This window comes from Haemaphysalis longicornis, unplaced genomic scaffold, assembly GCF_048455015.1.
Source record: "Haemaphysalis longicornis isolate Haplotype H1 unplaced genomic scaffold, Haemaphysalis longicornis Haplotype H1 scaffold_6, whole genome shotgun sequence".
Classification (NCBI taxonomy): domain Eukaryota; kingdom Metazoa; phylum Arthropoda; class Arachnida; order Ixodida; family Ixodidae; genus Haemaphysalis; species Haemaphysalis longicornis.
This window is the reverse complement of record NW_027526407.1, coordinates 114,475,077-114,614,925: the sequence shown is the minus strand read 5'-3', so window position 1 is coordinate 114,614,925 and position 139,849 is coordinate 114,475,077. Positions and strand designations below refer to the sequence as shown.

Here is a 139,849-nt window from a genome sequence, read left to right as displayed (position 1 = left end):
CCTGAACCCCTCCATGATTTCAATTGTCCAAGCCGTTCTTGGGTACGAGGCTGTAAACCTGAGCCTTCACACTCTGTGTGTCATGCAATGCCCCGACCTCGGTGATGGTTTTACTGCTACCCTCATCCAAAATGATGAACCTCATTTCTAGGCAACCACTCCGAATATCTAAGAGTTCGCTGCCTAAAACTGTGCATTAAAAACCATGCAAACGCAATCGGTTCATGACCAGGTCATCTTTGGTTACAGTCTTAGGTGACGGACATTTACTCTAACTATACCCATTGTCGTGTCGACCATCCTGAATGGCTGAAAGTTTCTACGGTCTCTATATACTCTTCCTTGTGAAGATAATACTCTGACTTCAGAAATATAAGGTTTCAGGACGCCAGCTGGAAGCAAACGCGTTTTTTATGACTAAGTTAAAATGGAAATCTTTGCCTGCTTGGTGACGATGCAGCCACGAGCCGAACACCCGAATTAGAGTGTTTTTACTTCGTTTGCCCGAGCCGTTACAGGCATCTGCTTCAGCGCTAACTTCGGAGAAATTGATGGCATCGCCTCGTCATTGAAGAGTCCGCGACACTTTAATGCCCCCCTTTGTTTTGACTGGGACACAATGTTGACGTTTTCCTTAGTATATATTGACAGAAGCATTGCCTATAGCTTGTTGTTGTTAAACAAGATATATGCCTGTATACCTGCATGAACAGCGCTTCAGTCTATTAGAATTAAGGCTTATAATTCCAGACAGCAATGCGCGGGATTTATTTGATGCAATAGCGGAGCTTTCCGAGCCACATTTATATTGGGCATATCAGTCCAGGGACAAGAATACTTTATTACCCTACACTTTTGGATCACTCTAAGCGAACCAACAAGGGCATTAGTAATCAGTGTTTCAAAAATGCCATTAAAAGTTATAGAACTACTTCCTTGCACTGCTTCTGCAATGAGCCATTGAAACAAATTCTCTCAGCGGGTTATCGTGCCGCGTATCTAGTATCTGATGTGAAAGGGGCATTCAATGGGCTAAACAGTATAAAAAGCCGCCTAGAGGATGAAGGTAAGAATAAAAATGTAATCAGAACTTTGCCTTTGCAAAGCGCTTCGGAATAATTAATAAAGACCCTCAATTTGATTAATACAACAGTTGCGTATTTTGCGCCTAGAAAACTCCACCAATTATCCAAAACGTCTACCCTTTGCGCAAAGTACCTGCAACAAAGCAACCACAGACATCTTTTTTTTAGCATGTTCAGGGCGGCTGCTGTACGACATTCTGCTGCAGAGACCGAAGCAATACGCAGTTAAAGCATTACGCAGCTGACCGGGAAAGAGAAAATCGGGATGGTCAATTCTTTTTTCATTGCTCTGAATGCAGATTTGTGGCTTCGTTTGGCACGTGCGATCTCAGGCCAATACGTATATTATAGCGTGAGCGACATACGTGAGACTAACCTTATGAAAGAGCACTTTGTATTGCGAGAGTGTGTGATGGCTAGGTCGCTCATCTAATGAATTTCCCTTAGAATCGTCGTCTAATGAATCGTTCTCCGTATGACATCCCAGAATGAGATGGTGTCCCAGCACTCTATCAGCCGCGTTCAATGCTTTCGTTCTATTTTCTAAAACTACCGGTTGCGGAGCAGCCAAGGAAATTTTCTTTTTTCTTAATTCATGCACCATCACAAATTTGATGTGCAACCTAAAGAAATAGGTTTCATTCGGGCGGAGAACACAATCTTCCTCACCCCTGACAGAACATCCTGGCCAGTGCCTGCGCCATACATTGCACAATTCAGAGGTGCTTTAAATAGCTCTTCCGTCGCGTTTTTCATCAGTGTTTTCTCGATACATTCGACAAATACTCCCAGGAATATGTAATGGAGGTATTGAAACATTTGCACCACTTGTTTCTAAAATGCCTCAACGCCACATCTTTCATTGCATGTTGACACAATAAAGGCCGAAAATCCAGTTGGTAGCGTAGTTTGCACCCAAGTCCTCATAAATGGACATTTTACATCCCGCACTATCCAAAAACCGGCTCACAATACTCTTAAGAAAAACATGAGCCAACTCAAACCCCTCCTTGCTTACAGGTGGAAAAAGATAACTTCGGCTCATGTGTTCCCACGTGCAACGTCAAATAAACACAGAAGAAATGACGTACATTTTGGACCTGCGTTTGGAAATGTATCCTTGGTATCACGTATCAGAGTTCGGCGAGAAGAAAAAGATTACGCACTGTGGCACGTGCAAGCAGCGATAATACGTGACTTTCCCTCTTTGCCTGCACTATCTCTTCACGTTTCCAGCGCAAGAACAAAAATTGGCGTTGTTGCTGTATTTTTCTTCGTGGCTCGCACCCACTTGGGCAATTAAGTATAAATCGCAAACTGTGGTCGGCTACTCTGCGTGCTTTTTTTAATTCACAAAAATATAACTCGCAAACTAAGACTGTAAAATAGGGCGTTCCGCGTGGTGCCTTAAAGTGATGTCACGATAGCAGCAGAGAATAAGCTGGGCAAGGTAATTTGCGACGAAAAATAAGAGAATCAAACGACGACGCCAAAATGCAATGGAGTAGCAACGAAGTTATTACTAAGTCTCCCCGCGTGTTTACATTTAAAGCACGCACGCAGACAAAAGACCCGGAAAACTTATTTTGTTATTCTACTAAACTAGTAAACCCCGACGGGATTGCACACATTGTATTGGACAGCCCTTTATAATTAGAAACAAGTACTTCGGAAGCACACGTTGCTTTTGGTGGTCCTGGAGCACGCACCAAGTAATGAGTCTGCATCAAAGGCACTCCAAATGCTTACCACAAGAAATCTTTGCACCTACTGTGAAGGTTGCATGCATACGGTTTCGCCTAGCAACGTGGTTCACACATATTCGCTGTGGCACATACACGCAATGAAGTTTCCACGTCGCTTTATAAGCGCGAGTGCATGCTGGTTTTCCACTATACTATGTGATTGAGGCCATCGATCCGGCTGTTTCGCAGTACGGGACCCCATATTCTTGATTTCTTTCCGTTTAAAATGTATTTTGATACGTAAACTGTGAGCTGCGGAGATTGAAATTCTGCTCCTAAGCACATTTACACAGGATGTAAACAATTTGTGCGTGTGGTGTTTGTTATCGAAAGAGGGCTGTATATTTTAAAGTTCGTTTGGTCAAACTAGCTCCCTTCGGTTTAGGAGTTTGCTAGCCTTCGTGGGATCTTAACGCAGTAAACTTTTAATGGCTCTGTTTGCTTTTTCATATGCACTGCCAGTTCACGCCTGCTTCTTTTCCCGGTATATTTTCGGTCAGTTCTTGGATTGCATATTAAGACCGCACGTGTCATTGGTTCATGTTCTGCTAGCTTTTAAAGAAACACAAAGGAGAAAGCCTATCGAGAAAATGTCATTGGCCGGCCCATTGCCTTCTGATCTCGCTTCGTTCTTCGATGAAAAACCTTTTAAAAACTTTGTGTGCACCTTTCGGCGGACAAGATAATCTTGACTAGTAGCGGTGCGCACGTCAACGTCTAATGCTTAGTATTTTGAAACATGTGAAACGTGCACAGCAGACTTTAAACTAGCTCGCTTCAAGAAACAACGTTATAAACAAAAAAAAATAGCTTTTTTCAATTTAACTGTATCTTAAGAACCCCCCTTTGAACTCTGCGTGTCGTCAATTATTCACAAAAACACGTTTTGTGACGACAATTGGTCTGCGATTATAATATAATTTCTGATCGGGACTATGCTGGCAAAGAAAGACGAGATGTTTACTGAAATATCAATATGCCGCGCTAAGTTGGTACTGTGCAACAAAATAACCGAATTTATTTTCAGGCGACAAAGATTCTCTGTAATACAAAATATAAGGTTTTGGGGAAAATTTAATAGCTCATAAGAAATGAAGACACTTATAGTTGAAAAATGTCTTCCAAATACAGTTTTTTTATATTCTGAAAGACACAAAAAAGCATGCTCATCTTTTTAAATGAACAATAGCCCTGAAATATTATTCTGAAAGGATAAAGCTGTTCATGGTACAGCAGGTTTTCAAACTGAGGTGACAATAAAGGAGTAAGAAATCAAGGTGTAGCAAGAATGCACTTAACGACAGAAATACTAGAGTGTTTCGTTCACCGACAGTTCATTTTTTCCGAACCATTTATCGACATATAGCAGGATAGCCTTCTACTAACAAGAGGATGAGCATCAGTACCGAATTCTTTTCGTTGACTTGGATTACCTCGGGTGCAATGTTGATGATTGCCCTGGTAATGCGCAGGAACGAAGTTTCAAAAAGGCCGCTTTTTTCCGAAATATTGTCCCTCTCCCACATTCTGGCAACATTAGGAAATAGCATGTGCAAAATACTGCGCGGAGCTCCAACATTCTTCTGCACCACTCTACATTGAGTATATCTATTCTTCAATGTAAAAAACATGAAAAAGCCCTTCTTATTTGTGAAGTATAATGACAGCTAAGTATTTCCTCCTGTGAATATACTAAACAGACTCTTAGGCCAAGCATCCTTCATTTTCACCAGGTGTTTTGTTTTTCTCTGCATGTTTTCTTGCACTTAGGCCTAAAAACTATATATCGGTACGGAAAGCAATTGGCATCAAACAGCAGGGGCAGTACATAAAAACTGCAAGTTGAAAAAAAATTGTAGGCAACATAACCACATGCATGGTGTTTGTCGGTACTGACTACAGCTGAATAAGGGCGATGAGAATTTGAGTTAAAACAATACAGGAATACAATTCTAGGGAAGCCAGCACCAGTTCAGTGGAAGTTACGAAGAATCAAAAGGTATTTGAACTGTCCACTAATCCGTAGGCCTGTTTACGCCCCGTCCCTGTCTCTTTGCCTTTATTGGCCGGGTTTCACTTTAGGAACTCATCTATGCACAAAGAACCGATTTTTTCTAATCGCACGGCGGTGCTGTATTCGATTATCCTGACTTCCTAAGAATTATTTTCATTCATCATTGTTTATTTCTTGCTGCTTTCTTTTTCGTTTTCTGTTTGTTTCCCGTAATCATGTGAGGGCGGTGGATTAGATGTACCTTGTAATGTGGGTAGTTCATTATCAGCTTCCTTTGCTGGACTTTTTTGCTTAATGTGTACCTTTCTTTTTATTTATCCCGTGAGGGAGCTTGATAAAGCATGTTTGAATTTATTTGTTTCATTTTCAAATCTTCAGTTCATTCTTTCTCCTTTGAGTGACCGATGGCGTCAATGTGGGGCTAATAATAACCAGACGGTGGCTACCTAACAAAAGCTACTGATAACCTAACTTAGCTACCAATTGGATAGTTCGGTTACGTTTTGTGTATTAAGCTGTTAAACGAATAAGTGACAACATCCCTCTTTACACATTTTTGGGCAGATATAAGGCGTTACAGATCGGGTGGGGAGGCTCAGCACAGCAGGCTTGCTCGTAAAAACGACTACATGCGGTCATGACGGTCGGTAGGATTTTTTCTTGAGGGGTTCAAACACACAGCATTGCGGGAGGTGACAGAGAGTGAAGTGGGCAATTGTGGTGTGGCTTGGAGGAGGGGGGGATGGGCAAGTGTCCCGTTTGCGCCCTTCTTCTGACGGCCATGCATGCGGTTAAACAAGAAGAGACAAAGGGGTGACAATTTAAGGCCAAAGTTTCCAACGCGTAGTAACATGCAGCTTTTTACTAATGTTTGCAGTAAACACTGCAGTAAACACTGCAGTAAATGATGAGCAGTAAAAACTGTGCAATTTGCAATTCTAGTCATGTTACCTAGAATACTTTGTCGTCCCCGATGGTCTAGGTCCTCTTTACAAATCGTCCATCGAGTTCAAAGAAAAATAAATTATAAGAAAAAATAGCGGGGACTAACATTTGGTGTACAGATCAAGCACGAGCGTAGATTCACAACGGTCGACTCACCGCGACGCGCGACCTTAAATGCCGCCAAACTACACCTGAGGCCTACTGCTTCTGTCAGCTATATCGCGAACACATAGCGCAAAGAGCATGATGCAGGACAGGTGAAAACTGATGCTAGGCTGAAAATACAAAACGAGTGAAAAATGGTGGCGCACACAGAAAAAGGCCACAAGAACATCACATCTCAGACAATAAGAAAACTGTTTAGATCTGCTGATGCGCAACTCACAAAAAAAAAGCAGATGCCCTCAATGCGCAGAGTATAGAGATCTTTCTGAAGTTTGAGAGCGAATGAGAAAAACGCGCTAACAAGACGAGGACGAAGAGAGAATACACAAGCACAAGCGCGATGTATTCTCTCTTCGTCCTCGTCTTGTTTGCGCGTTTTTCTCATTATGTGTCACCAACAGGCCCAAACCTCGTCCCTCTTGAGAGCGAAGTTAACACGCGGAAGGAAGACATCCCCCATTTTTTTTTGCAGGGAAGACACGCAACCCTGTATACCCATTCCATTCAGGGCTCTTGTCATGAAACAAGTTTGTTGCAAAATGTGATCGGGAAACTTCTAAAACAATCACTCAGGCTTCTGAAACCTGATGTCCCGTTTTCGATAAGAAGCTCCGTAATTCTTGTACAATGTTCAACTGATGACTTTTAACGTGCAATGCGGCATCCTCAGTGGACATTGAGGATTTCTTTGACTGCATTCCTAACACTACACTTTTCTTGGAAGTGCGTCAACTCATTGGAGAATGTAGGACGGTTGCATTTCAAACTGGTGTTGCATAGCTGTAGAAGCTTTTCCACAACTTTTAACAGTATAGTTTTATACAAAGGGGTCAAATTAGACAACAAGTCCTTTGTGCAAAAAGGAAGCATACGAATAAGGTTTTGCTCACCACTTGTTTTCCGTCACACCTTTTTAGTCAGATTTCACCACAGGCTACAAGAAGCCCCTGACGACGCACAATGTATTACGGTTTTTATGTTTGTCGACAATTTTCAGATTATTTAAAACCTTCACGTTAACGAAGTGATACGCCGCGTTGCAGATAACAATATCACGGTTTTTAAAGATTGCTCTGAAGAACTAAACTCCGTGAGTGAACTACCCTCCGGGGGTACTTCACAGAAACCACCACTAAAGAGGTAGATTCTCTTATCAAGAAACCCCCTAGGGTTTCTTGATATTGAACAAACTTTTAAGAACGAAGAATGCCTGCGTTGGATGTGTGAACCACTTTCAAAACAAAGGCCTTTTACCGTTTGATTCCGTGAACTCAAAACTAGTAAAACGCAGAATCGCCAACGTGTGCTTCCGCAATACACTGAAAACGAGCTGTCGTCGCACTTTGTAGCAATGCTTTGCCCTTAATTCAGCACATGATCTCACCTGGGTACAAGTGGATGTCCTATGGGTTTCTTTCTGTGTCCAGCGTCTTTTTAAAGCGAAGCGCTCAGCGTCTCACTGATGTCGTCTGTAAACCATCCCAAAACGCACTGCCGGAAACGAACTTTTTCTGACGATGATGATTATTGTGGGTGAAGTGAATAAACATTAACACGCTTCCCGAGCTGGAGATCGAATTGGGTCCCTGGTGTTATGAAGCCGACGTCTATTCTACTGCAGAATTCCGGCATGGTCGAAGCAGTTTGGATTTGTAGTGGGGTGCATGAACGTGCAAAATTAGACAAAAAAAGGACCCTCCGTCTAACGACGACGTCTGAACGCTAGGAAAAAACATGTAATGTCCGCATTAGTGGCGAATGAATGGGCATTAACCACCTTACCATAGACGTAAGGTAGGAATCGCGCTACAGACATAGTCACCATCATAAGCAAATAGGGTCCGCTTCCTTCTGGGGTCATTCGGTTGCGGAGGACTTGATTTTGGAAAGCCTCGCGCTCTCCCACTGTGTTTCCGATAGAGGTAGTTGATTTTTTCGCACTTGTTGTGTATTTCTAGCCACTATAAACCAGGAAATGCAGCTATACGCGTTAGTCAACTATTATTTCTGTTAAACTCTCTGTGAAGTGTAAAGAAACCGCCGTGTACCATGTACCACTGTGGTGTGGAAAATAATACGGTGTGCTGCCACGACGCTGTCTCAACGACCGTTAATGGAGCACGCCAACTCACTGAGCGCAAGGACGGGCACTAGGCACGCTCTACGTTTAAAGGACTGCAGGCGCACACCACAGTTTAGAGACTGCAGCATCAAAAACAAATGTAAATATCGACGTCAGTACAGATGAGCTTCACAATTTCCTGCTGGACAAGGTCAAACGAGCAACAGCTAAAAGTAATAGGTTCTATACCATGATTGCCGGATAAATGTCTTTGCATGAATTGTTGCCGGTATAACATTGATTGCAAGCGGGCCAGTTTGTACATATCTGAGCGATAGTTCTGTGTGCTTCTTCGTAGTCTTGTTTTCTTTCGATGTTAATCGCTCTGTAACGTAATGTGGAAAGCAATAACAACACTTTCCTCGGACTCCTTACAGTTGCTGAAATCTTGCTTCACTGTACATTAATTAAAATTTCTAAACCATCCCGGGATGGTCTTGGAAATTTCTTCAATTTTGTAGACAACAGTTGTCATTTGTTAAACGAAGTGCATGAATCGTGTTGAACAGCATGTTCTATTGCGCATTTCTGCCCACACAGATTTGGCAGCTACGGTACCACAACCTCAACATTTCGCGCCCCGCAGTCGCTTCTCTTGCTATTTATTGTTATTTAACTTTTTTTCTCATAAATTGCGTCGAAGATGAAACCCATTGGTTGTGTTAGGCTCGATTCATTGCACATTACTCGATAATTATCTAACTGTTCCACTTCGACAAACCTTACTCCCTTAAATGGAGACTGAAGTGATTTGTACACATTGCAGTATTACTAGGGCAAATTGTAGTCCAGAGTTCTTGGGTCATGTTTCGGCCCCTCTGAGTGTGTTTAGGCGAATTTATTTAGTAGAAAAATCAATTCGAGAATGCTGCCTTCCTCTCTGCATCCTCGCCTATTTTGTGTGGCGTTTCCAGTGACGTCAGGAGGAAATGACTTAGCTTGAATGCGCTACTGCACGGCTCGCCGACCTTCCGACAGAGTTAGTAGGCCCAGCGTTTAGTCTGCCGGCCACCGACGGGTCGTCGCAATTCGTTCGCTAGTTGAAACGAAGCCACGACACGTTGGTGAATGGAAGAATGTGCCTGTCATTACTTTGTACACTGTATCTAGCTAGAAGTCCAGGTCGCTCCATACAAGCGCTGCACAAGTGCACATACGACGCTTCGCTGACTGGTACGCTAGTACGAAAATATAAGGCCACTTGAAAGGGGGAAGAAGAGTCTAAAAATTCAACATAGGTAATAATAAAATTCAATGAACTGAAACTTTTACCGTACAGCTTAACACTAGGTAGCAGGAAGCACTTTTTTGAGCTGGGTGAACAAGCACAGCGGTCAGCACCACGACTACACATCTGCGAACGCTTTTCCGGCTAAGAATTGGAATTGCTAGACGTGAGATATTGTGCAATTTTGGGGGACACTACCTGCACGACCGCTATACAGCAAAAATTCACCTGAGCTGCTTGAAATTCTAAAACTAAATAAAAGTGTAAACTGGTTATACGTTATATACCTTATATTTCCAATGCCAGCACCTCTGGCTCCTTTATGTGCTTCAAGTGCTTCATTGTGCGCGAGCACAAGTTCAGGCCCTACATAGAGTTTTTGCAACATTTGTGTGGGGCTCTCAATGGGAACCTATGCCCAGGGACAACTTGTTTCTTCCTTTAAAGGCAGGGGGTGTTGGGCTCATGCATTTGTTTGTGCACCAAATCGTGTCTCGTTTTTTCTTCTACAAATTGGTTGATCACCCACTTTTAATAACTGTACTTCAGCAGAGCATAAGTTTCCATTTGCCTTTTTCGCTTGTATGTACGGGCGAAGTCAATAAGAAGCCTCCATGGGGATTTCTGAAAGAGGTCGTGAAGTCATTTAACTTTCTTACCACGCGGTTTTCCTTGGAATATCTGTTCAGCATGTCAAGGAAAGCTATGACGAACACTCTTATTGAAAGTCTATTCCCGGTGCCTGTTTATCGCCAGCCTTACTTAGGCCACCAAAAAAGCACTGTTTTAAAACGCGTAATGAGCATGTGTATCCCGCCAAATCAAAAACATTTTTCTTCAAGCTTCATACTTCCACACTCCCAGTTAAGACATGGCTACGTGAAAAAGGCATGTCTATTCCTTGGTCGGACAATTGTTGCCTCTGTAATCAACCAGAGACAATCGATCATTGTTTTGTGTTGTGCCGGGACGCTGTGTTCTTCTGGGACGTTTTGCAGCGGACACTAAAAAAGGACATTGACATAACCCGTACACCATTCGCTTCCTGCCATTTGAAGATGTTAATCGGGTGCCAAATGACGTTTTCGTTCTCCTAGTATTGTTTAGCTTGTAGAAGTGCCGAATGACTGATCGGCATGCGGAACCCTAGACCGACCAAGTGCATCTTTCGGGAACAGGCGGCGTTGGTGCGGAGCGTTTATGCTGCGCAGAGTTATCCACCAGAGTGGCTGCCTCTTTTGGATGCGTGCGTTTGCTTGCCTGAGTTTTGATCTTCGTTCGACTGATTTCCTCGCCCTTTGCTGTCTGTTAGTGTTTGTTAAGTGTCTTGTTTTTTGAAGTTCTATAAAATTTCCATGCATTAAAGAAAAAAAACTGGCCCGTGGCCAAGTGGTCTGGGTCCCTAGGTAGGTGGTTTTGAAAGTCGCAAGTTCGAAACCCCGAGGATACATTCTCTTTTTTGTAATTTAATTTTTTTTGTTTTCGGCCGTTGCTTTCTATACTGAGGTCACCATCTTTGGGCCTTAACGTGCACTGCTCCACGAGCGAGTTTGCAGAACGCGCGCAGAGTGCCACTGACGCGCTAGCGAGTTCTCGTTAGCTTGTTGTTGCCATAACTACTGACTGCTTGCGGGCAGTGGGGACAGGCCAGAATCAGCCGACCTTCGGCCTGGTGCGAACACGCTTTTTACGATACAGGCATGAGTGAGGCAAGCTCCAAATATGGGGAGAAAGCGCATGGCATTTGAGCGTCTGCGGGGACGCGGAGGGTGTTCATCTACTGCGTGGGCCTCGACTAGTGATTGCTACGATTCCAAGCCGTACTGGGAGGCTGATCTCAGGCATTTTGCAGCCGAAAACACGGCCGAAGCGCGGTTTCACAATTATTGAGATATCGAGAATGCCCGTCCAAAGATAACGTCGGATGTCAAGCATGTTGTTTTATTTAACGGTAACCGAAACTTGTTTGTATGCCAATCTTGTACATCGTCCAATCACGGTGCACCTCCTCCCGACGTACCAACATTTAGTTTGTGCGCCCGCCGCAAAGCGCTCATGGTAGTTTTTCTTCCTTGGGGCTTCATAAAATATTTACCGACTTATAAACCGGATAAACGATGAAAAGTGTGTTAATTTGAGCCAGTCTACGCAGTGCAAGCAAAAACGTGACCTTGAGAAGCTCACTTAACTGTCCCTTTAATGAGAATGTAAATTAGAAGCCCTATGCATACAAATCATTTTCTGTGTACGACGGTTTTACTAGCTTTCTGAAAAAATCGCAATGTTCTAAAATTTCGAATGCCAGCACGTGTGGTAGATCAGGTATAGTTGCATGAGTATACCTTGCAGAAAAATCTGATGTACCCCGAGCAAGATAATATTAGAAAAAAACATAAACCAGAAAACAAGCCCGCATTTTAGGCAGAATATTATGTACAGAAAAGTAAATTAAATTTCTGCTCAAATGAAGCTTACCTGCATTTCTTCTAAGGTGGCAGGTAAATACCCACTCAGAAGCAGAATAGTATGATCAGCCAGCATTACTCCTTAATAATAGTCTAGTGTTTATGGCCCCTATTCACGTCCCCAGACTAACGCCTGACTAGCGGCCGACTAGGCTACGTCACTGATTAAGTACAACACGCAACCACCCCTAGTAGACATAACTAGCGTTGTAGTATTCAGACGCCGTGATTGGGGTATATTAGCAATGACTACCTACAGCACGAGTAGGAAACTTTTACTCGGGCTTGGGGCTTGTTTTGGTAGTTACAGAATATGGCTGCCGTTTTTGTGTACAACAGGGCTAACTAGCTCGGCTAATGTTGAAAGGCACACTTACGGCTGAGTGAAATTTCGTTTTAACTGAAAGATCATTCGTTTCTTAGCACCCTCATCATTTGCTCGACGAGCAACGATACGTTATTTCCTGAGAAATGCGCAAAGAAAGCTGGCATTTCTCGCTCCCGCTTCCCTTTCATATTTTTGTGACGTAGACATCGCGTCACGAAAAAGTAGCGAGGCACCGGTGGGATCATGCAACAGTAGCTTTTACGTCACCAAACCATGGCCGACCACCGAGAACGTATCTTTGGCCGAGCAGGCTGGATTTGACTTTTATTACGTGTCACCAACCAAACGAGAAATAATTTTCCCCGCTCCGGCGGCCGTTGTTTCCGCCTACACCTGACCCGCAGACTTCACGCCGGCCGTGAACAAAGCAGCGACCAGTGGCGTTTCAAATAGCGCGCGAGAGGGTCTGCCCGGCTGGGCACCCGCTAAGGCGGCAGACTTCGTCTCAGCGAGCATGACGATAACGTCCATCTCATAGTCTCTTCTCTCACTCCACGCGCCAACCTTGCGTGAAATACACACTCGCTTCCCGCATCTGTCTCGAGTAGCCTTCGTGGCCGAACGGCCGAACGTCGGAGCGGCTCCACCCGGCCCAAACAAAACAAGGATAGAGCTATGCGCGCACGACGCACTGATTATTTATCAAAGGCGGCTCGCAGTGAGCGGCAAATGCACAAGTTCAGATTGTATACCCCTGTACCCCTGCAGTAAGTACACTCACCTTTCACGGGCGATAGGGCTCGAACCTGGCGGGGGCACGCCTTACCGGTAGCAACATCCACGAGCAGAGAATGGATTAGAATCTCAGGCGGGTCGGGTAGCTTAAACATCTGCAGTAAATGTTGTCCCTTTCTCGCTTTCAGCCGGAGATAATGCTTGCAGCTTCTCGGGCGTTCACCTTTGTAGGTTATTTACCTAGCTAAATCAGCACCAATTCTTTTTTCAAGCGAAACTAAAAGCACGATGGCTGACGAGCACGAGGGAACCAGTCTGTTACGCCATGCATATAATCTGTGGTCTGCGTTTTTACAATTGCGTCAGCTAACATGAAGATGTGATTTAAACTTATTTTACGTGCTCAACCTCTTCGGAACTGTTTATTTTAGGAAAAAACATGTATTGTTTTGCTTCTCTAAAGAGCACTCGCCGTGCACAAATATTTTGACGTCACAAACCGCAGTACCCGAACGCGTGCGGGGCGTCGGCACCCGTTTTCACGATTCTGTCATTTTCTGCTTCATTAAACAATTGCGAGTCGCGAGAATGGTGAATGTGGGTTCCCAGCACCTCAATCAATCGATACAGGCCAATATGTTTCCCACCTTTGGTGTCCCTTTAGGCGAATATTTGCACAGAAACACGCACCACATGCTCCGGGAATGTCTCAGTCAACCTCAACTTTCAAACGGCGATACGCATGAACGCGTCTGTGGGCTAAGAAACCGAAACGAAAGCACGCTTCGAGGCAGTAGCGCTACGGAGAGCAATGGAGCACCCCCGACGCAACCAGCGCTGTCCGCATCCGTACTCATTTCGTGACGTGTAGGCGAAAATCTAACTTAACCAATCAGGCGTCATGCGCGAAGGCCCGCTGCATTGGGTAGAGGTACCAACAATTATGTAGTTTTCAACCAAGCGTTGAGCTCAAAGGAATGTGTCGTCTGCGTCCTACAGTACGGTAGAACGGTAGAACGGTGCCGCAACCCACACGTCAATAAAAATCGCAAAAACCAACGCAGTGCCTTCGTAATAGTTACCGAACCGAAACCGTAACGGTTCAGGTAAGAGTTATGAAAATCTCAGTGCAAAAATACACTCTACGCTACTTGACGGCATACAAACTATTTACTGCTTTCGTTGGGTCGTCAGGAATGCAGACCGTTACAATCGAAAGTCGTAACGGCATGCCGGATGATAATTTAGTAGCATAAAACACACATCACAAATAACATCTACTTCAAACGCGAACGATGTTTCCAAGTCCTTGGAAATTTCTTTCACACGGGAATGCCACTAAATTTTGTGTGAAGACTGCTTAACGTTACATAGAAACAATGCTATAATAAAGAGAAAAATGCAGCGAAATCTCCCATATAAATTATCATTACATCACATACCAAAACAAACATTACACACGAATGCTGCCGGAATAAGTTACAATAATAATATTAACATTTATTACGGTCTCAGGTAGCTAATAAAGATATACACTTGCAAACCACACAAACGCTTCCGTGTTATCTTTCATCAGCCCGAATGTTCGAGTAAATATTCAAATATTCCAACCAGAAATGAGCTCAGCATAAGCTGCCAAGAGAAGGCTATTTGCGCAGCAACCTGCTCCACTAACACCGCACTGCATCCGAACACTCGCCTAAGTAGAACTCCCTTCTTCCGCAATGAAATCTTCGTCGGCTGACGCTTATTTCCGTTGGGAACACTTGCACCTAAAGATACCTGTTTGCAACAACGATCTATGCCTCCAAACTACTGGTTGTAGCTGATAGCAAAAAGCATACGCTGAAGGAACATGGTAACTCGTAGCACCTCAATAAAATTGGCAATGCGGCTACTGAACGAACAGCTTTGAAACACTTTTTTTAACTTTGGCGACAGCCTCGGGCCTCTAACGGTCGGCCCCATACAGCTCCGTCTCCCACTCTTGCAGGCTCAGCATCGCGTCCCCTCCACACTGATATGGACTCCACTTTCTATTGTAAGAACAAGCAAAAATAGAGGATCATTCTACATAATCAAGGTAGGTCGGTTAGGTCGTGTTAGCTGTAGAGAGAAGAGGGAGCAAAGTGAGCGAGGGATGGGGTCTTCGGCCTCTGGTTTTTTACGGTTTTTTTCAGACCTTCCGCCAAAGCGCGGTTGTTCGCGAAGACGGAGGGAGGGAAATACACGTTTCTGTCGCCGTGCGTGCCAGGGAGGCGTCGATTCAACGGGGCTGCCTGTAACCTGTAGTCTGTCATCGCCGACTCCTTCCGTAATGTACACGCCACACGCCATACGCCGGTAATTTTATCGCAAATTCGAGCCATATATGAGCCATATATGAAGAATATATGAGCCATTTGGATTATTTAAAAACTCTGCAAACGGCCACTGTGTAGCTAAGATTACGCAGAAAGTTGAGGAAAACACAGACACGGCAGGTAGGAACACTGATTGAAGTAGAAGGGAAGCAGACGACGAGACAGGCAAGTGCAACCGAAACGATCGAGAGGTTGGACAGTGAGGCATATAGTAGCCGACCGTTGGTTCGGACTCTGAATATTCGGACGTGCAGGATGTTCCGGACTTTTCCGAGGAACCGCCACTTGTGGCATAGGAGTAATGTATATGAACAACAGATATTTCGGGCCAAATAAAGTCAGAAGTTCGATTTTCCGGACACAATGTCTCGTGACAGAGCCACGGTGCGACTCTAGGACGACACCATTTTGAAATTTAAGCCCCCTAACTAGATTCGGATTGGTTGGGGTTGCCTTGACTCCCACAGGGGTAACAAACTTCGATCTTGGATGCCATGTAGTCTGTGGCGGAAGCAATCTGGAAAGCTGGAACAGGTGATACGTGGTCATACATTGCCAACGATTGATTGATTGTGGGGTTTAACGCGCCGACGCAACGCAGGCGGTGAGGCGTGCCGTAGTTGAGGACACCGTATTAGTTTTGACAACCTGGGGATCTTTAACGCGCACCGAAATCTCATACACACGGGCGTTTTAGCTTTTCGTCTCCTTGAGAAAAGCGGCCGCGGCGGCCTGGAATCGAACCCGCGACCTCGTATTCAGCAGCACTACACCTTAGCCGCTGAGCCACAGTGGCGGGTTACATTGCCAAGGCTTTGGCGTTGTTGTCCAATGTTTACGAAGAAAAAGTGACGCTTGCAGAGATGCAAGCACATGTTCTCACACAGAGGAATTTAGGGGAAGCACTCGCCAATTTTTCAGACATATTTAAATAAAAGAAAATTTGTTTTGCGACTGGCGGATTTTTTGGACTGCTCTTTTTATTCGGACTATCTTTCGTTCATCACCACGTCTCAAAAATCGGTCGGCCACTGTATATTCATCCGCAGCCACTGCCGCTGTCCCGTTCCCTGGGGAAAATCTCTATAGCGCATGCGCAGCGTTTGCTGAATACGTAACAGTGGAGACTACCACTTGACTACTTAGTCAACCTACTTGGGTGGTGATGTGATTACGGTTCCGGTTAGGCAGGGCCTAGTGAGCGCTGACCTGCGTAAGTCGTAATTACGTAGACGGGGCTACTAGTATTTCGTAAGCCCTTAGTGACTGCCGGGGAATACGGGCCTATGTTGTTACCTTGGAAACTATAACGTCGTTAAGTGCGCATACACGCAAGATGAGCAAGGCTTTGATTGGCACTGCTTTTGGTAGTAGACGTTCAAGAAATAAATTTTCAAGTGCGCTGGGCTTTATATTTCGAAACGGTGCACATATTGGGAGTAGCTTGTTTTGATTCGCTACTCTCACAAATAGGAAACTTTCGCATACAGAGTAATTGCCACGCTATAATTTTTTGCACGGATGCACTGCACATTCCGATACCTGAACTATGTCTAACTTCTCAAGGCCCCATTCGAAAATGCGGCAGCACGCACCTTAATCACAACCTTGAAGAGTCTCTAACTTTCCATATTTTTAGATAGGGGGGCTAGAAAATGAAGGACGCGAAACGGCACATAAATGAATGAAGCGGAATTCGTCGATCTCGTTTTAGCCACAGTGGTTAAAGAGGCCTTGGTCATTTTTCCTCTAAAGATGATGAACTGAAATCAAAATCAGGAGCCTTAAAACTGTCGTGATCTCCTTGTAATGAGAACAAACTTGAGTCTGAGTCCCCACCAAAGTGCAGTAGCCCCTCGTCGATACGCGATTATTAAGGGTGCAATCACTAACAGTGGTTAGTCACCGTGTATATATTCGGCGCCTGGTTTCTTTCTAGATACTGTGGCCCAAATAATTGTTACCGCTGAATTCTACAATGCAGAGCGGATGAGGGAACTTCCTGCTACTGGAAAAATGGTGACGGCTTAGCTCAGCTAATTTTGTATATGCAAAGCAAAAGCTTGGCTTCGATGGAGTCTTGATTTCGCTTGGTTAACCTTTGATTTAGATGTATTTCCGACCACGTATCAAAGCCGTTCGATTCCGTTCAACACTCACAGGAGGAAGCCGGACGAACGCGGCGTTCATTCATTGCGAACACGCCATGGCGTTCATTCATGGCGAACAGAAAGGAAAATTTCTACGATAATTCCCAGGGCAGTGCTTTGCTTTTTGAAGCTAGAGCAGGTTGCCTGCGAACTAAGAGTTTTGTGGGGAAGTATTCACAAAATGATGGGGTATGCGTGCTCTGCGGAAAAGAAACAGAAACTATGCGGCACATCGTGTTAGAATGTGAGGGTATCCATCCAAATCTTCATGAAGGGAATATTGGGCTTTCAGACGCCCTAGGATTTAAGGGTATCACAGAGGAAGTTAACTTCAAGGCTGTCGAGGGGACGAAAAGAAGATTAGAATGCTGGTGGACGAAAAGCAGAGAGGGGAATGTTGCCTAGGACAGTTACCACCTGTAACAGAAAAAAAAAGTATTTTGTGCCTACTAAGATTTTTGTGCCTGCCCTAAGCAGCGCTAGTATTGAACCGAAAGTGTAAAACATAGGTATATTAGTCCTTTTTGGTAAGATGACATGTCATCACCCCGATACAAAGGGAAAATCAATAGATATCATCATCATCATCACAGCCACGTCTCCGACGAAGAAAGAGCGGCCGCCACGTCCGCTGTTTCTCCAGCCTTGCTCCACTAGTGCAGGCTGCGGCCATTTATTTTGCTCCTCTCGAATGTCCGTACCGCGGCGGCCGCTTTTCTGGTGGAGGCGAAAAGCAAAAACGCCCGTGTGTACGAGATTTCGGTACACGTTAAAAATCCCGAGGTGGTCAAAATAAGTACGGGGCCCTCCTCTACGGGGCCCCTCACCGCCTGCGTTGCATCGGCGCGTTAAACCCTACAATCAAATGAAATGATATTTCGCTTACCCCGTAACGCGTGTGCCTGGCACATGGAGAATTTGGGCTTTCACCTTAAAAATATTGAGTTGATCTATCCCAGCCGATGGAACCAAAAAAGGATCGCAGAGAACAGTGCTTGGTGCGGTGACAGGGTACTACGGCTCTTAAGAAGAGGTGCACGTGGCAACAAGCGAGAAATACAGGTGTAGCCAATCAGCGGGGAATGCTAATTTTGGGGAAGCAGTGTAATAAGTGTCGCCACTCAGGCTGTCCAAGTGATACGCGCGGGGTCCTATCTCACTGAAAAGTACATTCTCAGTGGCGATTTTCGACATATCTGCGGCTAGGAAATCAATCATGAGAAAGCGCGGGAACGAAATAAATACACACAAACGCTGTGTAATAAAGATGAATTTATTAGCTATTGCAAGGGGAAGCCGTAGTGCCTGGCCCTTCAGGGCAAGTGAGTAAGCCTAGGTTCCCTGAAGAATCCTTAACATGCCAAGCTTAGTGCACTAGGAATATCCCACTGTTGTTCTGAATATTAGGTCCCTCATTCGAGGTTATTATTACGTCTCTTTGAAGTGGTAACGCGAAGAGCATCGTGTTTTTTACTCTCTAAGGAATTTTAGGTTATGAAGTCTTGTGAAACGTCATCACGATTTAAAGGAACCAGAAATGTGTCTACTGGCGAACTCCGTTTGGCTTGACGTGTTGGAGTATCGCTGTTGTATTGTGCTATTTTGTGAGCCTGTGGACATTTTGAAATCCGCCTGACTGCACAAATACTGCATAAAGCACTCTAAAAGATTAATCGTGAATATTTTTATAATAGTAGCAGTTGTAGCTGCTGCGTAGGCAATTGAAATTTGTGAGGTAGCCTATTTATTTTATTTCGTTATTGGGCCGTTTTATTACTTCCTTCGGGCGTCGTAATTGGCCCCGTTGTTGGCTTAGGAACACATCTTCCCTGGATGCAGACCTGTCGAAAAATGATACTTCATTACACCCACTATCAAAATATATATGTAATAAAATACTCTCATTTTTCAGAACTCCTCATTACCCGCATACAATTGGCTGCAGTTTTAATTAAAGGATTGCTCTAAACTTGTAAACGGAAACTCCTTTTACTTACTTGCAAGCTAGCCGGTCAAATGCAACTCGATATATTCTGGACACTTTTTTATTCTTCCTGTAGTTCTTGTGAAATAACACCAAATTATTCATCAATTTTAAACAACCAGCTTTTATTCTTACAGAACGTTCAAAACTTATCTAACTTCTCTTAAACAAGTCCAGTTTAGGAGAAGCAGGGGTTTGTCGTTGATTTATATTTATGTGCGGTTTAGGTGTAGTCTACGGTGCTCATCTCGCGTTGAGGGAACGTTTCTATGGGAATCGCAACCATAATTCCGCTAAGGAACTTCAGTTTTTTTAATGTATTTTGCTGTTTATTGCGGCTAGTTGAGGCGCTGCAACACAACGCTGGTTTTTCAAACAGAGGTGCACCTAACTGCAGCGCATTTAAACTGCAAGAAGTATTTCACCTCTTTGCGGTACCTTGTGCATACAATTTAGAGATAGAATTAAAGTTGGAACTTCCAAAAAGCAGGTCTTATTTAAAAAGTTGACTAAAAGGTGAAAGGCGTTTTCTCTACTACTGAATATCGAAAGGATTCCAAATTAGACTTTCGTTACCCTTTGAAAAAAGTCGAGGTCATAATGAATGGCAGTACTCGAAAACTGTTTTTTTTTCTATAGTACTGCAGTTTTAGGGCTGAATGTGCTAGCATTTACTTGGTCTACTACTCCACAACCGAAGAAAAAGCGCGCTCCGCAAGTCACTGAGAGGGAGGTGCTCGCACACACCACGGAGCACCCAGGACACAATATACATGGAGGCTACTTGTTTAGTTACTGCAACTGTACACTTTTGACATATATGCGGCGGAATCTCCTTGATACGATTCGGCATAATATGTTTTCCGGATTAAAAGGTTTGTCTTTTCATTCCTGGGCGATGGTACTTAAAGATATAGCATTTTAAGAGCGAATGCTCTTTATAAGCGACCCCAAACCATCCACCGCCGGCGTCGGCGGCGGCGGCGGCGTCCGCAGTGCTCTTTAAAGAAAAAACAGCATCCGGCGCCAGGTTTCGATCCGAGGACTTTGCGGGCCGCAGCGCGACGCGCTACCGACCAAGCCACGGACGCGACGGTGATATCAGTGTTAGACGCGCCTTATATCTTTAACGCATTCAAACTACGTCGTCAGCGGCGTGCGTTGGCGACTCAGCGGCGTTATAGCGGCTTGATAACTGCGTGGTGTACACGTGATACTACAAACCCGATGGAAGAGATGGAAGAGAAGGCGGCGAGGCGGTGGGCTGCGGGGGCCGAGCGCAAGCGCCGCAAGCGGGCCGACAACCGTGCATTCGCACTTTCACATTCTCCCCCTCGGGGAAATGCGGGGGAATTTTTTTGTGGATTTATTACCATCATATGTTGACCGGGAATCGGGTATCACGACCGGGAAATTTAACGTTTACCGACATTTTTCAGAAATTTTACGTTTACTCCTCGCATAATGAGCCACGATCTGCAGGTTGCAGATCCTCTGAGGCCGCGGTAGCGCCAGTTTAGCGGCGAAAACATCGCCGCCTGGCGTGGCCGCTCTGTCCAATGGTGATGCTACGTCAGGTGATGCATCAAAACATCTATAAAAACGTATCATATTCAAGAAATGTGCGCAATTCTCTCGGCAGACAGCATATTCCTTTCAACTGCTCTCCACGCTGGGTGCTTCCCACGCTGTTCTTTGTTCTCCTTGTGCCTTATTGCTGTGTTTCGTAATACTGCTCCTGTTTTGGGGCTGTTTTGTTCTTCTGCTCTGGCTGCATTGTTGCTGTGCGCGATGCTGCTGCCAGGCTTGTCACAATGTAGATTAAACGCAAGGCCTTCAGTGTGAAAGAAAAAGTGGAAATTGCACGCAAACTCCAATAGAACCCGAAGAGGAAGCGCGTGGACTTGGAACGCTAGCTGGTCTTGTCAGTGTCAAGGCTCAGCCCAAATGTCGTTAAGCAAGAGCAGCTTTGAAAGAAGCTGCACGTTTTCGGCCCCAGCGTAAAACAAAGTCGGTGCGGAGCATCAGCAAATCAAAGGCCTTCCGCTTACATGGTTCAAGGAACTTATAACGGCACGAGTGAATATCGAAGGGTCCGTCCTACACAAAAAAATCACCACTTCGCGTTCTTCTTGGATATTGAATACTTCCAAACGTCGCTTGGCTGTCTTTACCTATTCAATGAGTGACACGGCGTGTAGTACAAAACACGGCCCCGGGAAGCGAATACCGCAGCTTCTTTATTACGTTTCAGGAGGGCTCACTACTGGACGTCGAAAAGCAGGAGGTGCAACTCAAATTGACCGCAAGTTGCTCAGTAAAACTGAGTTCCTCACGGAGTATGCATGTTGCCCTCGTTATTTCACCTCTTTGAATAATACGATTTTCGCATAATAGGTTTTATTTTCGAGTTCCTCTGAAAAGCGTATCAACAAAATTTTACCATAAACGCATTCAGCTGTTATTGTTTGTGTTTTCTGATGTGCGTGTATTATAAACAAAAGTGGCGCAATGGGGCGTTATTATTGGTATTTTTTGATCTGCATATATTGGAGAACCAAAGGGGCGCAATGGGCCACAACGCAAATTACCTGCACACGCTATACATACAGCAAAGGCCACCCGCTATAACACATGTGGCTAGAACGGTTCGCAACCTCCCTCTTCTCCGTGACCATATTACCTAATACAACAATCAAATTTTATTTCAAGAAACTTCGTGCTCACTCCACACCATACTGTACATCATAGCCACCACAGTCCCAACCGCAATGCGCGACTCCTAGTCGTCACAGAGCAAGAGCGATAGTGGGGACCAGTCTCGGCTAATTCATTCGCAGTAATGTTTGGTACGTCTCTTCTCCTGCACCAGTGTGCAGTTCGAAACAGCAGCCAAGGCGTTCTAAGCAATTCGCCAAGCACAACCGTTAATAACTCTGGGCCACAACCCATCCTGCCTCAGGCAGCGTATGGCGGGTACACGGAATATAAGGTCTACACTATGGAACCTGTGGTTACAAGGCAACTGTGGCAGTGCTCAATCTACCGTGATGGCAATGCACAACACTGCTTACCGGCTGCATAAAGAATGCCCGCCAATTGAGGTACGATAGGACGTGGCGGACTGCGTGGAATTCAGCTAATACGTAACTGGACCTTGCAAAGAATATATGAAGGGGGGGGGGGAGGTAGGAGACGACAACTGCTAGTAAAGGTGCGCCTTCCGGGGTCTTTCTTTTCTTGGGAACGGCGGCCGGGTTTCAGGACCCCGGTAACATTAGCCCGACAAAACAAGCAATTTCTGTAGACCCACCCATTTACACTTCGGGCCTATAGTAAGAAGAAGGCCGGCTTCCTCACACCCGTCTAAGCATACGCAATCATCTTGTTTAGCGCAGGGCCACGCATTTGTTCCCAGTAATATTTTTTGTGCGCGTGCCCCTTTGGGCAGCCCTTAGTAACGACTCCGATATGCACCACGACTTTCAACCACCCGAAAAAATGCCCCAGGTGTTTTTTTAAAGGGGCGTAACGTTATGTACGCATATATTATCCTCATCCATCAACGCTTCACTCTTCATTTCATTATTTATTACATGCAAGACCTCGTATGTACAGGCGCACACGAACGTTCTTGACAAATGGGATTCTAAAGCTGCTGTTACATCTTTAGTTAGCTTGCGTACGCCACTTCACATGGTTCTAAGCTGTAAAAGACATATATTAGAAGGGTTTTGTACACACAATGTATGCTTGGCACCAAGTCAAGAAGGTGGTGTAAATTTCTTCAGCCATTGGTAATTTTGCTGCGACTACTAACAGACGGCCATAAAACGCTCCGTTTCCGTGGAAGGGCAAAGCCAACGAACTAAGGTCACATGAAACAGGGGAGATATAATGAATAAATAACGAACCGAATATGCCTTTATAGATAAATATTTATGCTTGCCGACGGGGGTCTAATAGTCAAATATTCCCCACTGCTCAAGGCAAGGCGATGCTCGAACAGCAGGGAAGACCATCTGCAAGGCGCACGCTTTCAATGCCTCTTTCTCTGCTTCATTTCTCACATCCCTGCTCCCCCTCTAGGGAACTTACTTTTCCCAGTTCAAACAATCGGCAAGTTACGAAAAGGTCAGTTGCTGTTATCTCCCCACGAATGTTTTTAGGAAAGAAAAGAGCACTGCACATACCTTGTTTGCATCACACGTCGTATACTCAAGTGCCGCTCTGAATACTTGGTATTGTCTCCAAGCCCAGCTGACGCGGCCCCCCCAGGTCTCTTTGGTATACCTCATAAATAGGCAGCGGACCTTGCAAAGAGATTTCAGAGCCGGTGTTTTCTGAAACAAAAGACAACTTCTATAGCCCAGATTGTCAAAGTGAGTACGCGGCATGCTGGCAAATGTAGGCACTGAAATGCGGGTACGAAGTACAGACTGCAACTTACAAGGTCAGCTGTAACATTTTTCTCGAAGGGATATAACTTTTGGCAGTACGCTTGCTGATTGATTATCATCCCAGGATAGTCTTGAGTAACATTGTACACCTGCTTGGCTTTCACCATCCAGCACGTCATCGTTCGAAGTCTATTAAAAGGATAAGATTCTGAGAATATGCTAACCAGGCAATGCAACTGACAGTGCTAGATTTAATGAACTGATATTGCAACGCTTGTTGCCCGGTGTCCCTTGGAACACACCAGATAAGAGATCATTGGGCGGTGGTCGCATCCTGGCAAAACAAAGAATTCCTGCTCTTTACTTTCCAGTGACGTCATACGAGGGTTCTAGTGAAACCTACCGCCTATGTTAGCCTCCATTAACACTTAACGCAACATATTTTGCTAAAGTATTTCCTCCAGCAGGAACCACAAATGTTATATTTGGTTTACATCATACGCGTATGACCATTTATTGCAGTGCATGCTTTTAATACCATAACATCGGCAAGAAAACGCATCGTTTCAATGATGATGCTTTTTTGTGGGTGGTTGATACAACACTGGCCTTGTCATTGATAAAGAGCCTGCAGTGAACAGGTTAAAGTTTCAATCAGTAGCGGTGTTTCGCGTCATTTTGGGAGTTTTGGCTATTCCCGTAAATGAACGCGCACTCATTCATACAAGCCTAGTGGTCAACTGTCACTGGAAAACAAATTCAACAATTCAATTACCTATACAAAGAATTTTTACCCTTTCCCAGTATGTGTAGATGCTTCATTTTACAATGCTAACATACAAGCTACAAGAAAAATTTTGACGCATATAGGTTTCCGCAGGTTTAGCTTCAAATATTTGCACTTTACATTGTATACGTTAAATTCGTACAATGTGTGTTTATGCTAGTAAAATCGGAAGCTTAGGTGGCTTCAAAATAAAGTGGTAGTTTTTGTGACGTCGAAATTTAGAGCATATCGGGAAAGCAGCAGCTGCCTGCAGGAATAAGAACCTTTTATCAAATTCAACCTGCTACTCCTTCAAACAAAAAGCAACAGCCAAAAAATCCCTACGCTGCCAATCAAATAGTTCTTCTACCATTAGATAGAACACTTCAGGTAATGTTAGGAAAGATGTGTAAATGAGGAATCAAACTAAAGTTGAACAACCTGAACTACATTCGAACATGCCAGGTAGACAAAAACGATCTCTTCCACTGTAAGATCAAACACAGACATGGACAACAAAGCGCAGTGAAGCAGTACAGACTTCTGCGTTTTTATGACTAGGCAAAATGTTCGCATGCATGTAAATACATCACGCTTAATTAAAGACCTGGTGAAATTATTCTGTTCACCATTGTCACATTGTAGTCCTCATCCTCCGTTTTAATACGCTATATCCTACTGCCAAGTGACCGTATTCTACATGAACACAATAGTTCAAGAATCGAAAAAACTTGCTGTCTTGTGTCTTTCTCTTTTAAAATGGAATAATTTGGGCAGAAGTTCTTACCAGACGCTGGCAAATACAATCGAAGCAAACGAGAATGCCTCAACTGACAGTGATCGTGTCCCTGGGGCGTCTGTGTTGCGCCGGTATGTAAACCACGCACTACCTTGCTCTTGTCTACGTTTCCACGCTGTCGTTTTGGCTATGCCCTAACGCACTTGTCAAAACTTTAACCTCACAATGGTGCAAAAACTACCGCGTAAAATACAACTTTAATTGCACAATAATTTTTCCATTATTGCTGCCAAAAAGCTCATTTGTTGCTATGTTACGGGTTTACCCACGTTTTGTCGCAGCAAAATATAAGATCGCTTTGACTTGCGCTAATCTGCAACCAGCCAATCAAAGCAAACGTCTCACAATACTCGGTACATTGCGGAAATATTTATTGTAAAAATGGCAGAAAAATAAGTAAAACACTCTTCTAAGCGCAAAGCCAGTTGCAGCGCTGCACTTCTTAGGATGCAATGAAAATTACGCCCACCTCCCCTCGCGGGAACCCTGGTGTGATGCGACGCTGAAGGGGGTTCCATTGTGCGTTTCCGTTGGGTCGATTACTCGAATTGCGTGAGCAATCGTCGGGTAATGACAGAGAGAGAGAGAGAGAGAGAGAGAGAGAGCAAGCGTAGCGCGGACGACCGTCGACTGAGAGACCGGCCGGAGTGCGGCACTCCGCTTATATGCGCAGCGCGCCCGAAGGAGAGGAGACCGCGGAGAGAGAGGGCGCTGTACATGCGCACAGCGCACTTGCGCCGCGTGCAGCGCCGCCCACCGGCGGAGTGAGAGAGCGCACCGCACTGAGCGCGCCACAGATGTTGGGGGAGTGGGTGCACTATCACGGCGAGAGGAGAGGGGGTGAGCGGAGGAGAGACGCAGCTGTGCGGACGCGGACAACGACGACGCAGGAAGGACAGGGCGGCCGGCAAGAGATGCTCCTCTCAGCGTCGCATCTAAAAAAAAACACGTAGGTAAGTGGTTTTTGCTCATCCGTAAGAATATATTGAATTTTTTTATAATAAAAAAAAACCAAGGTCCAACAGTCCGGTTGCGGAAAAGGCTTAGTACGAAGAAGGCCCATAGGAATCAGTTTGTTCCGTTTCAACATTTAAAAGCCAAGAAGGACCACCTTAACAGCTCTATAGCTTCATGTAATCATGAGAACTTCGTTTTCTCATCAGAAGAATGCAGTCCCTAAGATAGGAAAGGGTTAACCTAAGCAACATCATGAATGATACAGACTCTACACCATATTAAATAACACCACTCTCAAAAATACTACTTCCTACCCAGTTGTCAGCGTATTTCCCACGTCCGCACTTTTCCCCTATATACTGATCTAGTTATTCATCTTTTTTTTTTTCATTCCTTGACCCACAGTGCTAAGTTCCAGCAAAGTTCACTTTTGCCATTTTATTTTTTCTGCTAAAGCGTGCTGTATTTTTTGGTATTGTGCGATTATTTTGTTGAACAGTAAACTGCCTGCGAATATGTTCAGGCTTTATGAAGATAATCAGTATCTAGTGCACCGTGCACCTTATGATACCTAACCCAAAAAAATGCACAACCATCGCGCCACCTACAGTACTTTAGCCATAAATTACTTTAGCAAAACCCGCAATGTAAGTGTACCAACATGTCTACCACTGCGCGTGCGCCGGTTTTCTATTTCAGCGTGATAAGGTTTTTCACAGGAAGCGGTTTTTTTATACACTACGCCATCAACCCAAATGTTTACCTTTTATGATTTTTCAGCTAATGTATGGTGGAACAGAAGGAGAGTTTTCGGCTTGGTGAGTTGGTACATGTCAAGGTGGAACAGCGCTAAGACGGGACACAGTATGAAATGAGAGACACAAGTTGTGTTGAAACACTTTACGATAAAAGTGACGGACACAGCCACCGTGTCTGTTCAGTCTTACTATGAGCCGTCTTAGCCCTTTTGTATCTTGACACAGGGACCCTCAGTACCCTAAAAATGGCAAAAGGACTTTAGCATAGCAATACAGAATAAATTTTTAGAAGTTTTGGGCAAATGGTACAAAATTTTTGATAAAAACAGTAATTCACCTTACAGTGTAGCGTATTTGAGCGAGGCTGCAGCCGGAAAAGTAATGATGTAAGTAGTTCTTGTCGATGTAACTCATCAGGTGCCCCAGCTCCCAAGAACAAGAAAGAGAGTTTGGTCGCTTTGGATCGGTGGTTTCATCACCAGCTCCATCGTGCGATGCACCTAACCTAAAAAAGAAGTGTTCATCGCCGAGACATAAACATGTTGAACTCAGCCAACTACCACAGGAACGCTGATACAATTACAGAGAGAAAACAATGCACAACAAAGTAGCGCTGTTCTGAAAGAAAACAGCTGAAATATTTCACGTGATTCTTAATTTTCTATTTTTAGGGGCTTCGTCTAAATAAATCTTTCATACCATTTCTGTCTGGAAATAAAATATGTGTGGGGTTTAAAAGATTGTGGGGTTTAACGCGCCGACGCAACGCAGGTCATGAGGTGCGCCATACTGCAGGGCTCCGGATTAATTTTGACCACCTGGGGATCTTTACCGCGCGCCGAAATCTGACACACACGAGCGTTTTTTTCTTCTTTTTCGCCTCCATCAGAAAAGCGGCCGCTGCGGGCGGGAATTGAACCCGCGACCTCATGCTCAGCAGCGCGACGGCTTAGCCATTTAGCCACGGCAACGGGTAATTTTTGCTTCAAAAAAGTGTTAGTACATAAGATGCGAAGACAAGTAGTTTGTATACCTGGAACCACAAACGCACTGTTGCGATGAACGAATCGAAGAACACTGTTTCTTTTATCGATTACAATCACTTTCCCCAGCACAGACCTTGGTGCTCACCTTCCCCTGGAAGCGTAATTGCACTTCCATTCAGTAATATGGGGGCTGAACTGTAAAAATGCGATCCTTCTCATTAAACAGAGAATGATGGGAAATTGTACACTTCTAGACAGGACCAGCTTCGAAAATAATAAGGATTTGTAAATGACGAGTAGGATATACGGGTCTTGACTAATATACAGTAATCCCTCGTTATAACGAAATCGCTTTACTGGAAATATCGCTTTATTCGAAATTAATTCTGGTCCCAACCCACTCGCATGCATTTTAGGCCGCATTCCTCGAAGCGCATGAAGAGCTTGAACCGCTTAGAGCGAAGTGGCGAACGGAGGCTTGGCCGAGCGGTGGCCACCCAGCGGTGAGTCAGGCTGCCAACATGGCGTGTCAACGCAACCTGGTCTTTTTCTGGCGATTTTCTCGAGCCGGTCATGCTCAATTTGCGCCACCCGACTTTAGAAAAACGATCCGAAAGCGTTGTAGGGTCATTAAATTTTGCTCCTGGACATTGGTCAATTGCGTCGACGTGACGCTGCGCAAACACCGACAGTCGAACCGTAGAATTCGAACCGCAGTGTCGTCGACAACGGGGTGCCGAAAAATTCTTGTTTTGTAAACTTCACTGCTGCACACCTCGGGAAAAAACTTCCCAGAGATCATGCAAAGCCCCTAGAGCAAAACCAGTCAGTATTCATGATTGCGCTATGCACTCAAAATGAGCAGTAAATCGTTTTTTGAGCGCAACAAACACAACCTGCCACTCGAGCCATGGCATTTGCAGTGCTTTCGAGCGCAAGACTCGCGTAGCGTTCCGTGACGCCCGCGCACCCCCTTGTAAATTGGCCACAGCCGCTGCCACTTCCATGAGCTGCGACCACAGCCTCATGCAGTGCTTGGTCATATTGGAGCAGGGGATAACCCAAGCTCACTGCCTTTCCTGCTCCTGAATCAAGCTTTGCTTCACTCAATACATTCTGTTTTAATTCCTTGCAGTTGTGGTGCAAGTCAAGCTCAACTGCTTTATGCTTGTTTCGAGCGGTCGCTTATATCGAAATACCGCTTATCACTTCGTTATAACGAGGCATTACTGTACCTATGGGTATTGATTACTATACATATAAGTTGAAAATAAGCGCTCTACTATTGATAAAACAGTCGGTTAGTCTAAAACCACAGGAGCGTTTCTGCTGAGAAAAACGAGGTAACGGGGACTCAAATAAACCTAGTATGAGCAATGCCCACTCGATGTGCAACATGCGCTTCGACACACAAGGTCTGGCCAGCCAGGAACTGGTTTAAGTATTCCCCTTAAATCACGTTTTTATTGCGCGGTAATAGACATGGTGGCTTCGACAATTTTTTAATTAATGCCCGCACCTGGCTGCCAAGATATATATAAAGCCCTCGCATGGTCATGCACACATTATCCTCTATAAGCCACGACAAAATATTATTTCGTCTCCTGGAATGCTTAACCTATATTCAAGCTTGTGTCGAAAATTAAGAGCACACCTTAACACTCCTTATGATGTAATGAGTGCGAAAGTATCAGTGTCGAAATTCCTAACCAAGGGAGGCATAATTTGAGAAAGAACACCAACAAGAGTTGACAATGCCTCCACCTGCAAAATCAAGATATGAAGTTAAAATTTGCGAATCCAACACCGAAATGAGAAACGGCGTAATAGTTCGTCGAGAAATTCGAGACGTGCCGCGACACATTCACTCTTTCAATACCACTGGAAAAACGTGAACAATCGCACCCGCACTCCTTGACGTGGGCCGGGGTGAATGGGAAGGGTGACAGCTAAGAAAGGCGCCGTGAATACCTGCTATGAAAACTGGTAAGCACCGTTTTGCCAGTTTTCAAATGTTAGTATGCGGGGAAACCCGAGACTGTAGTTTTCTCGTAGACTCTATCGTACCAGGCATCACCACCCCGTGCATAATACGCGAACTGTAGGACAGCGAAGTCTTTAATTCGCGTTGATGTTGCTTACGGACTGACGTAAACGTTGGACATAGCGATGTCCACGTCACCACAATTGACTAACGCAACGAACACGTCGCTCACGCCGTCAGCAGCAATCACCTCCACGTGTTTGTGTTGGCTGGCAGAGACTGGACCAACTGCGAGATTCGTGGCACTCTAAAATTCTGCCCCAGTGGCAAGGGCCTCGATGCGCTGAAGCGAGCGCCATTTTGTGGGGCTGTGATAATTCCGCCTGCACTTCCAAGGAAACGCACACCAGCAACTGCAGGAAAGTCGGGAGGAGTTGCAAGTAAGACTTTACAATAAAAGCAGAAAATTAGTAGTCTTAAGGCTCCGAAACTACCAAACGGCCATTCACCCAACGTGGAGTCATTTCCATCGCTTTCATGTAAAACTAAGCATGCATAAAAAATGACATTCATCAACAGCCGTACGAACTCCTCCTACTGATGCCCCGAAACGTCCTTCCAAGCAGGTCATTTTCGTACTGTTAATCGCTATTAGCACATACCTACCCCAATCACACAATTCCGACCTAATTCCGAGCATGCATATCCCCATTGAAAGGCGGGGGCCAAAGCTACCCGTTGGCCTTTTCGCATTACTACAGTTTGGGCATCTGTTAAAGAGAACAAACAAGCCCATGGCCGCCGGGCTTTGCGAAGTGGTGACGTCGAGAGGTGGGGAGAATCGCTGACAGCTTGCACATGTGGCCGGATGCCCCGAGGCAGCAGAAGCCGCGCGTCGTCTGCAACGCCGCACCACTGTGCCGCTGGCAGCTGGTGAGAGCTGGAAAATATTTCACGCTTAAAGGACCAAATAAAAAAGCAGTTTCTTTTCTCACTCGAGAGCTACTATGGTGTTTCGCAGCGTTTTCGCAGCATCGTGATTTTTTCAACCATTTTTATATAAACTTACATACCTCTCAACAGGTCCAAATTCCTTGGAGGCAACGAGGTGCCAAAGTATTTTACTTTACGCCCACTCTTTCAGTCCCGCCTGTGCCCAACGCCGAAGTGGAAAGTTGTTTGCATGGAATTGTTAGGGCTACCAAAGATGAGGTTATATTCATTTTATTTCCACATTGCAAAGCTAAAAAATGGAACGGGGTGGTGAAAACTTAACTCTGAAGGGCGCTTTCTCACCATGCGAGTCAATTTTTGCGCTTCACTATGCGAAATATAACATGCCAACTAGGCCTACTAATACCGTTATGAAAATATGTTCTTGTACCTCTTTGCGGACAATAAAAAAGCGAGTGCACCAACATTTAACCGCGATGACCCATTTTGAAGCACACAGCATACGAAGTAAGACGTGTGAGCGCGATATGCTTGTTTTACTTTGTGAAACCTGCTGCAACCTCGAGGATTCGACACCTCAACTTTATTCAAAATTGACGCGGGTTGTTCTACTATACGAGCCGAAATAAACTCGTCATCGTGTTTATTGCTGGCCGTGTTCAATGTCTGTTTATAGCATTGTCCAAGGGTGGAGACAATATACAAAAACGCATGGTAAAGAAATTCTGGAGTTTTGCCCGAATGTAATTTCAAGCGGGATTCTGATTTGTTCGAGACGCAGTCTGATGGGACATAAATTTTAAGGCTTAAAATGCGACCGTCACTCCATTATAGATAAAAGGGGATACTTAACTTAGCCGAATATCCCAAAAACTGAAAACGCTACAAGGAGGTCGACTTACTTTTCAGATAAAACTGAAACTGTTTTAGCAGCGAAACAGTCTACGGCAAGGTGGCGGGCTTTTATCGTGTGCGCGCGAAAAAACACACGACAGAAAAACAAACTCACAAACACGAACCTTACACCGATAAGACACTAGGTTCTTCATATTTCGGTATACGACACTTATATTCCCCTCAAAAAGGGTCGCCCCAACTACGCGATTCCGTTTAAAAGTGAAGCCGGCTTTAAAGGCTATTGCTCTCAGCTTAGTCGGCTTACAACGAACACTCCACTTATAACGTCATATGTCCTACATATCTTTATATATAGATTGCTGATCTTCCCCACAAAAAAATTCCGCTATCTCCACAAAGTGAATGCTGATGAGAGCGACGAAGCAAAAATGCTTATCAGTAAAACCGTGAAGCATTCGCCCACACATTATATAAAGACTCGACACGTCAAGCTTTGCTTCTACGACAACTGCAAACCGGGACGGTGCTTACGCCGGCGCTCGCGCGCCACGTGTGCCCGGACATGTACGAGGACGAGGTGTGCAGTGTGTGTGCGCGTGTGAACGCAGACTTGGCCCACTTGATGTGGGGATGTGCGGACCACAACTCAAGTGCGGGGAGGCCGATCCTCCCACCGGACATTGCGGACTCAGTGCGCTCTTCGGGGCGAGAAGATCAGCTAAGGGCCATCCAGCGGCTCGAGGCTGCACTGGACAGGCAAAGGCGAAAGGGGAACCCGCACTCCCCTCGGCCTCCTCCTGCGGGAGCGAGGGCTAGGGGCGACAGCGGCGGCACTCCAAGTAGCCCGCGCCGACCAGACACAGACCTCGGGGTCTGCCCGACGCCGCGGTGAGCGGTGAAGACTACGGGACGGTGAAGCCCTGCGTGGCCTGATCCATCCCCGACTGCCGGTACCTCAATAAAGTCCTTTCTCTCTCTCTCTCTCAAGCTTTCCACCGCTCCGTTGACAAACCCGTCGACGACGTCGATGTTTGTGGTGGTTATGTAGGGGTTGTTTTGGACGATGATAATCTCCATGGGTAAGTTGGCCAATTCGGTGTGTGACATTTTATCCATCTTGGCCGTCGCCTTCTGCAGAGCGTCTTGTGTCGTGTACCCCCGGTACGTGTTTGAGCTCGCAGGCGACGAACGAGAACCTCTTCTTCTTCCTCTTCTCCTTGTTGGGTAGCAACGAACGCATTGAACGTTTTGTTCTCTTCGGCCAATCTTTCGTTGGCCAATCCCTAGGGGGATCCTGCCGCAATCATAATTAATGTGCCGTGCCGTATACCGCAGCAACGAGGGACGGGACAGTGCCCGAGCAAGAGAAGCTTCGCCCCTAAAAATGCCTTCCTAGTGATGCAATTCCGTGTAAAAGTGAAGCCAATTTTTAAAACATCGATGCAAGCTTAGTTTTTGTAAGCTGGCTTTCTCATTGTGTGGCGCACTGATACCTATTGACATTGAAAATGCGATGCAAACAGCGCTCGCTAACAGCGACACGAGTGTGATCGTACGACGGCGTTCTAATAGCTATCCGGCGTCCACGAGCGTGCTCGCGTGCACACTAGCGACGAGTGACAACTGACGATGCATACCGGGCGAAAGAGAATGCCACAAATAACCTTTGGCGTCAAAATAGCACCTTGGAATAGTTCAAGGGCGCGTCCTCCAGGTTCCGAAGCCAGTTTCTCAATCACCATTTTGGCTTGAGCTGGAACGTGTGCGACACACTGCTGTGATAACGCCATGGTACACAGGGAAGTCCCAAACACTCGCCTGGAAAGTGCCGTTTAACACCCCCCGAACACACTCAGTGTCGCTGGACCAGCAGCTTTAAAGTCTGGAATGGCGGAATTTTTTTTTACGACGATAGTCTTGCCTGGGCTACTTAAACACGAAATATTTATTCTCTCTGTCTCTCTGTCCCTCGATTCAGCCGCCCGGCAAAAACGTAAAAGAATTCTTCTACAAGATATTTATGTAGGCAAAACATATCTAAACTAATAAATCTCGTGGCAATGTTCTTACATGGCAGCATGTTTGTGCAAAAAGAAAAATTAGCGTATCGGATGCAAGACATAACTACAAAAGTGATATCTACATTGCAATTAATTAGAAATACACGGCTGACCTAATTTTGCAATAGCAAATAAAAAATGCGCCTTAAAAATGTTTTGCCATAATTTTACATAAAAGCTCTTGCAGTGCGCCTTTAAGGCAGTGTTTTATGCTCAACAGTTACAAAGGTTCCAGTAGATGGCGTGATTAGTAGAACAAGGTATAACTGAATTGACTTCAGCAAAAATGTGCGTATTTTAAGGTGACAGGAGAAACATGCGAGGAGAACAGTGTGAGAGCTGGGTGGGAAAGACAAAATAGGCATCTACGTGGCAGGAGTGGCAAAAGGCTGTTGTCTTTCGACGACATTTGCAGCGAAGTGAGTAGCTATGCCTCCGATTTTTTTGTTTTAATTTAGTCTCAGAGTTCGAAGTTTCCAAGCTCTGGCAACCTGACGGAATGCTGTAACAGAGGATACGCTGTTTTAGTCAGGGCGCATGTGCAGGCTGTCTCCGGTTGTCGTCTCGTCTCGCCATAAGCGCTTGGCGGAGCACTCGCCCATGACTTCGCTCGTTCCCTTACACAGTTGCCCACACTGTACTTTCTCCCCATTGGATAAGTTCCACGCTTCGGTCGTCACTTTGCTGGCCTAGTGTCTTGAATTCCGCGGAAGTTTCGACACTCGAATAACTAGAGCAGCAGTTAAAGGGACCGACAGCCGATTTTCGTCGAGCATTTTTTTTTAACCCAAGTTAAGGTATCACTAAAACACTTTACCTCAAAACGGTTTAGGTAATAGCGCCCGAGAAAGTTTTGAAATCGAATTTTTTAGATCTAGCAGACATACGTGTCCGAAAAGGAATGCTGATAATCATGCGGCAATGCAGCAGAGTACGTCTACTGCACGTTAGATGAAAAGAGCTAATTAAAAACACTTCCCGGGCCAAGACAACGGTTTTTGAATGACGCGTTGAAATCGGCACATTTGCTAGGACACATAAGCTCGTGTAACGTTTCTATACTAAACGCCGCCATTTTTCAGATGTCAGATATTTTAGTGCCAAATAAACTTATTTTCGACGGTTTTTTTTTAGGAATACTTTGCGGTTACATCACTATGCAAACCACTGGCTTCCATACGGGCTAGACGACGTGCACTCCTCAAAACTAGGTAGCCTGTCCCTTTAGGTTTTTGTGTGGAGATGGGCGCTGCATCCAGAACTATACCCAAACTGCCATCGTAGTAAGAGTTTCTAGCCGTTGAGAGGAAATGCCAACCCCCCCTCCTAAATACGAATGCGCTGGTCTCTACTTGCCGCATAACAGATGTTTGCCTTATTTTGTTTGGACATCCGCTCTAGCACCCTCAGCTCATCATACTGAATATGCTCTGCGTCTAAGAGTCCAAGACCTTAACCTCCGGTCCTCAACCGCAATCTCTATTTGCTGGTACCTCTGTCGGCACCCGCATCACTGGGAACCTCCGACGCACCTATGTTCGACCGAGGATTAGAAACGTCTTGGGCAGTGTGTAGTAGTCGAAGCCACACAGAAAAACTAGTCGCCTGTGGAGTGAAGAAAGCCCGCGCTACGTGCCAAATACTAAGCCATCAAAGAGCTCAATTTACGGTAGTTAAGAAACCTGGCTAGACCCTGGGGAGGATATGTGCAAGTATATATGGCCTCTGAATTCTTCATACGAGTGTTTTCCAGGATGGACGTTTTGGGATCACATGCCATCTCTGCTATGTTACGCTCTTCTTGCGTATTAGGCTTATTTAAAAACTCATAGGCAGATTTGAAACTTGCCAGATCTAATACAATTTTTTAAATACCCAACACATTCATTTTGAATGCCTATATAAATTAACCGAAAAATTACTTACGATTTTTATACGGATGTCTCAAGGTTTAAAAGTTCGAAGTCAAAGCACACTGCCGTGCTCTAAGACAGCCGCTCGCCCCAAATGAGAGGATAAGTAGGGTTGTCTTTGTCCATTACCCACGGGAGCAGCGGATGGGAAAATGCGAAGCAGCAGCGAGATGCAAAATACATCGTACAAGGCATACTAAATATGTGGCATTTCCAAAAATAGACGCAAAAAAACAACAAAAACACGAGCAACTGAACTATACAATAGGAATTTGTTTTATCCGTCATGAAAAGCACGACCGAATCCTAAAATTTACCGAATTTACTATCCGCAAATATTTCAGGAGTCAGATTTTTCAAAAGATTGAGCAAAAAATTCTTTTGCAAAGACATAAGAGACTATGTACTTGCTAATAAACAACAACAATTTTTAGATACACTCAGGAGGCCTTCACTTACAAGTGACCAATCTCATGGGTGAGAGTGTGGATTCCACTGTAAACCCCGGGCGTGTCTTCTGCGTAACCAGCAAACATGTTGGTACAGAAACCAGCCAAATATGCCACACCTTTGTTTGGAAAGAAAATAACAAATGTTGAGTGCGAATTGGTTTTCCGGAAAAAGTATTGCTTATTACATAAACAATGACAAAATCCACTATTGAAAATCAATTACACCGTACCGCGTTGAAAAACATAACAAGAAGCGTTGACAGCAGGCCGACAAAAAAAGGGCCCATCTCCCCGCGAGGGGGACACGAGTAAATGCGTCGCATAGGGGGTGGGTGTATTGCGTTAACGTTTAGTGTTTGGGGAGTTGGTGGTAGTGAATGCGTTGTATCAGCAGCTTCTTGACGTAGTCAAGGATATAAGGCGCGTTCGTAGCCTCCCATTCTGTGTCGGCTTTGTGGCGCAGTGGGTAGAGCACCATGTACCTCGCGTTCCGCCCACAGGTAGTGAATGCGTTGTATCAGCAGCTTCTTGACGTAGTTGGAATAAGTCAAGGATATAAGGCGCGTTCGTAGCCTTCCATTCTGTGTCGGCTTTGTGGCGCAGTGGGTAGAGCACCATGTACCTTGCGTTCCGCCCGCAGGGTCGTGGGATCGAAACCAGGCGCCGGTAAGTATTTTTTATATAGTGTAGGGGGAGGGCTGCCGACCTGTTGTTGAGAGCGAGGAGGGCAGCGTGATGCTGGAGAGGAGGAGTGGAGGAGAGGGCGCACCTGGAACGGCTGTTGCGGACGCCAAGGCACGCCGACAACGCCGGGTGACATCGTGAGTTAAAGAAATGCTCTGCATTTAAAAATTCGCGGTTCCAAACTAAAGTAAGTTACATCAGCAGTGCGCTAACGCATGTCAGGTATAGAAACCTGGAGAGCACAGCGAAAATTTTTGCAAGACCTTTTGTAGGACTCGCCTTCTTGTGAAAGCCTGGCTCGTTCTGACGCCTATAGAAATGCTTTTTCAATACCGCAGAGCTACAATCTTACATAACAAACTGATCATTCACTGCAACGGTGGTTAAACTGGAGGTTTGATAGGTTATGGCACGGAGTTGCACCTAGAAACATATATTTGCTGAAACCGAATATTTTGCTCCCCCGGCTACATGTCGTTTCCACATTTTTTGGTCTAAGCTTTACCTCATGTTTCGTTCAAAAGCCTCAACCAGCCGTCTGTCCGTTGAAGAATATCGTTGCAAATTTTTTTTTCGGAAGCTTCAAAAGTATTGGTTGCTATTTCCTGTGTCATCTTCGACATGGTAAAAAGCACGCTAGACGGGGACAGAAGAAAAGAGAGTGACACGTGATGAGAGCTAGTCCCGTGTCACTCTCTCTTCTTCTGTCACCGTCTAGTGCGCTTTGTCCCATGTCGAAGTCGTATCACGAACTAGCCCAAATTTCTTCGTTGAATTCCTGTGTCAACTTAACAAAACGATGACCATGGTGATAGCACAGATTGCAATTAAGTTTATTAATGCATATATCAATAACTAAAACTTCTTTTTTCACCATTACAGCATAAATGGACCAATGTTCGCTCAAAAACTCTACGGTAGGCAAAATTGCTCACCTGCCAAATTTCTCTCCACTTTTCCGTCTTTTATGGTGTATGTGTCTCGACTGCAAGCCGAATTTGTCTCCAATTACGGTTCAGTTTTACAGTGATCCTGATGGTTTTAAACATCAAAGTAACTATTTACCCAGTTACCAAAAACGCGATGTCGGGGTCCCCATAGGTCCTCTTCCTTTTCTCGGCGTATGTTCTGAAGTCCATCAAGGCTATTTGTCCGCTTATTACTCCACCCTTGTTAGTGAGGTACGGTTCATTCTAAAAATGCAAAATATGAAAAGTCACTGGTTATGGGCAGAAAAAATAATGTGAATAATATTCACATCATACCTGGCTTTTTTCCATTCCCGTGATTATCAGTTGTACTGAGGGATCTCTCGCATCGGCAAACCTAATATTTGCCTGAAAATTATAAAATTCAGACGCATTTTAACACGCATTAGTGTGGTGTAAGACAAACTTGAAACAAAATGATGCAAATCGTACTACAGTATACTCTCGATAAACAGAACTTCAATGGACTGAAAAAAACTATTTCCGTTTGAAAGGAGTTCCGTTTGCTGAGATAAATGTGTGAAAGTGCCGTTTTATGCGCACACAAACTCTTAATACCATTGCATTAAAACTCTAAGCATTAGAAGGTGAATGTAGGTGATAGTTTTTTAGAAAGCGAGAAACTGCAAGAGGTTTAGGCACAGCATTCACATAGTTGGTTTAGCAACAATGTGTCACTTTGCACTACAAAATGCATCAATTATCTTTGTTCGAGTCCTTGCACTGCATCTTCACGGAGGCTAGAGGCCTCAACTTCGCGAGTGCTTACGAGCCACTGACGTTAGAAGATGGCCGCGTGGTAATGAAGCTCGAATAACCCGCGCACTGTAACATCGGCGTCTATATTTGAGACAGAGCGACTGGAACAACAACTGCAATGTCGCATTCGTTGCGCTAATACGGCTGACCGCTAACGAGATAATGCTTACGAGGCCAACGAGACAAAAAAGAAACGTGGAGGAAGAAAAAAAACAACAAACCAGCCGGAACCGCAAAAAGCTTATTCTCATGCCAATGGGTTTCACAAGTTCAATTTCTCCTTGGGTTTACACGGTGACATAAAATTTTTAGTTACGATTACTGAGAGCAAAAGATATTTATTTTCAGCCATGGGCTTTCGTGGACGAGGCTTACCTCGTCAATAGAACTTGAACTTTATCGAACCTTAATCACAACTTTCTTCCCCTATTTCCCCACCAGGCCAGAGTGCCATCCTTCTATAACAAACTTATTTATCATCATCATCATAATCATCATCATTATAATCATTTTCAGATGCTCTCAACACAAAAGTTCGAAAGCAAAGGTATAGGCTGGAAGGAAAGAGTTCTTGTTTTCAGAATTTACTTTGTTTGAAAGAAACACCAAACTGTTTCTTCAGTGTTTGTCAGGTACATATCGTAATGTAAAGTTATCGGCAGTTTGTGGAGGAAATGTGTGCCCCGAAGCCGTAAAAAACCACTTTAATATTCACAGTTATATTATAAGGACCACACCAGACGTCACTTATAAGGCAATGTCAGTGGAAATAACATCAATGTACATTGTAGCGTGTCGCCTTGAAGAAAAGGGGAAACCCAGTTAGTGAGAGAGAGTGAGAATGTTTGAAGCGGTGGCCCTAGCAATGCAGGCAGTGTTGGCAATTACTCCGCCGTAGCAGCAGTTTTATAAAAATATTTATGGCCGACCACCACCAGTCAGACAGGTTTTTATTTTTCAAGAACTGAAAAAGAAGCGCAAGGTTTCTCGCCAAGTGATTTAGTGTCCGTTTGGAAACAACTTCCTCGAAAAAAACATGCGGGATGGTTCTCCTTGAAAGTTGTTTAAAAATAAGGCTGACCACCGCTTGGCCTGTTCGTGACTGTCCGTAAAAATTGTAATGTGTCACGCGATACACCCATTCTGTGCTGTTCATTTGATGCCAGCGCCTATCTCGCCCGCATTCTTCACTGGCGTTCTTGTCTTTTTTCTTCCTGGTAATACGCTTCAGTTATTCCCGTACCAACTTTCGCAACTTTCCGCTCTAATTCACCGGGTACAGCTCCCATTTGACGAGACACCGCTAACCATGGACTCGGTGTACAATCTTCCCGGAGCAGTTAACAGTGCATCTCTCATGTAGGGCTGCGCATTAAATATACCAAGAAGACAATGTGCGTCTTGGCCAGCTCATTTGTAAACAGTTCCGCGCGTGCGCCTGTCGAAAATTTCGGGTAGTGTCTGAGCATCGACCTGGTGGGGCCGATAGTGCAATAAAACACAATCAATTGATGTCGCATTTTGCTAGAACTGTTGCATTGCTCCACAGAGCGCCGTCCGTCCATCTGGAAACAGAGCGAGTGATAGCAGAACCAACAACCGCACAGGGGTACATCGAGTAGAAAGAACTGTTGTACACGACCGCGAGAGCTGCCTTTGCAACAGCGCCAACGTTGGCAAGGTGACGTTAATCCGACAGGGTCACGCTCCAAAATGATGATGATTTTTTAATGTTAATGGCGCAAGGACAACTAGGGAAACGAGCACCAAGAAAGTGCTTTGATGATTAGGTGACTATTAAAGCTGGTTACAGTGAACACGAATAGAATCAATTAAAAGCGATGAGGCAGACTGGTTTACAGGGCCAGGATGAAGACCAAAAGTGGTTAAAAGATCAATAAAGTGGCTGGTGTATAGGACCAGAGGTAAACTATGGGTGGTTGTGCGATGAGCTGCAAGAAGTGAACCTCTGACAGAAACTTAAATGTGCGCTGAACCGACAACATGGCATCGCCTCCTAAGAACTATGCGGATGTAATATAATATTTTGTCTGTAGAGTCCTGTGAAGTTTTTGTGTCGTGTAAAGTCGAATGCCTTGCATTGAATAAGTATGTGTATCACGGATAGCCCTCTCCACAGCTGCTACACAGGGGTCTTGGGCAACGAGTGAGCAACGAGATCTAACGACGCGCCGGCAAAGCAGCCTGCACGGGAATGTAGCATTTTCGTGTGTGTGCAGCGTGTGTTTCCCTGGTCTTCGTTCCTTTTAACTCAGTTAGCCACGCGTTTCATATATCAGTCGTAACGCGTCGCCTAGCCGCGTGGAGTGCTTGCGGTGAAGCGCGCTCACAGACAGCCCAGCAGCCGCTGGGCGATAAGGCGCCGGCCAAGCAGCCGTTTAGCACCGGCGCCGGCTAAGCAGCCTGGTAAGCAACCTAGCCACGTCTCACCGCAGCGGCAAAGCTCCGAGTGAGCAAACCTACAAACACGTCGGTGCTCAACCAAAAGCTGAAGATGGTTGTGACGCGATGAATGATCTCAAAAAGGTAGCCTAGCAGAGCTTTCACGCATAAAAAAGCCTTTTCGAGGTACGGGTAGTTAGAACATGAAGAACACGTGCGCAACATCCCGTGAATTCGCCCGCCTGGCCGTAGACTGGTCCTCGCTGCGAAACGAATGCTACAAATCCCTCGCCTCGTGGTACCTTACTGGCAGTCATAGCAGGGCGGGTGAAGCGAGAGAACTGGCGTGCCTGCGAATACAGAACAAAGGCTTTGATGATTAGGTGACTATTAAAGCTGGTTACAGTGAACACGAATAGAATCAATTAAAAGCGATGAGGCAGACTGGTTTACAGGGCCAGGATGAAGACCAAAAGTGGTTAAAAGATCAATAAAGTGGCTGGTGTATAGGACCAGGGGTAAACTACTGCTTTAGTGCTGCCTTTTTTTTTTCATCCTAGACAAGGCCTGTCCCTCCATCCGGCGTCCGTCCGCAACCCTCCTCCTTTCCCCTCACCCGCCAGCGGCGTTAGCACGTTCTCCTCGCCATGCCAGCTGCGTGTCTCTCACGCGCATGCGTGTCTCTCTCTCATCACTCTCTATCGCAGAGTGGCTATATAACCGCGGTATCTGCAGCGCGCTTCTCAGTCGCTCCGTCAGTCGCTCTTGCTGCTACTGCTCCGATGAGTTAAAATGGACACTAACATGCCTGCTACCGCGTAATTGGAAATGTACAGGTCCGCGCAGAAGTAAACGGAGCACGGGAGCGGTGGCTGAACTGCATCGCTGCGCCGCGTGTGGGCGCCGACGGGAACCAAGGAGCGCCGGTCTAAGAGTGTGTTCGCACTGCCCCCGCTGCCCTATCTTATATGTTTAATCGCCGCTCTGCTGGCGTGTCATGCTGGGCGTGACGCTTTTCAAAAGGCAGCGCTGGGCTATAGAGGGGCGCTGGTTGCATTGCCGCTCGCAGGAATCAGCGGCGACGGAATTCGCCGCTATTCAGGTGGACAAAGCTGCGCGCGCTCGGAAACGTGCCTTGTTGCGCGCTGTAAAGGGCAGCGTAAAATTGTAGGCCGCTGCGGTTTTCCATAGCCCGTCTTTGTGATATAATTTATTGTAAGACGAGAACAAAATTGCCTTGGACAATATAGAAAGCACATTCATAAAATGTTTGTTATTCGAAAAGAAAAATCTCGCTTTCAAATTTTTTTAAAATTTTGGGTTTCTCCCAAATTACTGCTGCCACTAAGTTCAGGTTAGTTTTGAAGAAAGGAAAATACAAAATGCCCATGCGATGAAAATTTTCTTTGTTAAAGAACACTGTATAAAGAATAGGCACAATCGATGTCTTCTATTACAGAGGGCCTCATAGCGCGCATATTTTGTTGTCGCATTAACTATTTTGCCCCCATTGATAAGTGTAGCCGTTATAAGATTTTGTACCAAAATGACCGATGACGAGTATGGTCGTCATCGGTTAATTTGGAAGCCTAACGGCGTTTTCTTACAAGACACTGCGGCCATGCGGTGAAGCCATGCTGTAAAGTTATCGAAATATTTGCGCCGTGTGAAGCCATCTTAGGGCAATCTTTTTTACACAGTTAGAGAAGTAAAGGAATATTATTTCATCGAAATAACATTGCCATTGGCAAAGGCCTCTTCCATACAACTCCAATTATCCCTGTACTGTGCTAACTTCGAACAACGTATTCCCACAAACTTCTTAATCTCATCTGCCAATCTAACTTTCTGCCGCCCCCTGCCACGCTTGCGTTCTCTAGGGATCCACTCTTGTACCCTTAATGACCAACTGTTATCCTCTCTTCGCAATACATTCCCTGCCCACACCATTTTTTTTCTTCGTAAGTTCCACTAAAAGGACCTTAACACACGCTTGTTCCCTGACCCACTCCGCTCTTTTCCTGTCGCTTAACGTTTATTTTATTTATTCATTTTATTTGAATATACTGCAGATCTTGGCAATCCAAGCGGGAGTGGTACAACAGAATACACTCAAGTATTACATACAGCTTGGTCAAACGGAGAGGCATAAATATATAAAAAGAACAAAACGTTCATGACCTCATTAAGATAAATAAACAAAAGGTAATAAACACAATAATTAACAGCTGGATTTCTCCTTTCCAGAAACAAATACCACATCCCTTTTATATTTCATACAAATTCCAACTCCTGATTGTATCAGTAATGTATCATGGTCTCATGGTCTCACAGTTTACAGCACTTCCCGGTAATCACTTCTAATAAAAATAGAGGAAGGAAAAGAAGAGTATTTATGGGCATTGTCGAAGCACTTGGTTATGGTTTGTTCATGAAGAATGATTGAAAGGTGCAAACAGGTAATCGTCTCGCGGAATTTTAAAACGGCCATAATAAAAAAGATATAAAAATTTTAGTTTTTAGTTAGGAAACAAAACCACCTGAACATAAATACCCCAGAAAGTGGAGGCTAAAGTAGCCCCGCCGGTAGCGTAGTGGTTATCGCACCAGACCGGTATTCTGGAGGTCGTGGGTTCGGATCCCACCAATTCGTATTTCTGTCTTATTTTCAACGAGCCCCTGATTTCCTATTCTGATTCGCTATATATATATAAAGAAAATAAGGTTTCGCGGTCAAGAAAACCTCAGAAAGCAAAGGGGAGGTTCTGGTGGGTCATAGAAACAGATGAAGAATTTTTTGAGTCAGAAAGAAAATGGTAAAAAATCGCACCAGACCGGCATTCTGGAGGTCGTGAGTTCGGATCCCACCCGGCGGGCATTTTTTTCACCATTTTCTTTCTCACTCAAAAAATTCTTCATCTGTTTCTATGACCCACCACAACCTCCTCTTTGCTTTCCGAGGTTTTCTTGACTGCCAAACCTTATTTTTTGTCTTATTTCACCGAGCCCCTCATTTCACATTTCTGATTCGCTATATATATATATATATATATATTTATATATATATATATATACTTATACACACATACTTGCACTTTAACGTCCTAAAGTATGCTTTTGTATTCAAAGACACAAACAGAGATTAAAAATATCAGCAGCTTATAACTACCAACAATGAAATCGCTTCAGGATGCGTGATAAGACAACATGATGGCAATATGTGAAGGTTAATCAAAGATGGCACCCTGTACCCTACTAAAAAGCGCAGTAAAATTTGTGTCAGTTTTACTTACAGTCACCATCATCACGCACAAATATCGGAGCAGTTTAGACGTGCTTGGAAACTTTCTGCTATGATAGGTATCCACAACAAGGAAGACTTCCACTTGAACAGCGCTTGGCACACGGTGATTTCGATTGTACGCTCTTTCAACGACGTCGCTTCTTGACACTGAAACAATGGAGAGGCATGCCGCGCAGCGTTACAGCCACCATTTCAAATTTAAAGGTTGGTAGCAGGAAACTGTCGCACATAGTATTTAAAGCCGGAGTGACGGCTTAGGCTTTTTTATAAAGAATTTGTGCGCCAAGGGCGCACTTGGCTTCTGAGTGAATATTATCAAAGTAGTAACTGCTGTGTTTTATTTAAAGCGTCTGAGCTTGTTTTGGTTTTTGTGGCCAATATAAATTTGTATATTTTTGAGCCATCAGGTTTGCGAAGCACAGTTAAGCAACTTCCTTCCTTTTAAATCAATGGAAGCATTATACACGCTGTTAGTGATTTGAATCAAGGAAACCGCGTATACAAAGGGAGCGAGTTCTTCAAAGTGTAATCTATTTCACACCCAGCCCACATGTAAAGGCTCATAATTTGCTTCAAATAATTAAATGTTATCATTTTGTAAGCCTACGTTGCGGATGTTTGTCGGCGAATATACCAAGGCGCTACTGACATTCCTTTTCATATACATTCGTAAGCCTCGCACGTGCGCTACTGTTCGAATATTGTGGATGGAACGGGTATACACGTAACGTTACTTAACCGCTGGGTGCACTTATAAGGACAGCCCACCCTGTAAATTAAAAACTTGTTAAAAGATTTTGCGCTTTCGCTATAAATATCAACTCACATAAAATTCATGTTACGAAGTTACCAATTTTCCGTATATATATTTTGCAGTTTTACAGTCCCTAACTGCAAACTGGAATATAAAGCTTTAGGTAATGCGTTCTTCACATGTCGTTTTCCAGAGTAGGCCTTCTTGAAAAAAATTTCTTAAGGCTTTAACGAACTTTTGTTTTGTTTTGTTGCTCGCAGTGTGTAACTAAACTGTTCATAAGGTGTCTAACGGCACTCACCATTACTGACAGCGTTAATTGACTCATCCAGTAACGCCGTCCTGGGTATTTCGTGAAGCACATGAGCAAATAACCCGTCCTCTGATCTCTCCCTGGTCGGGGAAGGCTCAATACGCATGTACGGCCCGACGACACCTTCCTGCACAACAAGAGAACAAAAATCTCAACTAAAAAAATTGACGTTTCTATATGCATATTCAATTAAGACGGGTCCAGTGGGCAGTGACAACTCGCATCAATGTAAAATCTGACTGATATAACTGCTACACACGTAATTGGGCGTTGAAAACTTAGGAAAATAAAATTAACACAAAACTTTGTTTTCTGGCAAATCTCTCGCTATCAGCTAAAACCGTAGGGCCATTTGGTGCTAGAAGAGAAGAAAGCCACAAGCGAGAACAAACCCACGTTATTATATAACCCTGTGCAACAACTATTTTTCGATATCGGGTATAATGCTAAGGAAATATTGATGCTGTTCGCAGTGAAAGAAGCTTAACTCTAATGTACTTTTATGTGTTGGGGATAGCGTGTCACTTTACGCCAATTTAAGTCGAGAAAATGCAAAGATCATCTACGCTACCGCACTAAAGGGGAAAAAATGCACTTACCACTTCAATGCCCGAGTCTTTTTTTGTAAGTGAAACTGCTGCAAGTTTTTTTGGGTCGTGATACAGGCTGCTTTCTATGTCCACACCATTATGCTGCGAAAGCGTCAACGTTCACACAAATATAAATCAAGCAACAATCTGGCAAACATTAATAAATAGAACGTGATTAGCAGGCATGCATATAGGCCAGTTACTAACACTTGGGACTTTTGGTGACTAGATTGGCCCGTTCTAGTAAATTATCAACGTATTAATTAAAACTTCCTCACAAGCCTGAACCAAAATCAATAAAACATGCTTTTGTGCTGCTACGCCCAAGGATTCACGTTCTATTCACGGTCGCGGCGGCCGCTCGTCTGAAGGAGGCGAACAGCGAAAACACCCGTGTGTTAGACATTTCCGCGCACGTTAAACGTACCAGGGTTGTCCAAATTAGTCCGGAGCCCTCTACTACGGCTACATCATCGCCTGTGTAGCGTCGTAGCGTTGAACTTCACAATCAATCCTTCAATAAATCAATCAAAAAAACATGTTTGCAACAAAACAGGAAGTTGTGCGTCGGAATGTGCTCCTTTTACGATTGAAGCAAATATTAATCAGGGTATTTCAACGCAAGTAATTGTACAAGATTACTTTTAACAGCTGTGTTTTGACCTAGAATATTCTTACTAAATCAACCATTGCTCCTGCGGCATGCAGAAACCAACATATGCTGTAAAGACGGCCTTTTTTCTTGTGGACCCAGTATAAATAACAACATCCGTGAACGTTATTTTCCTGAATCTAAGAATAAACTGGGTGATTTCGTGTTTAACTTACAAATTCAGTGAACTCCTGTCCATTCTCAAAACTTATCACACGCAGTGAAGGTGCCGCCACTGAACTCTTTTGAAGTGTCAGGGTCAGATCATCGCTAATGCGCAAAAACATCTCGCCATCTTCACTGCGTTCTTCAAGAAGCCGTGGGAAAACTACTTGCGGGGCTGCAAGAACTGCAAAAAAATGGTACATCTTTATGCATTAAAGTGAATGCGATCCCCTAATCATCGTCATCATCAGCTTACTCAGGTCCGCTGCAGTACGAAGTCCTCTCCCATTTACCTCCAACCGCTCCTGTCCTCCCCTGCTCGAGTCCGAAGTTTGCCCCCATTTTCTATTTCATTAGTCCATCGGGTTAATCACCTTCCCCTTCTAGTACCATCTCTTCGTATCCTTCACTATATTACCATAATGTTCCACCAGATGTCCGTTCGTCTCACTACGTGACCAGCCCAAGTTAATTTCTTTTTCTTTATTTGCAATATGATATCTTCTACTCTACTTCGTTCTCTGATCCAGCTAGCTCGTTTCCTGTCCCTGAGTGTTATTCCGAACATTATACAACTCTCTGCCCTAAGCTCTCAGCAGCTGTGGCACACCTGTCCACCGCTGCCGTCGGAACAGCAATACTGCAGAGCATGCTAAGGCTATCTGGGTCTAGACAGGTCGCCATTGGAACTTGAGCCTGGCAATGTTCCACGCACGCGCCTTGTCTAGTGAGGGAAGTTTAGCTGTACTGCTAGAGGAGCTCTCGGACATTAAGTGGGATAGTAGAGGGTTAGTGGAAGTTACGACAAGAGAACGCTTTATGTAGCTCACTGGCGGGTGCACGTTATGTTGCAGTGGACCCGAAGAGGAGATAAAACATGAGGTGGGATTTTTAATCCAGAGAGAAATAGCAGGAAACGCGGAGGAATTCTTTTTTTTTGCTTTATAGAGAGAGTCGCGGCTGTTGTGATCAAGGTAAACAAGCGATACAGGCTAAAGATAGTACACACCAATGCACAACAATGATGCACCAATACACCAGCTATGGTGATGATCAATACACCAGGTATAATGACGAAACCATGAACAGCTTCTACGAGGACGTCGAATCAGCAGTGAAGGCAACAACGCAGTTTACGATTTTGAAGGGCGATACAAAGCAGGGAACAGCGCAAATTCTGACGAAGGGCTGACAGAAACACACACCACAGCACTTGCGGTGGGTGTTTCTCCTTCGTCAGAACGTACGCTGTTCCCTCCTTTGTATCTCACCACCAACTAGTCCAACATGGTACACTTTTGACGGGAGACTTTGACGCAAAGGTCAGTAAGAAGTCAATGCGAGAATTAAGGTCAGTGGGAAACTTCGGAATAACCTAAGACTGATAAACCTTACGTTATTCCTAAGGTTAACCTAAGGTTGATAAACACATTCTTCTACAAACGAAATAATAGGAAATGGACATGGAAAAATGTCGATGGTACAGCAAAAAGCGAAATTGACTTCATTTTAAGTGACAACCCAGGTGTCATGAAGGACGTAGAGGTGCTAAGCTAGATTAGGAGCAGTGATCGTAGGATGTTTAGATGCAATCTAAGGCTGAATCTCGAAAGAGAAAGGAGTAAACTCGTAAAAACTAAGAAATCCAGCATAAAGCCAGTCAGAGCAACACCCCAGGCGTTAAAAATACCTCCTCAAAATAAATTCGAGCTTCTGAAGCAGCAGAACGAGGCTAGTGTAGACAGTGTAATTGACCACCTATCACCAGCACTCAGTGAATCAGCAGCGCCTGTGGGAGAAACGACGTGCAAGAAGGTAATTCGAAAACTGAAAAAACGAACGAACTATTTGTCAAACGTAAGAACATTAAAGTGTCAAGTACGGCGGATTCGATTGCATCAGCTGAGCGTCTGAAACTGATCTTAAGAGAAGTAAAAGCACCGAAATTCGTATATATAGCATGGCGCTGATTGAAGAAACGCTGCAAATAAGGGAAGCTTGAAAGCAACTAAGAGAAAGCTAGCCATCGGCAAGGACAGGATGTAAGCACAGAGACGAGCAGGGTAACATAACGCACAACTTGAACGGGATAATAAACATAACAGAACGACTCTACACCTGGTTTTATGCCAGCGACGTTAGACGAGCAGGAACACTGAGAGTACAAGCTCAACTTGCGATGCCCCACTACTAACTAAAGAGGCGGTAGAAAAGGCTCTTAAAGGCATGAAGAGAGGAAGATCTGCAGGTGACGACGGCATAACCGGGGATCTTGTGAAGGGCGGAGGAGATATGGTACTAGGAAACTTGGTGTATTAATTTCGGAATGCTTTAAAACTCGGAAAGTGCCCATAACCTGGAAAAACGCCAACCAACATTATTTTGATTCATATGAACGGAGATCCCAAGGACGTCAAGAATTACAGAACCATCAGCCAACTCTCCGTTTTGTACAAGCCTTCTACGAAAGTTATTGTTAGCCGGGTTGGCGACAGCCAGGATTTCAAACCCGGAGAGCAGGCTGGGTTTATCATGGGGTGCTCGACCATAGATCAGATCTGTGTAGTAAATCAAGTGAAAAAAAGAATCCGTAGACTAATCTAAACCCTTTTACATGGCATTGATAGATTATTAGTTTGCACTGGATTCCGTACTCACCGCGTCCGTCATATAAGCCCTAAAATATCAGGTAATAGAGTAAACATACACAAGTCTTTTAGAAGATATATATAAGGAATGCCATGGCAGGAAAACCTCCACAAGAAAAGCCGATCCGTACGGGAGTAAGACTGGGAGATACCATCTTGCCAAATATATTACCAGCATGTCTGGAGGGGTAAAAAAAGCTTGACTGGGAAAGCAGAGGATTAAGGATAAACGGGGAATACTTGAGCCATTTCAGGTTGGCAGACGACATAGTCTTGCTGATTGAGGCTCCCGAACACGTACAAACAACGCTTGAGGAACTAAAATCAGAAAGCAATGCAATAGGGCTCAAAATTAATTAGAATAAACCTAAAGTAGTGAGGAATAGGCATGGCAAAAACGACCTCTTCAGCTTAGGAAACGAAACGCTAGATGAAGTAAAAGGATATATAACTACCTCGGACAAATGGTTAGTGCTAACCCAGACCACGGGAGAGAAATTTGGCGCAGAATAGGTATGGGTTGGGGAGTACTCGGCAAGCACTCCCAAACAATGAAAAGTAGACTACCTCTGTCACACAAAAGAAAACTCTACAACCAGTGCAACTGTGGTTATGACATATGGAGCTGACACTTCGCGCCTATTTGAACAACGACAAAACAAACTTAGCTCGGCTCAACGAGCCATCGAACAAATAATATTAGAAAAGCGATCATATTATCCGTAAAAATGCTATCCGTACACCCTGCGGCGCTTTTGAAAAAATAATTGGTGCTTGGAATTCTGCACAAAGGAAGAATCAGTTTTTATTGGCACTGAAAAACACATTTTCACCTAACCAGGAATACAAATCGCTGCTGTAGTGCGAACTTCTTTGAAATTTATTTCCATAAACCGTAAGATGGCGGCAGATTTCACTGCTCAATACGTACTGTGTTCACGGATTGAAACGCGACACTGCGAGCGCGTGGCCGCCGGAACATGCAGCGCCGCCCGTGGACGCCCGTGGAAGCTAGGTGTTGCATTGTGGTATACCGCGAGGATGAGAGCGTGTTGACCGTAGGCTTACTGCTCCCGGTTTCCAATGAGCGGGGCTGTGGTTTCCTGCAGGCCTTACCAGTTTGCATAGTGAGCTATATGCCCGTTAAACATACTGCACATTCCTTTTATGACACTAAGAACGGTGGAGTAAACGGTTGAAGTTCCGAATAAACACGCAAGCATGTACGCCAATGCGTACGAAACTACCGCCAGCCGAACTCGACATCTCGCCGTCGTGACCGTCGCGCAGACGAATTTTCGGGTTCAAGGCTCTTCGGGGCCAACGAACCGTCCCAGCACGCACAGCCGCGACCTTTCTTGGTATTGTAATCCCTTCACAGGAGGTTGGCCGTCATATCGCCAACCAGCAAAGGTAAAAATAGAAGCGAGGGGAGTAAGGAACAGCAAGCAGCGACGAGATAGTGACAGTCGTCGCAGTTTCGGAATGGTGTTGGCTTGCTGCAATTGTTAGGAGCTCGTTTCCAGTTTACAAGCACTGAAAACTTCAGTTTGTTCGAGTACTTTACAATGAAATTTCGTTGCTACGTTTTGAAATGCCCATGTAGTACGGGCAAATCGTCGAGGGAGTGCGACGTCCCCGCCGGTGAGGAGATCTCTTTTCATGTGCTGCCCAACGACGAACCTCGGCGAAGCAAGTGGCTGCGTTTTGTGAACTTTTCAAATGGAGGAGAAAGAGAGCCAAAGGAAGTACGAGTGTGCTCGCTTCATTTCCGAGGAAGTGATTACGGCAGGGACCCTTACGTTAGCTCACTCCTGGGACATGCTGGCGCTCGTTGTCGACTTCGTCAAAGCGCCGTCAAAGCGCTCTGACCTTGGGGACAAAAATGCCGTACACACCGCGCATTGACGCTCGTATCTTTCTGGTCGAAGCAGAGAGCTCGCGCGAACGGCTTTCCATACACAACACCGGCCAACTGGCACAAGCTGGGCGTTCGTCTGTTGTGGCTATCGCGGAATGGTCACTTTCCGGTCAATCCACGTATCCCGCAACTCCTGCCGCTCGTGCACTTAGAAGCATTGAGCGTGCAAGTGGTGTGAGGTTGTTAAATGCAAGCCGGAGCTTCTCGGCGAGAGTTTTGTTCTCCGTATCAGGTGATTCCATGACTAGGGCTGCGGGTGCACTAGGTTTTACTAGTATTTTTAAAATGGCCGCCGTTTCGGTTTCGGCACAAGTTCCGGTTCCTGTTTGATTCCCACGTGTGGGTGCTATATGGAGTCGACATACTAAGTATCTGTTTCATTGACCGGCTCGTATGACGCCATTGTTCACGTCACGAAATGCGCAATTTGGTGGGAGATTTAACATTTTGGCTTAAATTGCCTTATTTCTTAGTGAATAAAGCATCATTTGCTTCAGGGAAAGCGCTTAGGGTACTATGAAACACCTAATCTTTCGAATAAAACAAACTTTTGTTTTCTCTTCATGGCTCCTTGAAGGCACGTTTTTCCTTCCGAAAGACGGCCCCATTCATGCGTTCTAAAAACTTGCGGAACTTTCAAATGCCACGAAAAGATAATGTTCACTCTGCGTTAGTTAAATACACCAGGGCAGGGCTGCACCCGTAGAACCTGAACACTTAAGAATTGTTTCTAAGCACGATGACTGTAATGAACTTGATATACATATCTAGTTTAGGAATTTCAAACCAAAAAATAAATATATTTATTCTGCACAACGGTTGTAAAGGCTTCAGAAGGAACGACACCAACAATTTATGAATATATAATAAAAACATTGTTAAATATAATCTGAAACAAATAAAAAAAACAAAAAAATTAAATAAATTAAAATAATTAAAATTTAAAAAAGCAAAACAAAACTACTTTAAAATAATGCTCTCTTCATTCATAAGACATAACCCATGTAGATTTTGGAAACACATCCGCCCTCCTAAACAGACACCCCAGATTTTTCTCCAGAAGAAAAAAAAAAGCTAAAGCTAATTATTGCAATCATTTTTTTCACTCTGTATTCACAAAAGATTACAGAAATACCCCAGGCCTCCCTTTCGCCGATGGTATTTTAATTGACCCCTTGATTAGCACTGATGAGGCTATTCTAAACCTCTTGCTCAACGTCGATCCTAAAGAAGCATGCGGGCTTGATGAAATCCCTAACAATTTTCTAAGACGTTATGCGGAATGGTGCAGCCGGTATTTATGACTAGTCTTCCGTAAGTCTGTATCTTCTTCAAAGCTGCCGGATGATTGGAAAAAAGCAAAGGTCGCACTGATACCTAAAACAGGCAATAGCGAAGACCCATCTAATTTCAGACCAGTCTCACTTACTAGCACATCATGTAAATTACTTGAACACATCATTCTGAAGCACATTCCTAGAGACAAAAGGCACCTTATCACCTTACCAACACGGATTTAGAAAAGGGATATCCACAGCAACACAGCTAACTGAAGTTGTACATGACATCACTTTTTCTATTAATAACCGCTCGGAGACAGACTTGATACTGATAGATTTTTCGAAAGCATTTGATTCAGTATGCCATAAAAAATTACACGCAAAACTCAAAAGTATACTTGGTGCCGGAAACCTAACAAACTTGATAGAAGACTTTTTATACGGCCACTCGCAATTTGTAATCTTTGAAAATGTACATTCAGATAGCATGCCCGTAACATCCCGACTCCCCCTGGGCTCAGTTCTTGGCCCTCTGCTCTTTCTTATATTTATAAATGACATAACAACAAACATTTCCTGTAAAATCGAACTTTTTACTGACGACAGCATTATTGTACATTCAGATAGCATGCCCGTAACATCCCGACTCCCCCAGGGCTCCGTTCTTGGCCCTCTGCTCTTTCTTATATTTATAAATGACATAACAACAAACATTTCCTGTAAAATCGAACTTTTTGCTGACGACTGCATTATGTTCCAAGACATCAAAATTACAAAGACCAGGTCGCTCTACAAGAATCTCTAAACCAATTTGATAACTGGTGTACTAAGTGGCAAATTAAGATTAACATCAGAAAAACAGTGTGCATGACCATAACGACAAAGAAAGAACCCATGAATTATCCTTACAACATTAACGGCACGCAACTGGTGAAAGTACATCAACACAAATATTTAGGCGTAATTTTAACATCCAACCTTATATGGGACTCACACATCGCTCACATTACATCGACTGCGTTGAGCAAATTATTTTATATTAGAAGGTGTCTGAGGCTCGCACCAAAATCAACTAAGCTTTTAGCCTACACCACATATATCAGACCAGTATTAGAATACGCCAGCGCCGTGTTGTTCCCTTATACTCTCACTAACATAAAAAGACTAGAAAAGGTACAGAGGCAAGTTGTAAGATTTATCTGCAATAAATATAAACGTACTGACTTCCCAAATAATATGCTATTGGACTGTGGACTTCATACACTAGAGTTTAGAGCTAAACAGGCCCGTCTAAGATATCTCTTTCAACTATTGCACAATAGAATCGACGCGTACAAGTTCATCCACCCTTCATAATCCCGGCAAACAAGGCAAAAACACGCGCACACTTTGACTGAATATCCTTGCAAAAATGACGCATTCAAATATTCTTTCATCCCGCTTGCTATCCGAGAATGGAATCGCTTGGACCCATCCGTTACTAACACGAATTCACTGACTCATTTTTTGTCCAGAATCGCTAACATTACAAATTAACAGGAAAGTAAAACATGCAGTTCTAATGTTTATGAAGCGTGGACTCGAATGTTATGTATTCTGTACACTTCACGGCGAGCACCCCTAAACTTCCGTCTGCATAACGTACACCATCATGTTCAGTCGCTGCGAATTTTGACTGTACTTACTTTTCTGTAATATATTTTCTGGGAATACAATATGTATGTCTTGCCTCGCAATGTTTTTTTATCTTTTGTTTTCTTGCTTGAAGTAAATACTACATACCCGCATGCGCAAACTTCCCGCAGTGTAATTGCTTGATGACTCATGGTTTTGAGACTCCGAGACTCCTTTTTACGGTTCCGCTCGGCGCGGTATTGTTCGTTATGGTTTGTGTAACGTATGGTTCATCTGTATATCAATTTCTTTTCTTTACACAAGTTGCTTTTTTTTGCTTAATTGAGTGCACATCCCCTCTTGGCATCCTTTAAAAACTGAGGAACCTAAAATAATACGCTTATATTATACGTTGCTCAACCCTTCTACATGTTTCACTTCCTTTGTATCCTTTATAAATATGTGTAATCTAAAAATATGACGCTTACATCAGAGTTACTTGACCCTTGTTCTTGTTTTGGCATTTCGCTATAAATACTGTTGTACTACCTACCGACTAATTACTCTTGTATGTATATGAATACACCCTTGTATGTCCGCCTGCCTTGGTCTCAAAAAGAGGTTGGCAGTTTTTCAAATAAATAAAATAAATAAATTAATGTCAGAAACACTGTTGCCACCAGATTTACGCTATCCAGGCAAAGTTAAGAGTGACCAAACACGCCAAAACTAAGGACAACAAGCACTTGACTTACCCAGTGCGCAGCTCCAAAGGAAAATGAGAACGCTGAAAACAGACATGTTTTGGGTCCACGACTATCTACTTCCTTCCAGATGCACCTCAAACTTTATATGAATAGAGGGGTCTGTAAGTTTCAAAAACAGTTATAAAGACCCCGCACCTGCTACTCGGGCATGTTTTGGAGTGCCCTTTCGGACAGTGAATGGCAGTCAGTTCGAAACACCGAAGGTTCCTTCCCCTATTTTTATCAGGGACCCTTCAACAATCGGGGTTAGACAAAACCTCAGAGCGAGCAAACGGCTGCGTCTTTAATGGTGACTCTTTTTAAAAGCGAAAGTTGTGCTGGTACTCAAATAAGCGACGATCTAGCAAAAAAATTAGAACAATAGACTGAAAACGTATTCTGTGCATGCTTTCGTTCTTTGAAAGAAGAGAATAAAATTATGCTACCTCTACCGGCAATTCCACTTAACACGAGTCGAAAACATTTTTTTTTCTTCCTGCTATAACAAACACGTGTTTTACGTAGTCTATATAACAGTATATATACCCAGCGTGCATATAACCTTCCTCTTCTGAGTTTTGCATAACCACGCAAAAGTCACACATGAATAACGAGAGAAGCTGCTGATAACTCCGAACTGTTTATTCTGGATATTGTCTGCCCATAGGGTGCTTTTTAAATGCAGCCACAGAATACAGATATTGTAACTGGTGTGCATCCAGTGTGAAACCAAGCTTGGCTGGCTAGGAAGATCATAACCCAGGTATCTGCGGAATTCAGAAGTTCTAATTAAACCAATCAATCAAGTAATGACGGCAGCCACGGGCCTCTGGCAACGCCTATATTTTTGAATTGGAGTGGTGCTCTAGTTATCAAAAAAACAGGAGTGACGTTTCTTGTGGCTGCCAGAGTTCGCCCCTATCTGCCCTAAAAGACTAAGTACGCCTACTTCTTCCATAAGAAGCTCTTTGCATGTGAGCCACCAGAGCAGTGATATATCGTATTTACTCGCGTATTGACCGGACTTTTTTTTTTTCAAAAATTTTGATGCAAATTTAGGGGTGCGTTCATCACGCTGGGTAAATTTATCGTGGAAAATGTTTGAGCCCAGAAAACGCAAGCACGTTGTGGGTCAATATTTTTACAATATGTTTCATGAACATAATAAAAATAATAAATGAAAACACAAACTTCCGCCCACCGCCGCCAGCCGCTTTGCAAAGTGACGCAAAATGCAGTGTTTTCTAGGGAACGCGCCGGAGCGAGTTTGCTGCGAGGGTACAACAGTTCGACGAATAAGTAGCTGCCACTGTCACAGCCCGGGACATCAAACAGACATGGCTGCTGACGCAGCAACCTGAGTGCGTTTTTTTCTTTGTCTTGTGAGTAAATCATGTGCATTTAGTGAGAGTTTCTCCCTCATCAATACTGAACGCATGGTTGCCGATATCGCTAATCTGCCGCAATAACGCAGCCACGTCCTCTTTGAAAGGAAAGGAAACTGAGGTAAGCTCGCCCATCAGCAGGCAGCCTTGGCACACATATCTCATGTTGCTGCGGCTAGTGCTGGGTGCGTTCATTGCGCGGGAAATTTATATGATCAGAATTTGACGACAAACTTCAGGGGTGCAATCACAACGCGAGTGCGGTCATTATGCGAGTAAATACGGTATACACAAACGAAGGTTAAAAGCAGGCAGTGCAACGAATAAGGCCACCGGGTCGGATATTCATGAATACATACACGCGCAATATTAAGCAACACAAACAGCGCAGAAAACAGAGGATAATTTTTTTTTACGTTTCCCGTTGTTCGCGCGAAGTGAATGAATTTTTCGAATCCTATTTTGTGGCAAGGATGTGTTGCTCGTTTTCTCTCGCTGTCTTCATGAAGCCTTCCCAGCTGTCCATCACATTGTACCACACACAAAACTCCTCTATGACCATTGAGAGGCTCAGCTGATTTATCACGTCCGTTGAAGGGTTTCCCATCACGCTGAATACCCGGAAATTAAGAAAGCATCATTTTATATCATCTCTTTGGGGGCACTTTATATTTTTCTAATCTTTGAGGCGGATCGAGCTTCGTTTCTCCTACCATACTAGAGGTCGAGGGAGAATATTGATCAGTACAGAACTACGAGCAAAGTTTGTTAACGTCCGCAGCACCGATTAGCCAAAACCGTCCACCACACTGATTAAAACAAAATATTCATTTAATGTCTTATTTCGATTGAATGACGCATTTTGAGAAACACACATTTAGAAAGGAGTAATTCCGAATGTGTTTTTTTAGAACACCACATTCAAAACACCGCGCCCCTTCAGAAAGAAAACGAAGCATCTAGTTTTATTTTTACGGAGCTCTGTAAGATAATCAGCCGTACCGCTTGCCACAAACCACGGCATTTCGGCCAGCACGCTTTCCACAATTTTGAAGGAGAGAACGCCATCATCCATGTCCCTTCACCTGGAATTGCGTCGAAGAACAAGACCTTCAAGACTACCCCGCACGAGAATATGGAAGAAACGCTGTTTACGTGGTTCGTAGATATGAGAGCAATGAATACGCCGTTCAGCAAGGGAGTGTTACAACAAAAAGCAGGGCTGCGACCTGGTGCAGGGGTGCAGGGGTCTGCAGGGGTGCAACAACGTCAGGGCAAGCCCCGGGTAGCCTAATATTTTTTCGCTGTCATTCAGCGCATGTCTACATCATCGGCAGGTGAGTGCCGCCGCCTCCGCAATTACGAAGGCATGGTATACCTGCTTGGATGCGCCTCCACTTAAACAGCAAATTTGTAGACTCAACTGCTTGTAAAATAGCAGTACATATTTTGCGAAGATCTCGATTCAACGAAGTATTTTGAGGTTCCCGGTTAGTTCGTTCGATCGGGTTTAGTCTGTACACACGGAGGCATCATCTGCTAATGGAGTGGCATGACGAAAGAAGCAGGTATAAAACATGCGTGAATAAGCCGGCCGTAACAGAGTGGTCTTGGACTGCAGACCCCGACCCCAAATATGCTCACTTGAACTCCAAATAAAGTTTCTCTCCCATTTTCCCTCCCTCCTTCCCTCATTCTCTCTCTCTCTCTCTCTCTCTCTCTCTCTCTCTCTCTCTCTCCCTCCCTCCTTCCCTCATTCTCTCTCTCTCTCTCTCTCTCTCTCTCTATCTATCTATCTATCTCCTTGAGAATTCATGGCCAAAAAATGCATATTTTACGTGGCCGCAGGGCAAACATGCGACAACCAATGATTGATGATGGTGGGATGCCACCGGATGCTCGTCCCACCAAGCTTCGTTTTCGTCTTAGGCTAAGCCCACAGTGCTACGCTGCACTGCCGTATTTGTCTACGCCTCGCCACCGCATTTTTAACATCAGAGCTGTTGTAGAAAGGTTAATTCGCCGTTGCAGGAAACAAATACCAAGAAAATGCCCGGCGGTCGTGAACACGCCCCTCGCGGTGACCACCGATCGCCCTCGGCACGCGCAGCAGCATTACCAAAACCAAATCTGGCAAGAACTTCGAAGAGCTACAAAATGGTGAGCACTCATGAAGGCGGGCCTCGCGGTGACCGCCGAGTACCCGGCTGGAGCAGTGGCTTTATCAAAAAACAAGTCCAGTGCTGTCGTCGAGCACTACCGTGGATGGAAAAAAACTGAAGGAAGCTCACACTAACCCGAAAGACTTCAAGGTAGCGAACCTCTCCGCAACCTTCACGACCACCACGACATCTTAAGTCGATGATTGCAGCCGACTTGCTCCTTCTCCGCTACCGCAACGACCTTTACTCCATTACTGTTGCTGTAACTGTGATCTTCCTTCATTTTTTATGAAGTGATAATCATTGGACATCACCTTGGAGGGGCTTGCGCTATGACGCGCTTTCTCGTTCCGAGCAAGTTTTGCAATGATTTTTTGGCGAATCTTGGACAATGGCTATAAGTGGGCATGCTTGGCGTGACAAACGTGCACCCGGGGCACTGGGTGGTCGGCGCCAGTCATGCACACACGAGTGCTCTGCCTTTCCTTGGTTTTTTGCTAACTACCGGGCGGTAGCCGCAATCTTGGCGGATATTCCAAGGTGGATATGCTTGGCTTGACCATTGTGCGGCGGAGAGGCTGGCAGTCACTGCGAGCCACGCACACATGAACGCTCGGCATTTTCTTGTTTTATTGCGAAGTAGTATACCTCTACCAGCCAAGAAAAAATTTGTGTCCGCGTCAGAAGAAAACGCCAGGCTAAATGAAAGAAAATATTGGCACCGTCAACAATCGGGCCTGGACCCGAATATTGAGAAACGGAGTGACAGCCCATCGTCTTACCGACTAAGCTACGCCCACACTAGGACACGGGTAGACACACGGTGTACTAAACCAACACAGCGGCGGGTCTACCCCCTGCTCTCACTGAAAGCCCTCGTCAGAAGTGCAAAACGCCTAATGTATGATAACGGCATTCACGTGGTTTGGATTAGCGGTGAACGCAGCAGCGTCTGGGGAGGGGGAGTGCGGAGAGGGCGCTCCTTGCCGGCGACGCATGAAACAAGAGTTAAGGGGAGTCACGCGTTCCGCCCTCTTCCTCACCCTTCAACAGGCGCTCCGCTTCGTTTTCTTTCTGGTGTCACTGCTGCATTCGCTTACCCAGTTACTAGGACCCGCCCCCGCGAAACCCAGGTAACGGGTGCCAGAGTTTATGGTTTCACACTTTTTAGACCCACGTGTGTGAATTCAAGCAACGTGGCGTGGGTAACCGTTGTGGGTGTCGTTTAGAGCTTCGCAGTCCAAACATCTTCACAGCGTGCATTGAAGGTAACTTTGTTTAACTGTCAGGCTGTCGCCGCGAGGAGCGCGCTCACGTGCGCTGTGAATTTTCTTGATATTTTTAACTGCGGACACGCTACATTGACAATTTGCTCAATAGCTTCGCTTTTAAAAAGACCTCCAGCGCTGTCCTTAAGCGCTACCACGTGTGTAAAAAAATTTCAATGCTAATGCTAATGTAGAAACTTCACCCTCCTTGGGAGAAGTCACCGCGGCCGAAGCATTAGTGAGAAGTAATTATGGATAACTTAAGACATAGCTACGAGTGTTGTAATCCTTCCCGAGACGACTTGCAGATCCCGCCACCGCTGCCTCGAGTCGATGACGAAGAACTTATGTAAGTCTACAATGCTTAGGATGACATTGCATTTACCACTCGCCGCGAAGGAGACGACCTCTTATATGTATATTACTACAATTACTACGACCGCAACTATGCAAATAAACAATGGCACTGAAATGTAATTATGTGTTCGGCAATGCTCACCTACAAGAGCTTCACCATTCAAGTCTTGCGCGTTCGTGCATGCTTCCCTGGACTTCTTTATTTGTTTCACCCACTCTTCAAATAACAGTTGGTCGAGAGACGTTATCCTTGTATTCCAAGACGAGGCAGCAAAGCAGCTGTAGAAGATGGACAGCGTCTTAAGTGCAGAGTGGAAGTGATGACGTGTTAACGTATTCCGAGCTTGGATAGTAAATTCATCCAATGAATCTATGTTATATTCAGATGTAAAGCTGAAGTATTTAAAAGACCTAAATTTCGAGTTTAATTCGTTCCTGGGGCAGGGTGGGTGTTACATTTTTTCCCGTGGATTGAGAGCAATTGGCCAGAAAAAAGGTATGAACCTTTAATGGCGGCAGCCAAGGTCGGTTAGAAAATAGTAAGCTGCGGGGCATCAGATCTAATTGAAATTCGTGGCAACATAAGGTAACGTGCAAATATAGTAATGTTTTTTAACGTGGTCTTTACGCACACGCATGCGTCTCCACATCAAACTTCTATTCCGCGTAACTGAATATTGATTGATTGATTGATTGATTGATTGATTGCTTGATTGACTGATTGATTGATTGATTGATTGATTGATTGATTGATTGATTGATTGATTGATTGATTGATTGATTGATTGATTGATTGATTGATTGATTGATTGATTGATTGATTGATTGATTGATTGATTGATTGATTGATTGATTGATTGATTGATTGATTGAATGTAGGGTTTAACGCACCGACGCAGCGCTGGCGATGAGGCGTGCCGTAGTGGAGGGCTCCGGATTAATTTTGGCCACGTAGGAATTTTTAACGAGCTCTGAAATCTCGTACACACGGGTGTTTTTGCTTTTCGCCACCATCAGAAAAGCGGCCGCCACGGCCGAGAACCGGAACCGCGTCGTCGTGCTCAGCAGCGCAACGACTTAGCCACTCAGCCGCCATGGTGGGTCGCAGCTGAATATTGTAGCAAATATCGCTATGTTTATTCAACTCAATTTATTAATGCTTGTTCAACGCTTGATAAGTTCGAAGCACTGTACAAGATTTCTCCCCTTTAGAAGCGTTCTCGTGCTGACTGTGCTCACTAGCAAGCTTTTGATATCAGACCTATTTTAACAGGACAGCTGTTTAATCTCGTGGTTGAACTGGTGGCGTTCGCAAACACTCTTTGCAAAAAATACCGATTGCACGTGAGCCTACACACCTTAAAGAGTGCCCGGTGTCGTCCAGGTTTGAACATGGGCTTGCCTAGGTCAGGAGCCGGCAAAAACACTAAGAAAACAGTTCGAGTGCGTTGGAGCCAGAAGCGGGGAGAAGGGACGCCTAGTTCGCTTAACAGAGGACGAATTTGCGAAGCCGGTTGCCGCCGCAAGTAGTGGGTGCTAACGCTGTACACTTTGAGAGAGATGATAAACCCTGCGAAAAAAAACGATCCAGGACTGCTAGTCATGGAGAACTTTCAGTGGGAAGTTCGGAAATAAATCTGAGGTGCAACAGCCGGGTCTCCGACAAAGGCAGCCAGCTCTGCAGTTTCTCCAGCTTTGCAACATTAATACAAGCTGCGCCAATGTTTTGTAGCAGACTTTAGTTCACCCAGCTCGTGTGTTTACTAGCTAGGTACGTGACTCCATAAGGCATCGTCAGTGTCATGATATACCTCTCTATACTAACCTGAGGAGAGGAACGAAGAATATAATTACAGACTTGCTCACCATAACAAAGTGTGGGGCGCAATACCGGATAGTGGGAACGAATGCAGAATCATCAGGTTAATCACGGCAGTTGTGTGCTTGTGTGTCTGTGTGTACGCGTGTGTTGGGGGGAGGGCAAGGGTAGTAACGGTATAAAGCTTTGATTTTCTTATCGAGAGGCGTATCGGGATCTTTGTCTTTATGGTGTGAGCAGTCTCGTGATTCGGCGACCACCAGCCTTCAGGACCGGAGCAAGCACATGCCGATGAACAGATACAATTCTTTGTCATATCTTTTATAATGCGTCCGTTCTTCTATACCTCCAATTGAAAAATGCGTTTATCATTCCCTCCCCAGCCCTTTATCTGATAGTTATGATTTGGAATGACTGAAGGTTTCCTCACGAGTATTTTTCACGCCTGCAGGATGTCTTAGTGTGATCGGTTCTTTAAACGTTCATGTTTTCTGAATATATCAAGTTCTAAACCAAATTACACATTTGGTGATCCCACCTTTACGCGGTAAAAGTTACAGAAAAGAAATGTTATTTTGCTTTTCCATGGGTTTACTTCTAGCCTGCGGTGCCAGTATTTCTTCGTTTTGTTGTAAGTGATGCTGTATTACATTTTGATATTTCATTCTTTAAAAGACACACCTAGGGGTCTTCTATATAGCTGCGAAGACGTGCATTAAACGAAATAGAAAACCTTTGGTGATTTTGATCCGTGAGTGACTTGATGTGAGCTCGCTTTGACGCGTTTACTCTGCCTTGCTGTGAAGCTGTTCCGGTCTTTTGCACCCGATTAACTCGGTTGGAAAACAATCTTCATTTTGTTGCGCTAAAGTAATCGAGGTTACCGTTTCCGGTTTCGGGCGATATGAAGTCGTAATTTTTTTTTTGCTCTCAGCTTTATTCGCAATGACGGCGCTCTTTATATCACCCGTCCCGCCTTGCGCATACAGAAATATATTTTTTGAAGCCATGCACTTTTTGAAGGGCATGGCTTCAAATCGTGCATGGCTTCAATACATGTGATGTCACAATGCGTTCAGGCGATTTCGCTGCCCCTAAGTTTTGATTTTTTGCAGCGTCCTGGCTACCTCTAAACGACATCTGGTAGTGAGAATACCGTACTTCTTTTTTAGCATCTCTCGTAACCTTTGTCTTTTATTTTCTCAAGCGAGTTCAGTATCCACTTGACCTTATGCCCAGTGCTCCCATAACTGATATTTCAATTTTCATCTACCTTTGGGCTTTTACGTTGATGTGCTTTGTAGGCTTGCTTCGAAGAATATAGTGGCCTTCGAAGATAACGGTGTGTGACGCATTTGATTCGTCCACAACTCTGTTAAAAGAATCAGCGCTAGAACAATTCTTTGTGTTTTCTAGTTCTTTACGAAAATGGCACACTTCAACCTAGGCTGACTCGCGCATTTATGCTTTATTAAAAATTAAACTTTTTTTAATGTTCCTCTGACATCCAGCCTATTTTTCTAGCCCCCTGCTACCACTAAACAAACTAAGTGTACAAGAGAAAGCGAGAGAGACGGCTGTGTAATGTGAACTGGTAAGGTCAGCCCTCTTGGCGGGAGGGCTTGGTGCGTTATATTGGCATGGCTATAGTTGCGTACACCGAATGTTGGAAATTGCGAGAGGAGTGGGAAGGAAAAAATCGACCGAAATCGGATAAGAGAAAACGGTGCAACAAAGCTGAGACAGGAAAGATTACACGGAAATCGTAAGGGTAAACGCTGAACCAAAATATCAAGAAAGCGAAGAAAAGAAAGAACTAATTAAAAAAACACCCGCATTTCCCCGAAGGGGAGCATGGGGAAGTGCGAATGCACGGGTGATGCTATGAGGGGGAGTTATGTTGAACTGTGTTGGCATTCGCCCGTTAGTTGCATTTAACACCCCCGCGTGATCAAGTGGGGATTCACACACCCCGTTAGTCGTTCTCTGGAAATCTTGGTGAATTAAAGTGTATGTTCGAGGAGATCACACACACACGCAAGTAAAGTGAAACGACAGTATTCTTTATTCAGCACTTGTTGGTGTTGTCGTTGTAGTTGACGGTCATTATGACCGCCTTGTGGTCACTGAAATGTACGGTCAAGAGTTGTTGCAAGACCGCGCGTATCAGACAGTTCCTCGCAAAGGCCAGGTCGATGTAGCTGCCGTTGATGGTGGTGGGAGCCTCTAGCGGTAGGCACGTCATTGAGTGGTTGGCGAGCATGTATTCCATCAACCACTCGCCGCCCTTTCGCACGTCCACGTTAAAGTCCCCAACAACCACGACTGGGTCCGAGGGCTTTACGCGCCTGGCCACACTCTCCATCGCGGCGTCCACGTATTCGACGACGTCGTCGCGCGAGATGTTTGGCGCGAGGTAGAGGGTGACGACCACGATTCCGTCGCCCGAGTACGCGTCGGTGTAGACGGCACTGTACGGCGACTCGTCCCTGACCGGCGAGGTGGACACGCCGTGCGACACGAGGTTCGCGTAGACGTGACCGACGAGGTAGACGCCGCAGTACTCGCCCCGACTTCCGCTCCTGGCGAAGCAGCAGTCGTCGATGGGGAAGTGGGAATGCACGGGTGATGCGAAAGAATTCTTCTTGGCCAATCGCCCTAAGTGGGTATGTGCTAAAGAAATTAGGAACTCTTCTTGGCCAATCGCCCTAAGTGGGTATGTGGTGCGGACGGACGGACGGACGGCGGTGGACGCGTGATTCAGGGTCGCTTAAGAAGTGCATTCGCACTTAAAACGGAAGATATCAAGTTCCCAGCGCAAACCAATACATATCTTGAGCCGCTTGCACTGTTTGCGATCTCAAGATACGTTCGTACTTCAGATTATCGTAAGCCCCGCACGGGGCACCTTGAGTAATCTTGGTGACGGTATTGGTGACGCCGCGGACCCCGAGCCCCCAAACATAAGCTGTATTCAACCGTGGCGATGTGTTTTAAGGTGAAGGGTAGAAGTCTCAAACGGTGGCCGTCGGAGCCTAGATCAAGCTCCGACGGATCGGCTCCCGGTCTGTTTACCAGGCAGGGAGCTCCGGGACCGCTTCAGCTATCAGCGTAAGGCTGACGAAGAAAGTACCCCGGTCTCCCTGATTTTATACTCCGGTCCAGTCCAGTCCTGTCCACTCCAGTCACTGCTGCTCCCGCATGCGCAGCACGTCTCTCCAGGAGCCACGCGAAATGGCTATCAAGCGACTCCGGTGCGCCGACAGACTTCGCTACTGCGCAACGGAGGCGCATAGCTGGGCACGCGCCAGCGCCAGTACGGCTGCGGTGGCTATGACGTCACTCCTCTGGAATGCGCATACCAGCAAATGTGCAGACCCAGTTCTCTAGATGCCCGTAATCCAATTAAATTGGATTTCCAATCCAATCCAATAGAATTTAATTTAATCCAATCAAATCTAACCCAATCCAATGCTCCTCGCGCTTGCGCAGCACGGCCCTTCAGGGTCCACGAGGAACTACTCAACCTCGGCCAGTGTAGCTTACGGTACAAAACCAACATGACTAAACAACAATGGGGAAGAAATCAGCAAACACACATGCGCCGCAACAGTTGGCCAACGTTCCGCGCGAATGTTGGCACATCGATAGCAGTGCGACCGAACCTTGTGAAGCCAAGAGATTTACCGCCTATTTAGTGAAAGCCATCTACAAGATAGGCAAGTTCCTCGTTAAGGGGTACACAATAGGTGCTGACACAAGTTTCGTTCTTATTGTACAAAAAGATGAAGTAAGCCTCCGCCACCTCGCGAGTACGTTGCTTGGAGTACCATAATAAAACTGCTGTTTTTTCAAAGCAGAGGCACACACCCATGATTTCTACAGTGCTCCGATAAATGGGAACATGGGTCCCCCATAAAGAAGAGGAACGTTCTCGAAGACGGATGTTCAGGCACCTGCCCGTCTGGCCTATACTTAAGATCCACCGCCATCGAACTGGATTCGTAAACAACGCCTTTCGCACATTTTACGTATTGTTTTCCATGCTTGAGCCCGCACCCTTCTCCTCGAATTTCTTTCCTTTGGCGGGCTTTTCTGGCAATAGCCCCACATAAAGAATAGAATTTGTTTACTGCAGAGAACACAACCTTAAAATCAAACCTCCCATCAACCTTCTTCGGTCGGTGAGCCACGCGGTGAGTGTAAGGAACAACCACCATCCCCTTATCACGAAAAAGATTACCCATTGTTGGATGGGATTGACTGACGCAATGAAAGGCAGCCCTCACAGCTGCCGGTTCAGTAGTGGTCGAGACAGTTTTCTGAATTACTGTTTCTTTCATGGAGCACTGGGCCGACCGGACCCACATGCCGATAGCAATTGCATCCGCAGTAACCAAGGCATCCGCATAAACGTGTGTGTAGTCTTTGTAAATGCTGAAGTGAATGTACAAGTGTAGTCGAAGAGCCAACCTAAGTCATAATCTTAAGCTGGCACAACGCTTTAAGGTAAAGTAAACCTAGACGAGATCATAGCTGAGTATTCTCCGAAAACGAATTCACACTCTAAGGCTCGGGCCCCTTAACAGTCTTAGGTATATCAGGCACAGTATATTTAGAACATTCCTTGGCCATAAAAACACACTCCCACTTTTTCACCAAGGTTAGCATCCACACGATGTGTAGGCTGCTGTGTATAGAACAGAGCACCTTGTTTGTTGGTCTCCAAATCTATGCAAAGGCAGCAATCAGTGTTGCATTTTTTTTTAAATGCCACAAGCAAATAAAAGTACATAATCTCCAATAGGGGGCATTGTTTACCACGATTAGCACCATCAGGTATACTCCGTAACAAAGCAACTCCAAACCAAATGCACTACGTTCAACCGACGTGGGTACGAACTCTTCCCGGGTAGTAATGCGTGACGAAATATTTCGCCAATGCACCCTAGAACGGATCAGCTCTTTATCCAGTTTTGTACCACTTCATAGCCGTACTAACAATGTGCAGGGAAAATTCATCTTATGAAGCGCATGCGTTGCTCGGGCACTAAATATGTAAGCATATGCTGCCTACGCCCCTACAGACGCAAAAAATGTTTAAAAGGGCGGTGCGCTTTCTTCGCAGTAATGATAATAATGGAAACTCCCATAAATCTACGATACCTACTTTAAGTCTCGCTGGAATACATTTGAAAATTTTTAGTCAATACACCTAACTCTGAAACAATAAACATATTTTAATCCGTCCATTCACGTTCCAGAATGAAATACAGATCGACAAAATAGGAACTTTTATTTTTTTTCGGTACCGTAAATTCTTACCCTTTTTTTACAAACTGCGCAAGTGCATTCCTAATGGCCATATTTTGAGTATGTCCTCCACTCCATGTGTTTCCTCGAGTTGGCTCGGCTGAGCGTACCGCAATGTTTTTACGTGCGAAAATCGCTTTAAATTATCTCCTCTACTCAGGGCTCGAGTGGGTGAGGAATTCAAAATACCAATCGTTTTGTCCAAGTGATGCTTGGGTAATGTACGAGGGTGTTCTTTGTTAGCAGTTTACTTCCCACTTCCTAATCTCTCATTTGTTTGCTCAGAAATTTAACTGAGTATAGCAATGCAGGTATAATAAAAAATAAGTCATTCAAAAGTTGTTTAATCGAGGCTGTCAATTAGTGCTGGTAGCCGAGAGATGCACCGAACATGCTGTTAGTTTTATACGCGGCGTTTATATATTTTGGCGCCTGCGTCTTCGGAAATTCCACTTCTTAGAAGTAGTATATTGTTGTCAGGTAGCTTTATACAAAAATGAGTTTATTTTACAAGTGAGTTGTTTTCAATCAGCTGCAGGCATGTTCCAAAAGACATAAGAGAACAAAACCTGTTGTTCATATTGGCCCTCCCTGATTTATTCAATCCCCAATAAACAGTCAAAGCCATGTCACAGAAATATTCTGGTTAGTCGACGTCAACTTTCATAGGTAGTGAGACGCATTCCACAGTTTCATCGCCGTCCTTGACTAGGAGGGTGATCACAACATTTCCATCCTGAAATACATAACATGATAAACCAAAATTCTTTACCTGCTCACCAACATTCTTGGCTGAGCTGCTATATGTTGCTGACACAGTCAAATATTTATTAAGTGAATGATACAATCTGCTGCACAAATGAACAAAAACAAAGGATACAAAAAGTTCATGCGTCGCCAAACAAGAGATTGTTTCACCAGATGATCAGGAAACTTGTAGTTGTGAAGAGATGGGCACAGTTACTATGAACAGAGTCCTTCAATGCTTTACTGGTCACGAAACTTCGGCGCTTGCTTCATATAGGGACCGCGCCCGCCACTACAGGCGCCACCGCCGCACGAAGGTCATCCAGCCGCCGCGCGTGCGGAGCATTGGCTAGCTCTTGGCGTGCAAACGCTCGCTGTTTTTGGTGTGTGCGTGCTGATTAAGTGTGTTTTTTTTCGTAGTAGTTAGCGATGAATAATCCAGTTATTGTGTTTATCACCTGCCTTCAATGGGGTTTTATTTTTCGAAGTAAGTTACCGTAGACTTCGGCCGCGAACGGCAACGGCTTCTGTGTGCTCTGGCACAAGCGCTGCGCCGTCGTGTTTACGGATTTTAAATCTATATTGCTTCTTTTCTTAAAGCGAAGTTGTAAATACCACTCATACGGTAGCTGTGCAGTCACGGACTGCTGCGGGCCTATCGATAATACAAAAAAAAACAGAAAGAAACCAAGTACGCGTCGTTCAGACTACGCTTAATGAATTCGTTGATTGCTCTGGAATGGACAGAACGATAAAAGAGATAGCCCAATAGTATTGTCGTTTCGATGAGTGGGTACATACTTGAGAACATCTAAAAACGCTGCAGAAACGCGAAGGATCAAAACACGAAGTTGCACCATGTGTCTTTCTGCTTCCAGGCTTTGCAATCCTTGCAAAAACAGGGAGTGAAAAAAGAACAATGAAACTGATTTTATCACACACAACAAAAAATTTCAATGTTCGAAGGGAGACAAACGAGCGTGGTCCCGCGTACAAAAATTTATTTTTTCGTGCGGCGATGTGCAGCACACGGAGGAAACAGAATATTGCCACGTAGCCAAGAACGACGCAAAGCTTTTCTGAACGCAGTGAGCTAGCGATCTCCTGCACTACAAAAGACTAGAATGAAACACAAACATCGAAGAAGCAGTCCGCAGTGTGACGTGAACAGATGAACGTCGATAAAGTGAGTTGCGCGGCGTTTCTATGCATGCATTACTCTTGGAACGTTAATTTCAGATCCACGGAAATAGAATCGAGAACATTGTCGAAGAAACAAAAAAATCAAGTTAGCGACAAGGTGGCACCCCTTCCATATCAAACAATAATGCCCGACGGGACGTACGACAAAAAGAGCGAACGGGCGCTCCGGTTGACACGCCAGATAAGAAACCGGAATCGGCCACGCGCGGTTACAAAACAAACAAAACGAACCCTAAGGGATAATTCGCGGAAATATGAAAAGTAAGAGCACAAAGACGTCCCAAAGCTTTTTTTACACGCGAGCCTGAGCGCAAGGTAATACAAGTTTGCAAACAGGTAATGAAGGTACCGCTACAACCTGACTGATATGACAGAAATTCGGCTTTAAGATAGCCTTGTACAATTCTAGGTCCAGCATGCTCTAAAAAGGGTACACTGCTTTTTCCATTCTCACACACAGTGCATTTCCACACACTGTCGCACACTTATAATCGAAGCTGAAATCTCCCGTTGCTTGCCTTGGAATGGCGCCCCTCCATTTCTCACACAGCTGCCCGTTGCTCGGTCAACAGAACAAGGAATGACATCCCGGGACGCAACACATGTTCGGCATCGTCGGTGCACTACTTAAGTCGCATCACAAGACCGCGATATGCACGTTACATTTTTTTCCGCACAAAACAAACACAACTCGCCGCGGCTCCGCCGTTCGAGCCAGCGCAACGCCGCCCGAGGAGCGACCTCAGTGAGAGGGTGGCGCCACCGCGCGGCGGCCAAACGCAGCATATGAAGCTCTCCCATTGAGTTACGGAGCAGTTTCGTGACCAGTAAAGCATTGAAGGACTCTGCTATGAAGAATGGCGTTATTTGTGAAATACCCGGCCACGCTATGTTTGTTAGTTCTTGGTGCTACTCACAGTTTAAAGATTAAAAACTTTCTTAAGGAATATTTTACACAGTATCCTGTCATGCAGATCATAACTGATTTATTATTAACCTCGGTTGCTTATTATTTTAAGGGTATCAACAGTTTGGAGAAAACTCAAAACAAGCCATGCGCATAACATCAAATATTTTGCGTTTATGATTTCTGTAATTACGCGAATGTCGTTCTTCAACATTACGTTCAAAAACTGCAACGCGTTCTTTGCTACCCGCTCTTAGACAATAAATTTTTAAACCCCTACTTGCTTCTAGCTCTTCAATACTGCGAGGCAAAACACAATGACGGCGAGACATGCACGGGTTCTATAGCCGGAGGAGAACGATATTTTATTCATTCAATTGTTCGGGGGTTTCTGTGTGTGCAGTTATTTGTAATGTTTCAGGCTGATCAGCGTGAAATTAAAATCAAGGTTATCAAAAATACTTCATCACGAATCTTTTTACATTTTTCAAGGTTAATGTTGGTGGGCACGCAGAGTTTATTTCAAGAAAATGGTCGCTAACTCCCTTCTTTAGACGATACGGAAGGCACGATCAACTCACAGTAGTTGTAAATGATAGTGCATGTCATGCGATCGCATCAGCGGCCTCAAGAGCGGATACCACTTTATTATACAGCATTCGAACACCGTCAGCGAAGACCACCCCTTGGAGATAAAAACTGGTGCTAGTGCGATCGCCCCTCTGCGCAGCATGTGTGGTGTTACGAAATGTGGAACACTACGCAATGTTTTTCTTACAGTTTGCTGCAAAACGGACAACATTGTTATCGGCGATGTGCAAGTTAACAGCCCCACACATCACTCTGGACCACATCATCTTTCCAGAAGGTCATTGGACACTACGCAAAGAGGTATCACGCCTCGTTATCAGCTTCCTTCCGGACACAACTCTCGGACTCATGGTGAAGGAGGCATATATTGGACGCATCAGGTACCACTCGGGTGGAGGATTGATTGCGTGTAATGGAAGGCTAGCACGACCTGGACAAACTACGCCACCACCACCACTGGTATTAAATAAATGACCTTTCGTTGCTGCAACGCACCACTAATTTAACATGATACATATTTAAAAACAGATAGTGCAGTGTACAACTGCTTAGTATTGTGCATCCAGCGGTCCATTGTGAAACTGAAGTTTGGTGCTAGTGTGTGTGGATGAACGTGTCGCATTATTCCCTTTGCGTGGCTAGTAAAATTTTAAGAAGCGTTATCTTTTTTACAACGCTGACATTTTTAACGCACAAAGTGCTTTCTGCGCATTTACCTTGATAGCCAAGGCAGTAAATGCATAACATGCCTGCTGTGTGCTCTGATGGATTTCAACTTTTTTTTTCAAAATTCAATTCAGCCTGCTTGAGAATAAAACAGACTTTCGCGTTCATTTTGCGCTTACAACATTATATTACAGGAACTGGGGATTATAACTTTTTATAGGCTGTAAACTGGACTTCAACTTTGGGTGTGTCGTGTCTCGGAGCCGTGTGAGGGAAAGGTATGTAAGTGGGACGATTTAAAACGATTTGCCGCAACAAACTTGCTCTAAACGGGGAACGTACGATACAAACCCTACAGTTTGAAATTGAGAGTAGTAAATTTTTTGTACTCCTCATGAACTACCGTAGGCGCACTAGCAATCGTACAATGGCGTGGTCAGTTAAAGACAGCATTAAAAGAATCCAAACGAAAGCTTTATACCGAAACCTTTGCTGACTTCATTAAGTGTTCCCCGCAAAAATTTTGGCTTCACTTGAGAAATAAAAAAGAAGAAATTGAACAGATAAAAATTGGATCCGAAACGGTGAGTAAAAACTGCAGATAGCTAATTCTTTCAACCAGTTCTTTCAGTCGGTCTTTACTATAGATGAAACCGATCACGTGGATACTGACCAGGCTTGCCCGCGCGCCTGCGCAATGGAGCCCTTTTCTATTACGCAGGAAGGGGTGTTCAGTCACTTGCTAGGGCTTGACACTAAAAAGCAAACGGACCAGATGAAATTCCCAGTGAATTCTTACGACGTTATGCCGAATGGTCGTCCTTTTATTTAACAATCATTTTCAGAAAATCTCTGGAAACGTCCTCATTACCGCAAGACTGGCGCACTGCGATTGTAAAGCCTATATACAAAGCTGGCAATCGGCTTCATGTGAACAATTATCGCCCCGTTTCACTGACCTCTGTGTGTTGCAAAATCATTGAACATTTCATAGCAAGGCACATTATTATTTTTCTTGAGTCAAAGGAGTTTTTTTATCTCCACCAACACGGATTCAGGAAGGCGTTGTCAACTGTTACTCAACTGATAGAAACAGTTCATGATTTTTATTTATCTCTCGAAGCTCGCCAACAAATAGACGTCATTTGTGTAGATTTCGCCAAGGCGTTCGTAAGGTTCCTCATAACAAACTAATTTTTAAGCTTCAGCAACTAGGACTTAGCTCAGATATACTAAATTGGATAGCCGAGTATTTAAAGAACCGTCAACAAAAAGTACGTGTAGATGATTGCACGTCTAGTTCATTGAAAGTACTGTCCGGTGTCCCACAGGGATCTGTTCTGGGTCCTTTGTTGTTTTTAATTTTTATAAATGATATTTCCGCAGTTGTCGAAAGCCCGGTTAAAATCAAACTTTTTGCAGACGATTGTTTAATTTACGCTCCTGTAACTAACACAAACGACCAAATCAAAATCAATCGCTGTCTGCAAGCGTTGCATAATTGGTGCGCCCAGTGGGGGATGGAAATTAACTTTTCAAAGACTACGTTCACCCATCTAACCAAGAAGAAATCTGTACTCGCATATGATTATAAAATCGGAAATAACTTTCTGACCAGAACACACAGCTTTAAATACCTGGGGGTGACTATTACCAGCGATTTGGGGTGGCACACTCATGTTGAGGAGGTTGTTCAAAGGCCTACAGAAAGTTGTTTTACTTGAGGAAAAAACTCGAACATGCCCCTAGAGATGTCAAATTACTTTCATATAAGACATTTGTTCGCCCTATTTTGGAGTATGCGTCTTCTGTATGGAGCCCTCATCAGCAGTCACTGAGAGATAAGCTAGAAAAAATTCAGAGGGCAGCAGTGCGCTTCATTTGCTCGCGGTACCGGAGGACAGAATCCGTCACAAATCTGTTAAAATCATGTACGCTAGAACCCCTGCAAGTGCGCCGCGAAAAGCAAAGGTTAAAACTCCTGTTTCAAATGATAAGAGGCGAAATGAAAATAAATAAAGACACATACATACAACCTGCACCCAAACGAGGAGCTCGGTTGAACCATAGTCAACCATTAAGGCCTTTTTGGGCGCGTCTAGATGGCTTTAAGAATTCTTTTTTTCCTTATAGCATAGAAGTGTGGAATAGACTTCCAGAGTACGCTGTTACTAGTTCAAATGTCAAAGCGTTTGAGTGTTCGCTAGAATTGTACTACCGGCAGCACGAAACCTAATGTCTGTTTTGTCATTGTGTATTGTTTTTTTTTTATATTCCTCCCTGTAATGACCCTCAAGTGAGGGTTACAGTATCAATAAATAAATAAATAAAAATAAAAAAAACTCTTGGTAGTATATCTTTCTCGTGTCTCTTGAGTGTAACATTGTATCTGCTATTTCTGGTTTCTAAAAGCTTTTATTTTCCCTTCACTGGATTAGGAAGCTACTGGACGCGGGTAGTTTTCTTTACTTTGCCGCCGTTTTAGAATAACCTATCGCCGGGAATGGGATAGGGCTGCAGTACAATGTAGCGAAGCACAAGGGTACAGGTAACAAAAATGCGTTTCGAGGGAGAAACTTGTGTGCGACTGTGTATTCTCGGCATTTTTGCTTTGCCAGAAGAGCAAAACACAATTCGCATAATTAAAGTACTAGAGTTAATGCGCCCTAAGTAAAAGTGTTTAAGCTCGCATTGCAGTCATACCAGCCCAAATCTCTCTATGGGTTCCACCGAGAGCTTGTTTTGCAATACAACCGGCAGAAAACTTTCCTTCATAGCCCACACTCGCTTTACAATGCGTAAACAAATAAGCTTGCTTTACCAGACGAATATATTGAATTTTTTATTTACCATGCTCTGACACCCATAGCAATCAATTTTACGTTTCAATCTCGGTGAGTTATTAACTACCAAGAATATCTCTGCAGCGGCTACCTGAATGGGCGCTTAACTTTGGATCTAGCCTGGATGAAGCTTTTGTTTCACGTTTTTAAATTTAAAAGCGTAATTTATAGTTTGTCATGAAAATTTGCAGACAATGGTTAATCCATTGGCGTCAAAGGACGCCTTGCTATGTGAGCTTCCAACGTCTTTTAATGGCTAAGATCACTATTATTAGCGTAACAGCGTGGTACATGGTAGTATGACTCATTTCAAATCATTTTCCATCCAAAAAACGACGTCGTTAATGCCTGAACGCGAAGCAAAAAAAAAGAGATTCAAGGCCAACTTACCCCAAAGAATGCTCGGGTTTCCTTGGTATCCGGAAAAAGAAACGACATACGTGCAGTGTACGTCCCCGGTTCGATGGGACACTTGTTGTCCCAATCCGCGTTTAGTTCCTTCTCTTCAGGAGTGGTTCCATTGCACAGCTTCAGGTCACTGCATGCATATACGCCGTCATATTGGACCACAAGCAAAACAAAATGGTTACTAAACAAGCCATGACAACACTCGTGCTGCTAGATGGCACGACTAAACCAGCACACGAACGTTTTTACGAGGTAATAAAATTATAGGGTACTGGGCTGAAACATAACAAAGGTAATGAATTGTTACTGATGCGTGTTTTACTCCTTTACTCCTTCTCAAGACAGTGCAGCCGCCCCGCTAGCCTAGGCGGTATGGCATCGCAGCAGTATTGCGCACTTCGTGGGTTCGGATCTCACCCGGGAAGGAGGTTTTTCTCCCCTTTCTCTCCTCTACGCACCTCAAAAACTATATCCGTCTCATTAAGTACAAATTATGAACAACTTTTCCCGTTTGCCTTTCTTGGCGTTCTTAACGGCTGGAGCCTCTCGTTTCCCCAGTCGTAGGTGACCATTTAGGTGTAACTTATATAGTTTACTTATTACAAGCGGTTCTTTGCTTGTTTAATTGCCCGACAATCGTTTGAATTGTTTCTTCTTATTCTGCTCAGCAATTCCGCCATAATGACGTGCTTTAAGTAAGTTGCTCGGAAGCTTCTATATCACGCAATTTGTTCTCGCTCATTGCGTCACGTCACATAGAGGAGCGGATATTTGTGGCGGCCAAGGGGAGTAGCGGGTTCTCAAACCGAATAAAACGAAGGTGTATTTGTGCCAACCCCCTCTTTCTCCCTCCCTGGTACCACAAAACGATACAGAGATAAAAAATGTGAGTTTAACCGCACCTGGTTCAAATACACTTTAATCGTTGTTTACCCACTTTTGTTTTAACACTTTGTTTGTCATCAAGCAATTGTTATCAGCTGAACCATTACAGCGAGCGGACCTAGTAAGAATTGATCCGTCGTGACATGGGCCCGCTCTCGTCCGTCTGTATATTTCGGTGTGGCCGCTCGTTTGGCCCAAGTTTTATTGTGTAAATTATGAGCTGGTGCAACTAAACAAATTGGGACAGTTGAAGACCATAGTGTATTTCGCTACTTGTCTGTTCGCTTATTTGGCTGCTTTCTTTCGTCTACACACTTCAACTGTGAGGCACTGAGGGCATGGCTTCCTTTTGCTACCGGCGAGTTCAGTCTTGCACTGTGAAATGCTTAAATGATTCGTGACGTAGGAGCCGACACAAACGTCAACCCCGGTTTTCGCATTTCACATTACAGCTTTCGCATTAAAAGTAGCTCCCATGATGACCTGTTGTTCTGCTCAACAGCCTTAAAATATTATAAACGGTGACCAATCGTACGAGGACAACTTAACCTTCGTAGACCGAATAAACAGCTAAAAATCGAGAACCCGGTCACAAGTTGGTCTTAGACAGAAATGTTTGCAAAGCTCAGCAGCGGAAGCCAACGCGCCATCGACAGAAATGTCATTCAATGTAGTCGCTTTTTTCACTACGACACTAATCAAGTCTAGTATAACTTACCATTGCCACAGCACCTTGATACAAGGAAGCTCCGTGCCATCTGGCCTTGAAATCCCGATGTGTAGCGTCGGGTTAGTGAACTCTTTGGTAAAGCTAACCTCTGTGTGAGCCCTTAACGTACCACCCAACGTGGCGTCTTCGATGGTGAAGCCGTAAAACTTCAGGAATTCCTCGTCTTCACCTGCAAAAAAAAATTGTTTCGCACTTATGGAGTTCATAGATTTTTTTATTTTGAAACTCGGTATTCTCAATGATATATCTTTACGTTCTTCTCATACCTTGCGCGCAAGTAGTCTTTGTAAACGTTTTTCGAAACAATCTTAAACAAACACGCAATTTTCAAAACACTAAATAATGGCCACCTTTAGTATACGTACAACATTACGGAAAGTAAGATGTTTACGCGCACAAAGGAATAAACTCTTCTTTACTTCTTTTTCCCGACCTTATATGTTTTCGGTGAGGCCACCGGCACTGGAATTAAAGCATACTTTCCAACACTAATTTTACGCTACGGGTTTCGCAGTATCGGAAGATTGGGTATAAATTTGGGCGGCCGGAAGTTCATTGGCGTGCTTAGAATTTTCCTCGCTGTTCGGTTTTCTAAATACCGAAGAACTTAGTGGAATCGAACGTGAAACTAAGTGCTCCACAGCCCCCTGTTTCAGTCCCCAAACACAGCAGTGGAGACAAATACATTGCGTCGACCCTAACTCAACATTTCAAGTAAATTTACCTGGACAGTCGGTCAGCTGCGGTGTCTGGTTTTCTGACGCTGAAAGACCAACAAGAGCAAAGAGGTAGACGGCAGCAATCATCTTTTGTATACCCATGTTCATTGTTACCAGCATTACAACTGCTCCAATAAACACCACCCTTTAACTAACGGTGACTTTTATACGCAGTAGGTTGGTTTAGCCTCCCAGGCAGTACGCCAATATTTGTATTTTAGATATTCAAACCGGCATAGGTAAGCCTCCGTTCAGTACGTCGGTAACACCGGATGGGCAGATAATTTGCCGGATGCATGTCGACGTGTGGTGGTTTTTTCTGTCTGATTTACGTTATTTTACCTCCACAGCGATCTTCCCTTTTTGTTTTGGGAATGATAACAAAACACCCTTGTGACAAAAATTGTTTAATGGGCAACCATTACTGTCGGAAACCACTCCATTACCTCTGTAAAATACCCCTTACATGGAAACGCTTCCCTACGAGCAAAAATGAGAAGTGGGATGAGCTGAACATATGCGCTCCGCACTTCCAAAAAGGAATGCTATGTTGAACATATCTTGCCTTTTTAAAATCGCGCCAAATCTAATCCTGACGTGAGACAATGTTCTAGTGTGAAAGCAAACTTAGGCTCCTTCTGTTGATTCTTCGAAAGTAGGAACTCCAACTCTTAGAGAAGCATCTCGTGTTTTCTAGATTATAACTAACTTGGGGTAAGGTTGGCGCCCTGTAAACAAAGGAGCGTCGCAAGTATTCCACAGTGTGCTGTTAGGCATGACATCCCAGTTTCAAGTCAAATGTGATAAACCGGTAACTACCACTCGACCTAATATGAGTATGACGTTGGCTGGCCGTTAGGCGAAGGGATGTTTGATTTTTTTTCATCAGGCTTTATGTGCTGGCTTCCAAACTGTTTCGACCGTATCGGAATGGGGCCATCAGATAGACATCGGCTTTACAACGCGAGAAAAGCAGGTTCGATTCCAACCACGCGAAGCGTTTATTTTCCTGAGGCGCTTGTGTGCCGCTCATCATCATCATCATCATCATCATCATCGGTTGCGAAACTGAGTTAGCTTTCCTGGAGTGCCTTTTGGCGAAGGAACGCCCGCTATTAGTGAGGCATTGAAAGTTTCGCCTTAAAAGTCACTGGTTCTTATAAATGTTTTAGTACTGCTAGGGATTGAGGCCACGTGGCGTTCGCGCCAAAACCCGTGATTCTATGCCAACGCTCCGAATGACGAAGCAAGGGCGGTCATTTAGCAGCTGCTCGAAAAAATAAAAAGGCTGTTCAAAGGGAACCAGTAGACAGCGTTGGGTGCTGACAGGAAATGCAGGGCTTGTATCGACCTGAAAACAGCATGTCGTTACCCGCCATTCATTCTTTATGAACAATGCTTTATGAACGGTAATTAATTCTTCTACAGACGCTGCGTCTACAAGCTTCTTATAATGCTTCAACTAGCTCTACATTATTCAATTATTAAAATACACCGAACAAACTGGTGGTCACGCCTAGCCTTGTTGCACACAAAACAGCAGAGTACAAGGACAGTAGGTTATATGAAAACGCTTTGCAAGAAGTAATCTGCGCCGTTTTGACACGATTTTCAATGGTTTCCGCATCCATGTGCGGTCAGGTAAACCTCGACATCACTTGCTGATAATAAAAGGTTGATTCCCGGTAGAGTTGTGTCAACCCCTTCGCGTAGACGGCAGCCATGGGTCCTTAATCCCTAGAGGCGTCCTCCGCCAGCTTGTTGACTTGTTCATGAAGTGGTCTTGGTCGCTCAACAAAAGTCTCTCATTGGTCAGTGCTAGAGATGCTTACGTGTGTGGTTAATGTTGTGGCTTTTCGATGGAAAAAGCCGACACCATGTGCGTCATAAAAGAAGAGGAATTGCCGCACCATTTGCATGTCTGTGATTACATGTCTGAGAAGTTCCAATGGAAATGGCGTGTGGGAAAGTGTTAGATTGAAGCCTTTCCCATGTAACAGATTTCCGTCGCCAACTGGTCTCTTTTATTGTTGGGGTAGGAAACTAAACACTTGGAAAAAGCCAGAGCTGTGCACCACATTTAATTTCCCTTTTCCCGTAAATTAGAACACCGAGTACAAAACCAACGTATACAAGGTAAAGCCTTCGCTGTTTTGGCTTTCACTGTTTCCTTTTACTACCCTGGTCCTTGTATCCTTCTAAACCAGCATCCTCACTTCGCACAAAAGTTCCTGTTTGCTGAAATCAACCTGCGACTTTGTTTTCTTATATTTACCAGGGGAACTGACATAACAAGGGATAAATCGAAACATGACCTTTATAGCCGGCCACATGCAATGGCTACGGAGGGGCGATGCATAACTATAAATAGCGCATCTCTGAATATTGTCGATAGATGACCGACAGTTCAAATATCGAAAGTGAAAAAAGCATCGGCAGTACTATCGACAGACGAGCATACATGCGCTGCTTATACATTACCGTAAATTCACTGCAGGGAAACACTCATCACGGGGGTGTTTAGAGTTAACTTCCGCATAATTATCAACCTAGTCTGGTGCATTATTGCCATTATCAACAAATTATGAAAGTTACAAAACCTTTATTATAATACATAAACAACACATGTTAGGTTTTCAAGCTGCAAAGAGTATCAACAGACCTCTAACATGGCCTGGTATCATGAAAACGCTGATACAAACAGCTACCCCTTATTAGTGATGAATAGTCTGAGAATCGTTAAACAGTCGGTTCCAATCAAACCTTCCTTGACAGCAGGTAGTGTCGCTCGTTCTGGCCGGCACAAGCGACAGTGAATGGGGACCTGGTCCGGCGGCAGTGTATTTTGTAGGGACGGCGACCACACTACTAGCAAACTGTAAACTATTAGGCTACCCTTGTCGCGTCACACGCCAAAGTCGCTTCATGTGGTTACCCCCTTAAAAAACATCACTTGCGAAGCGCCACCTCTTTGTGTAGCTAAAATGGACATCAAAGCCGACGTGGTACATTTAAAACGAACCAGAAATTTTCTTCAAGGTATTTTTGAGAAAAGAATTTGTTTATTTTTCAAATCCGTTCTTTTCGTGCATGTAAAGAGAAAATCTGCTGTCTATATGAAACATCGCCAATTCATTTATTCTTCGATGAATATTCAAGGCATTGTGGTAAAAACAGTTGTCAATCTACGTCAACTTTGACGGGTAGCGAGACACATTCCACGGTTTTCCCGTCGTTCTCAACTTCTAGGGTGACGACAAGATTCCCGTCCTGAAACACAATATACAATAAACAAAAAAAATTCACAAAGTTTGACACTAATGTGTCTGTTTACACGTGCAAAGTGTGCTTGCTACAGTGGCTACAGAGTGTTGCTGATACAGTAAGCGACTTATATTCAACCACAGCATTGTAGACGTTTTTCTGCTGGGTCCAAGGACGTGGTTTGGCTCCTGGCCGTGTTAGCCGTTTTCTCGGGGGGGGGGGGGGGGGCGAAAAAATAATACACCAAGGTATCAATATTTCGGAGCACGGTAAAGAACCTTAGGTAATTGAAATTAGTCTACAGCCTTACACAACGGTGCGCCTGACAGCCTAAATATAGCTTCTACCTGTATAACCCCATTAATTTGGATGTCTTTTCAATGGCCTTTATTTGAACGATTCCGTATGCCCCCCTCATGCACAGGACCAAATATACACAACAGAATTTCAAACATCGTGAAATAAGGTGTCAGCAGAAGTTGTTTATACATCATCTTCAATGGCGCCCATCATAAAACACTTTGTTCGTGAACTAACGCGAAAGGTGTCAGTGGTGTGCTTCTTAGTCCCAGTTTATTCGTGGCCATATTCATGGTTTAAATATTTCATATTTGTTGAGGCATCTTTGTTGCAACATTTAGCCCTACAGTGTGAGACCAAATTCCTATTTTATTTATCTACGTAGCTGATAGAGCTTGTCCCTTTAATCTGGCGAGACCCGCAAGAAGCCAGGCGGGTACAAGTGATTACTTATGTTTCTGCATGTTAAAAGGGCGTCAACATATTTTTAGTATAGTCCTGGGAAGAAACCTTGCGGATTCTTCTGCATCTGGCATTGGCAAAGAACTACTTTCTTCCACCCATTGGCATTATTGTCAAAGAAGTACTTTCTTCCACCGATGCAGTACAGCTAGGCAAATCACAACACCTGCTATTGCTATTAGCGGCGGTGCAGGGTGAAATCTTTACCGGTGTTTTGTTTGTGTTTTCATGACGGTGATCAATAACCACTTTTCAAACCTCACGGCGGGAAATTCAAAACAAATTTATGAAAAATATTTTAACACTAATATTTTCAATGTTTTCAAAAAGAAAACTTTCCGTTATGAAACTCAGCTATATTTGTTCACTACACATTTGATATAGATAATATGCTGTACTAAATATTTGTGAGTCGCCTTCCATTGCGCACTAAGAATAATTTGTTTAACTAATATTTGGGGCTACGTTGTGTGCCTCCACCAGTGCATTATATCATGTTCATTAGACCTTGAAAGTTTCAGCCAAATGTTTTTTCAAAGATTAAATTCTGAACCCCTACCACCTGTTCTGCACATCTCGCGTAATTGGTAATGCAAGGATTAATCAAGAGTCTGCAATGGGTCCTGACAGTTCCTAAGTTTTCTCAAGGCTTTTTTTCAACCTTTTTCAAAATACTTACGAACATTTATGTCACATTGCGGAATAAAGACTATTCTCATTGAAATTGCAAGTTTTCAAGTTGTTGTGCGCCATCCAATGCACTTCAGCTTTCTTATGGGAGAAAACCGACTGAGGAGAGAGAAAGCATGTGAGTCGGAATCCCCAGAAGGGATTCCCGTAAAAAAGCATTTAAGCAGTACTCTAAAACCCAGCGTGCTCAGTTACCAGGGGTGTTCGCAGAATTTGATTTCAGTGGAGGACGACTATCGAACAAAGAAAGGTTGAGACTTCAAAAACAAAACACAAATAAATAAAGAAAATAAAAAGTATGGTTTGATACACGCGATCAACTAAAATAACTAGGAATGCCCTGGACGTACTCTGCATGACCTTCGATTATTAGATGCAAAGCATCTCTTAGTCGAGGCTCCGTTGTCCGGGGTCCGGCGTCCACACCTCTTCTCCCCTCCACAACAGCTGTAATAGCGCCACTCTCTCTCCCCTCCACCTCTCCACACCACCTGTGTGCTACCGCGCACTGCTCCTCCTCTCACCTCTCCACAACACCTACTCGCGCTTCTCCTCCTCTCCCCTCCTCCTCTCTACTTCAGATAACCAGGTCCACGCCGCTGCTCCCTTCAGTTGCTGCTTTATGTCATGACAACGCTGCACCGTCCGATGAGCTGACAATGGACGCTGGCGTTTGACAACGTGACAACGCTTCGAAACGCCAGCGTCGAACAGCGGATTCCTCTCGGCGAGAACGAGAAGCCGCAAAACGTTCCCCACTACTAGATAAATAAAGAGGACATTTATTACGCTACTACACGTGTCTTTACTCTAACAACCAATTAACACGCTGCTACTCCACGGCTTTGCATCCCCTCAGGGTTCCCACGTGGGAAGATGGTGTAATTTTCGTTTTCCATTTTTGTTTCTCTAAGAATAATTACAAAACAGCTGGTCGTAGACGTAAAATGAAACATGGAAGTTGCGTAAGGTTGGGGAATATACGTTAAAAGAAGAAAAACTAATAATGGATGATCGACATCCGTACCCCGCTCTTTTCTTCCTATTCTATGGGAGCAATTAACATTTATTCTTCCTCTTTTTCAGCCCTTTTTTAACAATACGCAAAGTTGGGGGCCTTGTTCATTTCCCCCTTGGCCCCCTTCCGTACGCGTTTGTAAGCCACTTTACACCCCTCCACCACCAGCTTATTTGCCTGTAAGATTTCACAGCTGTTTCGTGATAGCAGTAGAACCAGCTATTAAAAAAATTTAATTGCGGTCATCCAAACACTGTCGGCTGTGCCCAGGACTTGTGTTGTTGTTGTTGTTTTTTTTTTGCTTTGCCTCCACTGTGCATTATCTTTCATGGCCATGGCGCAAACGTGGCTCCACCATGCTTGAGAGACTACACGAAGCTGAACGAGCAAGGAAAATGTTGCAAGAAAAAGGTGGTACACAATGCGAACTTTTCGTCACCTTAGTGTAACTCATGTGTTCTGCGGCCGGCAAACTTAAATGTGGTGAATTTGGTTGCTTTCTAAATAAAAATGTTGTAGCTCATATTGCAAGTAGGAGAATCCCTTCTTTGCAACGATTTCAATAACAGCTTTTGTGCCGTTGAACCTGCCGAAATTCCATCTTTGGGTTAAAAAACCCAAATGACTGAGCTAGCTTCGCCAGAACGTTTAGAGTTAGCTTTGCTAGGAGATTTTGTAGTTGTCTGCTATGCGAACTCATTTAGCACCTACACTGACCACCGCTTCACTTTTAGGGTAATTAACGCCTGCGATTATACTTATGGATGTCGCCAGACGACCATTAATCTGTCTTTAGGCCGATGTAAAACTTTTTTCTGTTTTGTTTTTGCACTGTAAAACGCAATTTCCGCACGTGCATTATTATGCGCCGTGCGGATCAATCAATTTGGGTCAAACGTCTCGGGCTTTTTTGCGCCCTCCTTACTTTACCTCTCAAATAATTCCTGCTACCATTCTTCGCTCAACAGCGAACGTAAATAAGCTGCTTTTAGAGGTTCGTAATGCATTTTTCTTCTCGTGGGAGTGGTTAGTGTAATCGCGTGACGCAAAAAACCGACACGAAAAGTTTAAGGAAACTCTTAGAATTTTCCCTACCCCTAAATATTCTCTCGTGAGAATATTATCCGGAAGAGGAAACGAGAGGCGAGCTGTGTATTTTCCCGGTTCGATGGGGCACCTGTTGTCCCAGTCAGCATTAAGTTCTTCCTCCGCAGCTGTGGCTCCATTGCACAGCTTCAGGTTACTGAAAGCACGAGCAACAGGACATTGTGATCACCGACAAACAAAATCAAAACCCCATTCTTAAGAATAAGCTTGTGAAAAAGACAAGCTTTCTCTCATGCGACCACCAGAGTCAAAGGACAAAATACAAACTTCTTCGCCCACGTCACAGTGTCATAGTTGTAATGTGTTGTATACGTCATTTCCTGCATTTTTCTGCAGTGCAATAAATACCATGTGACAAACGAAACAAATCCAAATGGCGCCATGAAATAGACTCCGAAGCCGATGGCTTCGTATGTGCGATTCAGACCACGAGAAGCGTTTCTCTGTTTTTTTTTTTTTTTTTTGAGGCACTTTGTGCTTCGTTCATCATCGTCATCGTTTTGTAAAACCCATTGTACAAAGTTGGCTTTCCTGCAGTGTGTTTTCGCTTTTAGGTGTCATCAGCGGGGCAGAGCAAGCTGCGCTTTAAAACTTGTGAGAAAACTCTCGCTGCTAGACGACTGCAAGTCAGCATCACGGAAATTTACACTTCAGGTAAGCAGAAGGGGGTGGGTAGCTCACTTAAAGCAAAGCCAAGAACGCGTAGCTTAATAATGTTTTGTCTGTAATCGACCTGTTCACCTGCGAATGGAAAACCGCGTGCGTAGTTTCGCTTGCCACAAACGCAGAGTGGCAAAGGGAACAGTGTGTGTTAATCGAAAACATAGTGGGAATATTTACCCTTCAGAGAAGGAGCGGCCATTTATGGTATACGACGCGCATTAAATCTTGCTAAGGGTATACAGGTAACGATGCCACAGAATTAATTAAATTTTTAGTTCAATAGAGTATTGATGTACCGCGTTGGCGGAAAACCAGTTACCTTATATGCATCCCTGTACAGACAATACAGTAATGTGGTACGATGGTTCCGAAACCCCGTAATAGGATCTGTATATGTAGGGCAATCTCTCTTTTCAAAATCAAAACCAGCCATGCATTTTATTTGAAATGCCTGTTTACAGGCTTCTAGGCTTCATAGCGGGCCGAAGAAGGAAATCGCGCAATTGCTACGTAACCTCCGCTAGAAGGCAACTGCCGCCCTTTCTACGTATATATGCGCAAAGAGGCACTGCAATGCCGCAGTTGTGTTATCACACAAACTATGCCCGATTTTATGTGTGCTACAACGGTTTGGACGATTGAAAAAAAAAGACAGCATTTGACCAACAGAGAAGCTGTTAGCCACTAATTGGACGGTAATTTTTGTGTCGACGTCTGTGCCTTAGCAATAGACATAAAAGAGCGTAAATTCTTTAGAATCGCCGATATAGCACACAGACCTCCATTTTTTTACAAAACAAACAAACAAGTATAAGACGCACTTATTGCTTATAAGCCGGCCGGGACGATCCTATTAACCCAGCCAACCATGTAGCGTACACCGTTTTCGTACCCCAGTAACGAATACTGCTGCGCCAACTGCTGTCGTGGCAGCTCCCCTGGAAGACAGATGCCTCTCTAGTTTTTGATGTATAAGAAAACAACCCGCTACCAACTGATTCCATTGTCATCTCAGCATATCTATGCGTAGGCCACGCAAACCTAGGAATCTGGAGAGCACCGCCAATACGAGGAGCGACAAGGAGAACAAAGACAACATTGTTGGCAACGGGATATCCGCTGGAAACACGTCCGAAAAGCTGAGACCCGCGCCAAAATTTACAGCACAAAAAGCGAAACCCTGATCGAAAGTTGTTTTGACCTTAAATTTGTGCAAAATTCTTCAACGAAGGATTCTTCAACGAAAAATTGGTTTCTTCAGCAAATAAATCAATTTTTATTTTATTTCTAGCCTTACTCGAGGATAAGAAAGGATGGGGTTATGTTTTCTAGGGACTTTAGGGGCATCAATTACACCACCACTCACCACGGCCAGGGAGGCTGGATACATGGAAGCTCCGTGCCATCCGCCCTGGAAATCCCGATGTGCAGCCTAGGGTCGTCATTTAACTGCTCGGTAAAGCTAATATCTGCTTTACCCGTTAACGTGGTGCCCAATGTGGCGCCTTCAATGGTGAAACTTGAAATGTTCAGCAATTGTTCTTCTTGGCCTGCAAAAAAAACATCATTTCCAGCGAATAAATTCCCTTGTTCACTTTAAAAGTCGGTGTTTCCTGGCGTCTTATTTCTCATACATAACAACATATACACAAAAGCTTTGCAAGCATATTAATAATGGCGCTCTTAAATAAAATCCTAACAATAAAAATCTGCTGTTTACGCGCACAACTAAGGTCGAAAAACAGAAAATCCGAATAACTGAACGAATCTACCTTTACGGTATCGGTCGGCGAATTTACAGTGACTTAAATAATGATGCTGCCCTGTTTCTATCAGTTTACAAACAGCCATAATGCGATTGGAAATTCATACAGGATCCGTATATTAAAAAGGAATGCGAACGTCTAATGAAACACAGTCAAAAGAATTCCGCATATTTGACTTTCTCAATAATTGACCGCAATTGCTTGAAATAGCATGCCAGTAAAAGACAGTTGCTATGTTTTAAAAAAACGTGTAAAAGCCCCTTGTTAAGTAATTGCCGTGTATTTGTATATCCTGCTCTGCGTACCGTTTCTTATTCTGTTTTTTGTTGATTCTGCAGTCTGCAAAATTAAACCCTGTTTTTGAAGTTGGCTTCCAAGTTGCTTCAACTGCGCAGTTTTTGTCGCGTGCGCTAGAACACTGTGTTATTGTCGTCAAATGCTGCATAGCAATGCAAAATATAGAGGACGCAAGGCTATGGTACGCGTGAGATAGTCAGCTCTTGCGTCATTTGCCTTGGCAGCAGTGTGTATTTTCCTATTGTATACTGAATGTACAATTACTGAAAACATTGTCTGTTAGAAATAAATTGGATCGGGTTGAACTGAACTCAACAGATACTTCTATTCTACTTTTTTTTTCGAACACCGTATATATTTTATACCCCTGCTACACTAGGGCCCAAATGTCATTTGAACAAAATGTCATTTGACTCAAATGCCAAGTTGTGCTGCTACACTAGGTTTTCAAATGCCATTTGGCTCAAATGACGTTCGAGCCAAATGAGCGCCGAGAGAGACATTTAAGATTTCAAATGCCATTTCCAGCACTTTCGGACCTCGGATCGGCAATAAAAATATAATAATTCGGTACGTAAAACAAACAAAATATTGTTGTTTGTGGAACTTTGTTCACTGTTTATTTACTTAAAATACGAAATCAACATATTTAATTTTCATACTCTGAAAACCAGTGGCTCAGTTGCAAAAAAAAAAAAAACGACGCAAGGTAGCCATATTTAGAGTCAAAACTGGTGTCTCTTCTAATTTGATATCATTTTAGTGCCTTGGACTGCTCCTAAGTTTGATTGTTGTATTAGTGTATCAAAACGGAACGGGGCACCAACAGCGCGACTACAGGACAGCGAACAGTTGTGAAAGTTTTCAAATGCCATCTAAATTGTAGTGTAGCACGGCGAATTCTGAATGGCATTCGAAGCAACCCACTTGAGTCAAGTGACATTTGGTTCAAATGACATTGGGACCCTAGTGTAGCAGGGGTATTACTCGCGGTGAGAGCACCGGCGTGGTGTTCGACCATATCCGCTGACACCACCTCCCCGAGATTCGCAGTAACGGAATATTGATGACAAATTCTGAACACGGCGGTCATTGAAATGCTCAGAATCCACCCCGACATGGGTTTCTTTTCTTTTTTATTCCGAAGAACGGCGGGAAATATAAACCGAGAGACTGTACTCTACAGCCCCATAGCCTTGGCCCCAAAAACAAAACTGTGGATACGAATACGTTGAATCGTGCCTAACTGGACAGTTCAAGAGGATTTACCTGGACATACAGTCAGCTGCGGCGTCTGGGTATCTGACGTTGAAAGGCCAACAAGGGCTGTCAGGTAAATGGAAGCAATCATCTTGGATTAATACCCACGAGACTCAAAACCAGCAATACCACTGCTCCCATCAACGCGAACCTTTTATACACACTCGGTTCGTTGGTTGAGTTTTTCGTGCAGTACAATAAGCCAAAATTTGTATTTTGAAACATGGCAACAGTTTAAGAAAACGACATAGGTCACCCGTCGTTTAGTTTGTGGATAACAACAGATGGGCAGACGATTTACAGGATGCATGTCGAAGCCTGATGGATCTATATCCTGGCTTCCATTTGCTTTGCCTCCACTGTGAACATCCTGCCTTTACCAAGGATAACCGCACATATGCTGTATTTTCTGTTTTCTTTTTTTCCCAGTGAGTATATTTTTTATGCTATATTAACCACCACCTTTCCAATAACCTATGGCGTGAGGACCTTCGGAGGTGTTTTGATAAATAAATACCAAAGCTTCCTGCGTACAGGTGGTATTAGAGCACCAATTGCTGTCGGGAACAGCGCCATACGCTCTGAAAAACAACACCGGCATGTGCAAAACCTACGTGACCAGGTGAGCTCAACATATGGGCTCTGCATGGAAAGACAGATATGCTAGTTTAGACATATCCTGTGTCTTTGAAATCCCGACTATATTCGCAACGCTTAACTTTTTTCTTCTGTGAAATAACTGTTACGCTTGCTCGTTTAATTGAGCAGATGTAGAAACTCAGATGCTTCACGAGGCTTCCCATGATTTCAACGTTATAACTAGCCTGCGCTAAGGTTAAGCCAGTGCCGGTCTTAGGGATGGGCGACCAGTGCGGTCTCACAGGGCGCCAACGAGAAGGGAGCGCCGACATGCACTCAACGCCCCTCCCCCTCCTGGTCCTCTCCTCCCAGCCCCTTCCATATCTTCAATCCATCAAAGAAACTTCGACAGTGCACTATGAAGTCAGCCATGAAAAGCCTCTGTCCGAATCATCCAAAAACGAGTGTGCGGCGGGAGAATTGGCCGTTCCCGAAACCGCCTGAGGAGGAGTTGGGACGTGGCTTCCTTAATCACAAACCAAATCCAAGTATAACTTTTGCGTTCCGACACAATAAAGTGCCTTAATGCGTTTCAGTACTAAAACGTACGCTGAAAGGACGGCTTTTCTCGAAGTTTTGTTACCGGCATTAAAAACGTAAGCTCTACCGAAGGTATAAAAAAGTGACGCATAAAATTCAATTGATCTTATTGTTGTGTAAACAAAGCTGTTGTTGTGTAAACAAAGTATTAGACAGTTTTAGTTTCACGTGCGTAGAAGATTTACGTACGTAGAGCGTTGACGGATGACGAATGGGCATGCGCAGAACTGAAAGGGTGGCCGTGACTCCCACCGACGTATTTATGAGAGAGAGAGAGAAAAAAAAACAGTTATTTCCCAGTTTGTTCACTAGGGCAAGCCAGCACTCCACCCTAAACGTCGGCCAGGAGCCCTTGCGTCCTCGCAGCGTCCCCGGCTATATGAACGGACCTGAGTTGATCCGCTGGGTCTAGCGGAGCAGTAAGGCCTCCCACTGTTCAGCACCGGCTATTTTGCAGCCATGAGATTCCAATTTTTACGTTGAAGTCTTTACGTTGTTTGCGCACATGGAGGAAAGAAAAGCTTTCTCTCCATGCTTCCGTACATAGAGTTGACAAACATGACGGGGCCCTTCCCTCACGCTTCGCAGCGATAACCGCTTTGTCGCTAATCTCTAGATGCGGTGTCGTGTTCTAAGCTGTTGACAGTGGCGTAACTAAGGGGGGGGGGGGGGAGGGGGCAGGGGGGTACAAGTGCCCCAGGCGCCACTTGGGAGGGGGCTCCGAACCGAGTACTCCCAACATGTGTCCGAGGGAAAGAAGGGGTAGGGGGTTACCGTACGTCACCAACGCGGAGCGGCACTGCCGTAAAAGTCGCTGTTGATTAGAGCGCCAGTTTGGGCTTGTTGGCACGACTTTGTAGCAAAAGAAGAGCGCTGAGGAAGGCAAGGACGACAAGGGGGGGGGGGGGGGGGGGTAACAAATGGCGCTCAATGCCGCGTGACGCACACGGGGCGCTAGCGCCTCGCGTACCTCCCGGCATAGCACCCCGTATATGCCCCCCTCTGTCCGCCCTTGTCTTCCTCATCGCTCTTCTTTTGCTACAAATGTCGTGCAAACAAGCCCAAACGGGCGCTCTTTAAAAAAAGTAATATAATAATAATAAGAAGAAGAAGAAGAAGAAGAAGAAGATAATAACAATCTTTATTATTCACCAATGAAAAGCTACAGCGATACGGGCCCATCTAATCGAATAGCCGCTTGTCTGATGTGGCCCTTCATCGTAACGAAGACATGTGGTTTTTTTGGTAAATGTACAATATTCAATATTGAAAGAGCAAAGTAATTAGTAAAATTGAACACATTTACAGGGAATCGGAGTGAAGGAGCAGCACACTCCATACGGAGTAGTGAAACATCAGAATACAAAAAAATACGTAAATTACATATTTACACGCGACTCGACGCTGAAATAATAAACACTTCAACATTACAAGGAGAAAATAACGAGAAAATGGAACTCAAATTTACAGTGAATCGAAGCAGAGCAACCGTATACTCTAAACAGTAGTGACAGCCGACCACAATACAGGAAAACGAGAACTAAATACGTACATTAGACTCTTGGGACATGGGCAATAAGAATTTTAATTCAGATTGCGATTTCACAGAGAAAATTTCATCGGGCAAGTTATTAAAAATATTTGGGATGTACACGCATCGTCTCGCTGCTCCATATCTAGTTGAGAAGCGCGGAACAACAAAGCGTGTTTTTTTGCGCAACTGACGCGGGGTGATATGAGGGAGCTTAAAGTCATCCGTCCAGAAATGGCGCAGTACTACATTAGAAGTGAATAAAAATTTAAATGGATGATAACCAACTACGAAAAAAATGTATTTGCCCAAAGATGCGGTTCTATTGTAAGCCACACTCTTAAATTTATTTTAACTGGTTATCAATTCGGTCTTGCCAACCTCGAGAGCAGAAACCAAAGACCGTTATTCTATATCTTAAAACACTATATGCAAGCGCAAGGAGTATCATCTTTTTAATTGGAAAAAGCACCGAGCTCCTTACATTGAAGAGTAAACACGCCACGGATCGACGTTTTGAGCAGACATAGGCACTATGGTTTTGCCACAACAAATCACTGTCGAAATGAATTCCGAGATATTTAATTGTGCTTGCGTATTCCACGGGAGAGCATTGAGAGAATATGCAGTCATAGTGATGCGGAAACACTGGCAAGTCCGTCTCACAAAGTTTCACGGGATTTTTGAAACACAGGACTTTAGTCTTGCTGTGGTTGACGCTGAGGTTGTTTTTCGAGAACCACGACATAGATTTATACACCGATTGCTGTAGTTGCTCAACTGCCGATTTAGAGTTAACATGTTTTGTTAGGAGGACAATGCCATCCGCGTACTGAAACACTTCCCCGTTTGGCATTATTGACACCAAATCATTTACAAACAAATTGAAGGGGAGAGGAGATAAAATTGATCCTAATGGGACACAGGCATCAACCGGCAGTTTGGTGCTGGAGTATGTATTACCTATAACAACCATTTGTGACCTGTCTTCAAGGTAGTTCGTAAGTGCAGCATGAAAGGGGCTCCTGAAGCCTGTAAGGTATAATTTGCGGAGTAATATGTCGTGAAAAACTGTATCAAAGGCTTTGGATACGTCGAGAAACAAGGCGCAACAAAATAGATTAAGTTCAAAAGACGTACACAGCTCATCTGCAAATTCTTCCAAAAGCGCAACTGTGCCCCGGCCTTGCACAAGCCGAATTGCCTGTCAGCTAGAATTGAGAACTTATGAATAAACGAATTCATCACCTCGAGCAAATTTTGCTCTAGATCCTGGGATAATACCGGCAGAATTGAGATAGGGCGGTAGTTCTCAAAATTTGATTTCTTACGTGCCTTGTGTAATGGTCTAACTAAAGCAGTTTTTAGATTTTTCGGTATAACTCCCGTGTCGACGAAACCATTCAGCATCAAAAGAACAACGTCTGCTAGCGCCTCAAAATTCCTTGTCAGTATGCCTACGGATATTCCATCCATTCCTGGTGGTATATGTTTTCGAAAAATAGACAAGATGCGGGCAAAGTCCGAGTTTGAAATTTGAGGCAAAAAAGTGGATGCCGTCAAAGAATCCCTCAGCGTCAAGTCTTGTTGAGACTTTTCGGACGCCGCTGTGGAGGACTGGCTGAAGAAATGATTGAACAAATTGGCTGCTTCAACAGCAGGGAAATGTTCTGCCAGAGAGTTTTCTTCGCTAGATTTTCCCCTGAGGTGGTTCACTAGGGACGAGGTTTTGCCAGTATTTCTGGACGATTAATTAAACTTGTCTAAAAAATAGCGGCGTTTTGCAGCACGGAAAAAAGCGACAACCTTCTTTCTTGCGATTTTATATTCTAAGCGGAGGGGTTTATTCTGAGGGCTACGTTTGCATTTCTTCCAAAGCCTATCTATATAAGCTATACCCTGCATAATATCAGAATTAATCCAAGTGTAGTTTTTCCGGCGCTGTTTATTCCTGGTAAATGTACAGGAACGCTCGAAGTCTGCCAATCGTTCACAAAAGCTATCGTAAGCGTGGTGTGGTAATCGCTCTTCTATCAGAGAAGGCCATGCAAAGTTCGCAATAAGGCCATCTAGCCTTTTTTATCTAGAAACGTGACGCGTATTTTATACGCGGTTCCAACCTTATTTGAATGTCACGAGACAGGACGTTGGTCTTTAAAGATACACGGCAGACAACAAAATAATGATCAGACAATTTCTGGGTAACAACACATGAAGTACAAGAATGATTAGCCGCTTTACTGCATTGTGATTTAAACATGACGTCACGACACGGCCCTTCAAAATTTCTTCTCTTGTGGGGGCAACAATCGTTGACACGAAACCACACGACGCCAAAAAAGATAAATCATCTGATAATATGGCCTTTGTTGGATATAGGATGTTAGTATTCAAATGTCCTGCCAGGAAGACTTGATCAACGGATGACCAACGCTTCAATACATCGCCCAGTTCCAATAAAAAACGAGAAGCACTGTTACATGGAGGTGGGTACATAGCTAACAACAAGAAATCGTAATTTGCAGAATGAACTTTTATGGAAAGGCTCTCAGCATGAACGAAAGTGACGTCGTCTCGGGAAGGATCAAATTTCGAACTTACAAACACCGCAATGCCACCGCCTCTGCGGTTCGATCGTGTTGTGCTACGAGAAGTGAACCCATTTAAGGAAAATGATTCCAAAAAGTCTTCTGTCGCATTGATTTCTGTGACCTCGAAGGCATCTACAAAATTCCTCAAACATTCGGCTATTGCTTTTAATTCTTCACCATATTTACTTATGCTCCTAATGTTTTTGTTTACAATAGTAAAATCGCCAGGTGACGTGCATTCCAAGGTTGTCTTGAAGGAAGGAGAGTCAGGTAGCTCAATGAAACTACCAGCCATGCTTAAGTAATCTTATTTATATCGGATTCCCGGGAGACGCGAATGCGGGGGGGGGCCTTGTCTTCTTTTTTGCGTAGATTTTTCCGCCTGTGGCACAGCAGAATTTGTACCCTTTTTGTTTTGTCGCCTCGCGCACACGCCAGTACAAGTCACGATTCATCTTAGTTCGATTTTCATTGAAGAAAAGGTTGAAATCAGGGTCGGCCTCACGCAGACGTCGCAGTTTCTTTCGCGCCTTAAACCACACTTCTTTAGTCTCCACGGTCGCGAAACGGACAAGAACAGTTGTGTTTTATTTTTTGCTAGGGAGCCGGTGAACTGCTTCAAGGTCTGAAATCGAAAAGCTTATCTCAAGTTTACTCGTTCATTTCCGTTTTGGGCTTCACGAAGAGAGCGCAATTCCTCGGTTTGAGATTCTATGGTAGCATTCAACGCGGCTATTCCCTCATCGTGTGCCGCTGGAAGCTCAGCACGCGTTTTCACCCTTTACACAACCGAGTCGTACTGGTTTGATAAAAAACGAAACTGATTTTTCCAGATCCTTGACAGTCACCGATGGCTTCCTAAATTCTTCCCTAAGAATCAAGAGAGAATAAACTTTCTTGTGCAGAACCGGCAGCGATTCTAAGCTTGTTTTCATCTCTCGGATTTCACGCAGAAATAACTGTTATAAATCAGTGTTTATCCCTGCGGAAGTACCCTCGGGCTGGAACGGGCCGTGTTTTTTTTTTTCAGTTCAGCACGTTTTACAAATCCAGGTGTCTTTCTTTCGTTGGCCCATCGCAGAAAACGTGCTGCTGCCAACACCAGAAAATGCCTGCTCATCTAACAAATGATCTGACTTGGTCCGTTCATGTTAACTTTGTCGTTTCTGCCGCAACCAAAACTCTCGGTATTCTCCAACGCAATTTAAAATTTAAAACTGGCCCCTCCAGAACTGAAATTACTAGTACACCCAAAATTAGAATATGCAGCCGCTATCTGGGATCCCCACCAAAAGTACCTTGTTCAGGCATTGGAAGCAGTACGAAATCGAGCAGTCAAGTTTGCATTTTCAGATTATTTATCTTTTACGAGCGTAACCGAGCTAAAACAGCGTGCTTCTCTTCCACTTCTAAGTCACAGCCGAAAGCTTGCCCGACTAGCACTCTTTCATAAATATTATTACACAGTGTCACCCAACAAATACGTCATAAGTCGCGCACGTTTTTCGAGCCGAAGCAAAACACATTCAAAGTATCGTATACGCGGCCAGAAACAGTTAAATTTTCGCACTCGGTTTTCATTCGCACAGCCAAAGATTGTAACGATCTTCCGCAGGAACTGGCGCAGATTAGAGATTCAGTACAGTTCGGGCAATCGGTGTTAAAAATACAAGCCGATTGACTTCGCTTAGTTTACGTGCATTTCTTTCTCTCCGATAGCACCATTTTGATCATCTGCATGTCGTTAAAATTGCTGTGATCGTTCTTTTGGCGTCTTAAACGTCTTTTTAATTCCTTCCGCTCTTTATTTTTCCCCTTGTGAACCGCCGCCCTACTTTTTTAAATCAATTGCTTGTCAAGTTCGTTCATATCTCGTGTGATTTTTCACCTGTAAATTTTTTATTCTATGTGTGTGCCATAAACTCTTTAACATTCCTTCCGCTTTTTTTTTATTTTTTCCCCTTGTGACCCGCCCTCCCCTGCAGTTTTTTTTTTATCAACTGTTTCTCAAATGCTCTGTTAATATCTCGCGTGGTTTTTACCAGTGATTTTTTTTTTTGAGCTCACCCCTCATGTTGTCCAGGCCTTCGAGGTACTAAAATAAATAAATAAATTTATAAATGGCCGCCGAGTTTACACACCCAGCAGTCAAAACACCACCCATCATCAGGTACTGCCTCATGGCGTGCAATGCGCTCAACGCAATGTTCAGAATCATACATATTGATGAGATGTACACTGCATAAGCATGCAACAAATGAGGCACACAAGAGCGACCCAGAAAAGTGATGGGGCGAGAATTCTCGCCGAAACGAGACGGGGGGGGGAGGGGGGGAGGGGGACTCTCACTGGACTAAGGCAATGAGTAGCCTTGGTCCGGTGAGAGTCCCCCCATAATAATTAATAATAATAATACAATCATTATCAAGTTAATCATGAGGGACACGAAAATATATTTGCCATGGGCGCCATTCTATCTAGTTACGCCACGGGCTGTTGATTTCGCCTTAATTTTACACATTCATATCCTCACCCACAGTTTCAATAAAAAAAATGGTTCAATTTCAGATAAAAGCGCGAGTTTTAAGCTGTTAGATTGAGAAAAGAGCGTTCCTCGTCGTCATAGCAACTGGCTCGAGAGATCACGAATGGCTACAGCAGTGTTTGTGTCTGTTAGAAGACGACGCTAGGAATAACGCGCCGATATTGGCGGAGAGCGCCTGATCCAGACGCTCTACTTTTAACTACAAGGGTTTCAAACTACATTCACGTGGGCTACGTATCGACAGTTTACAGCGAGCAGTTAGGCCCGCCTTAGCCAAATGGCCCCAGCGCCGCGCTAGGCACTACTGGCCTTTTCCAGTTTCGGTTTCGAAGTGGACTCTGACTATCCGCTCGCAGTGTGTCGTTAGAAAAAGAGACTAGGCACGAAGAAAAGTCGATTTATTATTGTGGACGCAGTCTGAGCTCATGTTGGTCGTCGCAATGTGGAACAGAATTTTCACGAAAGCGCTCCAACGTGCGGAATAATGTGCAGTCTCCGGTGCGGTAATACCAAGCGTGAGCCACTCATTCGTTCCCAACACCTCAGGTTCCCCTTATAGAGCCCATGTATCGCGACTAGTACGACAGGTAGATTCTACGAAGTTTGGAAAAGCAGAGAAAAAAAGTTATCGATTACAACTGTGACTCGGAACGCTTGCTCAGTCTGCGCCCTCGGTGACCATCACGTATATTGCTAAAGGAATTCTCGATGACACTAGTTTTGGAAATCTTGAACGATACATTTCGCTGGGAAAATCGTCGAAGTACATTATTCTAATGGTACATTTTTAGCGTAGTCCGAAGCAAAGCCACAACTGAGGATGCACAAATTCTAAGTTCGCCACTTCAGCTATCCGTAATTAAATCCTATGTAAGGTTCCAACCATCGGCATACATGGTTATCGCAGTTACGCCATTAGGTCACAAATAAAAAGAACTTGCTACAGCAAATCTGACAAAAATAAAAGTACGGATGCATATGTAAAGATAGAAACTAAGGATATATTCAAAACTTGTCATGTGGCATATGGCACAAAACCAATTTTAATATAAAAATTTATAAAATGCTCAGATCCGCCGCCTTCTTTGCCACCTTTGGAAATATTTGTATGTGTTACAAAGCTTGATCCCCCAAATTAATCGTTTGTAAACTTTACTGTAGGCGCTAAGTATTATTGCGCAATTTGCGCGCGAGCGCGCCTAACGTAATAGCCACGCATATAAGAATAGCCACAGTAGCCGTTGAGTTATATAGGGATCTGTACAGTAGCCGGGATATCCAGGATAATGCCGAACTAGAAAGTAGTTCAGGGGAGATAGACATCCCACAAGTAACCACAGAAGAAGTAAGAAAGGCTTTGAAAGAAACGAAAGGGCGCAAAGCACCTGGTGAGGACCAGATAACAGCAGACCTCTTGAAAGATGGCGGAAAAATTGTACGTGAAAAACTGGCAAACATGTATACGCAATGCCTAATGAGCGCAAGTGTACCGGAATCTTGGAAGAACGCGAACATCATCCTAATCCATAACAAAGGTGACATGAAGGACTTGAAAAATTACAGGCCGATCAGCTCACTGTCAGTCGTCTACAAGGTGCTTACCGAGGTAATCGCTAACAGAATTTCTGCAACCTTAGATTTCAATCAACCTAAATAACAAGCAGGGTTCCGTAAAGGCTATTCAACAATGGACCATATTCACACGATCAATCAGGTGATAGAGAAGTTCGCTGAGTATACTGAACCCCTATATATGGCCTTCATAGATTATGTGAAAGCATTTCACTCGGTCGAAACATCAGCAGTCATTCAGGCATTACGGAACCATGGGGTAGATAAGCATTATGTAAGAATACTAGAAGATATCTACAATGGGTCCACAGCAACCATCACTCTCCATAAGGAGAGCAGTAAAATACCTATAAGGAAGGGCCTCAGATAAGAAGACACAACCTCCTCAATGGTATTCACAGCATGTTTACAAGACGTATTCAGAACATTGTATTGGGAACAGGTGGGAGTAAGGGTTAATGGAGAATACTTGAGTAACCTCAGATTTGCTGATGACGTTGCCTTGTTAAGTAACTCGGGGGAGGAATTGCAAAGCATGCTTACCGTACTGGACAAACAGAGTAAAACCGCGAGCCAGAAAATTATGTGCAGAAAACTAAAGTAATGATCAATAACCTCGGGATAGCACAGCGGTTTGAGATAGGTGGCGAGGCCGTGGAAGTGGTAAGCGAATATATCCACTTAGGCCAAGTTGTGACGCCGGATCCCAACCATGAGGCACAGATCATTCAAAGGATACGAATAGGGTAGAGTGCATTCAGCAGGCATACTCAGATAATGAATGGCAGCCTACCATTGTCCCTTAAGAAGAAAGTGCATGACAGCTCCATCTTACCGGCATTCACTTACGGGCAGAAACTTGGAGGCTCACTAAGAGGGTTCAACTTAAATTGAGGACGACTCAGCGTGCAACGGAACGGAAGATGATAGGTGTAACATTAAGGGGCAAGAATAGAGCGGAGTGGGTCAGGGAACAAACGCGTGTTGACGACATATTAGTAGAGATTAAGAAGAAGAAATGGACGTGGGCAGGGCATGTAATGCGAAGGCAAGATAACCGTTGGTCATTGAGGGTAAGAGAGTGGATCCCTAGAGAAGGCAAGCTTTGCAGGGGGCGGCAGAAAGTTAGATGGGCAGATGAGATCAAGAAGTTTGCGGGGATAAATCGGTAGAAGTTACCAGAGGACCGGGGTAATTGGAGAATAATGGGAGAGGCATTTGCCTTGCAGTGGGCGTACATAGGCTGGTGATGATGATGATGAGATTTTTGCTGCCAGTGTATGCGCCTAGTGGCAACTCCAACATGTGTTTTCATAGCCGCAAGTTATCACGTACAGGGTGTCGAACCGGAATTTTTTCGGGTTCGGTTCGGGTTCGGGTTCAAGCCTTTCGGGTTCGGTTCGGGTTCAGTTCCGGCGCACCATTCTGTTCCGGTTCGAACCGGTTCGAACCGGTTCGAACCGGTTCAAACGGGTTCGAACGGGTTCGGAGAAAAAAAAAGCAAGCGTGTTTTTTTCTGTTATTTTTTTTGTGTTCAGTTTTCATTTCCTTGTCAGGTTTACTTGTCAAAAACCAAGCCATAATGTAGGTTTTTTTGTGCAAATGTTCTGTTTTGGCCAAAAATAAGCAACCCTGCAACACTTCTTTCAACTTTGTTCGAAATCTTGAATGCTTGCAGAAAGTAGTCAACCAACACATCCAGTACTTAGATCAGGGAGTTGGAAAGTCCCTCAGACAAAAAGTATTGCTCTGTCCCCATCAGATAACTTACAAACTTGCTTGAAATATTTTTCTCTCTTCCCCAGTCTCGGCGTTCTTCTACCGCTGGAATGACGTCATTACGGCGATGTAGCGGCTATTTGCTGGCTTTCTTTAAGTTGCGACATTAAAATGAAACCACAAAAGCGAAGCAGAAACGGAAGGCGTATCTGCTGGGACGAGCAAATCCCGCGCTGCTCCTCTGTGCTGGCAATAGCTATAACTTTCGCGGTGCTTCCAGATGCGAAGATAAGAGTGAGAACGTTGATCTAAAGTGTTCCTTTAACTGTAAAATGTACTGTAAAATGTTTTATATAGTAGGTCCTCGATTACAACATTAACTGAAGCGAAATGAAAAATTCGCTCGGACACATAAGACTGCGTATTTGTATGAATTTGAAAGCCCTGCTTTTTATGGCCGCAAGTTTATTTTTATTGATTTAGTTTCTTTCATTTTTATGATTTAATTTAATTTATTCTTGGATCATAACACTGCAGTTTTATACCCCGCAGTTGTTTTCTTGAGGAAGAAAAGGGCGGACGATTACAACACTCGCTAATGCGAAATTTGAGTGCAGCGCAAACTGTAGTCTTCTCGGCCGGCGTATAGATGCTGTGCCTCAGGAAGGGATCGCGTCATCAGCTAATGCACGACGGCGCGCGGCATACTCTGTCGTTATCTCTTAAGGTGTCGCCACTTTGAAGCAGGTCTCGCACGGTCACGGAATTACGCCCTCCCCCTTACACTTTCGTCATACTTGCAACTTCCGTTTTTCTGCTAGCTCTATGTTCGGTGGCGTCTTCGTTCTCTCGGTTACAGCGAGTCCCACGCTGAGGGACTACGCGTACGTACGTACCCACTGTGCAGCCATGTGATCCACTCCCTTCGCCGACAAGTGACGGGCCGCACGTCGTCTCCAAATAATGCGTTCTCGCCACAGTATTCTGGAAGGCAAACAGGTAGCCTCCTGACCAGTGGGCAGCACACAGGTGCCTCCAACGCCTCCCCCCCGGTGCATCTTCGCCAGAATCTTCTGGTAATGGGCAGCCTCCCTGCAGACTGCCTATTGCCCCGTCCTACTAAGCGGACGACCCGTCCGTCGGCAATCGTTGTAATGCGTACCTTTCTTTGCCCACAGCAAGGACCGTGTAACCCCCTTCATTTCCACAAAAATACCAATTTCGCGGGAGTTCCACATGTAATAGCTATAATAGCGTAAATGGAGATAACTGATCGCACGAAACTTCTGAAAAACTAAAAAATAAAAAAAGTAATCACCGAAACTGGCAAACCGTGTGACACCCTGCATTACCACAATAATGACGATTTCGAGAAACTTTCACCTGTAATCGTTATAATTGGGTAAATGGAGATAATTAGTCGAACAAAATTTATAAATGTAAAAAATAAAAAAAAATGTAAAATAATTGCGGAAACTGGCGAACCGTGTAAGACCCTGCATTTCCACAATAAGGCAGATTTCACGAGTTACAAATGTAATCGTTATAATAGCGCAAATGAAAATAATTGGTCGAACGAAATTTTTAAAAACTATAAAATAAGAAAAATATTAAGCAATTAAGGAAAATGGGAAACCGTATAACTGCCTGCATTTCCAAAATAATGGAGATTTCGTGAATATTCTATTTATAATTATAGCAGCGTCAATTGAGATAATTGGGCGGACAGGATTTATAAAAACCAAAAAAATTTGGCTTTAGAAATTCACACTTAGGAAAAGCGGCATAGGAATGCTACGCATTACTAGATAATTATTTGAATTTCTGCAGAAATTTTTTAGTACCCTGGAGTGTCGCCATGGTACAGTATTTTGCGTCTCCGCCGCCTCCCGCCTCCGCCCGGGCGTCTCGTGGCGGGCCGCCCCTCGTCCGGAAATCACGCATGCTCGCAGGAATCGCCTGCCTGGCAAGTAGCCAGGCAGGCAGGTAGTTTACTGGCGAGTAGGCAGTCTTTTTGGCGGGCAGGAGAGCCTGAGCGCTCAACATCTTTTTTGGTTCCACCAAATGTCTACGCACGCACGTGCGCATGCACCCCTATTTTCGCACAATGAGGCAAATAATTTTTCATTTAAATAAATTGATTGGTCTGCTACGCTTTTCATGTATTCCTTGGTTCAACGGCGCTTTAGCTTTAACACGAAATCATTAGCACTGCTAGAAGTCGAAAACAGTCCCGCTTCGGCGTCAACCTCCGACTGTCAAGCGTGGCTGGTGGCGTTTAAAGCGATTTTCTTCTGCTCATCTTTCATATGCTAACGTACCAGTTAGAAAGAAAGAACGGCTTTAATGACTCATTGGACGGCGTGTACAGGACGGCATTGTATAGGAAACCATCGGAGATAGGAACTTGCTAAATGGAACTTCAGCGACAGGTGAGAGCGGTTGGGCTCAACGAAAGATAATAGCTGAGTGAAGTCACAAGCAGCAGTAATTATCCCTCTTAGGAGAGGGAAAATGAACTTTAAATAAATCGAGGAAAAGTTTCAGAGAGGCGCCCTCATTCAAGGGGTTGAGTCGGCAGTCGTTTCCATCAAGAGAAACTGATCTTTCAAGCCGGAGCTGGCCAAGGCTTTCTCCCAATTTTCTATGGAAACGTGTAGGTCGGGTGGATCTAGGGTGGACTTGTCGCAGCCGCCTACTGTGTGTATGAGGTTCCCAGGCTCCCCACAGAAGCAACGAAATGGAAAGAATTGTGTCCCGTCAAAGAGGTGAAGACTAGTGGTGTGTGGGAAAGTGTTAATCTGCAGGGCACGGAATAATCTTTCCTGGTTATTCGCTAGCGATTTGTGCGGGAAGGAATACGTTCTACGGGAGAGCCTATAGTGCTAATTAATTTCCTGGTATGTATACAGGATGCATGCGCTCGGGCTCGGCTTCATCAGCGCTGGCTAAGCGGGTCAAATGTGCAGCCACGAGGTTTGTGATCTTGTCTGCCGGCGGTGCCCATACAATCCTGGCTGGTCTCGTTGGTGGTCTCTACTTGTTCATTCGAAGTGTTGTAACATGCAATAGACTGTTGGCAAAGTTGCGCCACGCCTGATAAGAGTCTGTTATGAGACTTTTGGCGGCCCTTTGGCTAAGCGCACGTGCTATCGCCTCTTCCTCAGCTTGGAAGAGGCTGTGTTCAGGGGTTGAGATGCTACACCTGTGGAAGGCTGCAGAACTGTAGCACGAAGAAAGAGAAGGTATCGGAGAATGCTATCGGGTGTCTTTCGCATCAAACCAGTTGATCGTTCCTTTTTTTTCTTTCAGTTTGGTTGCTTCCTAGTCTTACCTCATATATATACACATTTTGAGAACCTTTTGGTGAATATAAGTCATGCATTAGGCAATTAGTTTTTAACTCCAGTGCGAGATGTAAATCTTACGCGAGAAATAACATAAAAGCGTAATACGTGCATAAAAAGGCATTTTATAGTATTCAGGTGGTCGACACATAACTTTCCGGCTATTTTGTGCGTAACTAAATTTCCTGATTGGTTGAGAAAGAGAACGCTGCAAAATTTACAATGCCAAGGACCCCAAATCTATCATGTTTGGTCCTACCCTGTAATCCGCCTTAAGTGACCCGCTAATTTCTCTAATCCATATTAATCAACACCGCAGTCCCACTAATTCACATTAATTCATTCACTCATATCACTAAACCACCCTAGTCTACCCGCTAATCCGCGTTAATCGACTTAAATACACGCATCCAAATGCTATCGCATTTACTTTAAAAGTGAAAATGAGAAGGCCCCAATTTTTTTTTAATTCTCATGTTCTCCTAGGGCAGTAACCAAAGGACACAACGGCACTGTACAAGAAAAAGTGATGGTGACGTAGAGAACTGTGAGTTTTTGTGTCTCAGTGCTGTTTTTATATAAGTGCCCACTTAAACTAAAATAAGTGGAAAATACGGATTTATTGTTGATGGTGTCCCTGAAGGCCTTCACAAGCGGACACGGATGCATTCGAATTAACAACATGAAAACTTCACACGATTTTAACACACTGCAGATAGAAACCATAAAGAATACCCCATGATATGTTGCCACGGAATATGCATTTTAACTTACGTTATTGTAAATGCAAAAAGATAATTTGGGGAGACGGGCAATACCAAAAGCAAACTAATAGTGTATACGGACTTTACATTAAATTTAGAGTAATAATAAGATGAGAACCTTATGGGCCTTGGGAACTGCAGACTATGCAAAATATTTCGTGGTGCCGTCTGGCGAATGGTAAAAATATCTTCGGATGCAAGGTAGGGTACCGGAATGGAAAACTACAAATCACAGTTTTGAGGCCCCGGAACCGGTTCGGAACGGTTCCTTCAATTCGTTCCGGTTCGGGTTCAGTTCCAAAATGGCGGAAAAAATACGGTTCCGGTTCAGTTCCGGTTCCGGGAAAAAATTCGGGTTCGGTTCCGGTTTTCGGTTCGGTTCCGGTTCCGGTTCGACACCCTGATCACGTACGGAACAGCCAACAGCTGATAATGCGGAACAGGTATAAAAGGCGGATGGCGACAGCTGTAAGTGAGCGGACAATTATAAAGCTGAACGCTGCAGCTTTCTCATCGCACGTCAAGCCATGGAGAAGCGGTAATGGAGTCATACACGACTCCCACATTCATGCAGGAATATTTTGTTTTACAGCCCTTCATATTAATAATATATTGCGTCCACAGCCAACAACTGACGTGTAGCCCGGAAAGAAGACTTTGTAAATAAGCGTTAGAGCGTTATTAGAAAGTGCAGAATTTCGTTTCATTACACAATGTTACAGCCCTGAGGCTTTTATTGGGTTATTTTAATAGTGTACGTAGAAAAAAACAACTAAAGCAAACAGACAGCTTTATTTGGCCGAAACGCGTTAACAGGAAGCTAGGCGACGAAAGGCAATCAAAACAGCGCTCAAACAGCCTTTCTGTGAAATTTTTGTGACTAAGCAGTCTCTGAGCGGGGCACACCCTACCTAGTAGTTCAACAAGCCCCTATTCACAGCAACACTAAAGAAATTGTCAAATTCGCCTATCGAGCCGCACCAGTACTCGCCGATGCGCACTGTTGCCAGCGAAGGCCACGGCGTGAAATGTGTTCAAAAAGGCCAGACATGCCAAATGACGTCACTCCGGCCAACATGGCCACGCAAAGTGCGCCGCCCCGTAAACGGTCTATACTTTTCACATTCGCGTACGTGAACTCTGTACAGCAATGCCAGCCACAGTATGTCTACCTGGAGGCCGCCGGTCTCAACAAGCGCCTGTAGACGGCAGTCTGCTGTCCGCGCCATTGCTGCTGCTTCGCTTAGCTCTATGTAGAGGCTCCACGCTTTTCGTTTCCTAGATTACCCATCTCTTTCATCACCCATTTTCTCCTCTGTAATCTTTAATCCCCCTCCACCTCCTGCCCCCCCCCCCCCCCCGCACTGGGTTGTATGCAGGTGAGCCCCCAGCTGGGCTCAATAATATCCCCAGTGCACTTCCTTTCTTTTTAACCCGAATCACCTAGTAGTAGTAGCGGTGAACTCTGTACACACGTGAAACTAAAACTGTCCTTTGTTACTTCGTGTATTGATACGCACGAAATTTCATAAAATGGTTTGGCTATTTCGGAAAGAGAGGTTGCATTTCCTGTGTCAGGTATTGTTTTAAAGCCCGGGTTGGTTATGTTTCGAGAGAGAGAATATATGGTTATTTATATAGGAGACACTCATTTTATGTGTCTCGCCCTTCGGAAGGCATCCCTATTCCGGGATTCCCTGGATTAGATTGAAATCTCCTCCCTTTCGTGTTGCAAACAGACAAAAGAAAAACTTTCGCATGGCAACCCGTGGCTACAGCTGTAATCTCCTGCGCACATTTCTAAACACGGAAATTTCTGGGAGAAAAGAAAGACAGATACGCCAAAATTGCGGGCTTCTGGTGAAAGTTTTCAAAGACAACTAGGAAATACTGAAGAATTCCCTCTAAAGTACAAAAGAAAGCCCGATTTTCGTATTAAGCTAAACTGACATGATCTATCCTGGCAAACTTCGCAAGGCCTACACCATTACTTGAGTTGTGTCACAAACTCCAGCGTACGGCGTTAAAATATTTTCTAAAGCTTTTTCATACTATTCTACAGCGCCTAATTATGGTGGCACATTCGTTCGGTTCATCCGATTTCCTTTCCATTCGCCCCGGAAAAAGCCTGGAACATTCTCGTACGAGGCGTCAATGACACTGCCCACTCGCCGGCTCCCGAGCAAGTAAATAGCAAAAATGAAAACCCCGCTCATGCTTCGTCGAAGCTTCGATGGCTTTAGCAAGGGTGACGTAGTGTTAGCAGCGTAAAGGAGCGCCGATGAAGGGAGAAAAAGGGGAGTTATGCACTCGACGGCGGCGGGCTCTATGTGTGTTGTTTAACAGCGGAGTGTTTGCAGCTGCCCGTAATGTGTCGCGCATAACGTATTAAAAATACCAAGAAAATCACGAGCACCCGCGAGCGCATGCCTAGCGGCTACCGCCGAGCGCCCCGGCACGCGCAGTGGCTTTAGCAAAAAATGCTCTGCCGAGGAGTGAGAATGAGAAAATGCATAAAGCGAGACAATGCCGTGCGCGTGTGAGCGTGTGCCTCGCGGTGACCATGAGGCGGGTGCCATGAGGAACACGACGATATCGATGAATAAGATGAAAACTACTACTAGAACAGTGCAAAGCGAAGGCGGACCGTGTATAATTTAACAATTTCAAACTTGTGCAAATGCGTGGTGACGTGTCCTGTGCTCACGTAGAAAAAAATCGTGGAGCTTCGCTGTGGTGCAAGCCTTGCGCGACTTGGTGCAAGCTTCACCTTTTTTCAACACGGCAGCTGTTGTTACTGGCCGGAAGTTCGGAGTTCGTGCGCGCCGAAAACTCCCCGCGATGAACGCTATCGCGCAGGCGTTGTGCAGACGTCGCAACAACCACTCGACAACGGAAAGACAGGTGATAGCGGCAGCCGCAACACTCGAGATCAGCGTGCACATGCGCTGAGTATCGTGCAAGAAATCTCACGCGCAGCGTATTCTCGGCACGGCCCTGCCGCAGATAGTTGGCGCGGCCGAGGAAGAGGCCGCGATCCGAAAGGCAGGGTGTACTGCTGCCACTATGTCTCCGTCACTGTTCACCGACAAAAGCTGCGCGATACAAGCCTTCCGCATAAGTGCAAGCTTCCCTGGATTCTTTTTTTGTTTCGGAGTAAGCGCGGGTATAAAAAGAGCGTCCGTGCCGAGACGAAATTGGTTGCGTTGTAATGTCGTGATGTAACGACGACATCTGTCCGGCGTGCATCGTCATCGGCGACCAGCGTGTCGGAGACTCCGTCGTAGTCCCGGGTCTTCAATCACCGTGCTCGTCATCGGACAGCCTGGCCTACATTGAAGTGACGCTTCAAAGGTGAACTAATCGCCTTCGACAGCCGGGGACTTTGTCTTACATATGCATCGAACTGTTTTCCTTCAGGGCGCCGCCCTTTCGCGCCCGTCCCTGGGCTCAGCCACGTCGACGTCGTCGTTGCATAGTGAATGGTGGGAAGACCGAAGAGTGAAAACGATGGGAACACCGACGAGTGAAATAAAACAAATGAGGAGAGTGTCGAGAAATTGGGAGGGGAGGGCGGTTCGCCGTGGCTGTGAACGCCAGCGCTCTACAAAAGTGTGCTGTGAGGGAGGAGGGGGGGGGGGGGGGGGGGCAGTATACGCCTCGAGGTTCGCGATCGCTGCGCCGCCTACCACCGCCGCTTCGCGGCGCTTACGGGACCAGCGCTGCATGGTTCATTCACGGTTTGGTTCGCTTTCGCTTCTTTTTGCCTTTCTGCGCCCTAAACAACTTGTTAAGGTGATGTATGTAAGTAAATAGTACGTATAGGGCACTTCAAAAAACAGGTACGTCTTGGTAGAATTCCAACAAGAGCTATCCGGGGACGTGGTTCTGCGTGCTTCTATGTCGATATTACGGGCGTCGGCGACGGCAGCAGCATATCAGCGCTGTCACCTCCGAATACGTCAGGCACAAGTGAATTCTATTGTTGCCTCGTTTAGACCTGATAGTGGGGCAGTGAGCGGTTGGTTTCGTTTTGCAGCGCGGACAATGAATGCGGCGTTGTTTCAAATATTACTTCGTGGTAAAATATGTTTTGGGGATGTGATTACCCAATCCCTAACAATAACGTTTGCCTTTTATAGGAATATAGGCCACGCGAAAATTTTAAGTATATTCCAAGTCTGTAGTTCGTTAAATACTCGCCCACTGATGCCTAACAGCAAGAATAAAGGAAAGTAATGAAACCACGAAAAATTATTGTTCTGCCGAGTCCGGAAGAAACAGAACAGCTCTCACGCGAATGACAAAATTCAGTTGCCGCTTCGGAAATCTTAAAAAACGTTTGTCGAAAGTTAAGCAAGGTAGTACTCATTAGAGCAATGAAGCATGCGAAAGGTAATCGTGCATGGCGAAGGTGAGGTTGATCTTGACCACGCTCATCACGCTGCGGGTCTAGCAGAGATATTTCACAAGACATGTGGGGGAGGGCGGACGCTTAAATATGGTTGCGTACAAATGCAGAGTGAAATCGAGGAATGAACTTTTTAGTAATCACACACAAACTGCGCGTTCACTTTCGTTTACTTTTTACTTCAACGAACAGCTGAACACTCGGCGGACACATTTTTTTAAGTGTATATACAGTAATTACGTATACAGCAAGTTCACAAGCGATAAACGGTGTCGTTGGAAGAGTGTGGTGTCTGATAAGGCCCTCTGAATTCATTTAGTGCTGGATTCCGCAGGATGCCTGTTTCATAGAACAATGCTTCGAAGAAGCGTTTAATCCCGAAGCGGATTACTCTTTAACCCTGTCTTTGTGCAGCTTGCGGAATATACATGTGGCATATGATGGATTGCGAGCGCTGACCTCGCGACAAGGCGCTCCAGTATTAAGTTTTTTTGTCATGTGCTTATTCCCGCGTCGAATTTTACATTATACTCCGTACTTATCGCGTAGAATGTACGTGAAATGTGTGCCACATTGGCTTGTCAAGTGTAGTGATGAATTTCTGAGGTATGAAGCGTAACTGACGTGGTCAGGCATGAGTACTCAGCTAGATTCTGTAAGCACGCAAAACCGATTTACATCGTAATGTATAGCAGTACGTAGCATGACCACCTCAAGAGACACTGCTTGCGGAGAAACTGTTAGTAAATTCCAGGGCAGTGGAATTACAATCAGCTCCACGCATATGCCGGTTTCACGACGCCCGCCTGTGACACAAGCCTGCCGCTTATACGGACCGAATGTACGGCCCATTTACATTTTCGTAAATGCACCACATTTGTGAACAGAGTGACTGCCTTAGTAAATATGTATTTGCAATGCATAAAAACGGTAAATCTCAGTCGATAACGTGTCGCAAGAGCAGCGGCGACAGTGGTGAGCGAGCCGGAGCCTCCCGCGATTACTTTCGAAACGGGCTGCTAGGGGGATTTCAGTAGCGCCCCTGCACGCAGCGCTCGAGGCGTATGCTGTGCGCGCACGAGGCTCTCGACGGCGCGACGCTTGGCGAAAACGTGAGGAAGGCGTGCACGTGAGTGTACGTTTGCTTAAGACGCAGTTCCCGAGACGCACTGCGCGCCGCCGCCGCAGAGGCCCACCGTCGAGAGAACCCGGGAGTGAGTGCTGTCTCAGCTTACGCAGCCATCAGGAGTGGGGGATGAACTGCGAGTGACGCAACCGGTCGTGCGCATCTGCAGCGGCTGTTGTGGAATGCGCCTCATGCGCTGGCAGACAGTTCTTACTGAGCCATGAGCGACGCACCTGGCGAAACTGCGTCGACTGCCACTGCTGCTAAACGAGATGCCCGAACAGAGGCTCAACACCGCCGACGCCAGAATGCAATCCCTCGATTGAGCAGTGGGAGGAAGTGCTGGCCAGCTCCAGCCTCGAAGAGCAGCTTCGGCTGATCCACCAGGCTGAGGCGGCTGGACGCTCCAACGGGGTCCTGTACTGAGGAAACCGACCGCTTGACTCCTCTGATTAAATAAAGTTTATTCTCTCTCTCTCCAGAGTTTGTGCTGAACAATAAGCAGCTGCGCCCAAATATCGCATGAGGGAGTATCGTAATCGCCATCCAATTTTTTAACTCTTGTGTTCTGTAACCGTTGTTGTTGTAATTCCTGTTGTAACTCGGTACCTCCTCGCTTGAAACATTCTGTGACGTTTACCTCTCCCATTTTTATTAGATTTTTGAGTCACCTCTGATTATGCTTCATGGCCTTGTGCCTGTACCGTACCTTGCCTGTTTAAATATGTCCCTCTTTGTTGAAGGCTCTGTCTCATTCTATCTGCTCTGGTCGGCGAAAACCGCGCATCGGACAGCCAGCCCCACGTCATCGGTGCCCTGTAGATTCGGAGGGGTTCTTCCCTCGCTCGAGTTCACTCCCCACACCATCTTGACAGCGCACCTTCATTAAGAAAACTGTAACAAGCAGGTTGACGTAATATTGACAACAATCATTTCGCCCCATGCCCATGTGCGTGAAGAAAAGTGGTGCGCCAATCTTTCTTCACCCCATACCACATCCGGGGCACTTTTATTCAGCACCGAATAAATTCATGACGATAAATATAATATTTGTGTCATTTAGGTAACATAAAAAGTATAACACAACCGCAATGTAATCAAGTTTAACGCCAAAACTTTGTCCTTTTGTCAATATGTACCATAGGTCGGCAAAACATAAAGAACTCACTCAAACTCAATCACAATTTTTTTCATTCACGCTGTACTCAATCAAACTCAGACTCAAAAACTTCGTCTGTTTACAAAATCACTCGTACTCACTCATCAAATACTCATTTGTAATCGTACTCACTTGTACTCAAACTCATTTGTCCTCACGAGTATTCGTACTCAATCTGTACTCATGATTACTGAATCTGTACTCATGAGTACTCACTCTGTACTCATGAGTACTCAATGAGTACTACTGCTCATGAGTACTACTCATGAGTACTACTCATTTTCACTCATGAGGACTACTCATTCTGCACTCATGAGTACTCAATCTGTACTCATGAGTACTCAATTTGTATTACTCACGAATAATCAACTTATCTGCTCTGTTAGCTAGGTCGTAGCTCGAATGAAAGACTAAGTAGAAAAAATAAATTGTTTAATTGATTAGAAAAACACAGGTTACATATAAATCAGGACAGAGGAATAAAACGTCTGACGCGGTGCACTGTCGTTGAGCGACTTACTGCGCGAAGGCAAGTACATGTGAGAAAGCGAAACGGAACGTAAGCACTCGCGTTGCGTCTGGCGTCTCCTCTTGTTCTCAGGCCGGGTCGGGCTCAGGGGAGCTCGGGGGTTGTCGGTGCAGCCGTGGCCGTAAACTGCGTTTTTCTGTGTGTCTTCGGGTGGCAGCTTTTGTCGTCCGTTTTCTTGTTTGCACTACTGTTTGCACTACTGTACTCAGGAGTGCATATACTCAAGAGTGCAAGCACTCGCAAAAACAGTATTCATGAGTATTGTACTCATGAGTGCTGTGTACTCACGAGTGCTGTGTACTCATGAGTGCTGTGTACTCATGAGTACTGTGTACTCATGAGTACTGTGTGCTCATGAGTACTCATATTCATTAGTACTAAAACACAGAGTACTCATACTCATGAAGACTGTACTCATGAGTACTCATACTCATGAGTAGTGTACTCATGAGTACTGTACTCATGAGTAGTGGACTTACCCCTGTACTCACTCGTCATCGTACTCACTGTTTTTTTCTGGGTGTGTGATCACTCATCATCGTACTCACTCGTGAGTTTGAGTACAAATGAGTACAAATGAGTGTATTCACGAGTGAGTACGCCGACCTATGATATGTACGTAGTTTGAGGTATATACCAGAAACTAGCGTGCCCGCTGTTTTGTAGTTCGCTAGTACTAAAAACCTCGCCGGCGTCATTTGCCGAGGGTTTCTTGTCTGTCTGGTCCTCTGCAGAGCAAACTTAACCACTGGAGATCTTCCCGTGCGTGGTACTAAAACAAAATTCTGTAGTTTTACGCGCATATTCTGCATGACGTTCAAGAACTTTAACAGGGCATCTGTAGGGGCTATAGTGTGGGCTGCATAGCTTGAATGGAGAGCGCTTAAACTTTGACTAGTAAACAAGGACGCGAAAGACTGCAACACAGGACGAGGCGCATACAAGCGCTTCGTACAAGCACGTGTATATATATGTTCATCTACGTTAGTAAATGAGTTAGTTTGCGCTTCGTCCTGTGTTGCAGTCTTTCCCGTCCCTATTTACTAGTCAAAGTTTAAACGCTCTCCATTCAAGTTCAAGAAGTTAGGGTAAAATCTTTTTGCGACACCCGCGGAGAGTGCAGGATTCAAAGCTTGAAGCCCGTTCGCTACTACACAGCTGACCACTACGACGCGCTTCTTGAACTGGCCGAGTCTCAGCGTCAGGGGCCGGTCTGAGGCACGAAGCCGGAAGCATAGCCGAACAGCTCACAGACCTCGAGCGATTGCACTTTCATATCACATCCTTTGTCAGGTCACCGACGCAAGCAAGGGCATGCAATGAAAAACAACTGACATTGTTGCACAGCTGCTGAGAGCATGTTCATAGTACATTTCAAACTATAAATGTGACAGATACGGAAAATCTTTGGCTACAGCTATGGCCCTTGCGAAGGCAAGGGCATTGCCACCAACATGAGGCCAGCTCCGCTGTGGCGGCAGGATTAAGAAACAACAATTTGTCTAGAGAGTCCTGACAAAGGTGGACGAGTACGAAAAGTGTTTGAAGAGAAGATGGTACGCCACTCAAATTATTCGCCCTCTTGGCATAAATGCTTTGGTTGGTGGGTAAATAAATTTTGGTGACTAATGCGTTCTGAGTAAGAACGCTGCAGCTTACAGTTGCAGTAGTGGAGACTACTTTGTATGAATCCAAAGGACACCTTGTTTTGCCATAAAGTTGGCCGACATTCTACTGTCTTATTACAAACTCGTTTAAAAATCCTAAATGAGAGAGCTTGCTTTGATGAAAGGTCTGGTTTACTTTGGCTACACACTAATATTTCGAAACCCTTGATTGCCAATCTTACGCTTTCATTTTAAAGACTAACAAACAAGTGCGAATATTTTTGGATAGCATTAATATTATAAAATTATGAATGTCACCCACATGACAGGTTGTCTTTCTTCAAACAGATATTGAGGTGTTATATTGTTTTCTACACCTAAAACACTATATTTTTGCCAGCAATACCATTCGGCAATGTGAATTAATAAGCTGTGGCCATACCAGATAAAGCTTCGAACGCCTTTATTCGCATCTTGAATAAATGATTGAAGCTAACATTCTCCGCAATAGAGTGAGCGTAAAACAAGCTGCTATAATAGCTTTGCATTGCCTTTTTTCTGTGCGGCTTTGTTTGATGACCCCTCATCGGGTGACACAGAAAAGATAGACTAAAAATGTTTTAAACACTAAAATAAAAGTATTCTTGCCCAAAAATATTCTCTGGTGAGATTATTATCCGGCAGAGGGACCGATAAACTCGCCGTGTATTTTCGCGGTTTGATTGGACACTCGTTGTCCCAGTCAGCGTTAAGTTGTTTCTCTGCAGTCGTGGTTCCATCGCAGAGCTTCAGGTCGCTGCAAGCACAAGCAACGGGGCATTAAGACGCCAACAAATACGCTTGTGAGAACGATCTCGCTGTTAGACTACTACAAGTTGGGACCAAACAATTTACACTTTTGGTTAGCAGAAGGTGGTGGTAGGCTCAGGCGATGCAAAGCGCCTCAAGGTTTCCTGATCAGTGCTGGGCCTATACTTGGCCTCTTAATGAGACGTATAAAAAACTCCGTGCCTAGCCCTAGTGCCAAAAACCTGGACTGAGGAACGGCACCGTGCGTGTCATTTCAAAAGACCGTGGTAACAGCTCGTAGCACGACTACTGGTCGTTTATAGTGCATAACGGGCATTCAATCTTCCAGGGGTGGCTCTATATTAGACGGTGCAACCGCAATAGCAACCTTATTTCAAAAAGTTTGGCTGCATACCACTCGACGCAAAACATTCACCTTACATGCATTTACCCGTAGCGGTGGCTTAGTGGCTTAGGCATTGCGCTGCTGAGCACGAAATCGCGGGTTGGATTCCCGGCCGCGGTGGCCGCTTTTCTGGTGGAGGCGAAAAGCAAAAACGCCCGTATGTACGAGATTTCGGCCCACGTTAAAGATCCCCAGGAGGTAAAAATTAATCCGGAGCCCTTCACTACAGTGCGCCTCATCACCTGCGTTGCGTCCGCACGTTAAACCCTACAATCAATCAATCAATCAATCAATCAATCAATCAATCTTACATGCATTTGTGTGCTGATATTACCGTACTGTTGAAATAAGGTTCCGAATGAAATCCCGTTAAGATCTGCTGATGTGCCGTTCGTTCTTTTGCAAAGCAAAACCATCCATTCATTTCATTTGAAATAGTCGTCTAAAAACTCCTAAGCTTTAATGAGGGTGGAACGAGGGCATTGCGCGATGACCGCATGAATTTTGCGAGAAGGCAATAACAGCAGTGCGAGGCATAATGGCGCGGAGTACACTATCATTGGTTGTACAACGGAGCTATTAGCATAACTGGTCACCCCTGATAGTCATGCAAAGCACGTAGCGTCCACCCCATGCGTTTCGCAGATTCACAGAAATTATTACTGTTGCGCACGCTGTCGCATTGCCAGATTTTCACAAGGGCAGGTGCGTCACTAGCCTTTAAAGGAGCCATGAAGAGAAAATGAAAGTTGGTTTTCTTCGAAAGATTTCGTGTTTTATAGTGCCCCCAGCGCTTGTCCGGATACAAACGGTGCTTTATTCACTGAGAAATTAAACAATTTAGGTTAAAATTTTGATTTTCCCGCTCAATCGTGCGTTTTCGTGGTCCCAAGTGACATCACTGAAACCGACCGCTCTGCAGCCTAGAATACCTTCATTCACGCATCCGCCGTACAGGGTAGAGACACGTATACGCTGGCGCCGCCATTTTCAGTTGCTCGCTCGCCGCCGAAACAAGTCATTGTGTCAAAACCGCGCTAAAATTATCGCCGCAACGCGGTTTACTGGAGAAGTTTGAATCATATTGTCTGTTTCGCGTTGCTAGGTCTCGTGGGAAACGAAAAGAATAACGCGTTGAGCCCGTTGGCCCAATTGCGGCGGCACGGGACCGTTCAAAGGTTGTCTCCACCCTGTACAGCGGTGTTGGTTTGTTCCCGCGTTTATTTGCGTTCCGTAACCTAGATGGTGCCACCATACCGTGGCAAGCGTTTGGTTTGTTTTTGCCCTCGTTTAAACCTGGCTTGTTTTTGTTCTGGGAGAAAATATTCGTTCCCTGAAACAGTGCTCGCTCGACAAATGGGGTCACGTAAGACACCGTTGCTTGCGTCAATCGGCCAGTGTCGTCTGAGACAACCCCAAGCCCCGTAGTGCTGTGCAGCGAAACCAAGCATGCTGTGCGCAGTACGAACAGCAGAACGCATCAGTACTTCTATGTTTACATGTGCTTTCGTAACTTCCACTGTTTGTCCCATCATTCTTATTGCTTTGTAAAGAATGTGCCCTAAATTTAAGCGCAAATCGCTCGTTCGTCTAGTTTGTAAGTTCTACATAATTTGCGTCTGCTTCTGCCAGCCTCCGCCAATCGCAGAGCTTAGCTCATGTGACGACATAGGTTCTGTTGCGGGAAATGAGCTGGTGGGTCGCATGACCATTCCCGTTTTTCCTAATTATGTAGCTTATTTGAGCGAAGTTTACGTTAAAAGTGGTGTCAGTATGATTTTAACGAGACAATCTTTTGAATGAACCAAACTTGTGTTTTCTCTTCATGGCTCCTTTAATAATACCAAAATATTTCGCTAGAAAAGTATATTATTGTCGTCGCAGCACCACTGTGCGTAGGACGCGGACACTTAAGGCTTCGGAACGGCAGCCTCGGTACGAGGAGCGGAAAAGGGAACAGCAACGTCAATGTCGACAACACCTTAAATGGTGTGCGCACCTTCGAAAAGCTACGACTCACCGGCAAAAGTCAAAGCCCCCCCAAAAAAAACCTAAATGCGAAGCACAAGTTGACAAGTTGCCCCCCCCCCTTATGTAATGCCTTCGGGCCCTTAAGGAATTAATAAATGAAATGAAATGAAATAAACTTTAGAATGGGCCAAAAGCATCAATGCAACACTCACCAGTAAACGATAGGTTTTATTTCGCCTCGATTATGCGCACAAAATTAACCCGATATTCGTCAAAACAAATATTTTTCCCAATTCCCCGCTGTTACTCAGTATCGCCAAATGGAATTCGCTGCCATCACATGTAGCCAACTTAACTGAAGCGTCCTCATTTCACACTGCGCTTTTAGCCTTCCTTAGAAATGAACTCTTTTGATGCTGTTGATGTATTGCGGTGTTCTTTTCTTGTATTTTTCATGTTTCGACGCTTGTCTACTATGTTATTTTATTTCTGTTTAAGGTCGGTTTTAGTGTTGGTATGGCTTATTGCGGGAAGCATTGCTGTCAAGAAGTGTTTTTAGATGCGAAGCATCTCATGCTCGGGGCTGTGTCCCTCTCTCCCTTTTTGTTGTCCGCCGTCCACACTCTTCGTCCTCTTCTCTGGTAGAGCTGCAAGGCGCGTGGCGCTTCCCGCCACAGCTTTCCCACGGGAAATTCAACATCCTCCTCTAAAGTTTTCAGTTCATCGTTTCCGGTGACGTTCCGCTTCGCGTGCCTTTGTTGTATCAGTAGCTTCTTGACGTAGTTTTAATGAGTGAAGGACATAAGGCGCGTTCGTAGCACATTCTCCCGTCTTGGTTTGTAGCGCAGTGGGAAGAGCGCCACGTACCTCCCTTTGCGGCCGGAGAGTTGTGGGATCAAAACCGGGCGCCGCCTAACTATTTCTTTTTATAGTGTACTGCGCTGACGTCAGGCCGAACGCTGACGGAGCTGAAGAGACTTGCATGTGCAGTAGAGTGCGGTCGGCGGGCAACAAGGGAGGGAGGGATACAGCCTCGATCATAATATGCTTCGCACATGTGCAGCTTTCCCGCTCATGGCAGTCCTTTCAACAGTGATTACTCTGCAATTTTTTAGCGAAATGAAAATGTTCTTTTGCACAGCTAATATATGAGGTGAATACTTGCTTTGTCCACCGTTTCAAGTCGCGCAGGTTGCGCGACTGGGTTCCTGAGCCATGAGAACTATCCCATAGAAATGCATGGGGAGTTAGATTTGACAGCGAATTACACAAAAAAATATTCAGAAACCTGAAATCTTCTTTCCGCGTTTTAATCTTCACGTTGACTTCTAGCTTTATGCCAAATATCATTTTCCTAAAGTGGTTTGTCTAGGTTCCTGAGAGGTTGTAATTTTGAGCGAGAAAGCTGGGTGTGTCTAATAATGTGTTATTACATTTTGCCTCTGCCCTCGTTACGATGATGAGAAAGGCTGGAGTTACTTTTTATGGGGAATTCTAGGGGCATCAATTAACCCTCTACTCGCCATTGTCAGGGTGGCTGGATACAAGAAGGCTACCTGCTATTCGCCCGTGCCATCCCGATGTGCAGCTGAGGGTTGTCATTCAACACTAAGGTAAATCTAACCCAGTGAGAAGCCTTTAACGGTGAAGGGTGAAAACACAAGAGGTTGGTGCCCTTCAAAAGAAAGTATTTACACGAATACGGTTCAAATCTTACGTTAAACATTGGTGCTTCTGTCATTTTGCTACCTACATGTTGTCTCATACTTAGGCACCAAAATTCACAACTTCTGCAAGCTGAATAAGTTATGTCGACGAACAAGTATTTACCATCTCTTCCTCAATAAAATTACACCATCTTCCCGTGGGGAACCATGAGGAAGATGCGAAGCATCATGGGGGTTTTGTTTAGGTTCCATTGTGTTGCCGTTATTTTGCTTCATTTATCGGGGCACGAATGGGAACGTAATTTGAACCCCTTTTAGAGACAGCGAAGAGACCAACACCGGCGTTACCTGATCGAACACCTCTTGGTTCTCGTCTTTCTTTATTGCGTGCTCACGCTCATACCCCGCTACCCGCCCTCTTCGTCCTCTTCTCTGGTTGAGCGGCAAGGCGCGTGCCGCTTCCCGCCACAACTTTCCCACGAGAAATTCAACATCCTCCTCTAAAGTTTTCAATTCGTCGTTTCCGTTGACGTTCAGCTTCGCGTGCCTTCGTTGTATCAGTAGCTTCTTGACGTAGTTTGAATGAGTGAAGGACATAATGCGCGTTCGTAGCACTTGCTCCTGTCTCGGTTTTGTAGCGCAGTGGGAAGAGCGCCACGTAACTCCCGTTGCGGCCGGAGAGTCGTGGGATCGAAACCGGGCGCCGCTAACTATTTCTTTTTTTAGAGTGTAGGGGGAGAGGTGCAGACGGACGGACGGCGGACGACGGAGCCGAGAGCAAGAGATGCTTCGCACATCGCCTCCTGTAATACAGGAGGCGATGCTTTGCATCTAAAAGTTGAGGGAAGTGCGAAAGATAAAAGTACGTCCAACTTCCGCTGAACATGTGTCCTTTCAATCTACCGTGAAACCTTCAAAGGCCCAAATCGCAAACGAAGAACAAAAGAATGAAGCTATTTCTCCCGCAGTAAGTAAACGCATTTACAGACTATCTAAATGCACGCCTATGCGTCTTTTATTAGATAAACGTATACTTTTTACTTCTTCGTCATTAACTATACGCGTATTGTGTTGTCTGAACCACGCCTGTTCTGCGATTTTAAGTACCCGTTTCGACTGAGTGGAAGCCGCCCTCGCCGTGTGTCCAAAGAACTTAGAACTTTTCGGTCCATTAACCGGTCTGTGGGAGAATGCATTTGTTTTTTGACAGAGCGCCGTCGGTTTCACTAAGAATACTTTCGCTTTAAAATTTATACACAATGCTGCCAATCAACCACTTACGCGCACACTTTCCTAAATATTGCTCAAAAGATTCGCAAAGTAGTTTTTCAAACCAGCTAATCTTTTTTGTCGCGAGGATACTTCATTTCGCTTCAACCATACGCACGGGAACTATAATAAGCCCAAGGCCCGTCGTAGCAGAAGGCAGCTGATTATTTCAGGGCACCTGAGACTCGTAGCCGCGCTCGACATTCTCCTTACGATAGGAGGTTTTATTGATGTTTTTAATTCCCCAAGAACCATCACGACGGTGAATTAAACGCAGAGTTCAGAGCTCAACACCACAAAAGATCCTCGGGCCCTGAACCACCGCAGCGCATGCGAATATGTTTTCTCATGCATAACTCGTCAAGTCAAAATGGTTTATCTGGACAATCCGCCAGGTTGGGCCTCTGGGTGTCTGCCGTTGAAAGGACAAGCAGAGCCAACAGGCAGATGGCAAGAATAATCTTTTGGAATCACTAACTGGGTGCGGTACCAGCAATGCTATTACTTCCATAAACACCCACCATTTAAGCAGCGCTGATGTTTATGTCCACTAAGATCGCTGAACCTTCGAAGTTTTTCGAAATGTGCCAACCTTTTGCAAAAATGCCACGGGTCAGCAACCGCTTCGTATATACCACGTGTGAACCGCTGATTTCTAGGATTCGGTTTTGAGAATGGGTTGTTTATGATGTCCCTTAATTTACTCACCTGGACAGTGAACTTTCCATTTCCGCATTCCGAAAGCGTAGCAAAGCTTCCTTTGTACAAAACTCGCTTTATGATCAATCCCTAATGTCGTAAAAACGTCATTACGGGCTGGAAAACTGCTGAGGAAGCGCGTCGCCAAACCAAAAACACGTGGCCAGATACGTTTCAAACATGAGCGCCCTTTCCGCATCTATCTACAAATGTGTCAACCCCACCCGAGCAAGGCTGCGGGCGGGACACTCGGTCGTCGTCACCAGCGGAGGTTCAACATGGAGCTCTGAAGCATTGTCCACATTCTTCACTTCATGACACTACACCACGGTTGAGCATTTGACAAACCTGGCAGCCCAAAGACACCCTACATGCACCCATTTTTGTGTCGTACTAGTATAATCGCGCAACTAATACCTGTTCTGGTAGGTTGAACCGACCTAAAACATTCCAAACTATCTTACTTTCCTTAAAGAATCTCTACAGAATTGAACGAAGAGAACCTATTGCCGCAAAACAATTACTGTTTTTGCGACAAAAGAACGTCACAATTCATCAGAGTAAAACTGCACACATTCCAGAGGTGACGCTGCCAGTTAACGAAGCACTGACTTTATCAGATTCAGTTTCAGTTTATTTTATTTCATACACAACTAGATGAGGGGGCTGAAGAAAAAGCCGCCACATTCCAGCTTGAAAATGCTCCAACCCCTCCCCCCCCCCCCCCCCGGATAGATGGACAACATTGTGTAAAAAGCCAACAGAGCAAAAAAGCATAATCATCTATACCATTTGACTGCAGCATTTAGCTCGAGTGGGTCAAAAGTGTTTATATCTAAAAAAACATTGCAGTGCAATACGCACGTGAACCATTGCAGTACTACGAAAAAGCGACCCGAGTGCATACATATTAACACAGAAAGCAGTACTATACCGAATACGGTGCGGGGTCGGGGGAGGCAACAAAGAAAAAGCAGTAAGGTGAACATCACTGAAGATACACTCCTAGTAGGTCCTTTGGGGGACATTTTCTATTTCGACGCCATTTTTCATTATCTATAGTGTGGTGAGTAATCTCGGTATTATATTTAGCTTAACAAGTTAGTCCAATAGTAAGTCCGGCTGTTGGGTACAAACCCGTGTTCAAGAGTTCTCATGCTGTACAAAGAATTATTTGGGGTCAAGTTGGTCAATTTAACTAATGTATTGGTTCTATGGACGCACTCGTTTATTAATGTTTCGCAGAGGCGATAGTCGAACCGTTTTTGTATCTCGATCAATTCAAAATGAAGCTCACCTCAAATTGCACCTTGATTCAACCAAACCAGTCAGCAAAGGACCAACTAGGTTATCCATTGGTATATTGTTTATTACTATTCTTGAGTTTATTTTGTGGTCAAGAAAGTTTAGGGGTTTGACATGGTAGTTGCAACCCATAAAAAACAGTTTTTAATAGGAGATAAAAATAAGGAACGGTATATAATAAACATTGTTTAAGAGGAGGTGACTACCGATTTCAACAAAGCAGTCCTATTACTCTAACCAGCTATATTGCTACCCGGTGTGTTTGGAAATCCCAGAGAATCTGCTCTGTAACTATCACGCCAGTGATTTTAAAACTTTTCACTGATTCTATACGATGAGCATCTAGATGCAAGTTATACACTGGATGTATTTGTTTTCTTTTAGCGCGGGAAATAACAGATTTAGCTTGTTCGCGGTTCACATTAGGCCATTTGACAAGGCCCATTCACATAATTGAGCTACATTTTCATTGACTGGGCTAATCAGGTTTGCACAGTTTTCATCGGCTTAAAAACAAACTCGAGCCATCGGCGTAAATTACAAATTTTAGGGAAGAGGGAGGTAATAGAATGTCGTTCATGACATATTCAATATAGAGGGCCCAAGATGCTTCCTTGTGGAACGCCAAGACCGCTTCTCTTTGTTAAAAAACCCTAGTTATGTATGGTTACATATTGTTGATGTTTCCCAATGTATGATTCAATAACCTCAAATTCCCTACCGCGAATGCCGTAAAATTCTAATTTTTTTAGTAGCAGCTTCGGGTCGATAGAATCAAAAGCCTTCGAGAAGTCTATAAATACACCAAGTACAAATTTTTCGTCTTCAATTTCGTGGAGAAGTAATTTGTTTTGCGCAAATAACACCTGTTCAGTGGGCTTCTGCTTGCGGAAACCCAATTGAGCATGTGAAAATGTGTTTTGTTTATCTGTACAGGACGTGAGCTGAGAATGCAAATATTTTTCAAGGGCTTTCGAGATAACCGGTAAAATTATATGGGCCTGCAGTTTGTATCCCCGGTCTTGTACGGAAAAGTTACTTCGCGGTTTGCAAATTTGCGGGTAAATACCAGCAGAAAAACACACGTTTAATATGCTTTTATGCTTTTAATTTATCTCAGCAGTACATTTGCTAGGGTGCAGCTTAAAAGAATCAGAACGGCTGCTTTTTTCTCCGCGGGACAATTGGTGAAAATACAACGGCCTTTGTCACTGAGGCGGTTAATGTTGAGTCTAAACAATGATGTCCCATAATCACGGTGTTATTAAATAATACCGAGGAGGACTATGTCGTCACAAGATATTCGTTGAAGGTGTTTGCCTGATTACCGTTGTAATGTAATATTTACGGTAATATAATGTAATGTAATGTAATAACGGTAATCTATTATTTAATACCCACCAATAGGCACTAAGTCCGAACAGCGGAGCCGTCATTACAGTTGCTCAAAAAGGCAAAGGGCGTTCCAAGCCAACCAGTAGTTGGCACTTGTAGGGGTGGGTCTAGGCGGCCAGGTTTGTAAAACGCGCCCCCTGGTCGAGGGCAACCAGGGGGTGAGGTCTTCAAGCCCATGACGGAGCGTAGAAGCTGCTCCGAGCCACGTTTGTCGAGAAGGTTGAGGCATCTTCGGTTATTCCCGTCACGGTTGGTATCGGCTGGTCTTCATTGTCCTCTCACGGGTTGAAAGTACAGGGTGGGGGCGGGGATGAATTGTCGAGGTTTGGTGGGGGAGGGCTCGCGAAGCCCGACACAACCGGGTAGCTTCCACAGTTGCGTCTAGGCTGTGGGTGAAGATCATGAGGCTGGGGCTGGCATGACTCCCCAACCTTAATGAAATACTTCAACTTCTACTTCAACTTTATTGACAATTTCGTACATAGAAATGCGAAGACAAGCACAAAAAGCTGCAAAACTGCAGCTTGACGAAATGTTTGCCCCTCACGGTTGGCAAGGCAGAGTAGGAACAGGAGTTTAAAGCATCCGCACAGGAAACAGTCCTAAGAAAATAAATCTCACCTTCACATGTCTATATTAAATACAAACATAAAACAATGCATTCAAACGCACTATAGCTCACACTTTGTAAAAGAAACTTAATAAATGATATACATACACGCACATAGACACTCATACATACATACATACATACATACATACATACATACATACATACATACATACATACATACATACATACATACATACATACATACATACATACATACATACATACTGTGAGCAGGTCCATGGCTGAGGGTTAGATAAAGCGTTTAATACTTGTTGAAGCAAGTTACACGTCTTCTCTCATCGGAGCCATTGTCCTTTTTCCGGCCGCAGGAGCTGCTCAATTTAAAGGGTAGGGGGGGAGAAGGGGGAGGCCTTGGCGTACGTGACTCAAGGCTCGTTCGCATGGCGCGAAGCAGTTCGAGTGTCCGTGAACATGAGACCGCAAATGCATTACGCGCACATGGAGTGGCAGGCACGAGCTCTCACATCACTACACGGACACATACACTTCACACCTGTCTGGCCTACGTGACTGGATGCACGTAGTGATGACCGCGAGTGTTCTGAGGCACAGAAATATGTGACTGCGTTGTATCACACACATGGAGTGGCAGTCACGAGTTCGCACATCACTGTACACGGAGATGCAGGCGCGACTTCTCACATCCCACCCTAGCCAAAATGACCAAGTCCCTTTGGTGACGTGAAAACTGAACAACAGTCTGCTAACATTGAGGTCAAGCTTCAGATGACGCAAGAATAGGGTCGATGTAAGGTGGTCTAAATAGCTTGATCTGGCTCACATGCACCACTCTGGAGTCAGGAGTTCCCGAATTCCGGCCTACTTGAGTCACGAGGTAAGTAACCGGGGTCTTCTTTTCGAGGATCTGATAGACTCCCTTGAACCTCGGAGCCAATTTCTCTGACACATGCGGAAGAGGCTGCTGGCGGCGCACCCAAACAAAGTCTCCAACCTTGTAGGAGTGATCTCTGTGCGCCCGATCATAGTACGCTTTGCGCGCTTGCTGGGCATTTTCCGTGTTGCTGGCTGCTTCGGCTCGCTGGGATTGCAGTGCCAAAAGGCGCTCTTGCACAGAAGTGGGCTTTGATGCGTGGATGGTCTGGTATGGTAGATTTGGCGTATATCCGTACATTAACTCAAAGGGGGAGAATCCAGTGCTGGAGTTCAGGCTGGTGTTCACGGCAAAAGCGGCTTCGTCGAGCTTTTTTGTCCACTGTGACTGGTCGTGGTTGCACATTTTACGCAAAACGGTGACGAGGGTGCCATTGCTTCGCTCGACAAGTCCGTTACTTGCGGCCCTGTATGCCACTGAATAGTGTACTGTGACTCCGTGCATTCTCATGAAGTTCTTGAATTCTTTCGAGTCAAAGGCTTTTCCGTGGTCAGAGAGGCAATCACTTGGAGTTCCGAATCTATGAAAAACAGAGTGTAGGGTCCTGATTACTTCCTTCGTGGACGTATTCGGTACGGGTTTTGGAACAATGTACCGTGTGGCGAAGTCAATTACATTCAGAATGTAGCTCTGTTTGTCGCTGGATGGCATTGTTATGTGGTCCATAGCGATCGAACTGAATGGTACGTCAGTAGTAGGCATGAATTCCATCTTGCCGACGTTCCGGCTGGTTGGTCTGTTGTCTTCCTGGCAACGTTGGCATGCCTGCACGTAGCTTGTAACGGTTGATAACATGTTCGGCCACCAAAACCGTCCTTGCAGTTTGTCCATCGTGCGTTTGATATCCATGTGCCCACTTGCGTCGTGCGTGAGCTCCAAAACGCTTTGTTGAATCTTTGCTGGCACAACAGGACAGTGATGCCCCTCTGAAGTTACCCGATAGAGGATGTCATTGATTATGACAAACGGTCCTGCTGAGTTAGGTTCAGCACACACTTTCTGCTTGGTGCTCTTACAGAAGTCGTCTGCATTTTGCATGGCCGTGAATTCATGCGTCTGAGATAGCGCAGCACATGAATGCCGAGAAAGCATGCCAGCAACGTAATTTTGACGCCCAGGGCGGTGCTCAACAGAGAACTCAAATTCCGCCAAATCCAGCAATATTCCAGTGAATCGGCGAGACGGCTTGAAGTTTCTGGTCAAGCAGGCGACCGACCAATTATCAGTGAGCAGGTGAAATTTCCTACCAAGCAGGTAATGGCGAAATTTCACTGCAATAGCCCAATGCACAGCTAATGCTTCCCAAACGTTGCTGTGTAGCTTTCGTTCAGATTCCGTCAGTGATCGGCTGGCGTATTCAAGCACGACTTCTTTTCCGGCTTGTTTTTGTGTCAACACCGCTCCAAGAGCTGTTGCAGAAGCATCCGTAGCCACTGTTGTGGGCGCGTCGCGATCAAAGTGGCCCAGTATGGGTGCTGATGTAAGGGCCGAACGGATGGTCTGAAATGATTCCTCATACTCAGGTGTCCATTTGAAGTCGGCACTCCGCATTGCAGCTTGAAGTGGCGCGCAAATCTTAGAAAAGCCAGGAATGAAACGCCTGTAAAAGTTTGCGGTTTGCACCCAAGATAGTAGCTGCTTCGGCGTTCTCGGAGTAGGGATGCGCAATATGGCTTCAATCTTTGCGGGATCTGGCTGCTTCCCGCTTTGTGAAATCAAAAATCCCAGAAATTTTACTGAAGGAACGGCAAACTTGCACTTCTTCAATGAAGCCTTAAGGCCTGCTTGTTGCAGGAGGGTCAGAGTCTCATCGAGAAGGTCGAGAAATTCTTCCAACGAGTTCGCAAAGATGATGACGTCATCGAGGTATGTACGCACACCAGATTTCGAATCTCTGGGTTTGAGTTGGGAAAATATTTTATGCATTGCCTTTTGGAAAGTGGCAGGTGCGTTCTTTAGTCCAAAGGGCATTCGTGTCCACTTGGAAGTGCCTTGATGAGTGATGAAGGTTGTCTTGTCTTGGTCCTCTTCTTTTACTTTAATTTGCCAATACGCACAGCATAAATCCAATACGGCAAACAAAGAGGCTCCACCAATGTCATCAAAAATGTCGTCTGCTCGCGGAAGCGGCTGGAGGACACTGACTGTCATCTGGTTGAGGGCCATATAATTCACACATAGCCGCTTTTTGTCACCCTGTGTCACGACAAGAGCTGGAAACCCCCACGGTCCAGAGGTCGGGCGGATGATGTCTTTCGACAGTAAAGTTGCTGTCTGGTTTTCTAGAAATATTCGGTCCGAGGCTGTGTATCGGTAAAATTGTCGTCCGTATGGCTGGGCATCGGGCTTTAACTTAATTTCATGTTCAATTCCTTCGTAGAGTCCAATGTCATCCGGACTCCGTGTGAAAAGGTCAGCGTGTTTTTCAACAACGCGTTTGACAGCATCATGTTGTTCAGGAACTAGCTGTTCTCCGAGAATGATATTAGTGAAGTCGTCGTCACCGGAACTGGAAGGGGAAAGAGGGGCTTCTGGGCTGCAGAGCTTTGTTACAGCGCAGCTTATCGTGGGGGCTGGGTTCACTTCAGACGCAGCTGCTTTGGCTAGTTTGCTCCATAATGGCTCATTTTCGTCGGGCTCATGGGCTAGTTGAAGTGCATCGGCCTTGGCATCTGGAGCGTCAAAGTGAGACAAAGCTGACATTGTCAGAATAACAGCGTTGGCCATTCGTGGCATAAGCTGGTCGCGGCACTGAATGATGGTTTTTGTGCTCGGCTGGTGGATTTCAGATGGCTGAGGAGGCTTTACGTGGAGCTCAGCTCGAGCAGCGCAGAACCAGTCCTCTCCAAGAATGAGTGGAAGCGCGTTATTTGTCATAACGGCCACTTCTACTACAGCTGATATTGCTCCAACTGTTATCCGGAGACAGACAGTTCCGATAGGCGTCACTGATCCTCCTCCGACAACAAGAACGGGTGGTCCTGTCCACGGCAAAACATTTTGTTTTGTGAGCAGTTTCGACGATATAATCGTCATAGACGAACCACTGTCCGGGAAGGCTGGAATTTCTCCGATTCCTGGTATAACGGCAGGAACCACAGCGCAACAAAATTTTGACCCATCAAGTGAATCAGGTACGTATGTGGCGTACGCTTTTGGCTCTGTGTTCCGGTGATCCTTACTTCTTTCGCTGCACTTTGCTGCTAAATGACCGGTCTTCTTGCATTTAAAGCAAACGGCGTTCTTTATGTCTTGACCGGGTCTATGGGCTGGTGCACCATACTTATCAGAAATTTCTTGATACCGTGCATTTTGCTCGGCGGGCGGAAGCTCAGAAATGCGCTTTGGTGGCGGGCGCAATTGCTTTTGCGATTTTTCTTTTGGAGGGAAGGTCGAGGCTGGTTTGTCTTCGTTTTTGGTCTGCGCAGAAGACTGTCGAACGTTCCGCGTCCCTTTTGTGTGCTCAACGGTACGGTCTACCTCAATTGCGATGCTCAAAAACTCATCGACAGATTTCGGGCGCTGTACAGCAATTGCTGTTGCCAGTTGGTCATCGCGTATTCCTTGGATTAGATATTCAATCCTTTCTTTGTCTGTGAGGCTGACCGGGCATCGAGAAATTACCCGCAGTTTGGCGAATGCATACGAGTGCAGAGTTTCGTCGGCTAGCTGTAATCTGGCGGTCACGGTCTCCTGCCACTGGATAAGTGAAAGCTGTTCTCCAAAACTTTCTTTCAGGCTGGCTTTCCAGATACGCCAGGTTGTCATATGCCGACCCTGCGTTTCATGCCAATCTGCGGCTGCTCCGCGCAGTTTGCTTTGAGCTATTGCAAGGAGTGTAGAATCTTCCCATGCCGCTAGTTTTTGGGTTTTCTCAAGCTCTTCGAGCCAGCTCTCGGCGGATGGAACACCACTTCCGTGAAATGTTCGCAGTGAAGCTGATAGATCAGGAAGAGTGTTTACAGTAATCGGTCTCACCTGAGAAGCCATTGCAGACGTCATGATCGCCATGTATTGCTGCATGTAGGTGGTGAACTGTTGAAAATTAGAAGCGCTATCTTCGCTGAAGCTTGGCATTTGAGGGAATCCAGTCTGGGCAGGAGGAGTGTGGCTGTCTTGGGCTGCATCCGGCGAATCATCTTGGTCTCGGTGACTTTCAATGTCGGCGAGTAGACGGGCGGCAAGTTCTTCTTTGTTGCCTACGGTGTTAAGCTGTCGGCGTTCAAGTTCTTGTTTTATGAGCGGCATTGTGATTTGTGCGATGTCATCGGCGGTTGCGTTGCTCCAATTGATGAACGGCATCTCGGGCAGATTCGTAAAGACTGCAGGCGAAGATGTTTGAGAGTGGCGGAAGCGACAGCTGATTGCTGAGCGAGTTGAGCTGCTCCGGTGCTCTTCGGCTTGGGCTGACGCTGGGCTTGTCGGGCTGAGGCTGGGCTTACTGCTTGAAGCATGAAGCAGGCTCTTCTCGTCAGTCGTGTCGCTTAAAGCTGCAGCAGGTAACGTTGGGCGACTGCGCCATATGTGAGCAGGTCCATGGCTGAGGGTTAGATAAAGCGTTTAATACTTGTTGAAGCAAGTTACACGTCTTCTCTCATCGGAGCCATTGTCCTTTTTCCGGCCGCAGGAGCTGCTCAATTTAAAGGGTAGGGGGGGAGAAGCGGGAGGCCTTGGCGTACGTGACTCAAGGCTCGTTCGCATGGCGCGAAGCAGTTCGAGTGTCCGTGAACATGAGACCGCAAATGCATTACGCGCACATGGAGTGGCAGGCACGAGTTCTCACATCACTACACGGACACATACACTTCACACCTGTCTGGCCTACGTGACTGGATGCACGTAGTGATGACCGCGGGTGTTCTGAGGCACAGAAATATGTGACTGCGTTGTATCACACACATGGAGTGGCAGTCACGAGTTCGCACATCACTGTACACGGAGATGCAGGCGCGACTTCTCACAATACATACATACATACATACATACATACATACATACATACATACATACATACATACATACATACATACATACATACATACATACATACATACATACATACATACATACATGCATACATACATACATACATACATACATACATATAATGGTTACAAAATTAACAGGGTAAACAGGTACATAAAAAGAGAAATATTGGATATGTACAGAACCAGCGTACACACAGAAAAAAGAAAAAGACAAAACTTAAAGAAAAAGTCATGTTATAGACAGGTATGCATACACTTATCAATATCCGCACTGCAGAAGTATCCACATAAATTAATACACAGAATATTGGCAAAAGCAGTGTACGGTACTTTTTAGATGCTCCAGTGTGCAGGGAATGAAGGCAATGCCATTAAAATTCTTGAAAAGTATTAAAAGTAATTTTTACCAAACCCAGGTCGCCACGAGAAAAAACGTTTGATATATTTTTAGTTAAAAATGTCTATGTTCAGGAGTAAATGTTTCTCCAAATCCCGCTTAGAAATTGTGTTTATAGCTATGCCACTTTCGGCTAGGTTATTTAAAAGGCGGGCAATTCGGATTGGCAACCTATCATCGCAATAATTCGTTTTTAAAAAGGGCACGAACCATGTACTTCTTCCCCTTATTTCGTACGGTACGTCCAACAATTTTCTTAAACTACATAGACTTAGATAGCTGCACCGTTGTGTTGCAAGCTATTTTTTATACTTTGTTAAAAGATTAAAGTTTTAGGTACATTGGACAGGAAGCAGATTATACTGAAATAATAGTTCGTTGGTGTGAGAGTCATACGGTACAGTTGCAATATGTGGAATGGCTTTTTTCTGAAATAAATGCAGCTTATTAATATTTTTGTGGGAGCGGTTAACCATACGAGGCTGCAGTAATTGATGTGAGCTCTGAATATAGCGTGATAACGAATAAGTTTAATATTTGATGGAACCACATGCCGTAACCAACAAAGCACCCCACACGCTCGAGATAAATTAGTGCAGACGTGATCGACATGAGCATCCCATTTTAAATATTCATTAAACACAATGCGTAATGTTTTTATTTCAGTAACGATACAAATCTTTTCAGATCCGATATACAAACTACCCTTTCTGTCTACAGATCTTTGATCTGGTGAAAATAACACTGCTTTAGTTTTCTTAGTATTTATTTCTAACGAGTTCGCTTTATTCTATTTGAGAAGCTTTTGGAGGGTTATGTTGGCGAAATGAAAAAGCTGAGTAGTATCACACGATTGAAAGAAAACGCTGGCATCATCTGCGTAAATAATAAAGTGTGCGATGTCAGTTTTTATACGATATCATTGATATAAATATTGATCAGGATTGGCCCTAGAAGTCTCCCTTGCTGAACTTTAGCCATTAATTCTGGTGAAGCAAAGTGCTGTTCCTTTATTGCTACGACCTGTTAACGGTTTCTTCAATACGATTGCAAAAGAGTAAAGGGAAGCCCCCGTAATCCATAATGTTGTAATTTTTCAAGCAATGTTAAATGACTAATTTTATCAAATGCGTTAGAAAAGTATATAAATATACCTAATGTTACCTTCTTTTCTTCAAATCCCTGGATTATAATTCTTTTTGAGTTAGTAAAGCTAATTCCGTTGACATATGTTTACGAAAACCAAACTCTTTTGATAATATCATAGAGTGTTTGTTACAGAAGGACACAATGCGTTTTGGGATTACTTTTTCTAACCCTTTCGAAATACCTGGAGGTACAAAAACCGGTCTCTAATTGGGAAAAACGTTTTGTCCCAGGATTTAAACAGAAGCGTGGCATTAGCTTGCTGCATCTTGTTTGGAAGAATACCAGTAGTAAGGCATAAGTTAAATATATGGCTAAGCGGTGATACAAGAAGATGCAGTACAAACGTAATAGGTCGAGGCTGAAGCCCATCGATGTCTATGGCCTTGCTATTTTTAGTGACAAGACAAACGAACATATTTCCTGAGGCGTTACCGGAGAAAAAAGGCTGTGTGGGGGCTAGAATCCTTTAGGGAGCTCATAGCGCTTTCATTGTGGGAGCATTGCACAAGATTGGTTAAATAGTGATTAAACTTGGTAGCCAGTTCTTGACCATTGAGTGGTTTATTATCTACTGTCAATTCAAAGTCGTCGTAACGGGGGGTAAGGGGGCGCAAAAGTTTATTCAATTCCCCCCACATGACATCACGCCGGGAGGAAGCCTCAGAGAACACATGTTCGAAGTACATTTTGTTAGTACAGCGCAAGAACTTTGCTACAAAGTTTGGGTACATTTTAAAGGCTACAAAATCATCCCTGTTCCTTGTTTTTACAAACTTACGGTACAACAAATCTTTTTATATGGATCATCTTCAGACATTCGTTTGTAATTCATGGTTTTCTTAAGAGCTAAAGACTTTTTATATGCATGTTTCAATGATTCCAGAAACGTATCGTAGGCACCATCTGCAGTGGTGCACTGAAGTAGAGGGTTCCACCAAATAGAGTGAATTTTATGACGAAAACTAGTCAAAGTATTCTGATTATTATCATGGAAAGCAAACGATTCGGGGAATTGCTTATTTCTCAGTATTTCTGTGTGCTTTGAGAACATATATATAGGTAAATGATCACCTATATGTACACCAATCACACCGGACAAGGTACTGCTACTTGAAGCAATGGTTATAAATACATGAATAACACTTTGGGAAAGACGGCCAATTCGAGTCGGTTCTTTGATCACGTTCATGTAAAGAACCGAAAAGGAGCTCCAGATCACGCGAATGTGCGCTTGCCTGTAATAGGGCAATGTCACAGCCCCCACCAATAGTTATTTGTAAACCGTAAGACGAAACGAATTTGAGAAGGTCTTCTAAGAATGGGAAGAAATTTTCGAGTTTTCCAAATGACCTGTGGCACAGTATATGTGATGCGATCTGCTTAGAAAGCGGCCGGGATCACTCGCGCAACGCTGCGTGCGAGGCACTCTTTTCTCATCGTCGGTGCTTGGTTAGCATCGATCTATGGATCATTGTCCAGTCCTGCGTCTTATGGCAGTACGTTACAGCTTGAAAATAATGTACACTCCAATCATAAAATGAGACGGTTTTCGTGCGAACGCATTATTAAACTATACCTCGCACTATTTCGCGGAAGCAGGAACGCATATTTTTGGAGAATCATTCCCATTTTTTATTTTAGTGCTCGTTTGTGCGCAGTTTGATGAGCATTATAGACTGGCGTCAGCGTCATTCGATGGCATCATATTAGGCGCAACGCCACTTTTTAATTCAACGTCGTCACCCGGTGCCTCAAGCTCGACGTGGAATGAGTATAAAATTTCTTCGTTTGTAGTACGCGCCACTTCAAGTTTACCTAAAGAGAACCTTTATTTAGGACGTTAGGCCACTTTCCCCCGTTGATGTCTACGTTCGTCGACTGGTACGAAAGTACTGCTGGAACTTATCGTTCTTCAGGCTACTGGTGCCAAATGTACCACTGAGACGTGAGTGAAATAAGGAGACATCAGTGACATTACGTTTCAAAGTGAGTAAGGGCCGAAAACGTCTGGTTTCACTTAGCACCGTCTAGTGGTTAACTTCGCTCTCGTGGACAACCCGTAGTTACGAGGTTTCCTACAGTTACTACAGAAGACGTCGATGATGCACCCTGCTTAAGGTCGTCCACATCGTTCGCGTCAACCTGTACTGCGCTAGATAGTATGCTTTCTTGTGTTCTGGCCATCACCTTGTTTTAGCATAAGGACGATACACTCCTTGAGGTAACTAACGCCCTAACCACGCTTTCTTAATGGTTTCCTTACGCTTTTTGGGAAGCGCGTGGCCGCACATGGCTATTTAATCGTGTGCAAAAGGCGAATCGCCTGATTGTTTTATTGGTGTTTAATTGGACCCTACTTACTGGTTCGGTAGAAAACGTGTGCGCTGGTCGTCACTCGTCCCGATTGCTCTTGTCCGATCAACAATGTGGTTGATCTTACTTGAAATGTCATAATAGCACTGTGCTTCAACATAAACGCATACAGAATATAAGCCAGCCGCATTCAAATCTCTGTATTCCAGAATATTGTAACGAGGAGAAAAGAAGTGGACCATGCAGGATAGTGCCGTTGTCATCGTATACAGGCACAGACGAAGCAGTTTGGCTCAGGACATTGCTCGAGCTGTGATGGCCGAATTTTAAATAGGTTGCATCTTTTTTTTTTTGTAAATCGAACGCTTCAGCACCATCCATGGCTCACGTCATCCGTCGTGCCGCGACGTAACATCTTTTTGTAGAAGTTTTGGTGCCATCCCCATTGTGGTGCTCCAGCTTCGCCCAGTTTCGGATATACGAAGGGACCCCCTCAAGACTCAAGGGACCACCTCAAGGATTGCGTTGGCCCACCCCAGCCCAGTGAGCCATTGACCTGACCATTCCGCAGCCCGGTGTTCCCGCCCCTGATCCGCCGAGACCAGCCGACCTGAATAGCCGCGACCAGACCAGAAGCCGACGACGTTCCCTTGCCCAGCTCTCCGGCGTAATTGCAAGGGCTTTGAGGCCCCTTCGGGGCGTCGGCGGGCATCGCTGTTCTGGGGCCCATCTTCATCATTCGGCCATCGTCATTAGCGGCGACAAGCACATCACTGTTTATATTTATTTCATCTTCACCGCACTGGTTCATTGACTATGACCGGGACCGGGCGGCCGGACGGATGACGTGAACCATGGACGGTGCTGAAATAATCTATTTACATTAAGGGGTGAAACATATTTGCAATTCGGGCATCGCCGCTCGAACAATGGTGGTGGTCCAGAAGATATGGCTCAAGTCATGTGCACTCAGGGGGATTGGCTAGGAAAGGGGAGCTCTCCGAGAGAAACTATGTGCTCAGTAATTAATGAAATGCATTTAACGAATGCATTTAAAGAAGGCGTTTAGGAAGAGCTCGAGCAAGTCCCGCGCCAACCTTCTTTGTCTTTATCGGTATAGCATGACCATAGCGCTACGCCGCACTTTCCACTTCCTCTTCTTCTCGTTACAATATGCATGTCACTTCCACTGACCGTTTCTTTGCCGTTCGACTTTTGTTACAGTTTATTCAGGGGCGCATGTTTGCACAACTCGTCCTCACTGAGCGCAAATAGTTGGAATCGTCGAACACTTTGCTGCAATATGTTATTGTTAAATCGATAAAGAAAACCAGTCATTCGGTCGAGCTCATAACTATTGTTTGCTCTACGATGCTTCAAGCACGCAAAGCATCTTTGCGAAGTGACAGGTCCTCGAAAATGTCTCCTGTAAACAAACGCCCTCAAGTTATGTTTTAGAATCAATGTTATATTTCAAGTATCTTTGTGCAAGAAATTTATTTATTTTTAACGTGACGTTCTTACAAGCAAATGCGTGCATGTTCCAGAATATGTAGCAGAAGGAAAGTTAGTATCCACATCGACTGTCATTTCTTCAATACCCGATGAACATTCTAGCCATTGTTGTCGAAACAAATCTTCTCGTTAGTTGACATCAACTTTTATAGGCAGCGTGACGCAATTTACAGTCTTGTTTGCGTTTTCAACTTGAAGGGTCACAACAACGTTGCCGTCCTGAAAAAAAAAGCATTGTGGTAAGTGGCAAATGCCCAGGATTTGTGCAGGATAACAGGTGCAAGGTGTGTTTGCTAGAGCTCGTGCAACAATATGCTGATACAGTGTATAGTTTAAAATATATACAACCCTTCCTGTCCCCACATTCCCATGGCCGAAATATACACGAGAAATGCACCCCTCGTCAATTTTAGTTCCCTAAATGATGAGTAAAGCTTTTCGTTTACACGGGATCTTCAATGGTGCCCATCAGAAAAGGGCATTAAGCTTGACACAACCACCACCACCATGCTTGTATTCTCCTCCTTTATAGCGTTTTTATGCTGTACTAACATTTGAACACCTTAAAATTTATGACATCTTTTTTTACAAAATATACGTACAATAACGTGTCAGAAAAGTGATACATAATTTGCTTCCTCTGCTGAATGAAGAATGAAGGTGCTTTTACTATGCCGGCAACACACAAGAAGCCATGCGGATAACATTCATAAAGCGGATAACATTCATAAGACATATTTTTCGCGTTGCAGACACTTGAATGCCATTTTAGTGGATTTCGTTCAAAACGCGCTGTATATTTTTTTGTACACACTTTTGTACTTTTTTGTATACACACAAATCTTTACTTTGTTTGACCCGCAAGCTTCGGCCGGCTAAAACACAATTCCCTCACCACCATTCAAATGTTATTGCCGGAGAAGTAGTGAACTATTACCTGTTATTTTAGTGACGTTTTCGCGTGTGGGTGATTATTATTCATTTTACACAGTACACGGATAAATATCTAATTCTAGTCGCAAACAATACTTCCATCTTCGACGTTTTCCAGTGGCCGTTTCGTTAGTTCGAAACACCGCTAATTTTGTTTTGCTATGCGGGTTACACAATGCTTGTACTCGTATATGCTGGTTATACAAGGTGCTGATCGAATTTTTTTTCAAATACCGCTCCAGGAAATAAACTATGCTATTCGAAAAACGTTTTTTCACAACTGACCCTTAAACACGTCATAAAAAATGTTCGTTAAATATTTGTGGCAGCGCCGTGCACCTCAACTCTTACATACGTAATGTTGTTTATTACACTAAGGATATGAAACACCTTAGTTTATTTCCAAAGCTTCTCAGAAATGAAATAATTAATTTATATTACGCCGAAAACTAAACCCATAATGAATAACCTGGGGAGAGCACAGCGGGTTGAGATAGGTGGCGAGGCAGTGAAACTGGTAAGTGAATATATCAACTTAGGCCAAGTTGTGACATCTGATCCCAACCATGTGGCAGTGATAATTAGATGGATAAGAATGGGGTGGAGTGCATTCGGCAGGCATTCTCAGATAATGAATAACAGCCTACCATTGCCCCTGAAGAAGAAAGTGTATGACAGCTGCATCTTACCGGTACTCACCTACGGGGAAGAAAGTTGGAGGCTCACTAAAAGGGTTCAACTTAAATTGAGGATGACTCGACGACAAATGGAACGGAAGATGATAGGTGTAACATTAAGGGACAAGAAGAGAGCAGAGTGGGTCAGGGAACATACGCGTGTTAAGGACACATTAGTAGAATTTAAGAAGAAGAAATGGAAGTGGGCAGGCATGTAATGCGAAGGCAAGATAACCGTTGGTCATTAAGTGTAAGAGAGTGGATCCCTAGAGAAGGCAAGCGTTGCAGGGGGCGGCAGAAAGTTAGATGGGTTGATGAGGTCAAGAAGTTTGCGGGGATAACTTGGTCGCAGTTAGCGGAGGACCGGGGTACTTGGGGATTAATGGGAGTGGTCTTTGCCTTCCAGTGGGCGTAGATAATCTGGTGATGATGATGATGATCTGAAAACCCCCGGCGTGTTCTGCGCAGCGGCCTTTATAACTAAAATACAGATTTATCAAAGTAACAATTGGTTTTAATGTTTTTTTTAGTGAAATGTTAATAAAAAAGGAATTCATAATTGTGCGGTACTTTTTTGTTGGTATTACGATTGAAAGGTTTTGACGTGTTCAAAAGCTAAGTCAAGAAGGAAAACATTTACAATATCAGCCTTCTGATGTCATTTCAAAGAAAAAAATAAGGCTGGTTTTGTTGTTCTAATTGAACAAGGTTTTATATTGTTTTCATGGTGCAAAACGCTGTTTTTGCACCGGCATTAACATTTGCAGAGAGAGAAAAATGAATGCCAAAGTGAGTCTAGTCAGGCATACTCGTTAAGTTTTCCATTAGCATGACTCACGCCGATATTTTTCATAAAAAACAACAGGCTTAGCATGAACGACTATATTCAATTTGTTATTCATCTTTACCAGATGTGGTTCCTTGTAAGGCCTCCTCGCATCCCTGGAAAAAGATACAATATCATCAAAATTTTCTTACCCCGAAAAATTGTCTGGTTTGATTGTTATCCGGGAGAGAAAACGACAAGCTGGATCGGTATCGCCCCGGTTCTATTGGGCACTCGTTGTTCCAATCAGCGTTAAGTTGTTTCTCAGCAACCGTGGTGCCATCACAGAGCTTCAGATCACTGTAAAGATACAGAAAGCCGCATTTCGACCACACACGAAAAAAATTGTGTTGTGAGAAGACGCGACAACCGTCTCACTGCTGGACCAGTGCAATCCAGTAGGAGCAAAACGTTTGCACGACAGATTAGTAGAATGGCGTGATCGCTCACACGAGACAAAGCCACTAAAACTTTGCCGACACATGTCAGGATCATTATATAAACTTAACGAACCATGTTGAAATTCAGTTCGGAACTCCGGTGCCTACAAACGTGGAGTGGGGCCCAGTCCGGAGCAGTTCTTCGTATTCAAATATGTGGTCCTAATATTTCCTGTTCAAAATAGAATTCCTGGCGCTTGTTTAGCTTACATGTTACGAAGTTTTGAAAGTGCAGGACGCGCACTTTCCTTAGCAGGGGTGTTTGTACATTCGACGAATCAACAAAAGTTGCAAGTGTTTTCTTCCGTGTAAAGTTCGGCTCAGCTCGCGGTGGGATTACTGTTGCAATGTAAACATTCACTGACAACACTAATGTATAACGTGTTTACTGAATACAATCACGCGATAAAATGTGCATGCGTACCACTCCTCTCCATTCCCCAACGCTTACCCAAAAGTTCTAGATATATAAACATAAAATTTCTTGGGTACTCTTCTCTACCGGTATAGCTGCTCACTGATGCTATTACCAGCAGAGCTCTTTAGGCCGAGCCTCTCAAGCATCCGTGATGATGGTTGAACGCGAAGCTTTCTCGTGCCGGATTTTTTTGTGAGCCGTCTGAGTTTTCCAAACTGCTTCGACGATGTTAAAATGGAGCAATCGGATAGACGCCGGCTTCATAACGCGAGGGACCCAGGTTAGATTCAGGCCACGGGAAGCATTCTTTTCTTTCCCTTCATCCACGATCATTCGTCATCATCGTCCGAGAAAATGGGCTTTTCTGCCGGGCGTATTTGCGTTGCAGGCGGCATCAGTGATGACCCGAAAGCTTCGCTTTGATATCTGGTGTCGTATTTCGACCTTCAAATAGGACCTGCACAAGAAAATTGTGTCAAACTTTTTCATGCTCACAAATAATTTGATTCCCTTTTGTTTTCGCAAACATTATCGGCATTACTACGCCTGGGTGGGTCGTACGCCGTCTGAATTACGTATTTCCATAATTCTGCACATACAGAGCGCCTCACTTGTGTAGAATGAAGTGTATAAACAAGCTTGTCAATACGACCTTATTGGGAATCGAAAAAAACGTTATTGGATATTATTTCAATTTTTACTAAAACAGAAAAATAAGCTGGCATTGGTTTTCCACGGAAACCAAGTCTTTCCATCGCTCACCATTGCCAGAGTCCTGGCATACAAGGTAGCTGCGTGCCATTCGGCGTAGCAATATTGATGTGCAGCTTCGGGTTGTCATCTAACTCTTCAGTAAACTTAAACTTCGTCTCGGCGTCTAATGTGCTGCCCAGTTTGGCGTTTTTGACGACAAAGCTGGAAAACTTGACTGCTTCCTCTTCTTGTCCTGAAACGAAAGTCATTTCCCAGCTATTAGATTCATAGCCTATTTTTTCCGACCTTGACGTTCAATTTTAAGTCGGGAGTCAGTGCTTATGCTTTGAACCCAAATTACGTGATTTTCGCAACCTTAACAAACATGGTTTAAACAATATAACACAAGACGACAGAACAACTGTAGCAGGTAGTTTAGTTTTTCCCAAACCCCAAATCTTTTGTCTTGAGGATACTAGCGTTAAGCTTCCACCATATTCCCTGGCCACCGTGGCTTCCACACACCCTTACGGCCCATGGATCTCCGTAGTGGAACACTGATGAATAAATCAGGATCCAAATGATTCCCACCTTGAGGGGTTTCTGCTTTATCCTATTCCCAAAGAACTGCCGTGATCGCAAATCGCATCCGAGGCTCAGTGCCCAACAGCTCAGAGACTCGGCCGCTAAACCATCGTATTGGTTACGAATACATTGTATCATGCCTAGCTCATCAGCTGAAGGAACCTTACCTGGACATTTCGTCAGCTTGGGTTTCTGTGTATCGGCTACTGAGAGGCCAACTAGAGCCAACAGGCAGATGGTAGCAATCATCTTGGCTACTCCCAACAGGCTCCGCTACCACGAATACTGCTGTTCCCATTAACGCCGTCCTTTTAAACAACTCCATTTTTATGTGCACTCGGTGCGTTGATCCTCCGGGTAACTGAGCCGATGCTTGTAACTTGGCACGTGCCAACCATTTGTAAAAGTACCAAGTTCAGCAACCGTTTTGTAAGTAAACCCGTTTGGAGAGATCATTTCCAGGATGAGCTTTGAAGCGTGGTAGATTTACGGCCTCAATTACAATACGTTCACTTCCACAGTGAAATTCTCTTTCCGCCCTTACCGAGGATAATAAAAATTACGCGTACAGAATTCCTTTCATGTACAATTGTGATTTCGTAAAAACGATATCTTCTACGCGAATAAAAACAATATGAAAGCACTTCTTTTACAACTAAAATATGCGCGCTATTACGAGTTCAACGCAAGCTCTGATTCGACATTACTTTCACCATTTTTAAAAGATACGATATTTTTAATAAACGCTGCACCTCAGATGAGGCGCACACTCTGACCTTCAAATAAAACCTTCTTAGTGGAAATGCTAGATTCGCTTCCCTCTTTCGCTTGTGCGAATGACGAAACTCGAACTCTTGCTGAATCATTCTGTATTTTCTAGTTTACACCTTGCTTCCGTAAACATTAGGCACCGTAGTGAGAGAGGGGAAGCAGGTTCACGACGGCACAACGCTAGGCCTAACGCCACGATTTGAGGCCTAACGTCATCAATCAGTGCCTGCAGCTCAACGTACACACCGTATTGTGCTTTTCGGCAAGTCGCAAGGATAAACTTGAGGGTTACTTTACATTCATTCCTAAGCAAACGTAGGATGGCAGAATTAAACGCAGTGCTTTGCGATCTCATTGGAAAAAGAACTCTTAGTAATCTTCGTACTTTAAGCTGCGAGTATGACAATATTTAGTTTTTAAGCTTTTATAGAATCTTGCGTTATTCTGGTCTGTGCTACCAAATGCGCGTTTAGACCACCCGATCGACTGCGCCAATGACATTGTCGCTAGCACGAGCAATAATAAAGTTTTATGGCTGCTCCGAAAACAAAGAAGATAAAAAGACCTGTACCTCTTGACGTCGAAAAATGTCGAATCCAAAGTTTCGATGAAGAAATAAAAACTCCTGAAAGAGGAGGACGAAGACAAGAGGGTGACAATACGCACGCAACTTCCAACTTCGTTTCTGCATGAAATAACAACACGTTTATATATTTTCCACCAGTATCACCCGCAATCCAATTAACAGACGTGCAAACCTTTCGGCGTAACCAAAATCACATGTAAACCTGACAACAAACAAGTCGATGAAACGTTGTAAACAAAACATTAGGCACACCAGATAACAGATTCACCGTAGAGTCAGTCAAGTCAACTTCCAAGTCAAGCCAACTTTATTTCATCAATGAATACAAGAAAATTGTTAAAGGAAGTTACAGTGCATAGAAGGTCCCGATTCAGTATTGCATACATTCAGTATTGCATAAAGGCAACAAACAGTCACAGCATTTTGTAGGAAGTAAGCAAAGAATTATTACATATTTCTAAAACAAGGCAATACTTATAGCATCACGTCGCGTATACTGTGTACAGTACAGAAAAAATAACATGGTCAAATAAGAAACAAGACATCGTAACAAAGTTTAGCAAGCCTAAAGCATTGAGAATGA

At 44.6% G+C, this 139,849-nt stretch overlaps 3 protein-coding genes across 3 annotated transcripts; all 3 read right to left on the bottom strand.

Moving 5' to 3' along the window:
- Window positions 1–18,643: 18,643 nt before the first annotated feature.
- On the bottom strand, window positions 18,644–55,165 carry LOC144141903 (venom metalloproteinase antarease TserMP_A-like). Its single transcript, XM_077673372.1, has 13 exons — window positions 55,048–55,165; window positions 46,841–47,013; window positions 46,022–46,114; window positions 45,411–45,549; window positions 44,345–44,502; window positions 38,166–38,237; window positions 37,966–38,093; window positions 37,836–37,885; window positions 36,224–36,332; window positions 27,347–27,514; window positions 23,780–23,918; window positions 23,523–23,672; window positions 18,644–19,186 (listed from the first exon to the last, which is right to left on the bottom strand). The coding sequence occupies exons 1-13, from the start codon at window positions 55,091–55,093 to the stop codon at window positions 19,103–19,105; spliced, it is 1,509 nt and encodes a 502-aa protein (XP_077529498.1). The 5' UTR covers window positions 55,094–55,165; the 3' UTR covers window positions 18,644–19,102.
- Window positions 55,166–67,951: 12,786 nt separating this feature from the next.
- LOC144141902 (uncharacterized) lies at window positions 67,952–77,166 on the bottom strand. The gene is made up of 4 exons (XM_077673370.1): window positions 77,047–77,166; window positions 76,311–76,491; window positions 74,690–74,837; window positions 67,952–68,078 (listed from the first exon to the last, which is right to left on the bottom strand). Exons 1-4 carry the CDS (start codon window positions 77,159–77,161, stop codon window positions 67,989–67,991), a joined length of 534 nt encoding a protein of 177 aa, XP_077529496.1. The 5' UTR covers window positions 77,162–77,166; the 3' UTR covers window positions 67,952–67,988.
- A 2,968-nt stretch (window positions 77,167–80,134) lies between these two features.
- LOC144141901 (uncharacterized) lies at window positions 80,135–88,018 on the bottom strand. The gene is made up of 4 exons (XM_077673369.1): window positions 87,878–88,018; window positions 85,912–86,095; window positions 83,871–84,018; window positions 80,135–80,311 (listed from the first exon to the last, which is right to left on the bottom strand). The coding sequence occupies exons 1-4, from the start codon at window positions 87,957–87,959 to the stop codon at window positions 80,222–80,224; spliced, it is 504 nt and encodes a 167-aa protein (XP_077529495.1). The 5' UTR covers window positions 87,960–88,018; the 3' UTR covers window positions 80,135–80,221.
- Between the last annotated feature and the right edge of the window lie 51,831 nt (window positions 88,019–139,849).

Excerpts from the sequence above, each read along its gene's own strand:
- LOC144141902 (XM_077673370.1), bottom strand. The coding sequence starts at position 77,161 with ATGCTGGTAACAATGAACATGGGTATACAAAAGATGATTGCTGCCGTC. Across the intron at positions 74,838-76,310 it reads ATCAAGGTGCTGTGGCAATG|TGACCTGAAGCTGTGCAATG; the intron begins GTAAGTTATACT and ends ATATGCATGCAG. Across the intron at positions 68,079-74,689 it reads AAACCCGAGCATTCTTTGGG|GATGGAAATGTTGTGATCAC; the intron begins GTAAGTTGGCCT and ends TATGTATTTCAG.
- LOC144141901 (XM_077673369.1), bottom strand. The coding sequence starts at position 87,959 with ATGATTGCTTCCATTTACCTGACAGCCCTTGTTGGCCTTTCAACGTCA. Across the intron at positions 86,096-87,877 it reads GCAGCTGACTGTATGTCCAG|GCCAAGAAGAACAATTGCTG; the intron begins GTAAATCCTCTT and ends TTTTTTTTGCAG. Across the intron at positions 84,019-85,911 it reads ATCCAGCCTCCCTGGCCGTG|TAACCTGAAGCTGTGCAATG; the intron begins GTGAGTGGTGGT and ends TCGTGCTTTCAG.
- LOC144141903 (XM_077673372.1), bottom strand. The coding sequence starts at position 55,093 with ATGTCTGTTTTCAGCGTTCTCATTTTCCTTTGGAGCTGCGCACTGG. Across the intron at positions 47,014-55,047 it reads CCTTTGGAGCTGCGCACTGG|TTCTTGCAGCCCCGCAAGTA; the intron begins GTAAGTCAAGTG and ends ATTTTTTTGCAG. Across the intron at positions 44,503-45,410 it reads AATTAACGCTGTCAGTAATG|TGTCAAGAAGCGACGTCGTT; the intron begins GTGAGTGCCGTT and ends CCATTGTTTCAG.